Raw genomic sequence first — 122319 nt, 5'->3', positions numbered from 1 at the left:
TTCAAAGCTGTTCGCCCTAGAACTGCTCATTAAGCCTTTATTTCCCAAACTTTCAGTTCTACAAAGTAATGAGTTATTAACAGACTTTCTGGAGCAAACCAATGGAGCAATAGCTCTCTGCTCCTTCCACCAGCTTTATGTTGTTTAAAGAAATCTCCTTCTCGCTCGCTGTAGCGCTTAAACACTTAATCCCTTCCACCATTTTGGTTTGAGATGCTGGGAAGAGCAGCTCCAAGAGCCTACCCATCCCACAGCAATTCCCTGTTCCCAGATCATCACACTCGCACGCGGGTGTTGAAGGGCATCCAGGCTGTAACGCTGTGCGAGGGAGCCCGGCTCATGGAGCTGTCCCCAGCATGGCCGAGCCCTTCCCGTGCCTACGAGACACGGATCCGAGCGGGGCCCTCTGCACAGAAATCCATGGTCCGGCCTTCCCTCTCGGGCCGGAGCTCCCCCCGGATTGCAGGGCACATCCACCACACTTTCTTCCCTCAAAACTATTCAATTCCAAGCTTCCTGGCATGTAGATCCCAACACGTCCTCAATCCTCCCCATGGCCCATCTGCCCGTTCGCGGGACATTCCCTCGCCCGTTCCACGGCACGTCCTCGGCATCGCTCTGCCGCCGGCTCTTGGCTTCCCCTGCCTCGTTTTGCACGTTCCTGGCCAGACCGTATCCCGGCACGCTTGTCCATGCGGGAAATTCCAGCCGATCTTCCTCGGGTCACACTCGCTAGGGCACAAGCAGTTGAGCACGACCTGGGGGTGGTTTGATAACTCAAACTACCTCAGTTTCTGCTCAAACCTTTCATTCTTACAACAATCTTTGCTTATTCCAGCACAACAAAGGCTGTATTTATTCCCGTGGTGCTTGTGTGCTAAGTACGGAGTTAATGGGACACGGACTTGGCTGCCCTGTCCCCTAACAGGCCCGAGATCTAATTAATCTCTGGCAAGTTCATCTGAAATAGAAGCAGCGTTGGCTTGTGCAGCAGCCGAGACACCCTGCTAGGAGCCAAGCTGTGCAGGACGGTACGAGGAAGAAACAGCTTCTCCCTTACTGGTTTTTTGCAGAGTTACGTGCCAAGGCCTGAGGTTTCTGCTCTATTAGAGCAATGTTTATGCAACTCCCTCCGCCCTCATTCAGCATTTACAGAGAAATATTTGAATCCAGGAGGCACAGACTCGCCCAGGGCTGAGTGATACCGACTCTGTGATCGGGAGGGAGAACCCGGCTGCAGTTTTCCCCATGGATGGTGATTCCTTGTGTCCCAGCTACGCTGGTGACATCCTTGTGTGCAGCCACACGCGGAGGCTGGTCAGGGAGCAGCCTCCAGACAGGGGCTGCAACATTTCTCTGCAAAAAGATAACATTTCTCTGCAAAAAGAGTCTTCAAAAGGTTTTTTTTTTTTTTTTCCCTTTGGTTCATGAATTCTATATAAGATGGAAAACCAGAGCAGTTCCAATGTGCCACACTTTTTTACAAGCACTTATCTTACCCATCAATGCACTGAAATGACACAAGAATCAAATCCCAGCAGGACGGAGAGGGAACCACCTCCCTGGCTATTTGGGTCACTTCCTGCATTGCTTTCTGCCTTCATCATCTGTATAAGTTAACCTCCTGGCTGGCACACCATGCGAGGAGGAGGAGGATGTGATTTTATCTCCTTGCTCGAAGCCAGAAGAGCTGCGGATCCTTCCCGGCCCTGAGCCCTGGCTGCCCTGGCACCTCTTGCTGCCCACGCTGGCAGCCAGGCCTTGGAGAGCACAAGCTCTTATCTCCCCCCATTCCGCTGCGCGTTCCAAGGAAAAGGGGATAAGGGAGGAAACATGTTTAGACGGAGCCGTCTGCGCCGCCGGTGCTGCAGGCCGCGCTCCCAGCCAGCCTGGCGCGACGCTGCGATTTGGGGAGAAACGAGGCACGTGGCGGCCGCTCGGAGCCAGCGTGCTGCAAACCGGGCTGCAATCACGGATCCCTTGTGCCCGCTGCGGAGCAGCACCCGGCGGCTGCGGGAGACCTGGAGCACAGGGCATGGATGTGACACAGGGCATGGAGCGGGGTGGGATGTGACACGGGGCGTGGAGCAGGGCTGGGATGTGAGAAAATCCCCCATATTCTAAATAGAAGCTCGAACCCGGGAGCACGAGACCCGGCATCAGGGAGGAGGCCCTGCTGCTCAGCCACCCTAATCCGAGCCCTTTCTCCGCGGTGTTTAGCATTCCTGATAGTGGAATTTGGGCTGCAGCTAATGCCGATTAACGGTGCCGCGTTGGTTCCTTCACATAATCCTTTTCCAGCAGCGCGGGGACGAGGCTCCTGCCCTCTCCCCTTCCCGCAGTATCCACGCGCCCTTCCCTGGCCCCGGCAGCCAAAGCCACCGGCAGTGAAAAGCTGCTCCGTTTAACGGGTCCTGCCGCGGATCAGCTCCGGAGCACGGGAATGGGCTCCTTTCCCTGCAGCCTTTGCCAGGATACCCGGGCTTCGCTCGCAGGCTGATCCGGGGCCGGGAGGCAGTGGGATGTGGGATCCCGGCGCTCCCAGGGCGCTGGCAGCCGCCAGCCCAGAAATACTGCAGCTAATTCTGCTCCCCGTGAGGAATCCCTAAAATTAGAGCAGGCTGCAGACGTATCGGTAACGTTAAAAGGGGAAAGGCGCCGGCGGCCGCGATGTCATCCCAGCGCTCCGGCCCCTTCCCGCTCCGGGCGGCAGGAAGAGACCGGCTGCGGCTCCAGGGCAGCCGTGGCACCCACCGCCAAGGCCCCGTCCCAGCCCCCGGATCCGCCCGCGCTCCGTGTCCGCTGCTCCCGGGATCTGCTCGGAGGAGGCCGCGGGCACCGGCTCGCGGAGCGCACGGGGGCTGCTCGCGTCCTGCGAGACAAGAACACGCAGAGGGGATCGAGGGAGCTTCCATGTGTCATTGGTGCCCAGGATGGAGGAGCTGGGACGTGGAACGACACCCGTCTGCAACGCAACATTTGGGAGCTGGACATTCCTCCGCTGGACGCGGATCTCCCGGGAAGGAGAAGGTCCCTGCACAGAGCAGGGAGAAGGGGAAGCCGGAGCGGCGCAGGCCGAGGTGCTGCCCGCGGTGACGGGCTGTGCAGGAGCGTCACCCTGTCTGCGCTGCCAGTGCCACGGGGTGGCCGAGGTGACAGCCGTGTCGGGCCAGGTCACAGAACCTGGACCCGAAACGGCCGGAGGGAGAACAGGCTGCTCCCAGCCGCTCCCAGGCGCTAATTGCTCAATGAACCAAGCAGCAGCAGGAGGCTCCCGTGCTAATTACCCCCCATAGGAAGAGGCTCCCTTGCTAATTACAACCACCCTAGGGGAGACCTCGTTACCTGCCAGGTCCACCCAAAGGTCCAGCCGCCTCCATCGGGGCTGGGGCTGCCTCGTTCCTCTTGGCCACGGCAGAGACGCAGCAGCTTCGGGGCAGGCGGTGGTGGAATCGAGATGTGGGACCTGGCAGCAGCCGCGGGGACAAGTGACAGCAGAGGGGGAAGCTCCCTTTGATTCCCGGGATCGTGGCCTTGTGTCAGCCAAAACACACAAGTTCTGGCAAGAAGAGGGTCCAGGGCCCTGCAACAGGCCCAGGGCAGGAGGCAGAGCCCGAAGGGAAAGGATGGAACATGGGAACAGAACAACCTCTGCCCCTCCGAGCCATGGCAGAAAAGTGGCTGCAAAAGCAGGGGTAAACGGGGATAAAAGGGACAGTTAGGGCAGCTCCAGCACTGACTCCAGAACAGGGTGCGCGTTTTCCCATCAAGAGCCCAAGGCACGAACACAGCACTCGGGTTGTAGCCTCTAGACTCCCCTCAGTTACAGCCCCACATTCCTGTGGAGAGCAGGGGCTCTGGCGCAGCCCAGGGAGCTGCGGTGTCTGCACTCACCAGCGCTGCAGGTGGAAGGAGCCAGTTCAGCCCCTGGGATCGGGCACGGGGGTCCCAACACAGGGCCCTACCCAACGGGAGGGCAGCAGCTCCCGGCAGCGCTGCGGAACGCCAGGCACAGGGCAACGCGCTCCCATCCTGCGGGAGAGGACAGCGATACCAACACAGAGCACCACAACCACAGGCGAAATTAAAAAAGTTTATTTGAAGATCTGAAAAATAACTGTGAAACATTTCCAGGACACTAAGGTGTGATAATGGATTTTCTTATTGTTAGAATGTAAAAAAACTCACAGTCTTTCAACTACCTAAATAAAAACATACATTTAATTTTTAATTGACCAAACATTTTACTTCCAGCACCAAGAAAGCGAATGGGTTTGAAAGTCAGACTAATGACTAGTGTCAACACCAGGTGGCCACAAGCCCCGTGGTTTAACCAAGCAATCAAGCACTTCAGGTCAGCAAGCCGTAACATCAGACCAGACCCGCGAGTGCTGGAGAGTTCAGACAATGAAACAGCAAAACTGCATTTTTTTCTACATTCCATTGAGGCAAAAAAAACAGTAGCAAGCGAGAAACACTGAAGACTCCCCCGGGCTCCAAGCTTCCCTTTCGGAGCAAGCAAGTCTCCAGACCTTAGAGCTGCCAGTTCCGTTTTGACACACACAACTTTATTCACTTTATGTTTACACAGTTTGTGCAATAGCGACATGTGCAATAGGAGGATGAGGAGCAGGACGCGGGAGGGGACAGGTTTATTCCAAGGACTCACGGAGCAGCCGCTGGGAAGCCCCCGTGTTACACGGCTTTGCGGTGGTACTCGGGAGGCGCCACCTCGTAGTCGCTGGCGCTGAACAGCGCTGAGGAATTCTTTGCTAAATACCTACGGGAGAGACGTTAATGAAGATTAGCACTCGCTCTTGCCAAGTCTGTTGTTTAACATGCCATGACTGATTTGGCATGTAATTACCAAGATCATAAACCGGCATTTGTGGAGGACAAGTCTAACACGTTTTAGAAAGCGGCCTGCCCAAAGCAGTTCAAGAGCTGCCAGCTCGTCCCAAGGTGGATTCCAAACACTTCTGTCAAGCAAAGCTGGCTCCAAGGAGCACGGGGAGGTCAGCGGGGGAAGCAGCCTCCCCTTCCCCAGCTGCCACACCAGGACCCATCCGCTGCTGACACTGCTCACGGGGCAGGGGACACGGGACAGCGCGGGGCTCCCTCCAGCACGGGGGAGCGTTGGGGGCTGAACGAACCCAACCGGGAGCCGAGCACCACGGGCCGCTCCTGCTGCTGCAGGGACTCGTGTCCTACCGTGTTCCTGCCCTCCTGCTGACAGCCCTTCAGCACCTGCCTCTGCACTTCGGGGGTGGCCAGAGCCCTGCGTTAGCTCGAGAGCCTCCAGGATTATTCCCAAACAGCTTGGCCCTGGAAATCAGGCTTATCCGTTCCCAATCTTCCTGGGTTAGCTGGGGGTTCTCCTTGATCTCCAATAGCTGATCCAGTCACACAGCAGAAAGATTCCATGTGTACGCTCCCACCAACCCACACTGGACCCCAAAGCAGGACGCCCATCTCCTCCGGGGCCGCAGGGCACCGGGAGGCTCCCAGGCCCTGCTCTGCGCACACACCTGGCCTAGGCAGCTTGAGAATCCTAAATTACTATTTGGTATGAAAACCTCATCCAAAACCTGCAACAGGAGCATCTACAGCAAAACAGCAGCATGGCGCAGAGAACCAAAGCTACCAGCGAGTTTGCTCCAGCAGTGACTGCAGGATGCTTTAATAACTCTTGAGTTAATTATTTAGCAAGTGTTGTGTTATAATTGTCAGGTTTTTAATAACCGCTACCAGCGAGCGCTTCCACGTCTCCTTTGGAAGGAGCAGGTGTTGCCAGACGGGCACGTGTGTTCACAGGCCTATCGGGGTGTGTGGAAACCGGATAACCCTGGAGCACCGGAGCAAGGCTGCAGTGCAGCCCCAGCGCAGGAAACAGCCCCTTGAGGAGCACTACTCACTTGAGGAAGTCGTGCAGGTAGTTGAGGAGCAGGGCCAGGCTCTTCTCATCCAGCGGCGTGTAGGCCAGCATGGCTCCGATGCGCACTGCGGGACGAGGGGCAGCGGCTGCAGCGGGACGGCCGGGCAGGGAGCGTGGCCAGCCCGGCCTCGCGCCGCGGCGTGCGCAAAGCCAGCGCGGGGACACCAACATGCAACCAGTTACACGGGGTAGGTGGAAGAAAAAGGGGCTTAAGTAGCTTAATCAGCAACTACTCTGACCATTTTAGACATGGGGGTAAAGAAAAGAATGAAACCACCAGTTTCAGTGTTTTTTTTTTTTTTCCTCCCCCCTCAGATTTCTGCAGTTCAGACATCCTGAGATGATACAGGGAAAGCAGCACCTCAGTATCATCAACTGCTGCCCCTCAGTTCATAGATACACTCACCAAACAGCCTCAGTAGATGCGGGGCACCATAAACTTGAGACATTGGAGCATCTGGGTGGTCTGCCAGGATTTCAGCGTACTGGGGCCTCTCGAATTTGTAGAGCAGCTGAGTGCCCAGCATTACATTGAAGTATTCCTTGATTCCAGCCACGACTTCATTGACAGCATACTCCCTGGGAAACACAAACGCTTCAGCCTTCTTCTAATGATGGGGCAGACAAGATTAGAGCTTGGTTTTCAGTCTCTCCAAATCATAAAGCTCTCAGGACTTTGGAAATAAAGTTCTTAGGAGGCCTTAAGACATACAGCTGTAGGGAATGCAGGGAGGATGCACATCAAGACCTCCCTTCAAAATGAGCAGCTCAACTCAGCGGGAACTTCCACGAAGCAAAAGCTCCTTGGCTGTACCCTTCCTTTCGCTTAAAGAAATTAGCCCAACTCCGACAGCAGTCTATCCAAAACAGCAGCAAATAAGCACTGGCAAGGAAACCAGCACTACTGTTTTCACCAGAGTTGATCCCAACACCAGTTAGTGTAGTATTTCTTTATGCAATCAGACTGATCCTATGCTTAATGGGAAGAGGGAGCTTCCAGGTGTTTTGGAAAATTGACCCTTTAACTGGCTGAATTCCAGCTGCCACAGGGCTCCAGCTCCACATCTCACTGAGCACAACTGGAACGTTTCACTTAATGGGAGCGTTGTGTTCCTTGTCAGGGCTTGGCCCCGGGATAACGGCAAATGGGAATCCTGGAAGCTCCCACCTCCCAACAGGCCCCTTGGCTTCCTCCTGCGCCAGGTCCAGCCGCCTGGTCCCGCTCCTGCCGCACTGCCCAGTGCCACCCGCAGGGTCCCCAACACGGGGCCACCGGCCAGGCTGTCCCGGGACACTTTGCTCCGCGCGTGCCTGGCACTGACCTCATGCAACAAAGTGATGGAAGAGAATCCACTTGGCTTCCACCAGTTTTCTTTACAGGAAAGGTTTGAGGGGCGGGAATAAAAAAAAGGAAGTGATAAATGCAGTTTTGCTCTCTGGAATTTACAAACCGTCTCCCCAGACTTGAAAACCGAGGCAGGGAAGGAGTTCACACTAAGCTGGACAGAGTTTGAATCTATTTAACAAGTAAACTTGTTAAGTCTTCTGTGAAACATAAGTAAAATATTTAAGGTTTGAAATAATTACTACTTACTTGTTATCGGTGTTTCCTCGCGATTTCTTGTAGCTAGCATAATCCTCTAAAATGGAGTCAACGTTCTTCTTGGCAGGAAGATAAAAGAGCTGTGAAAGAAGTAAAGTTGAGCAAATACCAACTGCCTAGTTTGCACAGACACTTCTATTTGCATGTTAACTTTGCCCCAAAATAAGGGCGTTTTTAGAACAGAGTTCAGGTGTTCAGTGTTACTAAAGGAACACCTAACTGCTTTATTAGGAACTGAAGGGCGGCAGGCTGAAGGCACGCTGTTCCCAAGCGTGATCCCCTCCTTGGATCAGCCCAGCCAGCTCCCACACTGCAGGGCACGGAGATTTCCTTGGTATCCGAGCGGCAGCCCCCAGCTCCCGGCGCAGCCTCCTCGCACCAGGGCCTTTCAGCCCAAAGGCACTCAGAAAATAACCAGCTTCCTAGCACTGGAATGACTTTCACATGTATTAGCGATAATTACTTTGACTGCACATGCAATTCTCTAATTTGTACTCATCAAGAGATCAGCCCTACCCACAGGGGCTGGCAAACAAGGAGTTCTCATTTGGGACGATGAGAATACAGGCAGACCCCACTGGGGCAGCCAGCGCATGCGACTGCAGCCTCCCAAGCAGCTTCCAAAACTGCTGTTACTCTGTATTCTTCTAGCCAGTTTTAATAATTGGTTTCACACATGCAATAAGTCAAGATTCTTTAACAAGTCTTAAGGCAGTAAACATATATCTTTCTTTTAAAATTAAAAAAAAGTTTAATTTCAGTGAAGTTAGCAGATTAAACTTGCATTGAGCCAAGCTGGTGGAAGAATTAAAAATCACTGCCCTAAGATGCAGCTGATTGTCAGGGTGTAGTACACCTTCAGATCCTTTACATCCCACTCACTGTCACGTTCTTAGCAAAGTTTCAGGGCAGGACAATGTGCCCCACAGGGGATGCTCCATTCACCAGTCCTCTACCAACTGAGGAAACTGTCTGAAACATTACCAGCCCAAACAAGCTTGGGGTAACGCCACAGTTAGCAGCCAGTCAGGTTGGGAGTTAACTGAAGCTTTAACTTATGCCTGATTAGACTAAACCGGGCACAGGAATTCCTTGCACAAGTCTACGTGCAGTTCTGAACCAGCCCTGCTCCCAAGGGACTGCTGGTAGGAATGCAGGGACAACCAGGGCCGGGTCCCTCCAGCCCCTGGACTCCAGGAGCGCGTCAGCTCTACAGCACAGCTTGCTCTGCTGCACTTAGATATACGAAGTTCCAGTTTCACTCTTCTTCCCTACGTAATGCTTGAGGGCTCTGCTTGCTTTCTAAATGAAGGCAGAAAACAAACGAACAAAATACCTGCTTTTGCCTGGTGATCAAGTCCCAGTCATCTACAAGCCATGGTTTGAGCTCTTCTGGAATTTTCACCTTTACTTCAACCCTGTTCATAAATGTTTCTTCCTGAAAAAGAGAGTAAAATCAGACTAATTACTTTCAGGTAATTGCCCATAGAGTCACCATATGCCTTCCTTCCACAACTGAAACACACCAGTGAACTGAGTAGAGTAATTCCTGTTGGCTCCACAAGGAAATGGGGATATAGGTTAAAGTTTCCAAGGCCACTTGGGAAGTGTAGTTTTGTGAACACATTCCACACTGTCCTGCTGCAGGACAACAGTGATGCAGTCCTGAAGCAGTCAAACACTTACGCTTTCAACTGTTGGATCTACTCGAGCCCTCTTCTTCCTCGGAGGCTGGGGAGTCTCACTGGTGCTGCTCCCTTCTCCAATCCCAGGAGCTGGATAAAAAGCAAACATCATACAACATAAGAAATACGGTAAATCGGTAAAAATCATTAGTAAAGATAGAGATTTAGAGGTAAGATTCAGGGTTCTCGGATGGTGTTTTTTGTTTGCTTTTCAATAAATGTTATTACATGTCTTCTGGAAGTCTCACACATTTGTGACAGCTTAAGCAGATATTTACATTTATCCAAAGACTTGTTTTTCCACTAAGAAGTGGGTAATATTTGCTTTTCAGAAGCAGCAAGTCAGCCTCATAGTAATGTCACATCTCCTTCTCAATAAGGAGAGCATAAGTTTGACTAATAAATTTAACAGATTTGAACAGAGATGCTGCTTGGCTTTCGGTTCACAAGAGGCCAAAATCTGCAGCTGCAACAAATATTTTGCATACAAACCAGAAAGAAGAGACACTTGAGGACCAAAAGGGACACAAGGTGACAGCAAACTTAGCTGAGGCAGATTTAAGGTCTTGCCTCAACTATGAATCATTCACTAAAGATATCCACTTTTATATACAGAATAGATGTACTTACTTTTCTGTTTGTTCTTTTTTGTTTTCCTGCAAGAAGAACACAAATTATTGCAAAAAGCAAGGATAGTAATATTCAGAAAGCTGAAAGTAGAGATACAAGTTGTCCCATAAGTTTATAGCAACACTCAGAGTGGCCTCTGGAATATTTAGATAATCACAACTGAAGCAGAAGGGCCAGAGATGATCTGTCAGCTCAGCTACGATGTCTCCAAAATTTCCATGTAATATGGTAACATTCACCAGTCTGGGGGATTCACTAAACTCGGCATGAATAATTAAACCTACAGAAACCCAAGAGATGACACGTCAAACACATCAGTATTTAGTAACAGCACTGGCTGCCACTCTGCAAGGAAAGGCTGCAGATGCTTTTCAAGGGCTCTTGGAAGCTGCACTGGATTTGGAGGTGGTTTATTTCAGTATTTCAAGGACTGCTTGAAGGCAGAATATGGCACAAGGAAACAAACAAAGGGGAATGATCAGGTGGGTCTGACAACTGAAATAACTTGCACTGCAACACTGGAGCATAAGGTTTTATGACTGCAGGAGCAGAGGATGATTTAAATGCTACTGTAAGAGGTATGAAGTTGCATGAGCTAGTTCTGTGATTGCACTGGAAGTGTTCAGAGATCACATCACACCTAACTGCTGCCTGTTAAGAACAGCACCAGTCACTACCATTCCAAGTGTTTCTCTTCCAAATGGTGTTCTCTAAACACATAATACCCCTAATTTCCATACTTCCTCAGGCTGCTTTAAATTCACTATCCCCACCCCTTATTTTTATTCCAAATGAAAAGGTACTCCAAGACACTGACTTCAAAAACTTCAGAGACACCTAAATACAATTCACGGTGTGTAAAAATATAGGACAAGAGTGGGAGACAATATAAAGCCCTAATGGATGATTTTGTTAGGTTATTATCTGAACTTTGTATATTTACTGATCAATATTAATTTTAATTTTCTGAAGAGTATTATCAGTCATGTTTTACTTGCTCACCATGAGCAGAATCCAGTTAAACCTCTCAAAGATTTTCCAGTGTGTCACATTCCTTATGAAGACAAAGCACGTGTTTCCAGATTGCGGTGTAAGATGGTTTTTTAATCAGTACAAGATTATTCCTTGGAATGTCACCACTACGCGGGATGACACACTGAGCCTTGAAGGGGCTTTAGCCGAGCCGGAGGTGTGCACAGCTTGCAGGAAGCTCTGGGGAGCAGCAGGGCAGTGCAAGCTGCCAGCACAAAGCAGCGCCAGGCCAAGAGCGAGCAGGGGACGATCCCCTCCAGGAAGAGGGGACAACTGCCGGGTCAGGGCCCTGATAATCAAGGGTGCCTTCTTCCAAACCTACAGCAAACTGGTGGGAACAGGGTGTTCTTTTCAGGATTAAAATGACAGGATAAAAACAACAGCCGAGTCCTAGAAAGCTGGAACAGAAAGACAATACGAAGTACTTTGACTTGCTTCAGTTACCTCAGTAAAACACATCTTTGTGGAACTGAAGTACAAGACATAAACCCTTCTGGACATTTGCTTGTGCTCTGCCACCCCATCCTTCGCATTTCAAAGGACATCCCTCTGCTTCAAGCCAAAGCAGCCACCAGTTTGCAACGTTTAAATGATAACCTGAGTTAGGGAGCAGAGGCAGAGCTCAGTCAGCAGGTTTTAGGGGCAGCCCGTGCAGCAGACTGCCCCAGGCGAGAGCAGCAGGACACAGCCCTCCCTTCCTACAAGGCAGCAGACCCAGCCGCTCGCTTCGTCTCTGCATTTCCCTCTGGCTGGTGCTTTTCGCTGGCAAGCAATAGATAAACAGAAGGATAATGTGAGTTTCCAGGAAGCTCCTGTGCAAGAGCTTTTGTTAAGCCTCAACTGGGAGCTGAAAGGCACCAGGGGTCCCAGGGCTCAGCGCTGCCTCCCTGACGAGCAGCGGGAACAGGACTGGGGCCATTCCCTGCAGGCAGCTGCTTGAGCACCACGAGGACAGGCAGCTGCACCAGGGACACGAGTCAACATGTGACACTGAATCAGAAAGCCAAAAACACACAGTAAGCTCCCAAAATCTGCAAAAAGATGATAATCAATAAGAAAAACACAAGAGTATGGCTTACAGAATAGCTTGCTACAGTGAAATGCTGTGCAGAGGTGACAAATCCAGATGGAAACTACAGAAGCAGTCCACGCCACAGGAATGCAATCCTGGGCTTCCAGAGCCTATCTCCAAACCAGAGCTGGGCTCAGGAGTAAGTAGTTAAGTGAGGGGATGCCCCAGCAAGAGACATTCTGCAACACAGCACTCAGCCTTTCCACAGGCATCCAGCAGAAGAAAGATATTCCAGTAACTAAAAAAAACCTTACACTTTGTGGGTGTGGGATGGAATGCTGGCTCAAGAAAACTTTTTTTTTTTTTTAAAAAAAAAAAAACACAAGAGAATTAATAGCAATTCTGCTTAGGGTTCTAAACCACAGGGTCTTGTGAGACACAGCTAAAAAACTGCCAGTAGAAAATAAAAATTACTTAAATAGAACTAGACACAGACAAGGATGACATCATGACTTCAGAAGGCTTCCTTATTCCACAGGAGTTGGAAAACCCTGATATGAAGATAAAAAGCAGAGAACAAGTGTTTGACTTACCCAAACTCCAAGCATCCTTTTAGGGAACATAGAAGTTAACAAGAATCTCCCTATGATACAAGGGGTTAAGACAGAAGCAGCACAGTGAAGGTGGTGCCACTTGTATTGCAGGCAGTTGAGCTCAGTGTATTCTTAAGTGCAAGAAAAAAGGGAAATTAGCGAGATGCCAGTTTACTCATAATATAACAAGAGAGTCATACCTAAGATGTATGGGATTAAAGTCTGTCCTCATACTTGGTGGCTAGTTAAAAAACACCAATAAAAAACATAAGCTAAAAGAGCCTTAAATCAGCCACTACTGCTCAAACAGCTTAGTCATTAAGTCCATTAGGAGTAGAAAGCATTCCTACCAAAATACAAATAAGACATTATTAGCAAAAGGATAAAGACAAGAGTAAGTGGAGATTATATAAACATAGCTCTCATGCACAGCCAGGCTGCCTGCCCTTAAAGGACAGTCAATAAAATTAGGAGGTAAAGGAACAAGAATAGTTAGTAGGGCAGGGACAGCTTCTATACGAGGAGCAGCCACGAGACAAGGGCTTGTTCTCGACAAGGGCTCTAGCAGCAAGGAGGAGAGAACGTGCGAGGGGTTTCGCTGGAGACAGAGTGCATCAAAAGGACTCGTATCCTCAGAGCAGCGATCAGAAACAGACGAGAGAAAAAGCAACAGACATTAGGATTGGAAACGTCATCCTGTTGCCTCTCTCCTCACCACAGTCCTGAACTCGAATCAGGAACCCAGGGCCACAGAACATTGTGGTTGCCAGGAGTTCAAATGGTTCAGAAGTTACCAGACAAAGTACTGTAAGTCAGACCTCTCCAACCCACCACGAGGCTGCACCTGCAGCTCTGATGCCCCTTAATGCAGGCTGCTGGAAGCAGAGAGGTTATACTGCAAGAAGAGCCTTTAGACTTGCCTCATCTGACTGTCACCTTTAAGCACGTGTTACTGGTCACCATCAGACAGCAAAACAGGTTGGGAACCTGTGGCCGGAGCCATTCCGGAGCTCTCAGGGTTCTAGACAACTGGCATGCAGGCAGGGCTCATTCTGCTTGACATTTGGGGACTACATGGCTGAGAGACCGACTAGCTGCGTCAGAGATAGCAGATGCCACAGGAAACACGTAGCAGGAGCACAGGCTTCTCAGTGGTATGTCCAGATTAAGAACAAGCCTGTTGGAAGGACTTTAGCTCCTATGTTCAAGTCAGCAGTAGTTGTTTTGGTAACATCTCTGATGAGATAGCTTGCAAATGTATCGTTAAAAGGGAGAAAAACACTGACATTCTCAAATTCATTATCCAGCACTCAGTCTTATCTCAGCACTTATCTTCACTCAGTCATAGTACAGCTTGTCCTTCGTATGCTCCAAACATTGACTTGCTCTTGGTATTTACTGATATATACATATATATTTATTAAAGTTAATCATATGAGACCTGCCAAAGATAGCACCGATTCTTAGAGGCCGGAATTCACATGTACGGCAGAAAACAATCTGGAAAAAACAGTATCTGCAGTGTTATATTTAATATTTGGAAAACTGCTATAAACAAATTTTCTATGACATTTTCTAAATATTGTAAGATGAATAATTAACCTCAAAACATATATAACCTGTTTCACGCATTTTTCTATTTGATTAAACATTGCTTATGAATAGCATTAAAGGCATTTTAGACACAGACTCAATACACTGCTTTGGTAACCCCCAGCAAGGCAATGGTGAAAACACAGTATATTAAGACATAAGATCAATCCTTATATTTTAAAATCATCTACCTCCAAACTCGGGGAACACAGTGCAGTGTTACTGATTTCAGAGAAGCAGAGCTCGACACTACAGCAGGCATCAGACCAACTGTAATCTTCTAGAACTATCCAGTTTCAAAAGTCTGAAGTCAGTTGTTCTCCACTTCTTTTTAAAGAGTGGACATACACTGAATGCATTTGACTTCTTATACCATGTTCTTTCCCAAATAAAAATGTATGCACGTCAGAGACTAAGAAGTGCTAGTCCAGGCTGGCTTTAAAGAAAATAAGAAAGAAAAAGAATATCTGCAGTGCCAAGAGCTGTTACCTGCATTGCTACCAAAGGTTACATCATCACAACTAAAGCTTTAAGAGCGTCCCAAAGAAATCTACAAAAGCAAGGAGGTCTGGATTTCAGGATGGAAATCCTGGTTTGACAATCCATCCTTAACTCACCGTGTCGATATTGTAGGGGTCTCCAAACAGCAAACAGTATGCGCTCCATCTCGTCTGAAAAATCTAGGCACAATGGGGGTTGAGTTAAGGAGAGAATGTCAGACCTAGTGCTTAGCCTTTAAGAGACTCTATTTAAGGTTCAAAAATTTACCTTTTAGCAACATATTACAGCCTTACTGAACATTCCTGGAGGATAAGTGGTGCTTACATTGTTATCTGCTTCCCCTTATTGTTTGTCTGTTTGAGGAAAAGGCTTCAAAAAGTAAGTTATCTCCCCTTTGTAAATCCTCCAAGAATGCTACAAAAGGTAAATTTTGAGGCCCAAATAGGTTGACGGTGCTACCCTTTAGGAGGGCTGCTCCATCAATCTCTCCCCCTCCCCACCAACCACACATTGTGCACTGTAAGTAGCAGCTGAGGCTTACAACAGAACAACCCAGCAGTCTTGGTTCACAACCACATTGCGAGATGTTCACTTTTCACAAGGCATCTTGTGAGAAGGGTGTGAGAAGCACGAGGTCAGGCAATACATCAGCCTCCTACAGCCCCGCATGGCTGCTGGGGTACATCACAGTATTTCCTCACCCTCGCCTCCAGGTAAGGGAGAACAGGGATACTTTGCTGGAGGGAGCACAGCTCTAATTTAGAGGGATGCATCAGCTACTGGCAATGGCCAGAGACTAGGAGCAAGATCAGTGCAACATGCATACAGGACCTGCTCTAGATGGCTTTCATAATGCAATAATACTATTCGAGAAACAATATTATTTCCTCTTCCCATTTACTGCTCTAATAATCCATCATCAAAGAATTAATTTTTCCAATCAGTGTGAAACAGAAGTTTCAGAGAGTTAGTTTATTACCTAACCTGCTAGGCTGGAAATGATCCCCCATGCTCACAGCAGTGATAACAGCAAAAAGCAAAGCCAGCCCCTTGCCCCGGGGGTTTCACCCAGAGAGTGCAGACAGACCTGGTAACATGCTCACAAGTTTATGGTTAAACAGAGGCTACGGTGAAGTGGTTTTTGCTGTGTGAATCTACCTTGGGTGCACACTCAGGCGTGGTTCAGGGAATTAAGTGGATTTTGAATTTTGCTGCTTTTGCAGCACAAGTTAACCTGCAGCAGCCACTCTGCTGGAAAGAGCAAAACTCATCCCACTGCACTCAGCTTGAACTACCAGGACGACCAAAGTCATCTTGGAGTATTTGCAGCTTAGGCCCAAAGTTACTCTTGGGATGCTCACAATAGTCACAAAAACACGAGCATTTACAGTCGAGTCACAAGAACCTGTGTCAAGATTACACGTGAAATTAATTCTACGGACTAAAATGCAAGGAGAATCAGGCACAGCCTGATCAGCCCCTTAAGCAGCACCATTAGTAACGATCATGACTTAAATCTGTTTGAGGGGGATTTTAACGATATTCTTTAGGAACTAAGGAGGTTTTTCCCCCTTGAATGAGGGGGAAAGGGTGACGGGATGTCCGTGGAGGCCGTCAGCCCACCCCACACCAGCGTGCTCAGGGCACACAGCGCTGCCCTCTGCACGTGGCAGTATCACCAGATCCGTCTCACTCCCCAGGCCAAAGACCAACAGGCAATTTACAACCTAGAGCAGGCTTTGAGCAAGTCCAAAGGGAAATCTGCAGTCAGGTCACGGGATCTAGAGCAAAAAAGCAGCTTCACTCACTGCCATTACCCTCTTCAAATCACTGACTCATTTTGTCACAGAATTTGCCCATAAATGAGGCATAAGTTTTGACGCTGCAGCCAAATGCCTCTTGTTATGAAGTGGTATCAATTCAGCCGCTTCCTCATGAACACCAGAATTATATGGAGAGTTGGGAGTTCAAAGCATCCAAAATATCACATTAGTAACGAACACCTTCATAATGAAATAAATTAAGCATTTTCCCCAGAAACAAAAACGTTTCATGGCACATTGAGCAAAGCAGTGTAGCTCTACTGACGTATGAGGCTAAGCACAGGCCAAACAAGCTCTTCTGAAAACAAAAGGATGGAACGGAGGAAATGGGACAGTTACTGTTTTGGATAAAGAGACCAAAAGGTTTTTTGGGTAGATGTCTGAGCTTGTTTCTGGTCTCTTAAGATGCAAAAAGCTTTTTACAGCATATGGTTTTAGTTTTAATAGAAACAGCCAAATATCCAAGATTGCTTAAGTGTAGTTTTAACAGCTACAGAGTAGGAGGGCAAGTCATTTTAAAGATTTCCCCCCGCAAATGCTCATGTAGTTTGGGACAGTTCTAGCTTTTGGTACAAAACTGAGCTCACCAAGATGCACAAGTCTTGAGAGAACTAACCACAACTGCATGTCAGTTCACTGATTTAAGAGGAATAACACACAGTGAAAAAGAATTGAGAGTTTTAAGTGCCTTCCCGCTCAGTGACTTAATTCCGTATTAAACACAGTACAATCTAGAGAAGGCTGTGCTATTATAAGAAAATTACTATTTACAGTTCAAGAGTAAAATTGACAATATAAATTTTGTAATTTAAATAAAAAGTTTCTTACACTTCAACATTTTTCTGCTGCAGACCAGATGTCTTCTTGCCTGGAGCAGCACCTCTCATCTTCCCCTCTGCATATTGTTCCCTTTAAAAAATAAAATTGTCAATAAGACTTCAATGAAAAGAAAAGCATGCTTTTCTGAGAAGGTAACAGATTATGCAAAACATTTGGAGAACCATCAATAAATGGTTTTAGAAACACAGCCAAAGATGACAGCATTGGTCACAGGCAGGAGAAAACTCAGCTCAATACAGGAAAGACTTATGCTTCTTCATATAAAAACACAGCACTATAAATACTCATTTTTTCCTTCCCACCATCTTTATTATTCTGAATCATCAGGAAGCAGCACACTGACTGCTTCAGAAAAACATAAAACATATTCCAGCTGAAGGAATATGTTTTATCTCCCCTCCCACTCACCTCCAGGGGCATTCATAGGGATCAGAGCAGCCTCCTGACAGTGTCTGAACAGATCCCTGCTACCTGCACGCTGCATCCCATAACCAGCCAGGCTGCCTCCCAGCTCCAGCCACCCACTGCTCCACAGCACCCGAAGTTGCTGCTTTAATAAACACCGAGCTGCTACTTATTTTCAACAAGCAAACCTCCTGAACACTTGTTTTAAACTGCCCGACTTCCCTTAATAATATAGTTACTGGACTGAAGCTCTGCAGACAAAAAGATGACTTCACTAACAAGGACTTAAAAAAAACAAAAAACCCAACTTACTGATTGGCCTTTTGAAGTTCTTTTTGTTTCTGCAAATTGGTATCCACGTATTTGAGCACTCTGCTTTCTGGAACCCATTCATCCCAGCTGAAAAATCAAATAATCATTCAAAAACACTACATAATTGGACTCTGTTCCCAACAGTCAATTAAAAGCTTCACAGAATTTCAGACTGAACTCTGCTTTTGTGACAAGTTATGGATTGGAACAATTGAAAGTAGTAAATTATTAAATGCATTCCCTGCTGACTGAAGATGTAGCAGTTTTTCTAAGGAATATAACCCTCAGCCATTTCTAAAGACTTTCCCAAACTTGAAGGATGGGTAATTCGGGAGGGGATTGTCTTTAATTTAAAAACATCTCAAAAAATTAACAAACTGCACTTACTAAAATCATAAGACAGCTGTAGCCATAGCTATATTATGAAGCAAGTTTCCTTTATCTATTGCAACATTTTATAGGTTAACAAATTCAGCAATAAGATCTTACTGTAAGAAGAGCTCTGATTTCTGTCTGTGAAGGAAACCAATATGCCATGAATATTTAAAGAATATGAAGTGAACGATTTAAGAGAAGAGGTGTTGGGGAAATTGCCATTATGAGTAAGAATTCCACTTTGACAAATAGTGGATAATCACTGTGCAATTTGACAAATTATTTCAAATAAATAAAAAATACATTGAAAGTGGCCAAGAAGAGTGTACAAGCTAACACCCCACATATGAAAAGTTCCATTACATTTTTATTTCATGGCAAGAACTGCCAGTCTCAGAACACCAGCATGGCAAGAAGGACTTCAGGAGCACGAGGTCTTTGAGATGAAGACACAGCAAACAGCATCCCAGGGTCACAGAAAAACACACCCAGCTGTACATGTTCTAAAGCTACAGTTCGGGGTAGTGGTTTGCTTACTCCTGTAATACAGCTGTAGGACACCAGAAAAAAAAAAAAAAAAAAGTACAACTGTGCTGCATGATAGTGTAGGGAATGGTGAAGAAACTGGTTTTGGTATCCTAACTGCTGATATTGGAGGAAAAAAAAAATAGAAGTACTTAACAAGTACAAAAGGACTGCAATTGTAGAAACCCAAATTAAAGGGATATACAGTCCCAGCTGTCCAGACCTTGCAGCAATGCCACTTTTAATGCAGTCAATCAGAAGCTTGTGCGGAAAGGGGAAAAGAAAAGAAAAAGGCACAAAACAGCGCAAGGAAGAAAAGGAGTCACAATATTGCATAGGGCACCTCCACCACTGGAGAGGAACAGGAAGGTGAAGCATTAAATTGATGCTGCCCCTTCAATACCCAGCAGCCAGATCAGGAATTGGTGACACTCTCTGCAGCTTGCTGCATTTGGAGAAGGCACTTATCTGCTCATTTTGTAGGTGATATGTCTTTAAAAATATATTAGGTAACAAAACAGGAAGTTCAGCTTTTAGTCAAATCAGGGAGATGATGATATCAGTCCTCACTCAAGAGGATGCAGCGCTGGGATGAAAGAAAATTCAGAAAAACTCCAAGTCTTTCAGAGAACATTTGAAGAGATGGGGAGGAGGGAGGGGGGAAACACTTCCTAAACTCATAAGCCAGTTACACAATAAGAGTCAAATGAGAAAAAAAAATCAGCTATGCAAATGTGATACTGCTGTATTTTTGTAGAAGGAAAAAACCTCTAGTTTTAGCTTAGCACAAGAAGCAATAACTGAAATATGGGCTAACCCTTCTCATGTGAGGGGTTAAAAGAGATGGGCTCTCCCACCGAGCGCAGCATCCACGAAGGCAGGCTGCTCCACAGCTCCATACCACCTTTGGCAGCCAAGTTTGGCTACAACATGGAGGGACACCACTCTGAGTGGCAAACAGCTTTGCTCCACTTCAGCAGGGATTGCATCTTCTACCAACACATAAGGAAATATCTGTACTAAATACTTCTGGAAGAAAGAAATTATAGCAACTATTTCCAAACAGAATTAGAGAGCACTACACGTAAAGTGTTTGGTTAGACAACTGACACCTTAAACTAGCTGGTTGGTACCACCAAAGTTCCGAAGGAAACAGTTAAGCAATGTGTTTACTCTGTTATTACAGATCACTGGCTTCAGTATGAAAATCACTGAAGTGAATTTCAGAACTAATCTTCTAGTGGCACACAGCTGGGAGTGCTAATCCATTAAGACAGTTGACAGTCTGAAAAGAAAAGTGAAGTACTGCCTTCATTTTATGTAATACTTACTTTTTATTCCAACCACTGTAATGGATAAAGTATTTCACTTGTTTGTCCTTTATGGCAACCTTTACACACTGGAACAGAGGAAAAAGCTCAGTCAGTATCAACGAGAACAAGATTTCTGAGCAATTTTTGAGCTTTCAGAGTCTAAACAGACAGATTTCCAGGCAAGCCATCCAAATACTGGGCAACAACCTCAGGGCAGAAAGTTCTCTAGCATCCCCTCCTCCTTTGCACAGGGGTGGAAGGGCCAGGCACACTGGCCATACACAGGGAGACCTTCTTGCATAGGAGGGATGAGAAACCCCCGGGGTGACCAGAGGAGGAGCGAGGAGGCACTTAACTGCCCCAAGCCATTCCCTGGAGAGCTTGTCCACGTGCAGCTCCTACCCCACAGGCAGCTCGCCTGCCTGAAGAGCAGGAGCCTTCGAAAGGAAGGCAAGGAGCACGGGTTCCTATACCCCCAGAGAGCAGCAAGGAACACGGGTTCCTATACCCCCAGAGAGCAGCAAGGAACACGGGTTCCTATACCCCCAGAGAGCAGCAAGGAACACGGGTTCCTATACCCCCAGAGAGCACAGTACATTCACTCGGAAAAGCTGCACTAAGGGCTCTCTCTAGGCCAAGGAGGTGTACAGGAGGAAAATGAGAGGTACTTCTATGAGAACTGTCCCGCGAAGGCAGTACTTCCCCATAGGGACATTAAGGTACATCAAACCATGCACGACACGGGTGAGCTGCAGCAGGGACCCTTCCAGAAACTCTTACACTTTAGCACAGCCCACACGGCAGCCTCCAAGATGCCCTCAGCTGCCGTGTGAGGAAGATGCTCAGGGCCCTGCTGCCCAGGCAGCAGCACAAGCCCTGCACCTGCAGGCAGCCCAGCAGGTAAACGCTCCACTACTACATCTACACGAAAACCACGGCTAGAGACGTGGCTCTCCTGCAAGGCCACAGCCCACAACGGGGCTTGGATAACCCTAACTAGTTCATCTTCATGACTGCTGCTCAATAACAACTTCCTGAACTTCTGAACTGCACGAAATTAAATCCATCCTCCTGGTCTTGGATAAGGTACCTCCCTGGAAACCCATCAAGCCTTGTTCTGGAGACCTTGGGACAGAGATGCCGTTCCTGGCTACCATCTGACAGCATTCTCCAGTTTATTACTTCCACTGTTAGAAACATGAAGAACCACCCTCCCTGGCTTCAGTTTCTAATCCCTGATTATTCTTAAGGCTCTCAGCAAAAATCAAGAACAATTCACAGAAGTACTGTCATTTTCTTGCCATGCTACCTGAGTCACCCCTAGGTATTTCTGAGATGCCAGAATCTTCCTCAAAGAGCCTGGTCTCACCTAAACTTGCAACGAGGATCAAAGACCTCTTAATTCTGCAGCTCATTTTGCCTAGTTCACTGTAATCCTGGAGTTATCCAGTCCAAGTGACAGACTATGCACTTAAGTCACTACCTACTCTACTTTTTTATGATCATATTCCTGTAGCAAGTCACACCTATGACCATAAAGACCAAAATATGTTGGTTACATATCAAGAACTACAGAAAAAGAACAGATCAAAGCAATAAAGCCAAGGATGTTATTACTACAACCTAGAGAATAACTTAATAAAATTTAAATGCAATCCTTTCAGCCACTTCGGAAGCCCAGAACAGTCTGTGTTCTCTACATAAAGACAGCCCAAAGCCCCTTTGCTGCTCAAAATCCTTTCTGGCATTAAGCTGGCAGACCCAGCTCCAACATTTGGCCCACCCGTGTATAACAGGGAGAGGGGGCAAATCCCAACGTAGCACATGGCTCTAGTAGCTCCTGGGCTGCTCTGCTCAGCCAAAGAGGCTGGACTGCTGCTATCCAGGGCTGCCTTTCATGGAGAAAAGTCTCCTGCCGTCCCAGCACCAGCAGCCAGACACAGACAGCACGAGGTGCCAGTCCCAACACACACGTGCAGCCAACTTGCCCTCTAGTGCTACAGCAAGGGAAAGAACAGGCTTGAATTATTAGAACAGAAATAGGCTTGTTTGGTGGAAACAGCCAGTGAAACGAGGAGCTAAACCTTCAGGAAAAGAAATGGCACTGCAGCGATATCTGACTAAAGCCCATAGGGGAGGAAAAAAGCACATAACTGACAGCGTGACAGAGGTCTGCAGGTAATGCAGCAAGAAAGCTTCTCCAAGTCACAAATATGCAACACATCATTATTTCTCAGGTGAGAGTCAGAACCACACTATTTACTTAGTAGGCAGTGGTTAAATCCAGCATTAACTTCTACAGTTTTGTCCCTTTCGAAGGCCACTGGTTCTACTCAGCCCTCTACATATGTGAGAAGCCCAAACCACACTTAACTTAGTAGTTCCTGCATTAGCAGCAGCACCTGGTCTTAGAGCCCTGAACACTCTCCAGCATTCTGGGAATCCAGGAGTATTACAGATGCTCAACACAAACTTCAGTTTACCAGAATAGCTGTGCAGTACCATTTTTTAAAAAACTCTTCTGTAGAAAGCGAGGAACTACAGGGTTTAAAAACACTGCAAATCGTCATCAGGTTTTCGGGCATTTTAACTTCAATACTTAATCCTGTCTAGGCAAGGCACAGCAAATAAACAAATACAATCCTTCACTTTCTTGAGGAACAGTCAGTACCTTCTGGAGCAACAATCAGCCACACGTACCTTTGCTTCATAAAGGAGAGGTCCATGAAAACAAAGCACTCGTTCACCTGCAAGAGAGTAGCAGACATCCATCTCAGAACACCCCCAGCGTGTCCCTTCGGAAACGCTGCACTGGGAGACACAGGATGCCTAACCCCGTGGAAGCGTACAACAAAGGCAACGCCAACGGAAAACAAAGGCTGATTTCAGGAGCAGGCTGGTGTTTTGGAAGTTTGATGTAATGTTTAAAAAATGCATAAATAAAAGCTCTGGTTGTTTAGGCCATGAAGCAAATATCCCTAAGCAGTTCTGTGCTGAGCACTCGCTGAAGACACCTGGCACAAACTGCCTATTCCTGCCCGTGCTCCTGGCCTCTGCCAAGCGGAGGCACAGAGGTCTCTGCACCCCGTTTCAAGGCTGGCACAGATAACTCCTTTGCAGCTGTGGAACCAAAGCACACAGCCTCTGCACCAATGGATATTCCAGCCTCTGTGAGGCCTCCTTTAGCCACTTACTGAGACCAAGGAATTCCCAAGTCTCCAAAACTTTGATTCAGAGCAGGAAATTGGTTCCCAATAGGAGATGTGACCTCTGTATCACAAGCTTCTGGCATAAATGGAAGCAACTCTGTGATGAGCGCTCCTTTCCTTGGAGGAAGTCCAGTGGCTGGTGTTCCAAATACAGTGAGGTTGGAGAAAAGGCCATTATTTCCCCCAGCCGCTGCAGGGCCAGAGGAGGGCCTGGCTCGTGCCATGGCGCAGGAGTTGTTCATATTGCTGAAGCAGGAAGAGATGATTCCTCAGACCGAGTCTCTCCAACAGCCAGAGGGTCTCGTGCGCTGACACCAGGGAAGCTGGCTTTACTTCACACAGGATATCAGAGCACAGATGTTTCCTCCCAGAAGCTGCTGCCCCCCATTTCAGACAGGCACGCTGCGTATTTACCGCACTCCCGAGCGTGGCACACATCCAGGCTTTGCCATCATTCCCGGGACGCGCAGGGCAGAACAGCAGTGTCACTGTTAGCAGTGCAAGCCCACGCCGACACTCACAGCCCAAACAGGGGAGAAGGAGGCAGCATCACCACTTACAGAGAATCCCAGAGGCCTTTTTCCTTGGGAGTTGCTCAGGAATGACCGTGGTAGGTCACAACCACCGTGTGGCCTTACCAGCCTAACACCCAAGGCTGCAAGGGTTCTCTATGGTAAATTCTGGGTTCCCCGATGCCTATTTCTGCATATTCAAGTGAAAACACAGCCAGCGGCATGCAGTATCCCTCAACCAAGACCACTAACTGTGACCCCTCTTGAAACCAGGGCCATTCCAGCTTTAGTGGCCTGCTTTTACACTGTAGGAACATTGCCCAGTTTAGTAAAGCTCTTCATCATATAGGCTCTAAACAACCAACCACTCCACAAACAGCTACCAAAACTGGGCTTCTTCAGAGGCTTGTTCAAGCAGCTGGGACGGGGCAGCTCTTGCACACACTCCAAAAACACATTCTGGAAAAGACATCGATGTTACACAGCTCCGGAGGTGCTGACAGGCCTCCTGATTTTGCCTCCATCAGGTTGGGGAGTTTTCTCAGGCAGATTTTCACCAGCGAGGCCGGGAAATGGCAAGATGAGCAGATATGGCGCTAGCTCTGCAGCCAGCACACATGGAACTGACCTCCTCCTAACAGGCCCAAACCTCCAACTGAAAACGCATTTGTGAATCAGCCGGCATTAAAGCTAATAATAATTAATCAGTATTAGCAAGTGTCAACACCCACAAAGAAATGAAAGGTATGCAAAATAACGGGGAGAAAGGCCCGAGGCTCCCCGGCGGGGAAGACGAGCAGCGGGGACACAAAGACTGGCGGATTCCTGTCTTTCCCTTTCCAAACTGCTCGCTCCGAGGGGGAGGCTGGAGGCGGCGGCCCCCGCCGCGCGGGAAGGGCCGCCATGCTGCGGCCTGCGACATGCCACCAGCCTCCTCCCCCGAAATGGAGAAAACCCTTCAAAACCCGGCATTTTCCCCCTTTTTTGACCGTTTTCTCGGCTGCTTTCCCTCAGGGACGGCAGCAGAGGGCTCAAACGGCAGCGCCTCCCTCAAGGCGGGAGCCGCCCCCCGCCATACCCGCGCGCTCTCCTCCAGGCTCCCCCCGCCCGCCCCAGCAGCCTCCCCCTTCCCCCCGGGCGCACTCACCCTCCTGAAATTTGGGCTTGGGGTCCTGCTTGGGCGCCATTTATAAGCGCCTCGCCCTCCTCCGCCCGCCCCCTCCCCGCGGGGGCCTCACCGCCTCCGCCGCATGCCGGCCCCGGCCCCGCGCCCCGCGCCGCGCACGCGCGCCGCCCTCCCGCGCCTGCGCACGCGCGCGCCCCGCGCCGCATGCTGGGGCTTGTAGTGCGGGAGCGGGAGCGGTCCCGAGGCATGCTGGGATTTGTAGTGCCGCGCCGCGCGGGGCTCTCCTCGCCTCCCCGCTGCTCCTTCCCGGGGGCTCCCAGTCGCTGCTGCGTGGCCGGGAAGAGCAGGGGGGAAGGGAAAGGGAAAAGAGAGGAGAAAAGCAAGAAGATTAAAAAAAAAGGGGGGGAGAAAAACTAAGCGCCCAACGTGGGGCTCGAACCCACGACCCTGGGATTAAGAGTCCCATGCTCTACCGACTGAGCTAGCCGGGCGCCACGTTCGCGTTTCTTTCTCTGGCCCTGTGAGCAGCGCGGCGCGGCGCGGCCGCCAGGGGGCGCCGTTGTGGGGGGCCAGGGGAGCGGCGGCCCCGACCCCCCCGGCTCCCGCCGCGCCTGGCCTCAACCCGCCCCATGCGGAGTGTTTTCCTTCCCCAGAAATGTTCCCTGCGGTTATTCTGCTCTGTTTTCTTACTTTAATCATTATCACTTAAATATACGTGTATACATTATATGTATCTATCTATCTCCCGCCAAGGACAACAAAAGTAGAGCACAAAAAGCAAACTTCCTGGGACAGCAACAAGATTTTTCCATTGCGGTTTGGAAATACGAAACAGTCTCCAAACTCCTCCGTCTGTTTTACTTTCTGAGAGATAAGCAACTAAATATTTTGCATTCCCAGAGACATGCTGCATTTCCCGCCCATGCTTTGTGGAGAGCGTTCCGAAAACGCGGGACTCGCGCTAATTACTCGCCGTGTTAATGAACGCCCGGAGCAGCCGCCCTGCGCTCCGCAGTGTCCCCCGCGCAACGGGCTGCATTGGGGAAGAGCGAGGCAGGACATTAAAATAGCGGCACGTCTGGCAGCCTCAATGCCTCGATGGAGAGTTATTAAAATGGAACGGAGTTATCCCACTCGTGTTTATCCTGGAAATAAAGCGCGCACACGCACACGCACATACGCACGAAAGAAAAAGCCCAAACCGTCAAAATCACTAAAACCGAGGAAGCCTCACAGGTTAAACTGGGGGACTGGGGGTCCTGATGGGCTGCGCGGCCGCGGGGGGGCGCGTTCGGGCCGGGAGGATCGGAGCGGATCGGATCGGATCGGATCGGAGCGGGGCGGCCCTGCGGGTCGCGCCTGCCCTGCGCGGCCCGCGCCCTGCGCCGCGCGGAGCCGGCCCGGCCGCGCCGCCGCCCGCGCCGTGGGGACCCCGCGCGCCTCCCGCTCCCGCTCCCGCTCCGCCGGCCGCGCCATGGGCAGCCCGGGCCGCCTCCTGCTCCTCGCCGCCGCGCTCGCGCTGGCGCCCGCGCAGCGAACGCACCAGCCCGCGCAGCCAGGTGCGTGGCGGGGCGCGGGGGGAGCGAGGGTGGGCGCGGGTGGGCGCGCGGGTGGACGTGGGGGTGCGGAGCTGCCCGCGGAGCTGCCCCGGGGATGCGGAGTTTCATGAGCTGCTACTCCGGGGATGTGGAGCTCCATGAGCTTCTGCTCCGGAGATGCGGAGCTGCGCGCGGAGCTTCCCCGGGAATGCGGAGCTGCGCGCGGAGCTGCCTCGGGAACGCGTTGCTGCGCGCGGAGCTGCCCCGGGAATGCGGAGCTGCGCGCGGAGCTGCCTCGGGAACGCGTTGCTGCGCGCGGAGCTGCCCCGGGAATGCGGAGCTGCGCGCGGAGCTGCCCCGGGAATGCAGAGTTGCACGCGGAGCTGCCCGGGGGATGTGGAGCTCTGTGCGGAGCTGCCCCGGGGATGTGGAGTTTCATGAGCTGCTGTTCCAGGAATGCAGAGCTCCGTGCGGAGCTGCTGCTCTGGGGATGTGGAGCTCCATGAGCTGCTATTCCGGAGATGCGGAGCTCCATGTGGAGCTGCCCCAAGCTCCATGAGCTGCTATTCCGGAGATGCGGAGCTCCATGTGGAGCTGCCCCAAGCTCCATGAGCTGCTACTCTGGAGATGCGGAGCTCCATGCAGAGCTGCCCCGGGGATGCGGAGCACAGTCTCCACATAGAGCTCGTGTGTCCTCACGATGCTGGTGACTGGCAGAAGGGACGTGGTGCTTCTGCCCTGCAGCTCACCTTATCCCGAGGCACCGTCGGACTTGGGCTTGGGCCGCTCCAGTGGGATGCAGTGAATTCTGCACATCCTGCTCGCAGGGCCTGAGAAGGGGCAGCAGGTAAAAGGTGCCGGCTCCAGCACTGTGACGGTAGATAGTGGTTTAGGTACCTACCTCCGCTGACTTTCCTTGGGAGATCAGCTCCTACCTGAAGGGCTTTGCAAAGAGAGATTATTAACTCTGAAATTAATCACGGCAACCCTTTCTCCACAGAGCCCACTGTGCAGAATTCCGGCAGTGACATCGTTCATCCCATAAAGGTTGACGAGAGTGGATCGTTCCTGTCCTATGATTTATCTCACCGAGCAATTCATAGAAGGTCTCTTTCCTCCGGAAACAATTTTCTCGCCTTTTATGAGCTGCATTACAAAGGACAAGCCCTGAAATTCAACTTGAGCCTCAACAGCAACCTCCTGGCGCCGGGGTTTGTGAGCGAGCGGCGGTTCGGGGGCGTCGCGCGCGCCGAGATCCGCCCGCGCGGCTCCGACTCCTGCCACATGATCGGGGAGGTGCGGGGCCGGGCGCCGAGACGCGGCCTGGCGGCGCTCAGCACGTGCGACGGACTGGTAGGTGCTGCGGGTTTGACATAACAACCGAAGAGCAGAAATGGTGGGAAATGTTTCACTTGAAAGCAGTGGCAAAACTTACATTTCTCCCCTAATTCCTGAAGAAAGCCGTTCTCATATCTCTTCTGTCTTGTAGCGAGGAAGTGTAGGATTATGCGAGACACATTTGAAAAGGTCTTCAAAGGCTAAAGGTATTTATGATAAAGGAGTTCATTTGTAATGGAAAACTTACTAGTGTTTTTTGAGCACCTAAGCTCCATGTTAGCAGCAAAAAAATGCAAACTTGTTGTGAGGACAAACTAGATGTGGGCATAAAGGGAAAGGTGCCTTTTCTGGTGGGAACACAGGAAATCCATACTTTGAGCCAGTGCTTCCTTTACTTGTTAGAACAGATTATCAGCTACTCACCTCTGCTGAGATTAGCCAAGAAAATTTGGTGATTAAAGTGTTCCCAAGTGATTTAGGAGCAAAGTCATGTCCTCAATGTGAACCTGACATTTAAAAATATAAGTCTTGCTGAAAGCCAAAGTCACTTTCCCAAGTGATACCATTGTTATAGATACTCCACAAGGCAAAGTTTTGCTTTCAGCCTAAATATGCAATATGCATTTGCTTGCTTCTAGCTCACATGGGTACCAAGACACCCCAGAGATTAAAATCATTTAAACATTTGCAAAAATGTCATCACAGAACCTGGAGGACCTGGCCCTCTGGGCAGGGTCTGTGTGTGTGGGATTCCAGGGGTCTGCTGCTCTGCACCTGGTGCCTCCACTTCACCTATGGGGCTGTATTTGCATTTTAAGCTGCATGAGGAAACACAGGACGAGCCTGTACAGGGATTTAAATCCACCATGGGCTGATTCAGAGCTCTGCAAAGGCCACACAGCTCCTTGCTCGTGGCTGGGAAGTGCAGAACTGAGCAATCCGAGTTTCAGCAGGCGCCGGCCTTGTGCGCTGAGGAGCAGGGGTGAGTGTTGCTGCTGCCTTTTCACGGCCAGAAGCAGCTGTACCTGCACAAGAGGCACCTACGGAACGCTGCAGACGGCAGCATCCTTCCCTAGCTGAGCGGCTGGCTCCCTGCAACAAGCAAGAAAGTTTCTCCCGCTCAGAAACTCTGTCCTTGGGACGAATCCAGAAGCCAAGAAGCTACAAGAAGAGCGGTGGGACCTTCACCACCCATGGTGGGGAGGTGGAGGGGCCAAGGCCGTGCACCCACAGCTGTTCTGCTTCGCCAGATCTGATGTGGGATTTCACATTCAAGAAGTCGGCAGAGATGGAGCGAGCCTGGGAGAGACGTTCCAAGTGTCCAGTGGCCAAGGCAGAGGCCAAGGAGAGGTGGCTCCGTCAGGGTGGCGCAGAGAAGGTCGTGCAAAATGCTGGGCATCCTGGAGGGTGTTGACTTTTCTCTTTTCCTACGGAATTTAGCAGCATCTGAGGTGCTCATCGCCTCCCTGTACTTCACAGCTCATTGACCAGTTGGGCTGGGTCTTCGCATTTGCACTTTTGCCCTCAGTTCTGCAAGTTGGACTCCCACCAGGAGGAAGCAGCCAAGGAGAGGCCGCAGAGCTCGGGAAGGGAGAGAGGAGCTTGGCCTGCGGCTGGGAGCCCCGATCCAAGCTCCGACACCGCCTTTGCACTGGCTTCCTCTGCGGCTCTGGGCAGCTTCCCCATCTAGCAAGCTGGGACAGTAATAACTCACATCTTCAGAGGGATAAATGCTGCAGAAAATAGCCAGGCCCATTCATTTGGGTAAAAAATAGGCTAATGCATCTGGGAGGAAACCACGACCTTTTGATTCCCGTTTTTGTGAATGTTTGTACGAGAGCTGCATTGATTGCTGTAATGCACACAGGAATAGAAAGTGTTGTGAACGCTGCTGCGAATGCATCTGCACACGGACGCTCTCGGAGCACACGGGAATGTTTGCAGGGAGCTGGAACACTAGTGGCTGTGGCTTCGAAAATCAGTGTGACAGTGCGAGTCAGGCCAAAATCCACTCCCTGTAATGAACAGGCTGAGGTATGGCCACATGGGGCAATCTGAAATACATACTAGGAACTAATTAACACAGTTGAATATCTCCTTCTAAATTAAACTCAAGTAGTAGAACAAGAAAAAAGATACTTATTAAACAATTCATTGTCCGCATAATATTCTTCCCAGCCCTTTTTGTAGTAGTGTTTGGAGAACTACATAGCTCGTATTTGTGAAGTATATTGAGAAGTAAAAATAAAATGTGAATGCTGAGGATTAGTATTATTTATAAAGAGGCAAGAGAATTTGCCAGCTCATAGAAGCTGTCACAGGAGGGGCATGAGGTGGCCCTGCCACCCGCTGCGCTCTATGGGCTGGGAATTGTTTTAAGGCTTCTCCACTCAGTCTTCAAAGAAGGATCTTTTATCAGACACACACTAAACTACCGAAAACTGCACCAACATTGTGGTGTCTGTCTTGCATAATTATGGAAAGTAGTGTGTATCCCTGCACTATTGCTCCATTACAGTGAATTAATCACATACCACTTGGAGCCATGCCAAGTATTTAAGAGTGTAAACAGGAAATATGTTACTATTCTGTGAGAGAATTCTGTGATTCTATAGGGTTTGTAAGAATATTACATGTATACGTGATGGTCGTACCATGTGTTTCAAGCCCAAGGTTGCTTTCTTAACAGCGCTTTGCAATCCCAGCTCGTCATGCAATGATGCCTTGACCGCAAATTCCTGCTAATGACAACATGGAGTGTTGACATTCAGCACGTTAGCGCCTCAGAGAGCCCCGTTCCGCTGCGGCCGTCGCTCCGCACAGCACCTGGCCCAGCGCTCGGCCACGGTGCGGACGGGCTGCTGCGAAGCAAGTGATGGTAGGGAACAGCCGGAGCCGCGTTGCAGCCAACGGGGCTGCGTTACAGCGCATGGAGCCACGTTACAGCACATGGAGCTGCATTACAGCTCACGAAGCCACGTTACAGCCCATGGAGACACGTTACAGCCCATGGAGACACGTTACAGCACGTGGAGCCGCGTTACAGCACGTGGAGCCGCATTACAGCTCACAGAGCCACGTTACAGCCCATGGAGACACGTTACAGCCCGTGGAGACACGTTACAGCCCATGGAGCTGCACTACAGTGCACGGAACCGCGTTACAGCCATTTGAGCCGTATTACAGCCCGTGGAGCCACGTTACAGCTCACGGAACCACATTACATCACATGGAACCACATTACAGCACGTGGAGCCGCGTTACAGCATGTGGAGCTGCGTTACAGCACGTGGAGCCGCGTTACAGCACGTGGAGCTGCATTACAGCTCACAGAGCCACATTACAGCCCATGGAGTCGCGTTACAGCCCACGGAGCCACGTTACAGCCCATGGAGCCACGTTACAGCACATGGAGCCTCATCACAGCCCGTGGAGCCGTGTTACAGCGCGTGGAGCTGCGTTACAGCCCATGGAGCCGTGTTACGGTGTGTGGAGCCGCGTTACAGCACAACATGCGCCTACAAAACACCGCCAAGGGCAGCATCCTTCCCTAGCTGAACGGCCTGCAACAAACAAGACAGTTTCTGCAGCTCAGAAGCTCTGCCCTTTCGAGGAACTCCCAGCAGGCGAGCGTCCGCGTTTCCAAATAGCTGTTTGTGCTTGAGCTGCGGCCTGGAGCCCCTGGGTGACTCCGTAACACAGCGTTGCAGTTGGGCCAGGGGTCAGAGAGCTCATAACTAACCAAAGAAAGTTTTAGGATTTCATTTCCTGCTGAAGGAAAGATGATAATAGCACAGCCTCTCTCGGCTGCATTGCTCCTCACCCTGATGCTGCTTTCCCTTGATTTGAGCTCCTGCCGCAATCAAGTGCTCCTAAGATCCCTCCTTCCTAGGGGTTTTCCAAGGTTTGGCTGTAGGAATTCTGTAGCTCAGTGGCTCAGAATGGTGCTACTTGGAAAAAAAAACAACGGCCAGAAGCAACGGGCTTCATCTCAGCAGGAAATCCTCACAAAAACACTTCTATTTGATTGCTGTAAGGCACTCAGCCGTAGAAAGTGTCAGGAATCAAGCTGGTGCCTGGTGGGCCTGGTGGTCGAAGTTGGTGCTCCAGGCTGGTTCCCTGCACACTCCGGAGCTTCTCCAGCAAGGACAGGGGGAGGTGACGTTAGTGCAGAGGAGAACACGCTGCCCATGACCAGATGCTCGTACCCGTGCTGTGTTCTGGTGCCCGGAGGGGCCTTTCCTCTGTCCAGCTCCTCCACACAGTACTCAGTGTCACACATCCCTCCAGCTCTTCACTCTCTGTGATTGGGGTCTCTTTAGCTTTTTTCTTTCTTAAACTCCAGTCCGTGACAGATTGTTCTCTTTTCTCTGGGAGCCCAAAACATCAGTAAAAATAGTTTCTCTAGAGAAAACCTCTTCTTCCCCCGGGAGGTTTTGCCAGCCGCTCTCATCGCTGACGTTACCTGTGTCGGGTGCGGATGCTCTCGGTTACAGCTCTCCCTCTCTCTGCTAGAAGGGCGTCTTCCGCCTCCAGGACGAGGATTATTTCATCGAGCCGCTGGCCGCGCGCTCCGGCGAGGCCGGCTCCGCGCAGCCCCACAGGATCTCCAGGCGCCAAGCCCCGGAGCACGGCCCAGCGGGACCGGGAGCCGGGAAGGAGCCGACACCGGGAGCAGCGTGTGGAGTTCCAGGTACTTTCTGATTTTTCCCGCATTTGCAATAACGCTGTAGCAGCTTCGCTGCTACACGCTGTAGCATTCGTCGTTTCAGTTCTGTAAGTTTGAAGTGTCCAGTAAAAACAGAAATGAAAATGCACCAATCCTGGAGGTGCTGGGTCCCCTCGGCAGACACGTTAGTCCCAAGGCCCAGCACTCCTGTCTCGTGCTAAGCTGCCAGTAACGACTTTCACCCGCGAACGACGCTGCTCTTGGTGCGAGTTTTGCAAGTCACTGCTGAAGGTCCCGCTTGCCACCTGGGCTGGAGGGAAACCCCCCAGACCACTAAGAGAAGTAATTGAACCTAAGCTTTGAGTGGGGAAACGGGGAATTTTACAGAGTCCCGGGCACAGTGAGGTCCCGTTTGGCAGGGCTGCCCCTGCCAGGGCTATGCCCGGACGCCTGGGCCCCTCCTGGGGACAGCCAGCCTTCCCCAAGAGCCAGCACGGGCGTCTCCACAGCCTTCTTGTGATGGGAAGGCTGACCGCTGTTGCCAACTGCGCGTCGGGAAAATTTGCTTGCTTATCACCAGGCAATGATTTTGCAGCGTTCATGACTGGATCCCATAAGTCACAGGATTTCTCAGAGCACAGGCTTTTTTTGTTTTTGTTTTTTTCACTGCTTGCTGAACCTCAGCCTCTTGCTGTCCTGTTTTCCTCCTGGCCCTGCTGCAAGTCGTTTCTGATGGGGAGGCTGAGCACTTGGTTTCATTTCCCTGCAAACCTCTGTTTATGGCCTGCCAGGAGATGGGGCTTTCAGGAAGACCCCGACTCCCATGAACTGAGTACCAGAATTCCCATTTACTCCAGTGGATCCAAGTTTTCACCTTGACCCATCTGACTAACAGTATTCATGGGATGCAAATTGAGGGGCGAGAGAGCAGGGAGCAGAGGTGCATTTTCTACCTAAGAGCAGCCTGGGGCAGATTGTAACCGTGAATTCACAGCTCGCCTGGAAGGCTGGAGCGCTCTCCAGACGCTGAGCCCCCTGCTCCCGGTGCTGCACAACGGGAATCGCCGTCCTGCGGAGCGGCCGAGCACCACGGGTGCCCCTTTGCCCTGGTGCAAAGGAGGAAGCTGCAGATCTGTAGGAAACAGTCCCAAATTGTTCCCGAATGGACAGAATCACAACAGAGAGTGTCCATGGGGTAAAACTGGAAAGAATGGATGGAGGATGATGGGTTTTTTTGTTCCAAGGCAGTGCATGCGGGTTACCTCTCATCTGTCTAGAGCAAATTGTTTGGAAAGTCTCCCAAATCCTGCTGTAAGGATTTCAAGCAGTTCACACATCCCCTCAGAAGTTTTCCAGCTCTTAGCAGCTCACTAGATGCTTTAATTCCAGTCCGAATTTGTGAAGCTGCATCTTCCAGCTGGTGCATCGTGTTTTGCTTATCTCTTGGAGCTCTGCTTTCAGAAAGCCTTTCTTCTACTATCAGATCATCTTAGGCATCCTTCTGTTAACCTGAGTGAATTGAACTTCTTTAGCCTATGGTAATAATCATAATGAGTCCTTCTAGACTTTGAAGTCTATTAATTATAGATGCATTTGGCTGGATATGGTATACTAGCCAGTTTGTAATGCATGTGAATCTCTGCTGGAATACAGACCAGTGGATGTGATTTATGCACCCTGAAAAGGTGCATAAAGTCTGTAGGATTTGTATTACTTCAGGTCTTTCATTTTGTATTGACACATTGCTGCTTTTCTGTGCAAAACACCCCCCAGCCAGACGGCATTAGACCGACCCTGGTATTTAGTTTCTGTCACTAGGCTGGGCTGCATAGTGGGAGCCTGTGTGTACAGCTGAGGAAGTGTTTAAGAGGGATCTCAAAGCAAAAATGCCATACAAATCCTGTGGTATCCAGGGAACCTACTGCACCCCTGCTCTGCAGAGTATCCTGGCATCCTGGACGGAGCTTAGCAGCTGCAGACACAAGGGAAACAAGCTCCAAGGAAGTTGTTTTGATTAAACTGTCACACTGGTATTAGCAATCCGTCAAATTGTCTAGATACTTAGGATTTTTCAGGCTGGAGGATAAAACACTCTTTCAAAGTTAAAGTACGATATAGTCCATAAAATGTGAAAGTCCATTGTTTGCAAAGTAATGCCGAACCCTTAGAAATTGGTCATAAAAGCAATTCCCACTGTGTGTGATGTGGTTTAGAAAGCCTTTACCCAGCTTGGGAGTGACCCTGACCTTGGTCTTGGAGCAGCGTCATAGGAAAAGTCTCTGCATGAGAATTCCCAGTTGCTCGTTCGGGTTAGGAATGTCCGCGCTCTCCTCCAGCATCCAGCGCCTCTTCAGCCTGCTAAATGTCCCTGTTGTTCCTGCTCGGGTACGACTCCCGTGACAAGCAATGAGGGATCCAGCCTGCAAGCGGGATTTAGCCTCCGTGTGGCTTGGGAAGCCTCGGGGTAGCCCCGCATGTTCCAGCCCTGCTCAGGGCACTTCATGGTCTTTGGCATTTGGCTCAAGGCATCAGGCCAGCTTTGAGGCGTGGAATTTATTGTGCTGGGAAACCGCTTTTCCCTGGCAAAAATCTAGATGTGTGATTATAATCATAAATGTGAGGCTCGGTGCTGGCCCTCAGCGTGTGTGTGTCCAAGCATCCCTGCCTGTAAATTCATATATCAGTTCAAACCGAAGTGCTCTGCATTGGAGATCCCTGTGTCTGATGGAGTCTTCAAGTTCCTCGTGGGATATTCCAAACCCTCTTTCAGTGAGAGAACTTACTCCAAATACTTGCTTTCTCTTTAATTCAAAAAAGGAAAAAAAAGAAAAAAAAATGCTGCTGTGATATTTTACCAATTTTGTGGACATTTTATCAATAAGGTGTTTTCCCTTCAATCTTTCAGAATCTCAGGAAAACCTGGAGAGGTCTGAGAAACGGAGGGAAAGATGGGAACAGAAGCAGCAGAGGAGAAGGATAAAGCAGCGCTCCATCAGCAAGGAGAAGTGGGTGGAAACGCTGGTGGTGGCGGACACCAAGATGGTAGAATACCACGGCAGCGAGAACATTGAGAAGTACGTGCTGACCGTGATGAACATGGTGAGTCCTGGTGGCCATGGCACGTGGAGGCCACTGGCCTTGGCAAGACTTGTCCCTGGTGGGACATCATCGGGGTGTCACCAAAGGGGCCGTTTGTGGCCCTTTTTGTGCCTTCCTGGGGAGGTGCTGCTGTGAATCGCTCAGGGAAGGAGGCAAGCGCAGCATCAGCTTATAGCTGAGCTCTATTCCTGGCTCCAGAACGTGGCATTTGGTGATAAAAGTTATAGGCAGGCTTTAAAAGCTAATTACAATAATTGGATTCAAATTCCTCAGCAGCTCATGCTGGTGCTTAAAGACGAGGTGCTCTGGGGAGCTCGTTGGAAGCTGCGTGGTTTAATGTGTTAACGAACTAACACGTCGCATCGTGAGTTCTGCGCGGGTCGAGCCAAGTGGACGTGGTGGTCTGCGCTCCAGACCCGCGCGGTGTTCGCTAACCCCATAAAAGCACCAGGGAAGGCAGCGTGGTTTGGTGTGACCCGTCTCCCTGGCACTGCTGTGGGAGTGCATTGCCTTTCAGAAAAGCTGCGTTTCGGAGAAGGGCTTTGGCTGGTGGCCGGGAAAGGGGCCGGGGCTGGCAGAGGAGCTCGGGTGGCATCCCTGGATTTCCCCTTGGTGGTGAATGCACTGGGAAGAGCAGGCTTCCTTTGAGAGGTTGAACACATCCATGATGGAGGGAAAGCTGAGGCGCTCTTCAGGCATTTCTGGCTGAATTCCAGTGTGCTACAGAAATTATATCAATTTCAAACAGAAATGTCAGTGCACTACAAATACTTCAGTCCAAATCTACATCTGGTCTTGTCTTTTGCTTTGATGCTGGGATGTTGTCAACAACTTCCAGTAGCTTCTCTTTGCGCTCTGTTCCCTTGCAGGAGCACTGTCACACGGCAGTGGCTTTCCTTTTGGTCCTATTTATTCGGCTTTTGCATTTTGCAGGTGGCAGGTCTCTTCCATCACGCCAGCATTGGGAACCCCATCAACATTGCTATCGTGCGGCTCATCCTGCTGGAGGAGGAGGAGGTAAGAAGTAAACAGTGTGAGTCACGTTTCCATCCCTTCCGCCAGCCCCGGGATAAAGGGAGAGCTGGCCTGGAAAGCCTCGGAGCGCTGGTGTGCTGCTAGCCGGCCGGGACGCGCTGGTGCAAGGGGACGGCAGAGCTGGTGCCTCAATTCCTTGTGCTCTGCCTGGGCTGCATCCCAGGGAGGGGATTCCGTGGTCAGAGGAGCTGTGGGGTCTGATTCTTAGGAAAACTGGTCACTTGCACATTGCTCCGGTAGTTTCCCATCAGAACATCCTCCTTCCCATGCCGTATCGGATGTACCCAGTGCCACGGGTGCTGCTGTTTGGCTTTTGGCAGCCCCTCAAAGGCAGGGGAGCAGCAGCCCCCGTGCAGCGGCCGGGCCGGCCGTGTGCAGCGGATGCCGAGCGCTCGGCTGCGTCCCGGAGCGGGCAGCTCCCGCAGGAATATCCCAGCCAGTAGCGTTGGCCGGGGGATGTGAAACGGCGGTTGTTTGTGCTTCCCAGCTGCAGAGATGCTTCTCGGGGAGCCTGAAGCCGCTCAGCTGTTGAGCGCGGCGCTCCAGCTGCATCCTTCCCCGAAGCACATGAGTCAGGATGGAATATTTTCCCGCAGCGCTTCCTAACCCCCTGTATTAGATCATATAATGTTTCAGTTGAATCGCAGATGAAAAGAAAGTAGAAAAGAACTGGATTCCCACCCTACTTACAACTTATAAATATGGAGCAATTCCATCTGATTGGCGGTTACTTCTGGTTTCGTTCTGATGTGCCTGAGATCAGAGCCCTCTCCCCTGCATCCTGAAAACCCAACAAATCCAGCAGCAGTGTGACAGCTTCTAATCATTTTGGCAGGAGGATCTGAAAATCTCCCACCACGCAGACAACACCTTGAAAAGTTTCTGCAAATGGCAGAAAAGTATCAACATTAAAGGAGATTCCCATCCACTGCATCATGATGTGGCAGTCCTGCTCACAAGGTATTGTGCCCATGGGATAATTCTGTGCTGTCAGCTGCTACTTTACCCATTAGAAATTGCTCAGATAGCTGGAGGAACGTGGACACATAGGCAGCTGGATGCACATCTTAGTGGGAACTATTTAAATACCACTCCCAGTATCTGAGCCCTATGTCAGATGCCCGCACATGGGGTAAGACAACAACATGAAATTTGAAGACTGCTGGGCCTTAATGGCTGGAACTGGTCTCAAGCTTCAGGTTTAAACCTGGGGACAGCTTCCAAAACAGATTTTTACCATGACCCTATTGCCAAGTCCCAGCATGGCTTGATCAGGATATTTACACAGGGATGAGCTCTCATGTTTTCCCTATAGACTAATGCAGGGACTTGCAAAGCAGTCTTAGAGAAGGCCCCTAACCTCCCATGAAGATTAATTAAATTCTTTCCCCTGGCCAAGTTTATATACCTTGCAGTCAAAACGTACAGTTTGATGGATTCAGGCTGCAGCAGCTTGGTTGCTGGCAACATCTTATTTGTTTGTGTACTGCTTCACAGGCCACAACAGCTTTATCTTCTTCAGGAGATCTGCTTTGTAGTAGAAATAAGATACTTAAGGATTTGTACTTCAATGAAGTTGTTCTTCCTGGGTGGCTGGAGCTTCTCTGCCTCAGACCACAGCATGCCTGGGATGTAATTCCCCAAGAAATGCAGTAACTGCTTAATTATTACCAGCATCAGCTTTATTTATACAGTGGAATAAATGCAGCCAGGCTGGCTTGCGTTTCCCATTAATCAGGCTTTTTAATATGCTGGGGATACTGCGAGAGTAAAGGGGAAAGAGAAGGTCATAAATCCTGCTGCTGTGGAAAACCATTTGGATGTCTCCATATTAGCTTCTGTTTGGCCATGGCGATGCATCTTCACGCGCTGGCTGAGCCGTGTCCCGCAGCAGCCGGAGCAGCCGTCCTGCCCCGGGAGAAGGGACGGGCAGCAGGCGGGTTTGCTGCGCACGCTCGGCTCGGCTCGGCTCGGTTCCGCGCAGCGCTGCCATGCCCGCGCTCGCCTGCTCCCTGTGAACAACCTCTCGCCCTCTGTTTGTGTGTGTGTGCGTGTGTTTTTCCGCCGTTTCCACATGCCGAAGGAAGGACATCTGCGCAGCGATGAACAGGCCCTGCGAGACGCTGGGGCTGTCCCACGTGGCGGGGATGTGCCAGCCCCACCGGAGCTGTAACATCAACGAGGACACGGGGCTCCCGCTCGCCTTCACCGTGGCCCACGAGCTCGGACACAGGTACCACCTAAGCTCCTCTCTGGCCCCTATCCTTGTGCTGCCTGGTCAGGGGCTGGAAAGGCACGGGGGAAGCTGGAGGAGCATCGCTGAGAGTCATGCAGAACAGAGGGATTTGCTCTGAGAATTTAATTCCAGGGAGTTAAGTTCTTGGTTGTCATAGGCTCACTGAAAATCATGTGCTCCAAGGAAACCTAATTACATTTATATGCCATTTCCTGTGTTGATGGAGTCGAAGATTTTGGAGAAGAAGGTTACTCAGTAAGAAGGTCAAAATTTAGTCCGTTTATCGCATCAGTGATGGGATCTTGCTTGTCCTTATTTCTACACTGTGTTTAAGGCCATTAAGCTTTGAAAAGCTCATTCGATCATCATAGTTCGTAATCGATAGCTTTGCATTATACAAGTATACGTTCAATAAGTTGCATTAGATCAGTCTTGTTCTCATTACTTTTTCATTGGCCAAGTTTCCAGTAGGAAAGCTGAAATGAAAGTCTTGCAAAAAATAGTATCTTGGCAAAAATACCATGCAATGGTATTTTATATTAAATTTTGGATTCACTGATCTCTTCAGTTCAATGATTGCTTTATATATTCTCTGCATTAAAACCAACCCATTGGCCCTGTCACTTCAAGTTCACCTTCTGCGTCCCCCTGGGCATGGTAGGAGCAGTACCAGGGGGTGCTCAGCCTGTTGCTCGCTAGTTCAGTTGCGCTTGAGTTACTGCTTTTGAGACACTTAGAGCTGAACCGTATATCTAATGGCAGCCTGGACAGTTGTGCTAAATCTCATCCATTAATTTAAGTGACGTCGCTTAACGGGCTCCTTTGTGACGAGTGTTTGCTTCTCGATTGATAACCCTTCAAACCCGCTGCCCCTTGAGCTCTTATTGTAAGGGAGTAATAAACGTATTTCTTCCTGAGCACACGCAATTTAGCGGATGCAAATAGCAGTAATAATAAGGGAAACACTCGGCTCAGAACCTGTGTGTTTCTAGAAACACATCGTGGCACATGTAAATGCAAAAGGAGCTAATCGTGCCCCTCCGTGCTCAGGCTGTGGCTAGCACAGAGTTTCCTTGTGCTCTGGTGAATGCAGAGAAGATACAAAGCAAATATTTGTATAGGAGGAATAACGCACAGGGCAAAGCGCCTGGGCTGAGTTCTTTAGGCTGTTTTACACACACCTTCCCTGAACTGGGGCCGGTTCAAGTGGGAATACCCCTGTTTTACTCCAGTGTAAGCCAAAGGAGATGGAGATTCTGGGGGATGTGGGCGATGGGAGCTGCTCTCCTTGCTCCTCGTGTCACGGGGCTTGAGGAAAACACACGTCCCTGGAGGCAGCCGAGCCACCACAGCCAGTCCCCCCTGCCCGCGGTCATTAGCCGCAGCAGTTAATTGAGCTGCTTCCTTTGGCACACTCGCGTTACAAGGAGAAACAATTTCACGCCAAAAGGAGCACACGGACGAGCGGTGCCAGGGCTCCGTTATCCGCTGGGGCGGCCCTGAGCCGTGGAAGAGGGAAGCTCCCGCTGCTCCCAGCTCCTGCTGCTCCCCAGCATTTCCCATGGCAAAAGTGCAGACACAGCCCCTCTGTGCAGCGAGAGATGCAGGAAGGAGGGATCCCCCAAGGCCCCGGAGCTGGGATTAGCCGTGGGTGTCCAGCTCCCATCACATAGCAGGCACCCGGCTTGGCAAAGCCCTAGCTCCATTAAAACACCCCAAACTCCCTCGTGTTAGTTACCCCACGCGCCCCGCAGAGCCCTGCATGGTGGCGATGTCGCGTGTGATGTTTGTCGTTCTGCTGGAAAGCAGAGACGCCGCGCGGTTGTGGCGGGCGCGCGGCTCACCGCTCCTTTGGGGCCTGTGCTCTTACACAGTTTTGGGATTCAGCATGATGGAAGCAGCAATGACTGTGAGCCAGTTGGGAAACGACCTTTCATCATGTCTCCACAGCTCCTGTACGATACGTCCCCGCTCACCTGGTCGCGCTGCAGCAGGGAGTACATCACGCGCTTCCTCGAGTGAGTGCTCGCGCCGCGCTCGCCCGCGCACGGGAGCCAAACGCGGGGCTTTGCGGGGGTTTTTACGTGGGGGATTCGTGGGTGTTTTCAACCGCCTCGGGCCTTGCTGGGAGGATGAGTGTTTGTACACAAAAGCAAAGCAAACACCGCTGTGGCAGCACACCGGCCTGTTGGCTGGGCCCAAGGGAGCCAGAGCAGTTTTCTCTGTTGACTTAGCAGTCTGCGCTCCCAAAATGTGTTTGCGGAGCAGTGAAATGTTGGGTCTGCCCTCGGTGCTCCTGTCCCGGCCCAGGGCTGGGGCCTTGTTGCGTTTGCACCAGCAATGGCCTTTACACAACTCCGAGCAGCGCCGCTGGGAGCAGGCCGAGCCGTGGAGCAGGAGGAGGAATCCCCACAGGCAACGTGTCCGTGTGTTCCACCGCTTTGGAGTGACCTCCTGCCGCCGTGTGATCTCTGTGCTTGCCTTCCCATGCCCTGCACCATGTAAATATGAGCGTGTGTTGGGTTGCCGGGGCAAGGGAGTGGTTTGAACACTCGTTTATTGTTCGGGATACTTTTTCCCCCTGCTGAGACTCGGTGCATCCCGTTGCATCCCCATCCCGCTTCGCGCTCGTCTTGGCAGGCAGACGCTGCTCAGGGCAAACCAGCAGTGTTTGCCTCGAGGCAGGAGGCAGCACGTGACGAAATCAAACTGAGCCAAATTCTTTCATGCATTTGTTTATTTTTAGCACCCCGTGGCTGATTTCTCAGCCTGTTGTTATTCAGTTCTTAAGAGCATGGCCCCATTTGTATCTTGCACTGGAGGAACATTTTTCCTCCTCGCTCCGGGTAGATTATAGGAAGCAATGAGAACACGTGCAAGGAGCAGCGCGGGGAGAGCTGCGGCTCGGCGGATGCGCTAGCAGGGAGCTGCAGGACGGGAACTTTGGCTGGGTGCAGATCCCCCACCTCTAAATCCCAGCCAGATCAATCCCAGCCAAAAGCAGACAGGCTTGGCCCTGGGTTGGGTGAATTATTGTTGATTTATGGTCGTCGGTGGAATGGTGCTTTCCTGAATACTTGGTCCTCTGCTTTCAACCTTCACTTTTAGCTTAAGAATTTCCTGCTTGCAATAACCTTGAGCTGCTCTCAAATGCAACAGGGAAGAGGCAGACCATCTGGATGCTTTTCCAGTTGTGTTTTTGTCCGTCTTTACTCTCTTCCCAGAGGAGGCAGCTCTTCCTTCAGGAGCAGGGGACAGTTCAGCACCCGCCTCTTCCAATGTCTGTGACATCCCCGAGGCGAAGGAGAGGCCTGTTGTGAGCGCAGACATGAGTGCATTATAATACGATGTTGGCAGGAGAACGGGAAGGAGTAAGCCAGAAAATGAGACTTGGCTGACCTGGGCTTGCTAGATGTGCTTGGAACAGACCTCATGTTTAAAGAAGTGCACTCGGGGATGGCGCTGACGGTTTTGGAAAGGAGGGAGACGCCGCTGAACGCTTCAGCATGTGGAAGCAGCTCAGGCCTTCGAGAGCGGCCCGGCCCGGCCGTCCCCTCGCGCTGCCGGGGCAGGGGGCTCCTTGCGGGTCCTCCCTGTTTGGGAGACAGGGCTGGGGCCTCTGTGACACCCGGCACGGCCGCAGGGGTCCCCTCCCCGCGTCCTCCATCCCCGTGGTGAGTTGCACCGTGAGCAATTCCCTCTGTTCAAGCTAACGAGTAACCCCGGAGCAGCCCGGGCCTTGCAGTAAGGGACGGGTAATGGTGACGTCCCCATGGCCGAATAACATCTCTGCATCTCCCAGCCCTGGAGAAGGATGGCCGAGCTGTGGTGTGTCCTGCTAGCCCGTTCTGTGCAAGCCCCTTTTTGACATTCCATGGTTTTCCCCCTCTAATCCTTGCAGGAATCGGAAGATGCTCTGGGCTCTCTTTGCTTGCACTCCTCGACATGCAGTGAGCTCTTCCCTAGCTCAGCTAGTGCAATAACATTTTGAAATGGATTCACCGTGTAACGCACGCTCCGCCTGTGCGGCGGGGTGCAGAATAGTCCCTTCATCACCTTCCCATCACCGCAGGCCGCTGCATCCCCCCCTCACTCCCTTTTTTGGTCTTTGCTTGCGGTGATGACGGGTTTTTTCCTGATATGGGCTACTCCAGTCAGACAGCACCTTTCAGCAGCCTGGATGTGGTGACGCTTATCCCTTATCCTGCAGCCCCCAGCTCAGCCCGAGCGGCTCCCTGAGCCCTTCCTCCTGCCAGGTATTCCAAAGCTTTCATTGGCACAGCTGATTTTTCCCAAGTTTGGATCCTGCGTTTGTTTTTGTTGAATTCAGCTGTGGCTTTTTGGGCCATTACTCCAGTTCTCCAAAAGCTTTAGGAATTTTAACCCTGCTCTCAAATGTGCTTGCAGATCTTCCCAGCATGCTCTCATATGGGGATTTCATCTCATACCATCTAGTCCATCATCTGGCTTGTTAATGAACACTGAATTGGGCAGATGCAGGACAGACCCCTGTGAAATCTCACTGCAGAGAGTGCAGTTTGCTGTATATCCCTTCAAAGCCAGAAGAAAAACCATGCCAATATTTGCTGGCTCAGTCAGCCTTTTTGTGAAAAACATGAAGACCAATTGAAGATACCAGCAGGACTACTCTAAAATGTTTAATGAAAAAATAAATTTTGAACATAGTACTGGCAAAGTCAATAGCAAATGTAAACCATCCTCTCATGCTGGGCCTGCAGACCTCTCCCATAAACGGAGGAAAGGAAGAAAGTGCCTTGGACAGATCAAAGGGCAGGGAAGGTTGACGGGGGCTTCTGGAGCAGCATGTGGAGCCCCTTTATGCTTTAGAAGGAATAGATGGTTGGTGAACTAGTCCAAAATAGCCCCAGTATCATGGATGAAGCCAATACAGGAGCCCAATACTTAAGCCCTTACAGTCCCCAACAAAGATCCCATTCTTTTCCAAGTTTGTAGAAAATTTTCTTTGTAAATATTTTCCACCAGCAGGTAAAGAAAATACCTGTAGAGGTGCAATGCAGTCACTTTGCTGTATGCCTGAAATGACTCGACAGCTTGAGGCTGGACCATAGGACTGCATGCAGGTGCCTAATCCACACTTAATTAATGCCAGTTGGGCCTCACATCACCCGCAGGAATCCTTCCTTCTCCAGCAGGATGAGCACGATGGCTGAGCTGCCAGGGCTTTGCTAGAGCCTGGAAGGAATAAATCTATGGCAAGAGACCAGCTTTGGGAAAGCAACGTGTTTGCTCTTCCCTCCAGTGGGGAAGCTGCTGGTGAATATTATAGGAATGATGTTTTAAATAGCCATGGCTGGCTGGTAATTTAGACCACACGTAATTAATTTAGACCTGTTTGCACACAAAAATTTAATTAGACCTGTTTCCAGTGACAACAAATGAAAGTAATCCAATCTGCTCAGAAACCCACACTGCAAACTCAGTGCGGCTGGAAACAAATTTGTTTAAGTCAACATCGTGAGTTAACTAGTGACAATTCCCGGTGTGTTTGTGAAGTGCCATAGCAAAGCAGGGCCTGGCGCTGCTCCGCGCTCAGCGTTAGTGTGTCCTTGCCAAGGATGCCCTGCCCAGTGCCGTTTGGACACTGTAGCTGCAAATAGGAGGAGAAATGAGGTTTGCTGCCGATGGTCTGTTTTATTTTCATTAGCAGGACGTTGACACTGGTGTTGCAGTATCCGCAGGGACATTTCTGGGGTCAGCGTGATGTAGGAACGCAAGGACATCTGTTTTGCTGCAATAAAATGTTCGTTCAAGTGAAACCCTTCCCCTCAAATGATGAAACTGAGGTCCCGGCTCCAGATTGAGGACTTAGCTGATGGCCTGGTTGCAAAGCTAGAAATCTGGTGCTTATTGCCATGCAAAGTGACGTTTTTGGCTTTCCTTTGGGAAGCAGCGGGAACCGGTGTCTGGGGCAGCCGGGTCTCCAGGGATTGGGCTCAGGGGATGCCAGGGAGCAGCGGAAGGAGCTGGTCCTGCCGGAGGGGCAAGGTGAGGGCTCCGCTGGGACGCTCCGTGCTCCGGTGGGACCAGGCATCTCCAGTGACGATCTGCACTTTGGTTGTGTGTCTGCTTCCCCCTGCTCCTCTGCAGTTCTGTTCCATACAGCTCCCCCGAGGAGGTGCTGGGGCTGCCCCTTAGAGAACGTGCAGTCCCTGGGCATGCAGAGGGTCAAAGTGGGCAAGTTTAACCCTCCTTTCACATCATGAGCTGGCCTGCCTATGCCTAAGATGCTAAATAAGTTAAAATACTCTTCAGGAAGAAACTCATAAAAACTCCTTTCTGGGAAGGGCAAAGTGCTCGCTCCTGCACATCTTTACTTCCATGGAGAGATCCAGCTGCTGGCTTCTCCTTTATCCCTGACGACATGTGTCTGATAGCCAAAACTAGTGTGGGTCCAAGCTTAAAGTTATTTATAGTTAGAAATGGGAGCAGAATCGGATGCACGGGGAAGCGTGGGGCTGATGTGCACAGAGCTTTGCTGTGACCACGAGCGCTGAAAACCCCCTGCTCGCGGGCTCACGGCCGAGCTCCTTAGAGCACAGCCGCTTGTTTGGCGGCCTTGCACAAACTGTGTTTGCGCAGAGCTCCGAGGGGCTGCACCGGGTCTGTTGAGTCTGCAGCGCGGCTGGAAAGCCTGGGAGAACGGATGCTCCCGTGGGACGGGCACCGTCTCCGCGCTCCCACGGGAGCATCACGCGGCTTCCTGGTCAGCAAAGCGGGGGTAAACAGGCCACTGAGAGCAGTTGTAAAGACTCTGTTTGCTTTGAGCAAGGATTTAAAAGAGAGTTGTCTGGATTTTCAGTCAGGCACGTCACCTGGCCCCAAGTGGGGTTTATTTTTCCAGCCCTGTTGGGTCAGCAAACAATGTTCAGTGCAACTGAGTCTTGTGGGCTGGGGGATGTGAAGTGTGCGGGGGACGGAGGCCTCGCTGCCGGCGTCCTCCCGGGAAGCGCGTCGGGAAGCGCTTCCTGCTGTAGGGCCCCTTTGGCTGCTCTGGGACTGGGGCCGTGTCCTGAGATCGGAGCGGCCGGGTGCCCACGTAGCAAAGCAGGCAGCAGCGCCCATGCGTGGCAGCAGCTCCAGGGTTCTGGGACACCCCGAGCCGAACGCAGAGGGCGAACGAGGCGGTACGGAGCGGTGACAGGAGGTTGGACTAGATGATCTCCAAAGGTCCCTTCCAACCTTATCAATTGTGTGGTTCTGTGGTGACGCGCTCTGGCCTCTCTCTTGCAGCCGGGGCTGGGGGCTGTGCCTGGACGACCCGCCGGCCCGCGAGGTGCTCGACTACCCCTTGGTGCCCCCGGGCGTCCTCTACGACGTGGGCCACCAGTGCCGCCTGCAGTACGGCCCCTACTCCACCTTCTGCGACGACATGGACGTAAGCCGGAGCTTCCCCCCCAGCGTGGAGCCGGGCGCGGGGTCCCCGCACCGCGACGCTCGTCCTGCACGGGGCAAAGCGCTTGGCTTGGGCCGGGGATCCCTGCGGGAGGGGGGTTTGCAGAGCTCCGGCCACGCGGGGTTTGCTCAGTGTGTCCTACACAACCGTGTCTTCTGCAGAGCGTCTGCAACACGCTGTGGTGCACGGTGGGGAACACGTGCCATTCCAAGCTGGATGCTGCCGTCGACGGCACAACGTGCGGAGACAACAAGGTAATTAGAAGCGGTTTTATCTGCAGCCGCAGGGGTGCCTTTTCCTGCCCGTGACGGACGGGTTTATGGCAGGCAGAAAGCCCGCCGGGTTGCAGACCCCCACGCAGGGAGGATTGGCGCTCCTCGCTGTTCGGCTCTGGCCAGGCTCGGAGCTTCCAGGGAAAGATGCACTTCAGTGAAGCTGCCTGGCCTTAAAAATGTGAAACCTGCCATTTACTGACATTGCCGAAAAGTGTAAATCCTGTTCTGCTCTCGGGCGGGTCCCTGAGGCGGATGTGGCAGATCAATTCCCCTGGTCTGCCACAAATTATATAAATGTGATTTATAGTCATAAAAATACCGCCTGCTGCTCTCCTGTGCAGCTGCAGAGTCGCTGCCTGGTGAGCTGGGATGGCCCCCGCTTTAGCAGCCGTTCCCGGCAAACCCCCCCAGCCCTCCGGAGTTGTCCGCGTTGGCGCTTCCCTTCGGGAATGAGGCCGGACAGCGGCTCTCTGGCTGAAAGGCCTTCGTGGGGGTTTGGGTCACTCGGGGGCGTTCTCGTGCAAAGCTCCAATTAGGCCAACACGCCTGGATTTCCCATTGCCGGGACTGCACCTGGCTGCGGCAGAGCCAGGCTCCTTGGTGCGAATGCAGCGTGGAAAGAAAAGAAAGAAAAAACTGTACAAGTCTTTCCTAAATCATGACATTTATCTTTCCTCGCATTTTAGATTAAGAATATTTCAAGTATTTCAATATTAAGCCATTCAAAATTAAGTCATTAGAGTGCATTTGGGTCATGTTCTGATCCTCCAATATTTAGAATCATTGTCAAATGTTTGCAATTTTAACAGAAATGACTGATGCCAGGCACATTAATTTAAAGGAATATGAAATATTTCCAGTCTCTGATTTGCAGAGCCGGGCTGGGGCTCCGGGGCGCTGCCGGCGGCCCCGCGGCGCTGACCCGCTTTCCTGCCGCTCTCTTTGCAGTGGTGCTTCAACGGCGAGTGCGTCCCGGTGGGCTTCCGCCCCGGCGCCGTGGAGGGCGGCTGGGCCCCCTGGAGCTCCTGGGCGTCCTGCTCGCGGAGCTGCGGCGCGGGCGTGCAGAGCGCCGAGCGCCACTGCAGCAACCCCACGTAAGCGAGCGCCGTCCCCGAGAGGAACCCAACACCTCCTTATCACCTCATTTGCCCAATTTGGTCCGAACCCATTTTTGCAAATTGTCCAGATGAGTGGAGTCATTATTCAGTTATCTTTTAGAATAATGTTCTTTTGAAAGCCCACAGGCCACTGGTTTCACAGGGTTATCCAGCCATCTGGGCAGTAGACGGTCTGTGGAGGCATTGAGTTTTCTGTGTCTCCTTTCACATAGACGTTGCACGTACATATATATGCAGGCAGAAAGCATTTGGGATATGATTCAAACAAAGCACAAAGGCTCAATGCTTGTAAATGTAAAACACATTCAGTGTCTCCTAGTGACAGAAGAGGAAAACAAATGTTCTTTGATCCTAATTCAGAATCATTTTGAAAAATTCCATTGCTGTTTATCACCCCTTTGCTTTCCTCAAGCAATTTCTGTGTGAGTTAGAATGAGCCGTGGCACAAAGCGGGGGGTTCCCTCCTCTCAGCCTGCGCTGGTGCAGCAGCCAAGTCTGGCCCAGAGAAGGTGGCTCTGGTGAAGGTACCTCAATAAGGTCTGTGAGCAGCCCCGGCTACCCGGTAATTCCACTGGCACATCTGGTGCCCAGATGTCCTCTCACTGCCAACCCACGGTTGTGTTGGCCTAGAAGCAAATCCCTCCGGATTGCCCAGGTGTGAGGGAGAGATCTGCAAGAGGAGGGAGGAAAGGGCTTGTGAACCAGAGGAGACAGGAGCCGAGGGCGGCGGAGCCGTGACGCGTCCTACGGAGCTTCCGTCAATCCGAGCGCGCCGGTGCCGGGCAAGCTCAGCCCGGAAGGGACGGGGAAGCACCGGGAAGCGCCGCTGCGGCTCCGCGTGGTGCCGTCCCCACGCGCTCCCTCTCCCAGCCTGCTCCCGTTCCCAAACCCCAGCCCCGGGCTTTGCGCTCCAGCGTTTCCTCGCTGGCTCCCCCAGAGGAACTGAGCACGAAGCCGAGAGCTGCTTAAGGCCCTTACTGAATTTCCCAGACACAGTCAGTTTTCAGTGGCTTAAAGAGGTTTGAAAACTAAAAAAAAAAAAGCAGGATATGTCATGAGCGCAGATGTGTTTTCTGCCTAACTTCTTCCTTGGGTACCTTGCTTTTAACACATGGCAGTTAGCTGTTTAAGAAAGTGCAATGTAATCTCATTCCCAGGTCAAGAGCTAGGTTTATGTTTGACATGAGTTTTGTGGCAGAAGTGCAATTGCAGTTTATAGAGTGCTTTAAACACAGCTGCAGGCATGGAGGAGAGCAAACACTGTAAAAGCAGCAGAATTCCCCCAGGGAGCTGTTTGTTTTGGCCACCGTAGGTAAATCTCCGGCTTTGCCTTTTGGATTAAGTGAACAAACGTATGCATGGGGGAATTCTTGATCCTTTAGGTATTTCCTAAAGGAAGGTTATGTAAATATAACCATAAAATAATAATTAATTTTATTTTCTTCACCGCAGTGTGCCCAGATTTAACTGATCAGGGAAATGTAATTTTCATAAGGTCACGGGGATATGGGCCCTAGAAAGCGCTGTGACCCAACCGAGCCGGCACAAGGGCAAGTGCCGTTACCGTTGTCATATGAGGACTTATGAGAAAAACCCAATACTCCTTTTTAAAGTGCCTCTCACTTTAAAAACACCAGAAAAAAACATTTTTAAAACTGCTTTCACAAGTATTCTGATAAATAAGTGAGAATGTAGAGTCTCCTACACACAGAATGTTTCTGTTGTTTAGAAAACATGAACATGGAAAATCAAAAACCTTCAGGAATGTATTTCTTCTAAATGGATGGCTTGTGAGATTTCTCTGCCCTGGACATTTGTTCATTTTTGACCCGTGCTTCAGTCTTCCAGTCTCCATCAGTTCGAGTTACTGGATTGAAACAGTCAGAGAGCATCCAGCGTGGAAACCAAAGCTGAGTGGGTTTTATAGAGAGCTCCTCCATATGTTGCCATGGTCGGGAGCTCCCACCTCGGCACCGCGGCTTCGGCTGCCAGCTAAGCTGCAGTCGATCCGTGCTGTTCCTCCGGAGCCAGGCAGGGAAGGGAGGGGAGAGCTGGAAATGCTGAGAGATCCTTGTAGAAGTTCTGGAGACAAAGCAGGCAGGAGACTCTTTTCTAGAAGACATTTGGATGTCGCCAAGCACTGTGAAATAGGCAGGTCTTGACTGCATTGTAAAATAGTGGTAGGTTTTGGGAGCACGTCCTGCCAAACCAGAACCCTGTGGAGGTTGTGGAGTCTCCTTCTCTGGAGACCTTCTAAACCCGCTTGGACGCAGCCCTGTGCCACGTGCTCTAGGTGACCCTGCGTGTGCAGGGGGTTGGACTAGATGACCTCTTCCTACCTTAAGCATTCTATGATTCATTCTATGATTCTGTGACGTTCCCGTGAGCTGGTCCCTGTGAGCTGGCCGAGCACGGAGGCCGTGGCAGTCAGGAAACCGGGAGTCGTGGGGACATCCTGATGGGACAAGGGAAACAGAAGCGTTAGGAAGCAGCAGCAAAGTGTTCCCGCAGGCTGCAGTGTCCGCAGGGCTGGCACAGCTGCCGCTTGCCCAAGAGCAGAGTTAAGTGTTACAGCCACAAACGGGTTTCAGCCCATAAGGATTCCAAACCCCAAAGCTGGAGGAGAGCAGGGTCAGAGCCATGGGTGTAACAAGAGCACAAGGTTTGTGGCTGTGGGTTTTCACTTGGAAATACCACTCATGTAGAAGGGCGAGTGTCTGTGAAAGCACTTCGAGCAATGGGATCGCTTTCAGGTAAATGTGTGGGAAGCCGGGGAGAACTTGGCTTGCATCAATCTGGGATGTCAGGCAAAGCAGCCTCCTCAGCTTGCAGCCCAGCACGGTAAAACAGATGTGCCCCTTCCCTGGGAAGGGGACAGCGGCCCTGCCTCCTTGAGGAATGGCAACGGCCCCTCGGTTGTGGGCGTGCGGAGCGGAGGGCGCTGTCCCCGCAGAGGTGACGATTGCTGCCATTGCAGGAAGGCTTCAGGCATTAATGTTGCCAGTGACACTTAGCTTTAATAACTGCTTTTATAGCATCGTAAACGAGGGCCATAAAATTGGCCATATTCGCAACGTTAAGGAGGCCCCATCAACAGGGCCAAGGCTCAAAATGCAGCTAGGAACCTCTAGAGTCTCCACAGAGGCCTTGTGAAAATGGCTCGTTCCCTTGTCCCTTTTTGGGTGTGCTTGATGCCGTCACGAAGCAAAGAGGTGCCCTGCTACAAACCAGGTCCCCTTCCCTGCGGCGCCGCCGCCGGGGCCGCATCGGGAAACGTCCCTGGGAGCAGGAGCGATGGCAGCTCCCGCTCGGCAGCTCCCGTCACGCGACGGAAGGGAAATGCAAACAGCAAAGAGCGGCCGGAGGGGAGGCAGCTGCGCTCTAGGGCTGTCACCCTCCCTGCGCCAGGGAGCTGATACCTCCCGGTTTTATTATAAATAGCATTTCATATGTGCATTCTGTTAATGGTCTGTATGTATTCCTGCAAGATCCCTGATTCAAATTCATCCAAAGCAGCTGTCTCTGCCTTTTGCCCCTTCCACGAAAGTCTAGCATGTTTCTTGAGCTATTTATAGCATGCAAAACAAAAGGGTAAGGAAAATAAGGTAAAAATAGCATGTGCTGTTTAAAATACATTGTTGTGGCTGCATGTTGGTTTTAATATAGTTAATCGGGATTATCAATGGTGGAACTAGCTCCATAGCTTTTAGATCTGGATCCAAAAGCTACTAACGGTGGTGGAAGCCTGCCCGGTCCCTGTGTCTGGACGAGGCCCTCATGCCTTTCCACACGGGACGTTCGGACCTGAGCTGCAGCTCAGCCCGTGTGCTCAGGCCCGGGGGTGATGCTGATGTTTCCCAGCTCCTCTAGGAAAAGCTTGGAGCAGGTTCTGCTTGTCCTGTGGCACAGGCTGGCAATGCACCGTCGGCAAGGGCGTTCATTTAGACAGGAGTTAGAGCAGCGCGATGCGGGCCGTGTTTTCTCGTCATTTCAGAGACTTGCTTTGTGGGTTTGGGGTTATTCTGGGGCGGATGTTGGTTTCATACATAACTTTCTCCTAAGAAAGTCACGGTAGGTTGGTCTATATGAGTAAGTTCCCCATTGCCCTCAGGTGGAATCATGTTTGACCCAGCATAAGACCGAGCGTTAACAGCCGGTCCCCAAAAACTCAGAAAATCAGCCCATATTGAGCGGAGCAGCAGCCCCGCGCTGACGTGCAGCCCGCGTTTGCCTCTCCTCTCCCCTCCTGCCAACAGGCCCAAGTACGGGGGCAGGTACTGCCTGGGCGAGCGCAAGCGGTTCCGCGTGTGCAACGTGGCGCCGTGTCCCGCCGGGCAGCCCAGCTTCCGCCAGCTCCAGTGCAGCCACTTCAACCCCATGCCCTACAAGGGGAGGCTCTACAAGTGGACGCCGGTGCCAAACAACGGTGAGTCCAAGATACGACCTGCTGCAGCGTTTCCGTTCGCGGTGCCAATTACAAGTCGTAAATAGGTTTTTGCTAATGATTTATTTTCGCTGTTCGTGCCTGGAACCCGTACTGACTGCTTGTAAGGAATTGCCTTTCATTTCCACGGCTCCTCTGGAGTATTTATACTGCGTTTTAGATGAGGAGTCTGTGGCTGAGCTGCGGGATTGATTTCTGCTTGCAGAGATGGTTGTTTGGAGGGAAGGTGCACCGTGTCAGTGTGGGAGCAGGCGCTGTGACAGGGCAGCGCTGCTGGGGGAGGCAGGGGCAGCAGCGGGCGCGCAGCCCCCGGCGCGTCACGTCCCTTTGCTGTCCCCGCAGTGAACCCGTGCGAGCTGCACTGCCGGCCGGAGCGCGAGTACTTCGCAGAGAAGCTGCGGGACGCGGTCATCGACGGGACCCCGTGCTACGAAAGCAACGCGAGCCGGGACATGTGCATCAACGGGATCTGCAAGGTGCGCCGCGCGCCGGCCGCGTTCCCGGCCGCTTCCCGGGCGGACAGGGTCCCCTTTTTGCATTCGCCAAGAGACCGGGTTCGCTCCTTTCCCAATTTGCTTTTACATGAGCACTGAGAAGGACCCCGATATGTTCATGCTTGTGAATCTGCCCGGGATTTGTTAAACAAAAACACAAAACACTCCCCAAACTACTTTAAATAACATGCCCATTAGCTGCAGCCACAGTGTTTAGAGATGGCTCTACCTACAGTCCTCCAAGCAAAAGTTAACTGACAGATTTTATTATTATTCTTCTGTAAGGAAATAAGAGCCTTTCCTTATTCACGTGTGATTGCCTGAGACATAAAATACAGTAGAATTTAGGCCTCTGTTCTGGCTCCAGGAAAGTAGAATACAAACCCCAGAAAATAAGGAGGAGCAGGTTTTTTTCTGAATAGTCGGAGATGCAGAGAGGATGTGTTGTCCCTGGGGCACAGCCCGCGCTGGCCGCCCGCCCTGGGGACAGCCGGCTCCGTGGGATCTGCTCTTTCTTCGGGATTGTTGTTTTCTTCCCAAGAAGCCGCCAGCTCCGCACAGGCAGGGGCTGCTCGTGCGGACGGGGCAGGCGGTTTTATCCCTGCGGCTCCGGCAGCGCTCGTGGGCAGAGCTGGAGCTGCAGCTGCCCCTGCTCCTGCAAACGCCGCCGCGACGTCCCTCTCTCCCGTGTGCTTCAACCTCTGGATCTTCCCAAACATTGCAACTAATAAAAACAGAATGATTAATAGTAATAAAAACAGGGCAGATGGATGGCAAGGTTCTGCAGCAGCCACGCGGTCCATCCCCAGCACGTGCTCCGCTCAGCACAGCACAGCACAGAGAGCAGCAGGGAACGCGCTCCATAAGCGAGTTTCCTTACAGTCTTTTATATATATGGAAAAAAAAAAATCTGTGGAAACTTCTTGCTCTTCCTGCCTGTCGCAGGTAGCACCTCTTGCTAGCGCGTACGGAGCAGCGGACGCGGCAGCGCCGTGAACGTCCAGGTAGTTAGAGCCAACGGCCCGTAGAAAATCCTGCGTGACCATAAAGCTGCTGCTGGCATCAACACCAGCATGAAACCTGGCTCACTGCAGGCTATTACGGTAGTGAAAATAACTCTCCTTCCCTAATATGTGAACGAAAGTAGCTCCATGGATATTTCCTCTTGGAGCTTAGACTAAAGGCTCCCCGCTGGCACAGAATCTGGGAAGACCCTTGGGATATTACACTCCAGCTTTTATTGTGCCATTCAGATGGAGTCCATCGCTCGGGGAAGATGAAGGGATTTGGCAGCTGCCTGGGCCGGAGGTGTGCAGAGCTTTGGCAGAATACAAAAATATTCCCTGGAATGTTTTAGCGCAGAGGCAGCAGGGCCAAACCCCGAGAGGCTTTCCCAGCTACGCACAGTGTTTAACTCACATCGTCAGGCTCTGCTATCCAGGGAATTCTGGACTGAAGAGCAGAATGGGAAAAGGAAAAAACAAGATGTGAGTCTTCCTTTTCATAGAAGCAGAAATGGAATGGGAAGACGGCCAGCACGTATGAGAGAGTGAGAACCGAGCACTGCGGCCTGCTCGGCCGCGTCACTGCCCTTCCCTGAAGGGCTGCAGCTTGTGGGAGCAACTCCGCAGTCTGTGATCTTTATTTCCCCCTGTTAAGGGTGAATATTTCCCATCAAAGCTGGTTCTCGTCACTGTTGTTATTTCCTGCATTAGGCTGTTGGTCCCACCATGAAACTCCAGAGTGTCCAGGGCCACCGTGGCCGGGTGCTCCCGGTGGCCCCGCGCAGGCCGCTGAGGCCGGGTTTCTGTTGCAGAACGTGGGCTGCGACTACGAGATCGACTCCAACGCGGTGGAGGACCGCTGCGGCGTGTGCCACGGCAACGGCTCCACGTGCCAGACCGTGCAGAGGGTGTTCGAGGACAGCGAGGGGCTGGGTAAGGCCTGGGGCAGCGGCGCGGGACGCGGGGCTGGGATGGGATGGATGGAGCAAAGCGGCTTCCATGGGTCACATCCTGCACGCAGGAGGTCCTGTCCCCGTTGTAAAGGGCCTGGGATTGCTGAGGCAGGAACCCTCTGCTTTGGGAATGCTATGGGTTAAATACGGAGGGGCCCGGGAGGGCTCAGATGGACCCTGGTGGTGGCGGTGGCACTGGAGGCCATTCCTTGGGCTCATGACAAGCGCTTGCATGCGCGACATGAGGGCAGGTCTGCGCTGGTGGCATCCCGGCCTCGTGCTTGCCTTTCCCCTCCATGCTATAGGGGTGGCCGCGGCGCACGTGGGGCTCGACCAGGGATTTCGTGCAGGGATACAGACAGAAACCACCTTCCCTTCAGAAAGAAAGGAAGGCCGCGAGCCCAGCGCGTCAGCCGCCTGCCGAAGGCCCCTGGTAGCCAAACCCTGCAGTGCAAACCAGGAACAAAATGGAGACAAATGGAGCAAAAACAAAGCTCACGGCTGCTTAAGGGGGAAAAGCGGATTGTTATTTTAAATGATTTCCTTAAAACAAACACCCGTGGTCTGCAGAGCTTCCCTCTGCCTTCACCCGCAGCGCGAGGCGACGGGGCAAACACCAGCCCGTGGGTCCCGTTGCTGCAGGAACTTCTGGGGCAGAGCGCGCGGGTGGCTTAGCAAGGGAGACGTTCCTCAGAGCCAGGGCCGTTCGGGAAAGGCGGAAATACGGCTCCCTTTCTATCGGATTGATTTGATTTGCACTTAGGAGTGAAAGGCCCACAGGTGCTTCTTCTTGTGGAGTTATTTCTCTTTTTTAATCCAAACCTGGTCGTTTTGATCAGCTTGGGTTTGAGCAGTAGCAGGGGCAGGTGTGGAGATCGTTATCTTTCCACCACTTGCTCCTCCCAAAAAAATTTCCAGCACCTGGAGATAAATCTGTGCGAACGGGAGCCATTTTGAGGAGGTTTTGAGGGGACTTGGGGGTTGGTGAGGCCTGGTGAAGGCCAGGCAGGAGAACTGCTTCAGGCTGTGACGGGCTCTCCCACCTCAGTATGTTCGGCGCAAAATAGGGTTTGTTGCCCACGGGGAAGGAGAGGGGCTTTTACTAGAGCCCGTTGCACGGTCACAAGGGTAACGCGCTGGACGTGATGCCGACAACTCGGCCTGAAGGAGGGCCGGTGCCTGGGACAGAATCCGCAGGTGTCTGAGACCAATATTCAATTGTGTTCCCAGGGTATGTCGATATTGGGATTATCCCCGTGGGAGCCCGCGAGATTAGGATTGAAGAGGTGGCCGAGGCAGGGAACTTCCTGGCCCTGCGGAGCGAGGACCCGGAGAAGTATTTCCTGAACGGCGGCTGGACCATCCAGTGGAACGGGGATTACAAGGTGGCCGGCACCACCTTTACCTACGCGAGGACGGGCAACTGGGAGAACCTCACGTCGCCAGGGCCCACCGTGGAGCCCGTGTGGATCCAGGTATCGTCCGCGCTCCCGGTGGTCACGGCCAGGGAATGTGGCAGGGCCGGGCTCAGGCAGCCGCCATGGCACGTACATTATTTAGCCCGCTCGAGCCCTAGAAAGCAGCGGTTGCTCACGTGCTCCCAAGGGAAAATGCTTCTGGGCCCAGCTCAAGGATAAGGGATGGGGCCAGCAAGGATGTCACATGTGACCCACACAGGCCACAAGTGACCCAGGCCTGGCCGATATGCCAAGAACATGGCCCGTGTCACCACCTCCAGCAAGGACTGCCCAGAGCCGCCTGTGCTCTCCCTGCAGCCGCTCCCGGAGCAGCCCTGGAGTTTGAGGGTGCCAGAGCCCTGGAACAGGCTGCCCAGAGAGGTTGTGGAGTCTCCTTCTCTGGAGATCTTCAAACCCGCTTGGACGCAGTCCTGTGCCACGTGCTCTAGGTGACCCTGCGTGGGCAGGGGTTGGACTGGATGATCCCTAGAGGTCCCTTCCAACCCTAAGCATTCTATGATTCTATGATTCTATGAACTGCGACCGGCCAAATCCCTCCTGCCGGCCAGCAGTACCTGCTCCGACCCAATTCTCCGCGGAGCCGGGCCCGGCCCGCGCCGTTCCTCCAGGGATTTGCACAGTGGGGAGAATATGGAGAGGAATCGCCTGTTTCCTGAGGTGCTTCCGTGTCTTATCAGGAGCAGGCGACGAGGTGGTGCTGGTAGCAGGGCTGCGAGCGCGTCCCCGCACATGCAGCACATAAAACCCCAGCGTTTCAGGATCACCAGGGCTACCCGTCCCCTGCTCTGTGCAGGGTTCAGGCCAGGACCATCTCTGCACAGAGCAGACTGCCAAGGGAGCGGCTCCAGCAGTCACTGAATTTCCCAGTTTGTTTATTTCTAGAGTGAGCTGTTCACTCTAACCATCCCAGTACCTCCGTGCCGGCAGGAGAGTCTCTGTGTTTGCCCACATCATGAGAATGGATGTTAGTTTCCCGGCAGCTGGGAAGTTGGTTAGGATTTCTAAAGGAAAAGCTCCTTTCCCAAGCGCCCCGGCTTCCCAGGAAGGAGCGCGGGCCATCCAAGGTCACTCCTCTTGTCCTTCGTCCCCAGGAAGCCTTTTCCCAAACTCACGTCTGTGTGTCCCTCTTCATTGGAGCCGACTAACCCTCGCTAAACCCCTTCTGACATGCAGGAGCTGGAGCTCTGGTGCTCATCTGAAAATTACCCTGTTCTGCAAACAAATCCTACTCTATTGTTTTTCACCTTATTCCTATGGAAAAGAGTTACCAGAGGGATTTATTTTTCAGCACGGCTTATATTTTAATGAACTTTGCGCAGCTCCGCAGGGGTTATAAATGTCTGTGCAGAGGCTGGCTGGACAGTAACAGGGCACTGCACTTTTAGGGCAGTTATTCCCGTGCCGTTCCCAGGAACCCGTTTTCCGCTGCGGTTGGCATGCCTCTGTCCCTGGAACGGCAGCCAGGGTGGGTCGGTGCTGAGGAGCCTGCGGGGAGCCCCAGCTCTGCAGAAGCAGCATCCTCGTGCCCACCAAGCCCATGTCTGCCAGGAGGAGCCCGTGGCAGCTCTGGAGGTGACTATGGCACAGGCAGGACCAGGCTGAAGTTTCTTCTGGCACAAGATGTGGTCATTTTTGACCACTGCTGCTACAAATCCAAACAATAAGTGTCTCAACGGATTGCACAATGTGCAGTGTAAAAATGTGTCTTTGAAATCAAACCAAACAGGACGCATGAGGGAATTATGCTTAGGCCCTGGAGGTCTGCTTGATGACTGTATTTTAACCTTGTTTTTTCCCTTTTAACTACCTCTTGATAAACGAAGAAGATTGCCTCTCCTGGGTGTTCTGCCCTAATTAGTGCAACAGAAAAGGAAATAAGAGATTCCCGTAGTGAGGGGCAGTCTGGGCTCACTGATCTGGGGAGAGGAAGGGGGGAGCTTTGGGAAGGTTGGCTTGTGTCATTCTGCAGAGTCCAGATTTCCTGGCTCATTTCTGTCTGCATTTGCCTCCTCTGTGGCTTGTTCTGGTGAAGAGGGAATGACCACTGTGGTGGGCATAGAGCAGCCCTGGATATGAAGCATCAAATTCTCCCTTTTTCTTGCATGCCAAAAACCCACATCCCGCTCAAGAGCTCCATTTGGGTCCAGCACGTTGGGCAGGAGCAGAGACGCGGCTGTGCATCGGCGCAGGAGGAGCAGGGCTCCCCCGGCTGGACTTGGCCTGGTTTACTGCAGTGTGGCCTGCGGGAGGGCTATGGCAGGGAGGGGACAGGCCACTGACAAACTGGGTAGGTCCAGCTGAACCCTGAACCCTTGCTGTGCTGTGCCCTGACATTAAAACTCTGTTTGAGCCTCACCAAGCGCTCAGGAGCCTTTTGCACCAGAGCTAACCCTGGATCGCACCTGGCAAAGTCGGGCGGCCAAAGGCTTTGCTTTTCCTCACAGAAATGGGTTTAGCAGCTGCTCAGGAGAGAACGCGAGAGGGACCCTCGGCTCGTCCTGCTCCGAGCGTTGCTTTCCCCCGCTAATGCCATCACTGGCGTGCGTAACGCCAGAAAATCTCTAGAAAGCTGTCTGGGATTTGTAACCTGACTAAAACCTTTCGACAAAAAATGTTTCAATATTCACGGAGAGGTTTTGGAAGGATGCCCTCCCTCCCGCCAGAGCTCCAAGAACAACAGAGCTTTGGCAATAATGGGAGCGCTTAGGCTGAAAAAGCAAGGCTAAACTCACAGGCTTTCACGGGCGCTGACGGATGCTGGAGGTGCTTTGGACCACACTTATATTAACCACTGTAGAAGCCTCTTGGTTCATTTTGAGAACAGCAGGAATCGCATTTCAAGTGAGGAAAAATTAATGAAATTCCTTGGAGCGCGTGTGACCAGCCCAGCCCTGCTTGGGGCGGCTGCGTGTTGCAGCGGCACTGGCACCTGGAGCCATTTGGAGGTGCCGCGTTACTGCTATTGCCTGATTTTCACCCAAATCTCCTGCAGGGTCCATGGAGCAGGGCCATTGCTCTGGGCGCTGCTCTCCCTAGAGCCAGCCCGTGAACAGCGCTGATTTCCCTAGCAAAGCGCAGGGAATGGCGCTCATTTTTCCAACCAAAGTGTCAGGAACAGCGCTGATTTCCTCAAGCAAAGTGTACGGAACGGCGCTGATTTCCTTGAGCAAAGCACAGGAAATGGCGCTGATTTCCCTAAGCAACGTGCAGGGAACGGTGCTGATTTCTCTAAGCAAAGTGCAGGGAACAGTGCTGATTTCTCCTAGCAAAGCACAGGGAATGGCGCTGATTTCCCCGAGCAGAGCGCGGCTCTGAGCAGCTGCCGTCTCCCCACAGCTGCTGTTCCAGGAAAGGAACCCGGGCGTCCGCTACCAGTACACGGTGGCCAGGGAGGCGGAGAGCGGCAACGAGCTGGAGCAGCCCGAGTTCCTGTGGCGCTTCGGCTCCTGGACGGCCTGCACGGCCACCTGCGGCACCGGTGAGTGTCCCTGCGCGCGCGTCGCCTTGGCCTCGTCACTCGTGGATCTGCCTCTCCTGCCGGGAGACGGGAACGTCACGGGGCTGCTTCAACGCGAGGAACCCTCTCCCAGGCCATGGCCAGCAGGTTGTGGCAAAACCAGTCCAAAACGCTGCTCAGGGAGTGCTGAGAGCGGTGCCGGGCTCCGTGTCACCCCTAGGAGCCACGTCAGAGCGGGCTGCTGGCATGAGCCCCCGAAATTCTCCGGGTTTTAGTTTCAGGAGGTTAAAAAAGGAAAAAATGGAACATCTGCTGGGGCCGTAAATAGCGCGTGGCCCCGCGGCGCTCGGGCTCCCAGCCCCGCGCGCTGGGGTCCGGTTACTGCGGCCGCCGCTCGCTCCTCGGCCCTCGGTGACGGGGACAAGGGGGCTCAGCGAGGCCCAGGCGGCAGCGGTGGCTGCTCTCCAGCCTGCCTGGGGATCCGGCGGGACTGGGCCCTTCCAGGAGGTTCTTGGAGAGCGGATTGGAGGCAGCTTTTCCCGGTCTGGTGCTGGACCTGGGAACCCTGCTCCTGCACCAGGGCCTTTGTCACATGCGCCCGCGTTTGCCCGTGTCCCCAAGGTCACGGAGCCTCTCGCCCATCGCTGCCCCGGCTCGCGCGAGCCGGGCGGCTTCGGAGGGATGCGCCAGCTTGTGTGCTCTTCTCTTCCCGCTGCATCCCCGGCGCTGCCGGCAGCGTTTGCATTTCTCTCCGTAGGCAGCAGGTGGGAGGGTCTCTCGCGAGGTTTTCCAGCCCTTTTGCTGGCCACGTGCTCCCATATTTGCTGTGAGAGCTCAGGGCAGCGGTCGTATGGGTGCCTATAATGTCCTGCCGGTGTGGGCTTGAGGAGGACATGAGCTGAGGTCAATGGCTTTTATTTACAACCAGCTTTCAATTGCATACTTTGATTAATTAGTTTCCAGGATAGAAGGGGAAGGCAGGAGCCAGTCTGGGAGGGTGCAGTGGGTTTGGGTTGGAGGAACAGTGGGGTTTGGGTTGCAGGAACAGCCGCAGGGTCTCAGCAAAACCAGCTCCATCAGCAGCCGGCACCTCCGCGCGCTGCAGCCCAGGAGTTTGGGAGTTTCCCCTTTTCAGCAGAATTCAGCAGCTTTGGTAGGTCTGTATCAGTCTCAGCTGATTGCGCTTGTTGTTATTTACAGCCCTGCCAAGTCATGGGTTAAGTATGTGTGGCAATAAGAAGGACTAGAGAAGATAGCGAAGCAGGACATTGAAAGTGAGGTCATCCTTAAAAACTGCGCCCTTTAGTGCCGCAGAATGGAAGCGGGAGGCTTTAGTGGATGATTTATCCATTAGCTACAACTCCGGTTGAAGGCTGCCAAAAGGAGTTGTTTTCCTGCCAATTAACTCCCCTCTGGATACAGCTGCCCCCCTCCAGAAAAGCCCCGGTGTTGCAGATACACAGGACACCCCCGGGATGTGCGCACACGCGCACGCTGATGGCAGCACGAGGACACGGCCGGCGGCTCGGGAAGCGGCAGGGATGGAGGCTGCCCCGGGGCCCGCGTGCCGTAACCAGCCCCACGTCTCTCCCGGGTATGTTTTTCCGTGTGGTTTTGCCACCTACCTCCCTGCTTGTGCAAACACGGAGCTGGGACATTCCCAATGCTGCTCCGCAGGGAAAGCTCGACGCCACACAGAAATGCATTGGGATTACGGGACAGATTTTGCTATCTTCTGCCTTCTGCAGGAAACTCAGCAAACAGGTCCCAACGAGGCCTGTGTTTTCTTAACCCTGCTGTTTATGTCTTGTGGTTTGAGCCTAATGAAAGTGCCCTGGTGCGAGAAGGGGCTTTTTCATCTCGTGTGCCCAGGCCGTGCACAGGGCGCAGTGGCGCTGGTGGGACAGATGTTGAGCAGGTCTCAGCACAGCCTTCTGTCCGTGTGCCAAGCCGGGTGGTTTCCATCTACATTTGAACATGAGGATCATTTTTCATAAGGGAAAAAATGGCCTGTCTAGCACGGGATGTTCCTGATTATGCTGTTTCCACACAAAAGGTCAAAAATTATTTTGGGGCCAATTTAGATCCATTAGAAAGCACTGCTGCGAAGTGAATGGCATCGCAGCTGGAAACGGCATTGCAGCTGGAAACGGCTGGAGCCCACGCGTGCGGCTGCCGCGCGGCAGGACGGCCCGGGGACCCGCGGGGCGGGAAGTCCCGGGGCTGGTGACATTTTAAAGCAGTGCGGACAGAACCAGCGATGGACACCGGTGTCACCGAGCTGCACGGCCGGGCTCTGCGCAGGGCCGGTGGCAGCCGCAGCTCCGGTGGCAGCGGCGCTGTAGCCGTGCGTGGCGCGGGTGACACGGGCCGGGCTGCGCTGGGATGTGGTTAGTGAGCTGGGACAGCGATGTCCACCAGCCCCTGCACACACAGCGCAATTCCCTGAATCCAGGCAGTCGGGGAGCCGGGCGGGAAGCAACGGGAGCCCGGGGTGTCCGTCCCAGGCGGCCCCGCGGCCGCGCGCAGGGGCTGGCAATGCCTGGGACACGGGAGCCACCGTCCTGCCCTGCGTGGCTGGGACAGCCGAGCCGTGGCTGGGGCATCCCCTCACCGAGAGTCTAATGTTACACCAAGGAGTGCCCCGTCCGCTCCAAATTTAGCAGCCCCACAGATGTACGCCGTGGCTGCAGCTTCCCCTGCCCGCAGAGGGCTTTTCCCAGCAGTTTCCTAATCCTCGGCTGCCTGGAATTGGGAGGAAGTGGAGCGGGCGGACGCGGTGCTGTCACGGGAGCTGCAGGCACCTCTCAGCCCTTGCCCAGGTGCTTCCTTCCCGGTGCTGAGCAGGCTGCCAGCTGCTTCGTGCAAACAATTGTGTTAAAATAGCCTGTGAGTGGGGAGAAGTCATGGCCGGCGCCGTGTCCCGCAGGAAGCGCCGTGTCCGCAGCGGGGCTCCGGGCCGGGTCCGACGCGCTCGGCTCGCGCATCCTTGGAGCCTGCGCCGAGGATGCTCCCGCGCTCGTGAGGGCCGTCCAGCCCCGCGCTGGCTCTTCAGGGTCACTTTCCAGCACCAAATTTTACAGGTGTAACCTAGACCTCCCGCATCACAGAACAGGTTTCCCCCGTCCATTCCGCTGCCCGGCAGGCAGCGGTGCTGGCAGTATCCGTGGTGGCTCTGCGGCCTCCTTTTCTTCCTTCCGTTTTCAGCTTGCAGCACCAAGGCCTCCTGTACCACGCTGGTGCAGGGTGCCGAGTGCTGATTGCACTGGCAGAAACGGCCACCGCGGAGCGGCCCTGAGTGACCCCTGGGTGCTCCGAAGGGTCTGGCGCGGGCAGAGGCTTTGTCGCTCCTGCAGGCAGAGCGTTCTGCCTCCGGCCGGGCAGGCTTTGCCCCGGGGTGGTTTGGAGCGGCTCCGGGTGCGCCGTCCCGCGGGGGTGCCTGGCCGCGGCGTTCCCGGCGCTTCCCAGCAGTGTCCGTGTGTGCCGCAGGGGTGCAGAGGCAGGCGGTGCTGTGCGTGGAGCGGCTGGCGGGCATCGTGGAGGAGCGGCACTGCGACGCGCGGAGCCGGCCCGACGACCAGCAGCGGCCGTGCAGCGAGGAGCCCTGTCCCGCCAGGTCCTGCTGTCCCCGCGCGCGCAGCCCTGCAAAGGGCCCCGGCTCCCGCGGTGTCTCCGTGCGAACGCCCATCCCAACCATGCACTAACCCCCTCGACCCTCGCTCCGGGCGCTCGGGTGGGCTGGCACACAGGGCGCTGGCGGGATCCCAATTCCCCGTGATCCCCCCTGGATGCACAGCTCAGGCCCAAGCCGGCCGCAGCACTTTGCCTCTCCCCGCTCCGAACAGCCCGGCGGCTGGAGCGCGTGCGGCGCTGGGAGCCCCGGCCAGGCTGCGCACCCCGCGCGCGGGCGGACGCGCTCCTCGCGCCGGCTCTAACGAGCTCCCCTCTTGTCTTCCCCCAGGTGGTGGGTCGGCGAGTGGCAGAAATGCTCCGCCACGTGCGGCGAGTCCGGCGTCGCCAGGAGGACGGTGCTCTGCATCCAGAGCGTGGGCATGGATGAGCAGAGGGCTCTGCAGCCGGCAGACTGCCAGCACCTCCCCAAGCCCGAGGCCACCGCTCCCTGTCAGAGGGACGTGCCCTGTCCCTCCCAGTGGACCGCTGGGAACTGGTCGGAGGTGAGAGAGCACGTAGAGAGCACATGGTCCAGTTGCTTGCAAAGCAGGAGCTTTTGGAGCTTTTCTGCAGGCTTTTGTTACCAAACCAGCTCCAATGCAAAGGAGGTTGGTGGCACAGCGGGGTCAGAAATGAGCACAGGGCAGGTTGCGTTTTTTTCACTCTATGAGTTTTCCTGTTTTCTCTATCAGGGCGAAGGCCATACTCAGTGCTTGATGCAGGGAATTAGAAACACAGCAACAAGAGCTTTAAAAGCCCTCAATGTGTTTTCCAGCGCAGCAAGTCTTCCCTTATGCCTTGGCAGAGGAGCAGGAATATTTCACGCTGGCTGAAGGAAGGTGCTGCAGGCTGCCAGGGTCCAAGCGCCCAGCGCGGGCGCACGTGTCCCTGCATGGCCGTTAGCCTGGCACCGGGCTCAGCCCCGGGGCTGCTCCCGCTCCCCACGTGCAGGGGCTGGAGCCTCCCGTTGGCTCCCGAGCCCGGCTCTGCCGGAGCCCCTGCCCCGCGCGGCGGCCATCGCGGTGCCGGTGCCAGGAGCCCGCGCGGGGCGGCACGAGCAGCAGGACCCCCTCGTGGGCTGGCACAAGCAGCATCGCGGAGCCTTTGGGCTGGTTTTCCTTCCAAAGAGCCTTTCTGTGCATCCGAGCAGCTCGGGCCGGCCCGCGGCGTTTGCTTGGACACCTGCTCCTGCCGCCGCTCCTGTGCGTGCCGAGCCGCGCACACGGAGGTTCCGAACAGCCTGTTTAGAAAGAGACAGAACGGGGAGAAAATGCCATGTTCTGCACACATGCCCTGTAGCCTCTTTTCATTTTTGTGTTTTTATGAATCAGCTTAATTGCAAGCTGAGGTTTTAAACCAAAAAATCGTAACTCCTAATTTAAACAGCGGTTTCACAAAATGTTTAGTGGGGGGAGAAATATTAGAGGAGAAAGCAGAGAATGGGAATTGGGTTTGTTGCTAAGAAACAAAGAGAATAAAAATGTGAACAGAAACTTTGTAGACTAAATGAGAGCTATTTAGAAATATTTTTCTAGAGGCCCACAGAAGCCACAATTGCACAGTTGAGAAAGAAGGCTGCAAGAGTTTAAAGAAGAAATCAAGAATTCCAAGTTGCCTTCGGGTCTGTGCTATGTATGGAGCCAGCACACTGTCACAATGGTCCTTTTTGGTTTTGTAATCTGTGAATCTGTGAACCCATGAAAAAATGTGCTTGAGATTTAAAGATGTCTAATTTTTCTATTCTTCTTTCATTGTAAGTGAGAACCCTTTTTTTCCATTTCCGCAGCCATTAATAAATAGAGAAATTTGAGAGGCCTGGGAGCTTTCCAGAAACGTACTCCATTTATCCAGTGATAATGGAGGGGTTTATTGCTTTTATGTTTGCAGCCCCTCATATAGGAGGGGCCGTACGTGTGCCCTTCACTTGGGGCACCCAGGCAGCCCGCTGGGGCTGCAAGGACCGTTCGCAGGTTTGCTGGGCCGCTGTGTTTCAGCACCGTCTTGGGTCTAGGAGCTCATGCCCTCAGAAGGGCCCTGGAGCACCGGGCATCCAGCTGGGCACTTTCTACAGAAGTTATCGATGTGCTCGGAAAATTACTTATTGTTGATTAATGTATGAGCATGTGCTGAGAGGAACATCCGTCTCCTGTTCTGCAGCCTCATGTAGTGCGATGTGCAGCCCTTGGTGTTAAACCTTCTGCAATCCTTTGGTGTTCCCCCTTTGAAGTCTGTCTTGCCAGGAGCTTTCCCGATGGCTGAGGATAACCAAACAGAGCTCCTCCGTTCCCCTGCAAGAGGCAGAGCACTCACTGGGTTTTTCTTCTGGACAGTTAGAGCCACTTGCTAGGAAGTTTTAGCTTAAGGAAGCTGTGGATGTTGACCCACATCTCCCTGTTTGGCAGTAGTGTTGTGGCAGGGTGAAGCAGCTTGTCTGGGTCCTGTTTGGAGGAGCTGATATGTGGCAATACTTCATTTCAGCAGCATTGTGTAACTGGTGTAAATGCCTGGCACTGGGTACGTGATTCTATAGACTGTCCCTTGTGCCAGGCACATTCCTTAGTCTAGATGGCATTTCCATGCGACATTTCCCAGGAGAAATCAAGCCTTTCCCCAGCACAAGCTCATGTAGGACAGAGGATGCTCACCGTGCTCATCATGCTCTTGCAACGCAGCAGAATGATTCCCAGCTTTGTTAAGACTCCGTGGACAGCCAGGCCGTGTCACTGGTGTGGGAGCTGCTGCACGTGTGTGCACAAACACCTGCACGAGCCCATGGAGCAGGTTGGCCAGACCCAGCCCAGAGGCTCAGCAGAAATCCTGAGGTCCTGTGGCCACCTTAAACCCTCATTCCCATGCGCTGGCAGCCTTGGGTCAAACCCTTGCCTAAACCAATGCATTTTCATGCAAATAACAGGCATTTCTGCAGAAAGCCCCTCTGCTGGCTTTGTTTGATGTGTTGGTTGCTCTTGTTAGCTGGATTTTGTAAAGCATTTTGATATATGTGACTAATGCTCTAAGCATCTGTCATAGCAAATGTAGCAATCTGTGGTTGTGCAGCCCACGTGTGATATTTGTAGCACTATTATTTACTTATGGAGCAGAAAATTCACTGTCCTTCTTTCCAGCTTGTGGGTTTCTTTTATACTGAGCAACGTCAAAGAGCCCATTGTGGTGAGGATGGGGGAGTCCTCGGCAAAACTTCTTATTGACCCTTATTTTTTTTTCTTTCTTTTACTAGGACAACACCCATGTTATTACCCCCTTCTTTAAAAAACCTCTTCTAGAAGAAGAGCTGTAATTCATGGCAATAGGTCACCTAAAAAAGACTTCTTAGATCATCTTATCCAATGCCCTTCAGAGTGTCTATCTCCTGGGAAAATTGTTCCTGGCTGGAATGCAGGTCAGGGATCACCATGAGCAAAGTATCCTGCAATGTATACACTGCATTGAAAGGGTCTTTAACGGGAAAGAGCACAGAGCTAGACCCGTTCAGCAAGTTGTAGATTATCAGATACCTCAGATCTGACTTGCAGAATCAGGGAGCAGAGCATTCAGGAACCAGGCGGCTGGTGGGAGAGCTGCAGAGCTGCACGAGGTGCCATTCCCAATATCCTGAGCGTGGCTCCTTCTCCCACCACGCTCCTAGAATCCGTGTCGTTTACTGTCCTAAATCTGCCCTGCTCTCATCCCTTAAATTCTCATTTCTCTTCCTTTTCTAGTGTTCAGTGACATGCGGAAACGGAACACAAAGGCGCCCTGTTTTCTGCAGCAACAATACGGGAGCAGCTTGTGATCCTGCCCAAAGACCAACCTCGGAAGCTACTTGCTCTTTGCAGCAGTGCCAGAAGAAACTGGAAAACCCCAACACTGACTGGTCTGGCAGCGGGTCTTCCAGCAGAGAAATATTTAATGAAATACATTACATTCCCAATAACCATATCGCTAAATTTAACCCCTTTATTCCAAATATTCCAGAGTCCAATGATGTCAATATCATAACTGAGGAGGACTTTTCATCCAGGAAGGGAAATTTCTTTGTCGACGACTTTTATTACGATTATAATTTTATCAATTTCCACGAGGATCTCTCTTACGATCCATTAATTGAAAAAGACACGGAAAGTGAGGGACCAAAGCCAGAGCTGAGCACCAATAACGTGGAGGATGCTGGGGAGGTGACGGCCGATGATCTGCACACCGTAAAGCCACCACGAGCAGAGGAAGAAAATGCAGCAGGCCCTGAAGCAACTGCTCCCGCTGCAGTGCACGGCGAAGAGCAGACGGGGCCGGGGGGGCTGCTCGGGAACGGCCTCCCTGTCGAGGCCCCGGAGCACGGGGCGCTCAGGACGGCCGCTCCCGGCCACGCGGCTCCCTACGGCGCGCGGGGAGACGCAGCGCGGCCGCGCGCCGAAGCCCTCCCGTCCACGCAGGAGCCGCCCGAGTCTGTAACGAGCCCCGATAACCTGCCCCCTGCTACCGCCCCCAGGGCCGTGCTCACGGGTCCCGCTTCCAAGCAGGACTCGCCGTCCAGCGGCCTCCCCACCGCGTCCCCTTCTCTGGCCATTCCCACCCCGCCGGTGCCTGCGGGCAGGAGCAGCGCTGGCAGGGACGATGCCGGGGACGGACTCAAACGTAGGGATGAGCTTGGGAGCACAGCGGCGGATCACAGAAGTACAGAGGTTCCTGACGAGGCCGGCAGCGAAGAGCACCCCTGGGCGGGCACTGCTTGGAAAGGCCACGAAGACTCCCCTGAGAAGGGTTTTGTCCTCGTCAGTGACGGTAACGACGCCACCGAGGCCTGGACAGAGAGCGCGGCAGCCGGGGAGGCTGCGAGCATGGACACCATGCTGCTGGCCAAGGAGCCTCCAGGGCCTCCTCCCGCCGCGCCGAGGCTGGAGCAGGACACGGGCAAGGCCAGCGAGGAGGCCGATCCCGGTGCAATTCCCGCTCCCAGCTCGGAAAGCAGCGAGCCAGGAGCTGGCAGAGCCCCCGCAGCAGCGCCGAGCCCCAAGCCAGAGCCCCACGGTGCCACCACGCTGCCCTGGGCCACGCTGGGGACCGCGGTGGCCTTGGCACCTGCAGCGTCCTCGCCTCCCCGCGCGCCGACGCCAGCCGCCCAGCTCCCGTCCCGCGGCTCGGCCCAGCGCGGTGTCCCCGTGCCACCTGCAGAGGTGACCCCGGCGTGGCGGGACGAGCGGGACCCAGGTGCCGTGGGGGTGACCCACGACGCAGGGCCCGTGTCCCCGAGCGCACGGCCGGCCTCCAGCGCCGCGCCAGGGCCCCGCTCGCCGTGGGCAGCCCCAGGGACGCTAGACGTTGACCACGGGGAGCACGAGTTCCCCCTGCCCACCGCCAGCCTCCAGCGGCACGGGGAGAAGGAGAGGACGGAGGAGATGGAGGGTTCCTCGCGCCCGCCGCCGACCGCCGCAGCGGCCACCGCAGCAGCCACCGCAGCAGCCACTGCAGCGCCCCGCTGGGAGGTGGGGAACTGGAGTGAGGTACGTGTTGGTTCCCGTTGGAGCTGTAACCCGGCCGCTCTGCAGGGAGCTCCGTCCCCACGGCTCATCCCGAGGCGTTCCCAGCATTCCCAAGGCTTCCTGCATCTTGGCAGAGCCGAGCGCCCGGCGGTGCGGGCAGTGCTCTGCAGCAGTGTGCGCTTTACAGGGCGTTTTACGGGGCTATCATAAAATACACCTCAAAATGACAGGAATTAAAATGTCAAGGGGAAAGTACATCGAGGCTGCAAATTACCTGGGGGAAAGGGCTCTGCTGAATATGGGAAACGTGATGTTATCAGTAATTAGCAGCTATCGTTTCCCTGCACGGCCGTCCTATGGCCGCTCTCTGCAGAGCACTTGCAGTGACAGCTTAATGGCTTACACAATTCGTGGTGATGGGGTTTTATCAGAAAGCACAAAAATAATAAGCCCTCAGTGTCATGGAGCACTGGAGACGGATCATTAGGAGAATCTTTTTAGGAGGCTGCACAAAGGACCCAGTAACTCTGAGGACAAGACTCGTATCAGTAAAACACAGTCACACATGTGAGCTGTGTGAAAGGGCGCTGAGCAGCCTTCAAACGCTGCCCACGGAGCTGACAAGACTCCATTCAGAGCACTCGAGTAAATGGTGCTCTCAGTTACAGCCCTGGAATAGGGCTAATCTCAGCGCTGCGGCAGAGCTTTGCGCTGGTGTAATTCAGGCAGGACGCTCTGAAAGCCCTGCAAAGGCTTTCAGGGTGGATTGGCTGCTACAAAATAATTCAGATGAGTCTAGAAAGCAAGGGGTGAGGCAAAAGAGAAGGTGGAGATGCTGCCTTTCAGATGGAGATGGATCAGGGACATCTCTACCTGAGCTTTTAACGCCAAGAAAAAAGTAGGTGTGCAGGAACTGTAAAAGAGAGCTGAGCATGAAGGAAATGAAACACACATTTAGAGAGAACAGTCAAATGCAGCCACCAGTGCCAGTTAATGGGAATCTAACCATTTAAAAGCTAAAGCTACCCTCACTGCCCGGGAATTGGTATCGCTGGAAAACCTTCCTTTCAGTGTGCAGCTGTGTGGCCCTGCGGCACCGTGACACCCGCTGGTGTTGCTGGCACCCCTGCTCATCTCCGCGGAGGAAGCAAGGAGCCAAGCCAGCTCCCCGCAGCGTTCCTGCGGGATTTAGCGTTCCGGTCCTGGCGGCGCCGCGGGCCGGGCCGCGCGGGTGCCGGCGGAGCGCCCAGCGCGTGTTGTGTGTTGCAGTGCTCTGCCACGTGCGGCGTGGGAGCCATCTGGAGAACCGTGCGCTGCAGCGCGGGCAGCGGCGAGGCCTGCGTCGCTGCAAACAAGCCCGTCCCCGCTCGGAGGTGCTCCCTGAGGCCGTGCTCATCGTGGCACGTGGGCAACTGGAGCAAGGTAAACACGAGTGACACCCGGGCACGTCCTCCGCCGTGTTTCCCTGCGTAAGCTGCAGCGGGTGCTCACTGCGCAGCAGGACGCGTGCTCGTGCCCCATGGCTCCCAAGGGAAGAGGCTGAATTTTCCCCTGGCAAGTGGTGGGGCTCAGGGTGTCCACTTGCAATTCCCACAGGGTTTAAACTGTTTTCTTCCACTGTTTTATTTTTCCTACTCTTGGGATGGTTAAAAAGCCAGGAATTTGCAGAAGAGAGATTTGAAAGTCTCTGACAAATGTTCTTGAGAACCTGCACTAGCAGGAGACGTTTGCAGCCAGGCCGGGTGAATCCACTGCAGTTAAATGCTTGGGAACAACCTTGACTTTCCTGGGTGACCTTGATTTCTGGCATACTTGGGTGGGAAACCATCCTAAAGACTGTGTTGCTATTGTGGCTGGAAGCTGAATGCTTCCAGAGGGAAAGTAGTGACTGATTCAGACCTCCAAGGAACAGATTCTAGTTTGGGCTAGATAAAGTGGTGAAAACAAGTATTGACTCAATGCAACTCAGTACAGAGCTTGTCAGTCCATTTCTTTAAATTCTGGGTCAATTCCCTTTGCCAGAGAGCTTCACCCGGACACAATATTTACGTGTTTTCCCTCCCGCTGCCGCAGTGCTCCAGGAACTGCGGCGGCGGCTCCAAGGTGCGGGACGTGCACTGCGTGGACACGAGGGAGCAGCGGCCCCTGCGGCCCTTCCACTGCCAGGCCGTGCTCTACAAGCCGCCCGCGCGGGCGCCGTGCCGCAGCCAGCCCTGCCTCGACTGGTACACGTCCTCCTGGAGAGAGGTAGGGCCCGCGCGCCGCGGCCTCGCCGCGGGGAATGAGCGGACTGGCCGGGCTATTGGCCAAATTGCTGATGGCTCTTTGCGAATATATGCAAGACCAGGGATTTGTTCGTTGTCTTTTACCAAAAAGTGACCTGCAAGGTCTTGGGGAGCACCCGTTTCATCAAGGATCTGGAGCTGGAAGCTGCAGTGGAACTAGGCCTGTTTTCTGTGTGGCCCCTCACTTGCAGCTCAAATGTCAGGAGCTGCACAAAGGCAGGAGCAAAGCGCAGCTCCCACCACGTTGTATGCACAGCTCCCGTCCGGTTGTACACACAGCTCCTGTCAGCTTGTACACACAGCTCCTGACAGCCCCCCTGGGTTTCCCAGCAGGGAGCTGGGTGCACACAGTGGACTTTCGGCATGCGTGAAACCATGGGATCACTCAGCCTCAGAAAATAGTGAAAGGCTTAACTAGCATTTGAACTGACCCAGAACTGCCCCTGACCCTGAGCGTTTGCCCCGGAGAGCTCTGCTTTTAGAGCTCCTGCAGCAGCTGGTTAGCAGGACGCAGGCCGTTCGGCGGCCGCTGCTGCCTGCAGCTTCTAAGGGACCGCTCAGCTGGACAAAGCAGCGGAGCGCCCTGGAGCGGGCGATTCACCCCCTGCTCCGGCTGCCAGGGGCCTTCCGAGCACGACTCGTTTATCAGCAGACACCCCGCTGCAGCCGGCCAACAGCTCGCGTGTCTGGGAGGTGCTGTGTCACATCGGTGGGTGTTTTTCCTCTCTTTCCCTGGAAACGTGCTTGGCTGGCGCTTTATGTTTGCGTATCCACACAGCGAAGCGCCTAAGAGCTGCTGCGCGGTCTGGAGAGATGCGGCTCCTGCAATGTTTGGGCTGTGCAAGCAGATACCTCCAGCAGATCTGCTCTGTCCTCTAGATAAATTTCAAATTATTTTAGCGTGCCCGTTGCAAGAATGAAACCACCTGCTAGTAACAGCTATAGCTCCCAAATGGACATCCAGCCCTGGAAGCAGGTTTTGTATTTGCTTATTCATTTATCAGGCCATTTTACACTTCATTTCCCTAAAGCAGTAAGTGCAGTGTCTTCCCGCCTGCTCCCCGCCGGGTTCCCGTTTGGATGACCGGCTTTTCTCTGCGCAGTGCTCGGAGTCGTGCGGCGGCGGGGAGCAGGAGCGCCTGGTGACGTGCCCGGAGCCGGGGCGCTGCGAGGAGACCTTGCGGCCGAACAACACGCGGCCCTGCAACACTCACCCCTGCACCACGTGGGTGGTTGGATCCTGGGGACAGGTGAGCAAACGCCGGGAGGACAGGAACGTCCCTCCTGTGGGATCCCCAGGCCTCGCATCGCTGTGGGAAAGCTGCTTTTCCACGGATGGGGTGGCAGTGTCAGCCAAGCTGGTGACGGGGCGCCCCGCGGGTGACGTGTCCCCACAGCCCCGTGCCAGACTGGCAGCCGAGGTCACGGTCCCCAGCGGCGCAGCGAGGGCAGGCCGTGCTGTGCTCTGTGCCCTGCTCTGGGGACGTGCTCCATGCCATCTCCTGCGGGCGCGCTCGCTGCAGCGCTGCGGGCGCTGGGCCATGCGCGGGAGTGCTACGGGGACCGGGTCATGCGCGGGAGCGCTGCGGGCACCAGGTCATGTGCGGGAGCTCTGCGGGGACCGGGTCATGCGCGGGAGCGCTGTGGGCACCGGGCCATGCGCGGGAGCGCTGCGGGCGCCGGGCCATGCGCGGGAGCGCTACGGGGACCGGGTCATGCGCGGGAGCGCTGCGGGCGCTGGGTCATGCACGGGAGCGCTGCGGGCGCAGGCCGCGGCCGGCGCTGACGCAGCGCCGCTCGCGCAGTGCACGGCCACCTGCGGCGGGGGCGTCCAGCGGCGCCAGGTGAAGTGCGTGGACACCAGGACGGGGGCGGCCGAGGAGGACAGCAGCCTCTGCGCCCACGAGCCCTGGCCCGAGAACACGCAGAAGTGCAGCCCGCAGGACTGTGACAGCGCCGAGGCGAGTAAGTGAGCGCGGCGGCCCGCTCTGCAGGGCTCCCGGGGCGGCTTGGCGGGGCTGGGGGATGTGGCACAGGGTGGCTGTCATCGGGGGCTGCTGCGGACACCGGCCAGGCGTCGAGTTCATGAGGATCAGCAGCAGAGCGCGGGGAGGCCGCGTCCGCGGTGAGCATCTCCACTCAGGTCCTCTGTGTATTAGCGCAGCTTTGCTTGTCCTCTGCTTATGGAGCTCCTCTGGATCCGGGGGTATTTGCTGGTTCTGGTAACTGCCCGCAGCTTTCCAGGCAGGCGCACGGCTCTCCCAAGGAGAGTCCAGCCTGGCTTGGAGAGGCACTTCGGGAGCGCTCGGCCTGCGTGTCTCGCACTGACGCGTGTCCGGGTCACATCGCAGGGCTCTAGCGCAGAGGTCTCAGCCTGGCTTTGGCATTTCGCCCCGGGTGAGGTTGGTGTGACGAGACACACGGCTCGTGCGGATGCGGCCGCCGTTCCCGTGAGCAGGGCGGGCGCTGCCGGCTCCGTGCCGTGTTCCCTGCCGGGGGGCGGACACGGTGCCCTCCCGGACTGCGGGCACCCGCTTTGCTGCTTCCTCCTTCCAGAGGTGTCCTGACGGCAGGCAGAAATCTCCATGGGCTGCAAGGGTTAACAGCACTTACGAGGCAAAGCAATATATCGAGTGGATCAGATGTCACCGATAATAGCATGTTAATTGTTAATCAACCTTATCTTTTTAATGTGTCTGGAAAAGAGCTTTCTGTCTGCCCAGCAGGAAACATTAAACCCCCAGGAGTTTTGTTTGACAAAACGCGACCTCAGAGCTAGCGCAGCGTGGGGGCCGGTGCTGCCCGTGGCGGCCCTGCGCCGCGTCCCCACGTCCCCACGGACGGCGCGGCGGCACGGCCGCGTCCTGCTGCGCCCGTCTCATCGGGTCACGTAGCTCCTGCGTTGCTCAGGTAATTCTGCAAGGACAAAAACCCCAACAGCAGCAGCAGCCAGCAAAGGAGCTGAGGCGTTTTTGCATCTCGGTAACTGCCTCAGGGAAACATTGGCACTTTTACAAGACTGAAAGTAAAGGAGAGCGACTTCATTCGCTTGCCCCAAGCACCTTTATTTGCAAAAGGAAGAGCAGTCCTGCAGGGCTGTGTGCTCAGGCTGTCACTGCTCTCGTGGCCTGGGCGAGGGACGTTCCCCTGGAGAAAGCCGGAGCCGAGGGGACAGCTTTGGTCTTTGCCAAGGCCGTGCCGCTGGGTCCGGCCATGGACCTGCAGGGCAGCCCGGGGACACGGGGCCGGAGCCGACAGCACCGAGCGCGCGCGGCCGCTCCTGGGGAGGCTGCAGGGATTCTCCTCCTAAAGCCTCTTCTGGGGAAGACGGAAGCGTTTCCTTTGAATTCCTGGAATTGGCCCCAGCCCTGCGTGACGAGGGGAGATCCCCAGCGCAGCAGCTCGTCTCTGTGCAGGACACATGGCTCAGAGGACAGAGCCACTGCGATTCCTTTGATCATTACATTGCTCCTTTCCAGCCCACAGGGAAGAGTTTCCTTCTCTTCCTGAAAGCCGCGGCGTTCCGGCACCCGCGAGGCCGGGACGGTCCCGCCGGGAGGCCAGCGCCTTCGCCAGCTCCACTGGAGCCGCCGCGGTGCCGAGGACGTGGTCCCTGTCCGGCTGCCGCTGCGCCCGGCGCTGCGGGTCCTGGGGCAGGTTGGGTGCAGCAGCTGAGTCCAGCCGGGGCCAGAAGAACAGCCGGACACGTGGGAGCGCGCAGATCCATGCGGAGGAACGCGCGGGTTCCGGATGAGAAATGCCGGGAGCGCCCTGGACACACCCCAGGGCAGGAAACGCCTCCTGGAAAGCCAAACATCTCCCCCTGCCAAGCCGTGAGGAGGAACGAACCTTTCGCATGGCAGGAAATCACAGATGTGCAAATCCACAAGCAAAGAAAAGCTCCCAGAAAAGGCACGAACACAACGTACAGCCTCTCCTATGCTGGAGGGCGTCTTCCCTGCACAAGATTAATGAACTCGCGAGGATTCGGATGTTTATGTTTGAAGTACAAGGAGACTATCTGTAAAATGAAGTGCGATGATGCCAGCAAACCCCAGCGTTTCTGTCTGTGAGCAGTTGTGATCATGTGGGACTTAAGCATGCAAATAACCAGGGTAGAGTTTAAATGTTAAAAACACGATCAGATGAATTTTTGAAAGAGGCAGAAGAGATCAAACGTAAACAAACATCTCATTGGTAATCAGCTCTCTTCACTTAAAGAAGGTCACAATTAATTAGAAGCAGAATCCTGCTATGTCACTAGGTTATAAATTAATTGATGATTACACAGATGTTATTTTTAAACGTGCCTATAATTTTGCAGCTGCATCCAGCTGCGAGCACAGAGATAAGGCTGTCTGTGTCCTCAGATGGCTCCGGCACTGGCGCGTGATCCCCTGGCACACGGATGGGCCCTTGCCGTGTCCCGGCACGCCGGGGACATGCACTCGGGTCCTAACAACGTGATGGGAGGCAGGAGGCTCCGCGTGGCGCCGCGGTGCTCCGTGGCCTTTCTGAAGCCTCCTGAACTCTGTGTTTCTTTGGCACAAACCATCGTCCGTCCACTGGTGTCTGCGTTTGCGCGGGGCGAAGCGAGAGCGGCCGCCCTGCCCGCGCCCCGGCAGAGGACTGCGAAGGGAAACCCCTCTTGGGATGGACACGGTGCGCTTTCCAGCGGGTGGAATTCAGCTCCTGGGCCCAAATTCACCCGCCCTCGCCCGGACATCACCCTGCTGCGTCCCCCGTCGCTCGTCAGCGCGTGGCCGGCGGGGAGGAGAGCGGGGCAGGGCGGCGAGGACGGCTCTGCTTTGGCGACGGCTCCCGGGCGATAACCCGGAGCAGGTTTGCAGGAGCAAAGGCAGGGGCAGACAAGGCAGCTGGGAGATAAGGCCGGCAGTTTTCTCGGGAAAGGTTCTTGCTGCCCGGCTTCCCGCCATGCTCGGAGCTGCTACACCCACATCAGCCGCTCCTCTCCCCGGCTATTTCTTGTGACTCAGCTCCAGAAAATAGAGAGGGGAAAAAAACATAGTCTGCTTATTTCTGTGCTATAATATTACACTGAATTTTATATCCATCTTGGAAAGGAGCTGGGAAGCGGGTCCCACGTGAGCGCTCAGAACAACAGAAGCCTCTTTATGCAGCAGGTTGGGAGCTTTCGCGGCACAAAGGCAGCAGCCCCTTTGTGGCCAGCAGGATGCTCGGGGGAGGCAGGGCAGCGGCCCCAGGGATGCCAAAGCCGTGCGGTCACCGTGTGCGCGGCACGGCTTTTGTGCAGGAATCGTGCACGGGAGAGGAGAGGAGAGGAGAGGAGAGGAGAGGAGAGGAGAGGAGAGGAGAGGAGAGGAGAGGAGAGGAGAGGAGAGGAGAGGAGAGGAGAGGAGAGGAGAGGAGAGGAGAGGAGAGGAGAGGAGAGGAGAGGAGAGGAGAGGAGCCCTTTGTGTGTCCTCGGAGGGGACCCGGCCCGCTCGCCCCGCTCCGCTTGAGGAGGGAGCAGAGCAGGAAGAGCAGGAGGCAGCGCACGGATAGAGGAGCCCTTACACACGCTCCAGCCACCAGTCGAGGTGGCTTTACAGCTCTAGCCTGCACTGATCCCACCTTGCTTTTTTGCCCTCTTGGAGCATCCCTGGATCGATGCCGTGTTGGTTTTTGCCCCCTTGTATCAGCTAACCATGGAGAGACGGGAGCTTTTGTTTTTTGCATAATGTGTGTTTCCAAGGCGCAGGTTTTCGAACAGCGGCTCCGCAGCGGGCCCTTCTCTTGGGGTCAGTACCCCAGTGCTGCAGCGTGGAGGTGGCCCACGAGGACCTGCTGCAGAACGGCCGTGCAGAGAGCGCAGGAGGGGACCGGGCTGCGCCCCTGGGCACCGTCCGCGCTCCGCTCAGCCTGGAAGTGCCTCCCAAGTAATCAGCAATTCCACATCATATTCCATCTTGATTGAAGCAGGGAAATGCAATTTTTCATGGCTCTGTGTATGGCTCAGTTTGCCCACAGGGCATACATGCTAGAAATAATTGCAACAAATTCTAATTTTCTCTGTCGTTTGAGCGTGTAAGTCTGTATCCTACTCGCAAGGCAGGGAGGTAGTGCCAAGTGAGTCACTGACCTCCCATTATTCACTACTGTCAGCACCAGGAGTCAGCAGGGTTGGTGCTCGGAGCAGGATTCCCTGTTTTTACTAAATTGAGGAGCGGTGAATGTCACACATGTGAGATCTGTCTGTGAATGTGCTTGCCCTGGCACTGTCGTTTCGGACATCCGTATGGATACGGTGGTTCCTATGGAACAAGTTGATGCAAACACAGGAACAAAGCAGTGGATGCAGGTGCCTTGCTCAACACTTCAAGCTGGCACAGCCCAGTTCCAGTGAAACACTTGGCCGCTGAGGGGTGAAGTAGGAAAAAAAATGTAATAATCATCCTGCGCGTGGAACGGCAAAGGCACATTTCCTTCCCCGCATGAGAACAGCGGAGTTTTGCTTATTTTAATGCCTGCATTCTTCTTATGTCAACAACCTTGGGTTTGATAAGCTGCTGCGAGGATGCTTCTCCTCCCCTCCTCCTTGGCAAGCTCTAAATAGCTTTATCCTTTGGGAAGCGCAGCCTGGCCGGGGCTGTGCGTGCGGCACGGACAAGCGGGAGGTTAAAAGCGCCCGTTTATCTGGCGCGTTGCTCGCTGGGCAGGGCCGCCCGGAGCGCCGGCCGCCTGCGGGAGCCCTCGATAAGAGCCGGTCAGGGAGGAAGCACGGCCTAACCCGGACAACAAAAGCTTAACCCTTGCTTGAGGCGTTGGAGAGCATTCCGCGGGCGTCAAGGACGGGTCTCCTTGCTGCCCTTCGGGGCTGACGTGCAGGCCAGGGGCTGGGCCTTGGACAGGGGTTATTGCCTTCCTGGCTGCCCCTTTGCCCAGGCTGTGTCGTGTGGGGGTCCAGGTGGTAGATCCTGATTGCTGGAGCTGCCCGGTGCTGGAGAGATCCCCGCGCGTTGGAGAGAGCCCCTCTCCATTGGAGAGAGCTCCGTGAGAGCGCGGGACGCTGCCGTGGGACCAAGGAAACTCCTTCAACAGCGAGGACGCCGGGCTCGGCCTTGAGCCCTGGAATGTGGAGACAGGACCAGGAGCGAGGCAGCGGGGCTCGGCCAGGCCAGGGAACGGGGAACAGCCCTGCATTAAACTTGGCTCCCTGCGCCGCTTCTCGCACTCCTTGTGCTCGTCCCTGGGTCTTCAAATAGAGGCCTCAGTAGCCAGACACCGTTATCGCTTTTAATCTTTGTGTAAAAAAAAATAGGAGCAAAAGAATTAAAGAATCTGTAGGCGCAGAATGGCCACTTGCTCAAACCTACTTTGCTGCAAGAAGGTCACTTGCTTGTTGCAGAGTCAATGCAATTGGAGAAACTTTGGATACGGCACGTTGGAATTGATTTTGTGCTTTGGAAAGGCACCCACGAGGCCTTGTCCGGCCTCCCATTTAAGCAGAGTGTTTTTTTCTCCCTCTCCCTCATTCCTGAGGAGGTGGAAGAGCCGCTTCCATTGCTTACGAGCAGGGGGACCCCTTCGGTCCTGGAAATGACAACTTGGGTCCGTCCGCGGACGCGCAGGTGCCGGGCTCCATAGCCCACAGCTCCTCCGGCGCCGCTCCCAAGGGCCCTCGGGCCGGGAGCGAAGCCGGAGCCCGGATAATACTCGGTAAATTCGGAGCTGGCACCGGGAGCATCGCAAAGGCCAGAGGTCAGGAGCTTAATTCTCCCGTTTTGCCAGCTCAGCTCCAAACTCAACCTTTCCTTGTTTTCACAAAACCTGTACCAGGAAGTTTATCTTTCCCGAGCATGAAAGTGAATGCTTAGGTCTGTGTGGCAGAAGCTTAAATGAAATTTAAAGCGACTTCCTCGCCAACTTAAAAAAACAACCCCAAGAGTTTGGGTTTTCAATTTCCGTGTGCTGACTGAGCCTGGGGTTTAACAGCTCTGCTTTAGGCTGTTTCATTAGACTAAAATTTGGCATAAACTTGAGACTGGAGTGGATGCTCAAATGAAGTGTTAGGCTTATAAAGAAAAATGTTAATAGCCAAAATAACATGAAAAGGATTAAATGGAAATTTGATTAATTCCTTACGGGCCCTCCCTGAGGAACTCAAACATTAAGTGCGGCAGAGAGTGCCCCAGGGAGCTGCTTGGATTCCTGACGGCACGTGGCACGTTTTCCACGGAGCTTCCGAACTCCAGGCACTTTCCGCTTGTCTCTGCTCGCTGCAGCTTCCCGGGAGCATCCCAGCCCGGAGCCGCCGCTGCCTCCTGCCTCCCTGCAGCTCCGAAGCAGCGATCCGGAGCAGGACAGCACAAATCCCGCGGGAAGCCTGTGTCCAGCGGGGATGAGTTACCCAAAGGTCTGGCATCAGCCTGGAAAGGGCCTCACCTGCCCTTGGGAAAGGCGACGCCGGGATTTAATTTAACCATTTCTGGAGGAAGCGGGATGGGATGATGGAAATTTAATGGGGTCTTGGGGAATGTAACGGGCTCTTGGGGAATTTCACGGGCTCCTGGGGAATGGCAGGAGCCTTCGCGGCCCTTCCCGCTCGCCGCCGCTAACGCTGTCCCCTCCGCCCGCAGGCCCCGCGTGCCGGCGCGACCGCCTGAGCGCCGCCTTCTGCCGCACGCTGCGGCTGCTGGGGCGCTGCGCGCTGGGCTCGGTGCGCGCGCGCTGCTGCCGCGCGTGCCGCCGCTGAGGGCCCCGCCGCGCACGGAGCCGCCATGGTGCTAGCGTCCCTCGTCCTCGTGGTGTTGGCAGGCCAGCACGGAACTCTGACCCTTGTTGTTATTTTTATATAAAACAAGCATCTATCGTTCCACCAGTGTAGCTGACCGTTTTGATTCGTTTTTGTTGGTGGTGTTTTCCTTAACGGACTCGAAGCCGGCAGCCCGGTTTCCCTATTTTACGTTAAAATGTTGATGCACTGATGCCCGTCACCGTACGTGGGAATCCGAGGCTCCCGCCACGCTGGGAGCGCCCCGATCCGTGGGGGATCAAGGGGACCGGCCCAGGACAACAGGCACGAGCGAAGCATGAACACGGCGTCGGCCCTCGCACGGGTGCATGGAAGATCCCGAGGGATTTGGACGGCTGGGAGCACCACGCTGGAGTTGCACACGCTGCTCCCCTGCCTCCCGGAGGCACCAAGGGCCAGGTACAGCTTACAGGATGGTGGTTGGATAGCGTGTTTTTTGGTGCTCTTACCAAGCTAAAAACTTCTGCTTGTATAGATCCATTTTTATTAAGGTTAGTGCACTGTTTAACTCGGATATTGTCTGAGGAGAGGCACCCCCAGGCTCCGTCCTGCCTGCTTGGGGGCCATAGTGCTCCCGTGTTTATCCCGAGTCCTGGGAAGGATTTGCTCCCGGGCCGGTCCCCAGGGAGGGCTGGGGGCGTTTGGGTAGCGCTCCCCTTTGCCGTTGTTCCTCCTGCTGTAGAAGACGGCCAAGCCATGGGAGAGGTTGTACGGAGCCGCGCGGAGCAGGGGCGAGCCCAGCACCGGTCACGTTGTGCAGTACAGGCGTGCAGCCCGACGCGGATTGCTTGCCATCTTCATTTGTGCTGTTGGAAACAACCATCACCCAACTGGGGAAATTCCTGTGTGTAATTTCTGAGTAAAACCCAGCCCCTGAGTTCCCCTTTCGTGTCCTGTTTCTTTCAGCGCGGTTGGGATTTTTGTGTTTGAATTCATCCCTGCTCTCCTCCTCGCTGGCATCGCTGCCCCACGGATCCATCATTGGATGGAGCCTCTGCATGCGCCGGGTTTTAACGGGTGCAGCTCCCAGGGGGTTAAATTAAACCCTTAGTGCAGGGTAAAAAATGAGGGGTCTGCATTTTCCCCTCCCTTGGCAGACTGAGGGGCAGCCACGTGGGTTTGGAGATGGAGAGACTTATTCTGTCCTCCAGGCCCTGCCCCATGGGGACAGTATCCACCATCCGGGTCATTTTAGTGTCCATACGATGCTTAAGGAGAATTTTCAGGAGAACCTGCCCAACACAAAAAAATATTCTCAGCTAACAAATACTAAATGATATTAAACAGATTGGTTTAAATATCTCATCCCAGTGGTGTTTTAGATTAAGACTTAAAGATCCCAGGAAGACACAAGATATAGAAATGGGTGAGGTTAGTTAATCCAAGTTTGCCTTGGGACACGAGCAAGGTCTTAGGGCTTTTCTCCTTACCTGGATGCTTTCGCACCAAAACCAACCAGTTCTACACAGATCTCAGAGCATCGCCACGAAGAGCCAGGCTGGGTGCTCCAGAGGGCAGAGATCCAAGGGAGATGCAGGGAATCGAGCCGGGAAGCGCGCTGGGAGCGAGCAGCTTCCCGGGGGAAAGCAGCTTCCTGGGGAAGGTTCTCACAGGCAGAAACTGCGGAATGGGGGACTAAGCGATAGAGGTGGCGCTGGAGCCACCTCCCCCGTCCCCAACGGCAGCAGGGACCCGATAAGGGACATTATCTGTGTCCCTGCACGATGGCACCCGGGGCTGCTGCTGAACGGGCGGGAAGAGCGAGCGGCAAGAGCGGCAGCACGAGTGGCAGGATCCGCTCCCAGCCCGGCTGCGCCGAGCGGCACCGCTTCCCGGGACGGAAAAGAAAGGAGGAAAAAGGAGGAAGAGCCACAACCCGGAGCGGAGCAAAGCTCCCGCGCGGAGACCTTTCCTGCACCAACGCTCCCCCTCGTGGGAAACGCGCCCCAACGCTGGAACGCTGCTCCCTGCGTCCGAGGGAAACGGGCCCGAACGCTGGAACACTGCTCCCTGCATCCAAGGGAAACGCGCCCCAACGCTGGAACGCTGCTCCCTGTGTCCGAGGGAAACGTGCCCAAACGCTGCTCCCTGCGTCCCCCGAGGAAACGCGCCCGAGCGCTCGCAGCCCTCGGCGCTGGACTCCATTCCTCACCTTCTACCCCAGCACAAGCCCGATGGCTGCTCCGCGCCGAGGCCGGCGCGCCCGGGGTGCCGCGGGCAGCGGCCTCCCTCCCGCCGGGCCCCTCCACCTCCCGGGGCTCCGCAGGGGATGTCAAACCTCCCCCCGAGCAAATCGCTGCCTCCTCCTCCAGGGAAAGGAGGATTCACAGGCAGATTCTCAGCAGCAACGGGGAAACCCGCCCTGGAGGGGTCCTGCGCAGAGGGGGACGCGTAGACAGCGCCAGCCGTCACTGCTGTGCACACCTGGGTGTCCAACGGCTCTCAGTGAGGACAACACTGCTACTGGGTGTATGCAATTCCACAAGCAATAGGAACTCCTGCCGTAGAAGAACTCTATAAGATCTTCTTCTACAGATCTTCCTCTGTAAGGAAGCAAATAAACAAATAAAGAGGAGAGAGAAGATTGGCGTTTAGAGAAAACAAAATGATTCTCTTTATGACACCGTGTTCCAGTCCTCAGGATGCTTGCACTACACAAGAGTTTTCCATCACAGACTTTTCCAGCTCCTACTTTGCATTAGCTGAACTCCTCAACGCCCAGCTCACCGTCACCAAGAGAACACTTTAAAATCAGGAACTGCCAGACAAGAACTTCCCAATTCAAACAACAACACGGGGCAAAGGATGTCACTGGGGCTCCGTAGCTATGGGGATAAACTGGAACCATCCCTGATAGCAGTACAAGTGTACGGACTCTTCTCCCTCATTAACTGAACTAAACTTCTCACCCTGCATCCGCACGTTGACGTGGCCAGGCAGTTTTTGTCTTCCACCAGACCCCACGGCAGGAAACGCCTCTGACTTGTATAAAAAGATCTTAAGCTGAGTTTCACAACTTGGAGACTGTAGTAGTACAGAAATCCTCTCTGATTAGGAAAAAAAAAATCCATTAAAAATATTTGAAGGCCATCAAGTATATAAAAAATGTTATTTAATTTTTTAAATAGATATTAGGTTGAAAGCACCCATTAAAACTTAACATTATTTTCAATTTTCATATTTTTCTAAACAATAAAGATGAAATGTTTCCTTCCCTAACAGGGATCAAAATCCAAATTTAAATAGCATTTTAAGCTCAAAGTGACATTTCAGTACAAGAATCTGTTTTTATTTGTATAGTGTTTTGATTAAACAATGCAGAAATTTAACTTGCAAAACTGAATTAATCTATTAGTCTATCAGAAGACAATACAGATAACTTGTTTTGGTTTTAGTGAGATAAAATATTTTTCTGGACACAGATATAACAAACTCTTAACACTATACATTCACTTTATTTTAGAGACTGATTTATCATGACTTAAATCTATCTTATAAACATTTCTTTTTAAAAAACATGTGGAAGATAAAAAAAAAAAAAGAACTCAAGTATTAAACTCAAGGCCTTGATCATCATCATTATTATTTTCTTTTCTTTACAAAGTTTTAACAAAAGTATCAAAATGACAACTCTGGTTATCAGAGCGGCTAGTCGGGCTCGGTGACGCACTGCTCCACGATCTCCCGCAGGTTGGGATTCTCCATGGCAGCTGCTACTCTTTCTTTATCGTTGATTTGCTTGTTGACTGCAAAACATGGTGCAAAAGGTGAAGTCAGAAGCAGTCGTGCTGAAGCACTGCATGTAAAGCAGCCCCACACCATGAGCAGTGCAGCCAGCGCACGCAGGGACGTGCTCCAAGCCTACGGAACAGCCTCTCCGGAGGGCAGGAAGGGCTGTTGCCGCATGGACACGTTGTGTTAACTTTCTTTGCCACTGGCCATTTGGGCAGAGCTTCAGGCTTGCAGGGTCTCTCCTAGAGCTCTGTGCAGGCCCACGCTCAAGGGACACGGCCTGAGCAAAGGATGGATTATGTCGTGGAATAGAAGGACGAAAGAAAACACAAAGATGCTCCAGAGCCAGGAGCCAAAGGAAACGGGTGCATCAGGAAACTTGGGAACGGAGGCAAACGGAAGCTCAGTCACACAAGAACATACATCACACACCAACTACTTCTTCATACTTTTCTAGCTGAAGAAAGCAATATGAAATACAACGATAGCATGTCCTAACATCAAGTATTACATTTGCAACAAAGTAATAGTCTGAATTTTTCTAGGTTTAATTTCAAGCTCTGTAATGAAAAGGGCAGGTGTCTCCCCTCCCTGTAGAAAGATTTCTAATGCTCAAGAACTGAAAGAGCCTGGGGCATTGCCTGGACAAAGCTTTTAACAGCTACTGAACACAGTGACTGACCACAGTCCTGCAAGCTTTATTTTAAATATTGTTTGATCTTACTATCTTAGCTTCATGATACCAAAAATATACATTTCTCAGTCACAAAATTCCTCACATTTATAATTCAGCAGCCTATTAGCAATTTTTTTTACATATCTCAACAGCTTTAAGAAATAGGGTTTTTGCAAGCAATTTACCTTCACAGTACCGATACAGCTTTTGCATCAGCCTCAACTGCAGATGTCATTTTAAAGCTGTAACAGCATCTTAGTTTCTGGGAAGGACAGTAAGGAAAAGGCCTTCCCAAAGGACCCAACTCTCAGTCTATTCAAGCTCCACTCATTCTTAAGCTCTACTTACTGTCCTCTTCAGTGGAATGTGTACCCTCGGATATGTAGATTTCCAGCTAGAGAAGAGATCAATACAGTTAGATACACACATCAACAGTTAAATATATTCACTACTTGAAGACATGTAATTTAGACTTTTAAAAAGCTCACGGACAATGAAATGGGACCAATGGCAATAACTGATCTTAAGATTGAGTGCAGTTACAAGGCAATCTCCATCTCACAGCCACCAACTACTCCAAAACTGCAGGGCAGTTTCTTCCTCATTGGTATCAGCTGTGTGAAAGCATAACTGCATTTAGGCTACTAGAAACAGGGCAGTTTCTGGTAGAGGAAAACCAGCAAATCGGCACTATTTTTCCACTGAGATCTCTGGTGACCACAATTCAGGAAGAATTTGTTTCGAAATCACCAGAATTGCAACAGCCACTTTCACAAGTCAAGCACCCTTGATAAGACGTTGCGCAGAATGGACTCCTGTTACGCTTGGATATGTTGAAGGAAATGAATAGTGCCTTCTGGCAATAGTATGACTTTGTTTCATCAAAATATTAGCTTTAGAAAACACCCTTCTCTCCACTGGGCAAGAAATTGAATGATTAGTGGCAGGAGATTTCTTAAAAGCTGGCCTGTTTCAGAAGTTCACCAAAAAGAAAGAATGTCTTTTGTAAAGAAAATGAAGAATCACAGTTATTCAGCAATTCCCCAGGTGCTACACTGAACTGTGACATTCCCTCCCTCCATGAGCAAGTAACAGATTTTAGAAAAATCCTCTTCTGCTATAGCCTGCAAGTCACTCGAGCCTGCAACGTGCCCTCCTTCGAGGAAAGCCCAGCACTTAGCACACGTTCATGTGCTTTCATGCAAGTTCCAGAGCAGATACTTTACCTTATGTCTAAAGGGCAAACATCTCTGAAGTTTTATTCTTAAACAAAGGCCTGTTAAAAAAAAAAAAAAAAGGAAAAAAAAAAAGAGTTTTGCTTGTCAAGTTCAATGTTTGAGGTACGTTTTCAGAGGATACAGATTCACAATCAAAAACACCAGTATAACTGACAGCTTTCTCCTTTGTCCTGCTGAGCAGCACAAGCCACAGAAGAGAGAAAATAACCTTTCTCAGCCCCTTTGGAGACAGCTTCTCAGCTGAGTTTATAGCTGCTTTACAGGCTTAGGAGGTCGTCAGGCTCTTAATCCTCTCTAGATACATTCAATACACAAAAATCATTATTTCCAGCTTTCCCCTGCATTTTTAAATATAGCTTGTTGGTGGTCACTGTGGATCCATCAGTACCAAGGAAAATGCTTGCTTTGTGTCCTGGCATTTGTTAAAAAAATTCAGCATAAATTGGTTGAAATTATTCCTGGCTGGCTATTGCTTTCTACCTGTACTTCACCTTTTACAGATGGCAGCAACGGTCTGTTTTGGTAGCAAAAAACACATACTTTTGGAGTAAAGCTTTTAATTCATCTGAAATATTTAAGATGGACTGAGAAATCTTACTAGTAATATATAACAGCAAGAGTTTTTAATCCTGGTACATGTAAACAAAATATTTCAGAGAACAGACATCTGCTCTCACCACAAATAATGAGAGAGAGAAGAAAAAGAAAAAAAGGAAAACTAAGCCAGTGTAGATTTTTCTTCAACTTAAGTGTTTTCAGAATTCTAGGAATTCATAAACTTCATTATTTTTTGAGCATGTGTGAGCAAGGCTAGGGGGAAGAGTCATGAAGATGCAACTTTTTTTTTTCTTTTTAATTTAAGAGCTGAGAAATTTTCAATTTAACATTACCAGAATAGCTTGGAAGCAATAAAGAATCCCTCCTTTTATTCTCCTAGTAAATTTTGAGCGCTTCTTTTCTTGAAGAATTTGTCCAAGTTGATAAAACAACATCTTGAACATCCTCATACTTCTCCATTTTTTGTATTGTTAACAGATTTTAAGATAAAATTTCAAGTTAAATTGCTGGCAAAACAATACTGATTACTAAGTCTGATCTTGTTCAGATAAGCCACAACTAACCTTATATTCATTATGAGAGTCTTAATGAAACAGAAATCTTACCAATGAGAGTAGCTAACGAACAATGAGGTACTGTTGGTGTAAACCTGATGATAACCAGATACTCCTCTTCACCGATCTCCTGGACTTCCACACAGCTTTCCGTCACCACTTCCAGTTCTTCCAAAGTATTGGGCTTCTCCGGGTCCCGGATAGTACGGATTATATCTAAAACAGAAGACAGGACACCACGATAAGGAAGCTTTCCTATATTGGACACACAATATTTTTTGTAAAGAAGCGGAGCTGAGAACAGCAGCAGTGCATTATCTCAGGAGTTACATCAGGACTGGGCAAACTGAAGCGTTTGTTGTTCATTCTGAACGTGCTTTTCACATACAAATTCTAACTTGCTATCGCTTTTACAATCCCAGTAACAAATTCAAATCAGAACATGTCTATTAAAGGATATATATCAGCTTTAGATTTACGTGTGATTCAGTATTACCTACAGACAAGGTGAACATAAATGTGATATTTCAGGTAAGTTAGATTTTTAAAAACCTGGAACACAAGCAAACCTATTAATAAGTAACTTTTCACTCCCACCTCCAGTTCCCTGCCTGGGCCTCCTAGATGCCATCTTAAGGAAATCACCTTGAAATCATCTTAAGGAAAGCCAGGACAAGAATAATGCACTAATCCATTTTTATCCGTATCAGTGATGGGTAATCATCAAATGTGATCATTGCCTTAGCCAGTAAAAGGTGAGGATCAACTAAGTATAAAACATCTTTATGGAAAATGGTAAAGAACATTGCTGCTTACAGAATACTTTTCATGCGTTCTGGATTGGTTAAGAAGCTTTCCTAATACAAGCAATCACATTTATTGTCACTATTTCCATAGATCTAAAGCCTTTAAAGTGATATTCAGAAACTACAACATGTGACAATAGAGCACTGAAGAATAATACACAAGACAGTACATGAATTCTGTAAACTTAAGAACCTGAAAAATGAGATCCTGCATTTCAATGTGCTTGCGGATAACGTAGGATATAAGCAAAAAGAGTGAGAGCACAAGTGTGTGCACATCTGCACCACGTCCCCGGCATGACCACACTAATTCTCCCAGAAAGGCCAGACCTAAGAAGCTCCCTGCTGTCACCTTCTCTTTCTGCTGCGTACGCTCTTGTTCGCTCCTTAGAAGTGCACGTACAGGCAGTTTTGCTATAAATAAGGTTACGGAAGTGATAGGGGTTAAGCTGGGTCGAAAATTGAAGCAAAAAGGGACAATGCTTCCAAGCAGCGGCAGCAACCCCGTTTTCGGAGCAGCCCTGCCGACGGTCCCACCACGGAGCCCCTGCGTTTCCAGGCGGGTGTCGCGCACAGCGGACGGCTCCGGCGGCTCCCCGGGCGCGTGGAGAGCCCCGGCTCTGCCGGGAAGCTGCGGCCGGCCCCGGCACGTCCCGGCTCCGGGACAAGGGGCACGGATTTCGCCGTGGTGCTTCCAGGCGGGGCTTGGCCCCTGCCCAAGGCCTGCAGGCTGCAAGAGCGGGGCAGACTTTGCCAGGACAGTTGTAGAAGTTGCAGAAGAAGAGAGTTTTTAGGACAGTTACAGAGGAACTCACCTCGCCCTCCTGCAGGGAATATTCGAACCCTCTCGACCTAGAAAAACCTTTCTGCAGGGTTGGGAACCACTTGCTGTGCAAAGCGAACTGCCATCGTTTAGACCATAACATAAGACCCGTGATGGATGAGAGAACTTAGCCCCTTCCCTATTTTTTCGAGGCATTGCTGGAGCTGCCCTGCAGCCTCCAACGTGTTTCAGCTTCCTGCACCTGCACCACGAGGACGTCACGGTGCCGAGTTATGAACCTGGAAGCCCCCGCAGGCGTTCGGGGTTCCAAAGAACCGCTCACCGTCCCCTCGGTTACGGCCGGCATCGTGAGGGCAAGCAGCAAATGAGCAGCTTGGCTCCATTAAAATGCTTCCTAGGAAGTGGATTCACACCCCAATTCATCAGACTGCTCAAAGATATTTCACTTTTTCCATAGTTCTGGCACTTTCCGTACAAACTTTTAGCTGGCCCGTTTGGCTAGGCTTGTAGAGCTGAACTACAGTGTGTTACAGTGCACACACCTACGGTATCTGCGTGTTCCTCAAATTCTAACACATTTCTTTACCTATTTTTAATTCTTTATTCTTTTTCTGCGTGAAAAGCCCCCACAAGACAAGGGGTAAGCGCTCCCTCCATCAAGCACCAGGAGAGACAGAGCCCAGGCGGCTCTGCCCTTCCAAACCTGCCAAGCGGCATTCCCAGAGACGGGAAAGCTGCTAAAGCCGGGGCCGTTCAGCAGCAGAACCGCCCGTTTGCTGGACAGGGGGACCTCCCCTGCGGAACGCGCCCGGCTTCCCCGCCGAGGGCCCCGCACCGGCCGCCCCCCCAGCGCCGCGACAGTCACCGTAAACCTCGAGCGCCTTGTCCTGCTCCATGGCCGGCTCGCGCGGGGCATGGCAGCCGCTACGGAGCCCGGCGGAGCGCAGCACCCGGCCCAGCGCGTGCGACAGCAGCGCCAGCACCAGCGACATCCTCCCGCTCCGCCATGGGCGAGCGCGGAACGGGCCCGCGCGGCCACCGTCCAGCAAGACCCACCCCACTCCGGCCTCCGTCACCGCGGGGACGTCTTCCCGGAGAGGGGCGGGGCCTCGGCTAGGGGGCGGGGCCTCGGCTGGGTACGGATTTTCACGGCACTAATTCCGTGGGCGGGGGTTACGGCCCCGCCTATGGGCGGGGTTACAGCACGGAAGCCACGCCTAGGGGCGGAGCTATAGCATCGAGGCCCCGCCCAGGGGTGGGGTTATCGCGTGGAGGCCCCGCCCGTGAGCGGGGCTAATCTCATCGAGGCCCCGCCCGGGGGCGGGGTTACAGCACAGAGGCCACGCCCAGGGGCGGGGGTTATGACATCGATGCCCCGCCCGGGGGCGGGGTTATCGCATGGAGGCCCCGCCCACGGCGCGCACGCCCTCGCCGGGCAGGGGCGACTCTGTCAGCTGAGCGGAAGGAGGGGCGGCCCCGTCCAAGATGGCGGCGGGCCGGGGCGGCGGGTGCCGCTGAGGCCGGGGGCGATGGCGGCGGCGGCGCGGGAGCTGCGCGTGCTGCTGGCGCCGCTGCCGGCCGGGGCGCGGGGCTGGGCGCGGGGCGCGGAGCGGCTGCGCCTGAGCGGCGGCCCGGACGCGCTGGGCGGCCTCCTGCCCTGCGGCCGCATCCACCTGCAGCCGCTCGTGCCCAGCGGCGGCCCGGCCCCCGGCCGCGTCCTCCCGGGACACTGGGCCGAGTAAGTGGCGAGCGGGGCGCTGCGGGCGGGCCGGGGAGCCCCGGGGCGGCAGGAGGCCCCGGGTGGTGCCCTGAAACGTGGTGCAGCCCCTAAGTCCCCAGCCGGGCTCAGCAGATGGAGGTGGCGGTGGCCCCGCTGCTGTCACCCCTCCTGGCAGGGCACCGCTGCACGTGTTGCAGAGCCATGGAAACGCCTGGATCCTGGGAGCGGGTGATCCCCGCAGGCTGTGCGGGAGGCGACGTGTCCGACGGGATTGGGAAGTTGGGATCTTTCCTGCAAGATGAACGTTGCACTGCCCGTCACGAGCTTCCAGCATCGGGCAGGGATGGGGTGAGGGAGGACGAGGGAATAAACACACTGGGTCTTGTATCTTCAGCTTCATGTGGGAGAGCACAGAAGACTGTGACCTGCAAGTGGACAAGGCAAGAATACTGGCCCTTAGTAAAAGCCACGAGCTGTTTCTGTACGAATACACTATAGAAGATGGAAAATACAACCAGATTCCACTGCACGGTTGTAAGGAAGATGCACTTAAAAAGTTCCTTGAAGTTAAACATATTAGTGAGTAAATTGCAATGTCTATTCCATATGTAAAAGTTTTATAGGGCTGATTGTGTTTCATCTGCTGAAACAAGTGCAGCAAGACTGAGTGTTTGGAAAGGGTAAAATATTTTCCCACTGTTTTCTGCACAGCAGTGGTCTGGAGGCCCTGCTGTCTCGAGTTATCCCTCTAATTCTAGATCTGATGGAAGGAGAACAGGGATGGGATTGTTTGCAGATCCTACAAAATCGAAATGGGTGTTTGTGTTCCGTGATCAGCAAATGTAATATGGAGTTAAAAAACATAGTGCAGGATTTAGGGCTTTGATGTTTTTGCATGTTTTTAAACAGCCTCCTTTGCTGAAATATTTTTATTTCTGAAGACAGCAACTTTTATTTAGTATTGACTGAAAGATTGTGTTTTTGTGTCTTTCTTTGTCCTTTGCAGTAGCACATATTAAGTGGCCAGCTGTGTTTTAGAGAACTGTTCAAGTGTTAGTGCTGCAGATATAAAATGTGAGACTAAGATGCCAGGGCTAGGCACACACAAAGCCAAACTTCTTCTAAGTTGGTAGCTGAGGAAATGAATTTGAGCTGATATTTTATTAAGATACATTTACAGTCAAAAGTGTCAGTTTGTTTGCATCCTAAAAGATTGTCTTTAAAATTGCAGGTCTGTCTTCAGTTTGGTCCTCCAAGATCCTGTCTTTTAAGGACAACACAGGCATTCTTCTGCTCAATAACTTTCTTCTTGTGCGGTTTACCTTTCCTGGAGAGCTCTTGTACTCAGAGCAATGTGACTGCTTTACCCTTGATGTTCCTCCGCAAGCTTTGGAAAGAATAACAGATACACATTTCTGCAGGGGAGTTCTCTTTCTATTAGATAGTTCTGGCTGGATTTGTATCCTTTGTGGTAGAGACTAGGTCTATGATCTGGAAGAAAAAACACAGGTTTTGTTTAAGAATTCTGCCAGGGTTTAACACAAGCTTCATTAAATCCTCTCTATTTCGAAGATGCTTTCAACAAAAGGATGGTGGGTAAAGTAGCAGTCATTGTAGTAAAAAAAAAAAAAAAGTCAAAGTTTAAAATCAGAGCTTATTGCCTTCCAACCAAGGTTCTCTGAGCACTGAAACAAGTTAAAGTTACAGTATTCATTGTGTTCATTGTCATTTGTTGCTGTGTTCTTCAGCTTTTAAACCATTTGGTACAGGGTTGCATTAAAACAAGCCCAAAATTCAGAAAGACTTCTGAATTTTACAATAGTTTGTTAAACTGTGTGCCTAGTGTGAAAAGCACTGCATTTTTTTCCAAGATGAATGATAGGCATTAGAACAAGCAAGCAGAAATGCACTTGCAGCGTGCAGAGTTCGTCCCAGTTCGCCTCTAAACCCCGCTTGTGTTCGAGTTGGGAATTCCCTGTCCTCTCCCGTGCGGATTCCCGGCGTTTCCTTGACGCTGTTCCAAGATGTGTTTGACGCGTTCGATGGCGCGCGCCTGGCCCTCGTGGATGTGGCGCTGCGGGACGGGGACGCGGCCGCCCCGCTGCCGCTCGCTGCCATCCAAGTGTCCCTCGATCTCGGCGTCGCCGTCGTCATCGGTTCTTCCAACCGCGCCGTGGCTGTGGATCTGAACGCGTATTTCAGGTATGCTTGCAACAGAATTCCTGCATCCAAATTTTGAGGAAAAACTCACGTTAAGCAATTTCCTAATCTCAGTGCTCCAGCAGCTCAGACGCTGTCAGCTTTGTATACTGAGTCCTGGCTCTGAAAGGTCAAAAGTAATTTTTAAAAATCACTTTTCTTTAAAGATTGCCAGTTTGCTTCTGTTTCTTTCTAAAATAGGTATAGAGGATTTTTGTTTTTTCTGGGCTGTGAGCTGTTTGTTCCTGCCAATGGTATTTGGTAGCACATTTGGAAATACTATAGGCGTGGGATTGATAAACTGTTCTGTCACAGCTGTACACTTTCTGCTTGATGAAATAGGCCCAGGTTGTAATTTGGAGGTTGTGCTTCTCAAAGGAAATAACATCAGGTTTTGGCGGTTTATGTGGACGTTTATGTGAATGATGCTCATCTGAGAGGAATTTGCTTCTCTGTGATAGCTCTGATTTTTTTTTTTGATTTATTTCCAATTTCAGTTGCATCTTTGCGATGGAATGGTTAGATATGAAAGAAACAAAAACTTAAATTATGAGGTAGCGAAAACTAAACTTCTGTATTTCTTTCTTTGCAGACAGTTTCCTAAGCATTTGCTGTGCAAGGTGGATCCCGAAAGTCTTCCACTAAAGGCCCCCGAAGGACTCGACGAGGACGACCTTGCTAGTTCTGATTACAGCATGGAGCTTCTGTCGTCACCTTTTCGGACTGACAGGTACAGCGTGACGGGACCTTCCCAGGAGGGCTGCGTTCTGCCTCCCGCAGGGTAGTGAGCACTGAACTGCCCAGGTGTCAAAACTGCAGGTGTTACACAAGGAATCAAACGTGTGAAGGCTCGTCCTGCTTTAATGGTAGGATGTGGCAGGAGAAGGACCAAGACAACTGTACATGTGTCACTGAACAAGCTCAAACAGTAGTTACTGTTTGCTGAATGGGAATAAGTTTGGGCCAGTGTTGGCAGATTTTTGTTTCTTTACAGTTTACTGCATGTTTAATGCAGATGAATACACATGCACTTCAAATAACTTTTTCTTCAGGTAAAACATTTTAACTATGTTGCAAACTTTAGTAATGGAGGAATTGAAGTCATAATTAGTATTATTAGTATTAAGTGAAGGCAGTAACTGTTCACTCCCATGAATTCATTTCATTCTACTGAAAATATTTTTTAATTGAGAGTATTTTCTGTGAAGAAAAGAAAAGGCTTCCAGTCAAAATACTAAACTTAGTGGACTTTATCAGCTAATGTGATTGTTCTACTTGACTGCAGTCAGTATTTGAATAGAAATAAACTGGGGACATGCTAAGGCTAGATTACAAGATGCTGTGTGTAATCTGTAAATCTAAATGTGTATTATTTGGCTGACAAAGATTTAAAAGTTGATTGTCCTGACATAATAGCTGGTATTTTAGGTGACTTGTTTTCCTTCGTGCCAGGTCCTGGAAAGCACACTTATCCTCGCTGAGTGATGCAATCAGGAGGAGAAAACCAGACAATCCAGACTTCGTGTACGGCAGTTTGCCTTGGTACGAGTATCTGCCCCATCTGGAATGTCACGAGTCCCTCCTGTACGGAAGCTACGAGGCGGCCGTGGCCGCTGCAGCGCAGGGCCCCACGTGGGACCCTTCCAAAGAAGCAGGACACGACGGTGCAAGGAGCTGCGATGGGAGGCAGCAGTGGGTGCAGATCCCTGCCGAGGGATCCCCGGAGCTGGTGAAACTGGAGTGTAAATCTGTGACTGCCTTTAAAGCGCTGTTTGTGCTCTTAACAAGTGACCAAGAATTGACTGTTGCTCTCTGGGATTTAGCGTCACGAGATGTGACTTACCACCACTTCGGCAAAAACTGTGTTTATGTGGATTGTGGAGAAGCCCCACTGTGTTTACTTCTGACAGGTGAGATTCGTTGTGGTTTTTCTGATGTTAAAAACATTGTTGTTTGCAGTGCCACTCTTTCCCGTCTCTCACTGCTGTTTGCTAATTTTTAATGCATTCCGGATGAGGTAAAATCCAAGTGGAGCAACTACAACTTGGTAGCATCATTTTGAAAGAGAGACAGCAGGTATAAATGTTGCTATGTAGCAACTTGCTTACATTAATTGTCATCTGATTCTTCTATTTAGAGCATGGTCTCTCCTTGGTTCTGTTCGGTTTGACTCAAGAGGAGTTCCTGAACAGGCTGATGATCTACGGCAGCGCGGGGGTCGTCGATGCCGTGTGTCACCTCAACGGCTGGGGACGATGCTCCATTCCTATGCACGCGCTCGAGGTAAACAAGCTCGCCGCTCAGCTGAGCTTTGCCAGGCTCTAATCCCACTTTTAGAGATCGCTGGTTATAAAGATATCCCACCAGAAGCCTGGGGCTCTCCAACAGCCTGAGCACCCCGTCATTCAGTGCCCAGGGGCAACATTTGCAGTCACCCTTGGAGAGCTGGGGAGAGACATTTCGTGGAGTTTTGGCAGGGGGATTATTTTGAGGGTGGGATGGTAAGTAGGTGGTTAGGGAGCTTTTCCGTAGCAGTTTAAAGTTGCTGGCAGCATATTCAAAGTCACGATTCTCACACTGTTTATTTTACCTCCCTGAGAAGACTTTAATAAACTGCTGAATTAACATTGTCCCTTCAAAACTAGAGGGGTAGGGTTGTCTGCAAAACCTACCAGAGGAGCACGGCAGGCGTTTCACCAATAACCGTGTTAACTGAAGCTGCGGTTATGCCCACAGTTTAAATGTCTTTTTCTTTTTTTCCCCTACTTGTGTACTTAATCACTGAATATGGAGGAAAACATTAGCATTAATTGTACAATATGCATTTTTAGAATATATGTAGAATATACATGTAGAATAATAGTGTTGCTGCATATTTGTCTAGGCTGGTTTGAAGAACCGTCAGCTGGACACAGTAGACTTGTTTTTAAAAAGCAAAGAAGGTCTTTTCAGTCTTTCTGCAAGCGGCTCTGGAACTGAGCAGACTACTGAAAATGCGTCTCAGGTATTCCTGAAAAGTGAGTAAAATACTTCAAGCTACATTGAGGTTTAAATGTGATTACCTTTCTGCTTTTGGGGGGAGCGGGGCATTGATGGTAGTCTGTTGACTTACCTTTTGTACGATGCTATATTGTGGCTTTTCTGCTCCTGGAAAATGCAAAAAGTAGTGTATGAGGTCTGGGCTTTGGCTGTGTTCTAATATCTGCATTCCAAGATCTATATTCCAAGCATTTTGATATGAAAGCAAAGCATGTTTCCCATATTTTTTGACAGATGTTAGAAGATCTTAGTAAGGGTTCTGATTTACGTCTGTGCGTGAAATAATCCATCATAGTGTAGGATGTACATGTTTAAACTTTTTTTTTTTATATAAATATTGCAGATTTGGAAGAGCTAAGGCCAGCCTTGAATTTGCTTTACTCAGCAGTCAGAGAAAATGATTTGGAAACTCAAAGCAAGCACTTCTCTGAGCAGCTGCTAAACCTCACGTTGACCTTCCTTAACAAACAACTTGCAGGAATTTTTGAGCATACAGAGGGTAAGAAAACTAATGTGAAATCCCCTAGTAATATAGTGTGTCATTGTTTAGCTGGAGTGAGAACATCCTGGTTTTTAGACTGAAAGCCTGAATTTGCTTAGAATTGACAAAAACCCTTGGGCTAGAGTTGAGTGAATGAAAGACGTTATCTAAGGAGGAAGCATGAGAAATTAATCTGAATATAACATGCGTGTTGGCCTGAACAGCTGTGATATAAATAGAGCCTTTTGATGAGGCTTTCAGGTCAGACTGCGTGTTTGGTTGTAATGGGGCTTCTGGGTGTGTAAGAAGGGGAGAATTGGCCTCGAAGGCCCTCCAGGTTGCTTCGTGTAGCTGGACGTAGGGCACTGAAATGCTCCTTGGCTCTGTGTGACTGCCTCAGCGGGACGTTTTAGCGGGGGGACCAGCAGGCCACACATCCTAAAGCAGAATCGGCTTCTCTCGACAGTAAAAAATGTAGGCCATTGATTCTTGGTTTTAACATTCTTTTTTCAGCATGATTTTGCATAGTCTGCACTTCTTAGTAGATGAATATTATGGCAGAGTGTCCCTGCATTTTTAAGAGGACTCATTTGGCTAATAAGTAGTGGACTTGATTAAAAATCCTTTTGTCCTCTGCTGGTCCCTGGAGCAGGGGTATGTCCGGGGCGCTGGTTGGGTTGTGACTGTGTCCCAACAGGGGTGGTCTGGGAACCTGAAGTCTTCTCTGCCCTGAGCTTTAGTTTATTAAAGCAGGGAGAATGCATCCAGTGTTGATAAGCAGCGGGAGTGCTGTATTAATTATTAATTTCCATTTAACTGATATCCTGGGTGTTCTCAGCAGAACCTGATGAATACCTGCAGAAGGCTGCGCGCATTTTATCGGATTATATTATTGACCTCAGAGCATTTATGAAGCTTCCTCGAGTGCAGACGAGTGCCGTGAACGCAGGAAGTGATCTCGAGGAGGATGAAGACGTGCTGGTAATAGAGGAAAGCGAGAAGTGGGAGAAACTAGAAACAGAGGTAAAAATGCATAATGGCTTTTAAAGCGTTAGTTAGAATGTATCGAAGGATATGATTAATATGAAAATGTCTGCAAAGGATTGTGAAAAAGTCAAAATAGGGAACAAAGTTAGTAACGTTGTAGATTAACAGGGTCACTTTCTTCCAAAGTATTCTTCTCTTCCAGGAAATTATTGCCGATGCCATTTTAAGCAACAGAGTACCTGAGGCCCAGGCCTTCTTTCATATTCGTCAGCATCCTGCTGAAGATATTACAGAATTTATTCAGACAGGTTTGAATTTGGTCTATGACCGTCTCCTGAAGGGCAATACCGAAGAGGCCTCAAAACTTCTAAGAAACATGGTGAGAGTTGTTCAATAAATATACTGGTAAATCTAAACCCTTCTTTATGACAAATGAAGTAAATGTGTGTGTGTGTGTGTGTGAGAAGCAGGGTCTTAGCTTTCCTATGTTAGGATTCTACCAAATGTATTCTGTACAATTAAGAAAAAGTTTCTGTGCTTTGCAAAGAAAGCAGATGTTTTTATTCTGTCAATATACAGCTCTGTCTGTACTGTTTGCGTTCAGATAACGTGTTCTTTTTTGGTAGGGATTTGATGTGAAGAAAGAATTGCGAAAGATATGTTTCTACACGGTTGATAAGAATGTGCGAGATCTGCTGGTAAGTCCTTTTAAGGCCTTTTTTGTCTGTCTGATATTCTTGGCTCTGAAAACTTTCTGATTTACACAGAGAAAAATATTGTGTTGAACATGCTTTCAGCATGGGAACAAGCTGGGTTTGTTTCACCATCCGTGAAATGTAGCTGCCACCATTGACATACCTAGGGTCTTTTGTATTTGCAGTTAAAATGCCATTTCTTTATTTTGGTTCTGGTCTACTTCTCATCTACTTGCACAAAGTATCAAATCCTGGCCCTCTTGAAATTTAAATATAAATATATTGATTAATGAACCCACCATTCTTTTCGTATAGTTTGTTAACTCTTTACACTTGCATAATTATTTGCAACTTTAATATATGATAAGTAGAGGAAAAACTGTAACTGGAGCTAATACTTTATTTTGAATTAAAGGTGAAAGTTTTAGAAGAAGAAAATTATTTTTCCGAAAAAGAGAAGAGAATGATAGATTTTGTGCATCAGGTTGAAAACTTTTATTCGGAATCCCTCCAAGAAAATACAGAGATTCAGACTTTCTCTAGGTAATCTGGCTTATAGATTTAGAATTGTTAATTAATAAAGTTAATAGACTTTAAAATATGTTGGCTTCTGGGTTCCATATGATTTACTGCATTGACAAATTCAGTCTTCTGTAACGTTGTTTGTGTCATCCAGCTCTTCGTTTGCAGAAGTAAGGATCGGTAGAAGAATTTATTACTTTTTCATGAATGTGACAATTGCTGTCATGTTCTTTCCAGACTAAGTCATGACTTAGTATTGTTAATGCAGTGGAGGTCTTCTGTTCGTGTTATCCACATAAATGAAGCATATTTAATAGCTAAGAATATTATTAGAATTGTTGGTCAAGTGGAACTTGTTGAGGTGGAATGCTTGCTCCATTTTTTGATATGATATCCATAACATAGCAACATTATGTGACTTAGAGAAACTTCTTACTGATTGTTCTCTTTTTAAAATTAAACAATTTTAAAATGTTATCATACTTACTATTTAGTGTGTCAGTTTTGGAAGAGTTATTCTTTGCTGATTGTTTTTCTATGTGCTGTCACTCTTGACTGAAATAAATCCCTCTACCACTTCTAGAGCTCCCTTCAAAAAGCAACTAGCAAAACTTACTGATCCTTTCATCATCTCTTGTTTTTTAAAGAGTAGTAGAATATGTATTAATGGAAAACTTCATTGCAGTTTCACGAACTGGAGAAAGGAAGATTTTTCCAGACATACAGCTGTTTTAGACTCATTCCTGAATTGTGATAAACCTCAGGTTCACAATAGAGAATTCCGGGTGATGTTTGACTGGGCCCAGTGGTGGGATGAGCTTATTCAGGAAATGATTCTTCTCCCCAGAAAAACACGCGAAGGCAAGTACTCGAGAACTAAAGAGTTTAAGAAAACGTGAATTAAAAACTTGAGAGTCTTTGAGGTACTGTAATGTGGCTGCGTTGGGATGGCAGTGAGACAAGCAAAGCTCTGTGCTACCCAGTAAGTCACTTAGTTTTTGTCAGTGAAAAAGGCTAAGTTGCAGGTTGAGTCAGAAGCAAACTGTTCTGCCTATTGTGTTCTGATGGCCGTTGTGTCTTTCTTGGAGAGAAGAGGTGGAACCAGCTGAAAAAACGACTTGAAATTTGTTGTAAATGATATAACCCTCTATGTTTTGTAAAACTAGTTACCAGGTAGTGTTGTATTTAGCTTTTCCACTGTAGATCTCCAACTATCTGTAGCAGTATCCAGTGTTAGCAACAGTATTTAGATGTAACTGATCATCATCATCTTTGCAAAAAAAAAAAAACTAGTTCATTAATATTATATGCACGTATAAAGAAATGTCAATATTTCCCTAAATAGTGATTGTGAGGATTTCTTCTTTTTGTGTGCACTTTTTTAAAAACGCAGAATTGAAGAGCTGTAACCCTGCGGTTCTCTGGAGGCATCTGACCGCCCGGCATGACTGGCTTAGTCTGTGTGCATGGATCGAAGAATCTGAGCCCCACCAGGCTTCACGTGGAGCAGAGAACTGGCCCCCGCTGACTCCAGACATTGTTGACAAAAACATGTTATGTAGTGGCTACATGAGAAATGAAATATTAACCAAACTGGCGAGGTATGTTCCCTTCCTGAGTTATGCTAATTCTCTATTTTATGCAGAACCAAAATCAAATTATTCTAGAAGTACATGTTAATAAAATCCTCCATACGTATTAATTTTTGTATAGTATTTGGTGCCCTTTTTTAAAACAGCACGAATCCTTTAATAAATTTAATCTTCTGCTTGTACTTTCAATGCTCTGAAAGCAGTTGAAATGCTCCCAAAAAGATTATATTCTTGCTGCCCATTTTAATGTAATATTTCACCTTTTGCACCTCTTTCTCTCCAGTAAATGATAGCATGTAAGATACTGGTAGAGTGCTGTCAAAATTTGTGTGTTTTGGTGTGTTATGCTTGCCTTGGTAATGCAATAATTTCCAGAAGATCTGCATTCTTGTTTTGAATTCAAAACACATTTCCAAACTTCTGAAAGAGATAGCGGCCTCATCTGTGTGTATCCTTTTTCTTTTCTTTTTTTTTTCTCCGATAGAAATGGAATTTTTGTTCTTTCTGAATTAGAAGATTTTGAACTTCTGCTCCAAAGATTGTCTTACCTTGGGGGAGTAATGCAGAATCCTCACCCTGTTCCAAAATACAACACTGCAAGTGGTTTGGACTTCCATACGCGTTTTGTCCTTCACTGTTTAGAACGTAATTTGCAGTATCTATTATACACTTACTTAGACTATTACAGGTATGAACACTTTATTCATCCACCAAATTACATGCCTATTTGAATAGTAAAACACAACCTTAATGACTTTTTCCTAGGACTTTGCTGACTGGCAAGAGAGACTGCTCAAGTCACAGCATCGTTCCATGAAAAGCTGGGGCTGTGTCTTAGATTTCATGCTCTATTTTGAAGCTTTATTCCTGTTGTCTTGTCATGATTATTTGCCTGTCAGCCAGTAAAGGAAACAATTATATGTTTAATGAGTAAAACTGTAAGGAATGCAATCTTGAGTGAGCCAAACTAACTTGTTCTTCAGAAAATATCTCACTTAAGCACAGATATGGGTTTATTTGCCAGTGCATTGGCAAATGAAGGAATTTCTGGTTTCCATCTAAATTAGGACTAGTTGGAATTAGAAGAGGAGAAAGAAATGCCAAGTTTTGGAACTGTCTGTTTACTTTGCATGTAAAAAATGCCTCGAAATAAAAAATTCTTAGTTGTAATGCCAATCTCACAGTGCAATTGAGTAAGCAGGTAGAAGTGGGATAAAGGAAAGCCCACAAATCACTTAAATTAGTTCCATGAAATATTCATACTATACAAAGAGTGCTTTTTATTAATTGAGCCCCTTCTTTGGAAACTGTTTGGGCTCGTCAACCTAGAAAATACTACTTACATTGCAGAAGCAAGCAAGCAAGCACAGCCTTAGGGAAGGGAATTGCCAGAGATGGCATGAGTTGGAGCTGCACGTCTTGTATTGATGGGTGGCAGGGTTTGGCTCTGTCATTATAATGAAAAGAATCCCTCTATCACCCAGTGAGATGCTCACTGAGGCAGAGGTGGCGGTTTCCATGGATGAGTATTGTGTTTTCACTGTTGTTTTCAACTTGTTTACAGTTTAACTCCTTCAAACTGTCCTATTTTGGATAACAAGGAATTGCATGAAGCTCATCCCTGGTTTGAGTTCCTTGTGCAGTGTCGAGGGGTGGCCAGTAACCCACGAGGTAGGAGCTAGGGCCAGTGTCTATACTGCTCTGGGTTTATCCGCTGTTCTGCTGCAGACTCTTTCACCATAGTAATTAATTTAAGAGATGAGGAACCAATGCACACACACACACACTGAGGATAACTCCTACTCTAACAGTTCTGAGTATTGTACATGGAGGTTTGGAGACTGTAGATATGTCAGCATTGGTTTGTGTATGAACATCCTATTTTAATAAAAGGCTGACCAGAAATGAATGCACAAGAAGTGAATACACATTAAAATTATAGCTACTTCCGATGTTCAGGTGCTTTTTGGCTTCCTTGCTCCTTAGATTGTCTTCACTTGGTTCACAACATTTTTTAGTTAACTATTGAAAATCACTAGATTGTGCCCTTAATTTACTTAACTCTTTTTGAAAAACCCTTTGTGTTTTGAGGAGGCACATATTAATAGGTGATAAAAGTAATGATCAAGTACAGTGCATTTTTTTTTTCAGGAAATGTGAGTACCATTAGTAATGAAATGCAAAAATGAGGGACTTAATCCAAATGAATCTTTATAGGTAGAACTGTATATTAAAGCTTAATACAAACTAAAGGGGCTTGCCTGTGTTGTGAGTGACCCAAGAAAATCTCCACTATTAACAACAAATACATAGAAAATTCAACCTGTTTCTTAGTTATAGAACAGTTTTAAGCAGAAATGAATAATAGCAGGGTTTTTTGTGTGTTTATTTGTTTTTCATTAAATTAAATCTCGTTTTTCTCCTTCTAGATCCAAAGATGATTTTTCAGGCTAGTCTGGCAAATGCTCAGATATTGATTCCTAGTAATCAAGCCAGTGTGAACAGCATGTTGCTGGAAGGACGTACCCTGCTAGCGCTTGCAACCACCATGTATGCACCCGGGGGTGTTGATCAGGTACTGCCTGCAGAGAAGTGTTGGCAAGTTTTTGGAGCTTTTGCTTGATGTTGAAAATTGGAATTAATAAGTTGCAGAAAATGAGTTCACAAATGTCATCGTGTGTTTCTTCTCCTGCAAAAGCCTGTGTTTGGTGCTGCGTGTTTCAATTTTAGTTGCCTAAATGCTGCTTTCTCAGTGGAGTGCCTCAAAGTAACAGAGCTTAGGAATAGCAAGGCCTAGTGGATATGAGTTGGATTATATTATTGTAGTAATAATGCATGTGTTTTTAATACAGACAGCTTTGTGGTATATAACAGAGTAGCCTAAACCTAAAGTTCTTTTTGAAGTTTTGTCTGATATAGCTTATCAGGATTTTTCAGAATATTTTTTCTGTGTTATTATCATATGCCAAATACCCCTGAATTAGATAGTTTGGCCCATTCAAAGATTGTTTTATTACTATCTAATGCAGTTATTTATTCTGAGTGAAATAATCTTACTTCTTTTTGTTATAGGTTCTTCAGAGCGAAGATAAGGAAAAAAGTGTGAAGAAAGTTGATCCACAGCTCTTAAAAATGGCACTGACTCCTTATCCCAAGCTCAAAGCTGCTCTCTTTCCCCAGTGTACTTCTCATGGAATTTTGCCACCTGACATCTCTCTCTACCACCTTATTCAGGTATCTTTTATTTATTTATTTATTTATGAGCTGTTTGGCAAAAGAAAAGTAAACTGAGAGTTAGCTAAATCCTGATGGGCAGGGACCATGTTGTTTTCTTGGAATCCTGTATATATATATATGTATATATATATATATATATATATTTTATATATATATATTTTTAAATATATTTTTAAATATATATATATATTATATTTATATATATATATAATATACTATATATATGTGTATGTATATATATATTATATTTATATATATATATATATATATTTCCGTAAATGGTATCTCAGTACTAGCTACAAGTCTGGCATTTTTAATCCAGCCATATACAGACATCTGCGGTGCTTAATTTCAGCAGCGGTTGTGTGTGACCATCCCAGCATGTCAGAAAAGTATTTTTCTTGCTGTATGTATTTGCAATGTATATTCTTGCTTTAAGCAGGAACGAGGCTATTTGTTATTATTAAAAATTGTAAGGGAAATTCTAACTTAGAATTAGAGGATAGTGTCTCCCGGGATGCTACGATAGACATTTCTCAGCAAATACCTTCTGCTTGAGATATGTGGCATGAAGTGACAAACTGATAGCTGGAAGAAATACTGTGAATCATTTGTCGTTAGGAAAGCGGTACTTTGCTAAGATCACAGTTGCACAAAGTGCAGTGTTCGTTCCTGTTTCCTTAGGCTGAAGTGCAGGTATCTCCCTGTACTGGTGTGCAGTCTGGTCCTGCATGAGTAGCTAACTCTTGAGCGGAGCAGGCCCATTGGGCTCCCTGCTGCTGCAGCTCCCTGTGGTCTGCTCTGCTCTGCTCTGATGTCAAAACCTGACCTGACCAAGTGTATTTTGTGTCTAATCTTTCAGTCATTAGTGCCCTTTGATCCCACTAAATTGTTTGGCTGGCAGTCAACAAATACTCTTGCTTCATCAGGTATGTCTCTCTTTTTTTTTTTTTTATGCTTTATTAAGCTGTTTGCCTCATAAAATACCTTCGGTTGAATCGTTTGGCTGATAAACCCATTCAAAAAGATGTTCCTTTTATAAAACCATCTAAATAAAAAAAACCCAAACCCTAATTTTACTAAAAATTTGCTTTGAAATTAAATCATGTCTAAGTTGATTGTCTTTTTTCCCCTAAGCTCTTAGTTCTTCACAGATACGAGATATTTTTCAAAGGCACCATGAGATAGGAAAACATTATTTTTTTGTTGTTGTTTTAAAGGCCAATTGAGAAGGCCATTCTAAGAAGAAATGATCTGATCATGACTATTAGGAAAAGTTAATGCTTGAGTGTTGGTTTTTTTTTTTTTTTTAACACAGTGAGAACTGGAATTCTAGTTGGATTTGGTATGTTGAAGTATGTTAAATTAGAGCAAGAGAGGTATTTGGTTATCATTTCATGTTCAGTAGCTGAAAGCCATTTCCTGTGTTTAAGTCAACTGTTTGTCAGCTCATAAAAATGTTGATATTCTTTCTAGATACATCAAGTGATTTTCCTCATTTTTCTTCCCCTGAATTGGTGAACAAATATGCTATAATGGAACGACTGGACTTTTTGTACTATTTGCACCATGGACGTCCATCATTTGCCTTTGGTACATTTTTGGTCCAGCAATTAGTAAAGAGCAAATCCCCCAAACAGTTGTAAGTCTTCTGAAAATGCTATTTGGATTGTTCTTTTGATGTTACAACCTAGCACAAAAAGTACATTAATCCTCTGTGACAGTAAACAGGTGTGTGGCGCAGATCATCCCAAGAGCACAAAATAATATACATGGTAACCTCTTGAAATATTAGGTCCTGGAAATCTGTTCAGTCTAGCATTTGGTAGTACAGAAATAAAATATCATCAAGAGAAGATGAGCTTTGGTTTGAATTACTAAATAATATCCACACAATGAAAGCAAGGAATTTAAAATGTTGTGGTTACATCAGACACAGATAGGCTTCCAGGGAAATGAACTTCTAGGTCACTTAGTAGAAAAAAAGATGCCGCTTTGACAAGTAGTGAGAATGAATTTAAACTTCATGTCAGACTCCAGCATCCCTATATTTTTCAGTTAGTAGGATGGCAAACTTTCAGGCATCCAGGGAGCCAGCCACTGCACTGAAGTCTGCACAGTTAATTCAGTGCAATCCACAAATCAGTTTCAGGTTAGTGCTGCAGTGCTTAGGATGTAAATTCTGCAGTGGAGTAGTTTATACGAAAAACTTTTATATTATTAGCTATATTGTCATTTGCTTTGGCTTTAGTTTTTAATTGAAGTCTATTAAATTTCAAACTCTGCCTGCCCTTTGCACATTTATGACATACAAGGCTTTATTCTCATACCTACATTCATTCTAAATATGAAATTGTTGATTAGTAAATACCTCCCATACCACAAAAGCCTTGTAAGGTTAGAGAACTCAGAGCACTTTTTTTAAATAGGGAATATTTGTATCTGTCAGATCAGTAGAAAATTACATGTATTCACTGGTGTTTGTTTCCTTCTAGGATCCAGCAAGCAGGAAAGGAGGCCTATGGCTTAGCCCTCTCTTTCTTTCATATACCTTCAATAGGAGCAGCCTGTGTTTGTTTTCTAGAATTGCTTGGTCTCGACAGCCTCAAACTCAGAGTTGATCTTAAAGTTGCAAACCTAATTTTCAGTTATAAAACTAAAAATGAGGAATCTCAGCACAATACAATAAGAGAATCTTTTGGTAAGCGTGTTCTTTGTTTTAAAATGAATAACATATATCAATTGGGATGAGAAGCAGAGAGGGACTGAAAGAAGGTGCCTAATCTCTCAGGACAAATAAGGTTATTCTTTGAAGAGCCAAGAATTTTGCTGCTCTGATATTGCTGCTGCTTAGCAGTGCTCAAGGTGCAGCCAGAACCTGGCAAAGCCAGCAGGCCAGGAAGGCTGCACTGTTCTGAGCTGTCTCTAATGGAGAGAGTCAAAGAGCTGTCCAAGGCTCAGGGTAGGTTTTAGTAAGATTTAGCCTAAAGTTTTAAATATAACTAGAGGATTAAATAGAGGGTCGTTAACAAATCACTTCTTCTTACTTGAATTCTATCTTACAACTCTATTAAAATCAAATGTTTGAAACTAAGAAGACATTAAATTTGTCCTAGAAATAGTCTTAGATTGTACGCACAGTTCTGTAGATTTTTTTTTTGGGGAAAAAAATGGGATTAATTTTCATTTTTCTTTTAGTCCTTGATTGGGATTATAGCTCAGACTTACTAAAAAAGTAAATGTTTAGATGATTTGAAAGCTAAAATTCTTGTTCAAAAATCATATAGGCACTTTGTACCTGACAATGCATTTACTGAACAGTTTATATTTGGAAGACTCAAACTTCTTGCTTACTCTGCTACTGTCGAAAATATTTCTGTAATGCCAAAATACTAATAGTAATACATTCTTTCAAACAGTTGAAAAGTTAACAAAATTGGCTGATGCTGAAAATGCAACAGCAGCAGCAGCAGAAATTCTTACCTGTTTAGAAGAAGCCTTTTGGGATACAGTTGAGCATCAAGGAGTAAATAAGTGAGTAAAAATGATTTTTTATTTTATTTTTTGTGCTAAAAATTGACCTTGAGCACTGAATGTTAACATTTGTATATTTGGGCATTATTAAAGAGATCTGTTTATATTTTATTGCAGGAAATTGTGTAACAGAATTTGGATTTAGGATATAATCTGAGTGTTTCAAGCGATAGAGGTAGTAGATGTGTAGTGCAAGGATAATGAAATGCAGTCAGCATTTTGAAATTCCTGCTCTGCAGCAGTTTGCAGCACTGTGGCTCAGGAGGAAAGATTGCTGAAATCTTTTCCAAATGTAGATTTTCAAGCCTGGGCGATGACCCTGCCTTGGTGAGAGCGTGCACAGAGAATGAAACCTGGAAGCTCCTTAGTGGAATCTGGTATAATCCATAACACAGTATATGGAAATGCTTGTGTTGATGTTTGCAGGCAGTGCACCTCAGACTTGCACATTATTACCACTGGATTAAAATTACCACATTAATGCAGCTGAATCGCAAAAACTTGTTCTTTTGTCTCTTTCTTTTTTCTTTTTTTTCTGCTTTTAGATACATGAAGGTAAAAGCAGAAATACTGAGTTAAAGTTGTCATTAAATTCCCTGCAGGCTGTCTAATGACTCTAGAAGGCAGTGGTCTTTGGTGATGCAGTTCTGTAAGCTCCATAATACCCGGCTGAGCACATCGTACCTAAAGGAATGTGCTAAATGCAACGACTGGCTGCAGTTCATCATCCAAACCCAGCTGTACAGCTACCAGCCAGATGAGGTAAGCCCTCTGCAGGGGATAAACTGGGAGCTCTTCATGCAAGGATGCTCTTTGTGGTGGTCTCTTTGAAATAAATAAAGAAAAAAAATTAAGAAAGAAATATTTGTGTAAAAGGATGTCACATTGCAGGGACGATATAAAATTGAAACCTAATCAGTTTCCATTGATTTAAAAATTGCCTCAGGATGTTTGATATTCTCTGTTTGTGATCCCTCTACAGCTGGGTTCCACCACTTTTCTACTTTTCTCTGCCTCTTGGAAGGAAGTACTTAGTACATCCTGCCTCCTTCCCTCTCATTCTCCTTAAATTTTGCTTTATATAGCTGCTTTTGATTCTGTTTTCCTAGGTGATTTCTCTGCTTCAAGACTTCACTCCAGTTTTACGAGATCACTTGACGTTGGCGTGGGAGAAGCTCCCGGTTTCGTGCCCTGCCAGGGGCAGCTCCCTGAGCGGTGCTGCCAGGGAGCCGGGGAGCAGCAGCGGGGAGAGCCTGTTCCAAATCCTCCTGCAGTGTCAGGGGAATCCCAACCCTTCTCGTTTCCTTTTGTCTGAAGGAATGAGGCAGCATTCTCCCTTTCTGAGTGTATTAGCAGCATGTTTTCAAGTGAGTATTGATTAAATTACTTATCTTCTGGAGGTATGAATAATACAGACATTTTTATTGTACATAATTATGTGAAATGTTAGATATGCAGGCTGTATTCATCAAGTTTTTCTCAGTTCTGATAGTAATTGTTGTGATTGGGATGATGTACTTGGTTGAGTGATATTTAATGAAGTGACATTTGTCTTCTGGTTGTTATAAAGCTATTGTCTGTGTCTACTCGGCAGGATGCCAACGTTATCCATTGCCTCTGTGTTTGGGTAATTACTACTGTGGATAATGTTACCAGAGCTGAAGCAACAAACCATATTCAAAGCTCAGTAGAAAATCATGAATGGGATCTTCATGACCTGTCAATGATCTGGAAGGTGCTTTTAAGAAAGGAAAAAAGTAAAACACTTATAAATGGCTTTCAGCTCTTTTTAAAGGTAAGGCCATGTCTTTTTAGTATTCCCCTTCACTCTATCTCCGACCTTGGTAGGGGAGGAGGTTGCCCATAGATTCTCCCACTGTCTTGCTATTTTTAGGCCGGGCATTGGGTATAATCCAGGAGAGGTCCTGGCCAAATAAGAACATTTTTGAATGGAAGTTCTTGCAACTGTTACGAATTTGCAAATCATATATCAAGCTTGCTTGCTGTTCTAAATAAGTGAAAACTTTGTTGCTCTGACACTGAGGAACACATTGGCATTCGTTCGTTGGTGTACTTCATTGGTGTGAATTACAGCCTGTTTTTGTATCTTAAAGGATTCCCCTTTACTCTCTATCTTGGACATGTATGAGCTATGTATGAACTTCAAAAAATACAATGAAGCTAAAACAAAACTGGACATGTTTCAGACAAGTCTCATGGAAGTAAGTAGCATTCATTTTCTGTAAATGTCTTTGTCTGGGTCTTCTTGTATTAGAATGGGATAGTCACCTAATGTCATATACGAAAATAATGAAAAAGCTTAGAATAGTTTAGGAGCAAATTTGTGAAGTGACTGGTTTCAGCAGATTCTTTTTATTCCTGGCGATGGATGGGAAATATTTTTGGCTGTTCAATGCCCATGTTGCAATTTGTTTCAAGTGATATGGGCAGACTGGAACACACTTTGCCCAGCTTGTGTGAGCAGTTCGCTTTGAGGGGTGGCGTTGGCTCCAGCAGGAGCACGGAGTTATTGTGGTGGGTAAATGTGGGATATTCTGTTCTGCACTCACTAGAGCAAATGAATATTTTGCTGATAAACCAGTGACTTGCCAAGACTGTCTAAACAATTGTTCCTGAGTATGTTTGGGAGTTTCTGAAAGCAGATTTGGTACTGGTTTAGTTTTGGCAGTGGTCAGAAACTGTAGACCTCACTTTGCAAATGACTCGGTGAACTGAATTACGGTTATGCAGTCCAATTAAAACAGCAGTTCAGCAGTTGATACTAGCAGGCCTGAAGTGGCTCCCTGCTCTGTTCCTTGTTTCACATGCAGATATTTTCAGAAGTTATTTTAGTTCTTCTCTTTCCATCACCGCTGTCTGATTCCCCAGAGGTGTTAGTAGCTCCCGCTCCGTGGCACGCGTGGTTGGTTGGTTTCCTTCCTGCAATTCAAGCTCAGGCTAGCTCCGTTTCCCTGCGTGCCCTCGGATGTGCCTGGTGGATATGATTGTAAAACGTGCAGCTGTTAATCCAGCAGTTTCTTTTCCTGCCCATTTCTGATCCTTCTTGCATCTTTCAGTTGTCAGGGGAGATCCGTGGTTAGTTACCCTGTCATAAAGTCTGTTGATCAAAGGCGAGTCCCTACATCAGTGATGGGTCAGTGCCCCCTTGCACATGCTGCTCGTTTGGTAGAGAAGGAGATACGTTTGTACAGTTCTGATTTCCAGGGGGATTTCACCAAAATGAATAGAAGTTAATTTTTATATTTGCTGAGAAATATGCTGGCAAACATCAAGACCATTCCAGATCATTAAAAATCTTTTCATATACGCAGCTTAAAACCACAGATGAACTAACACCTCCCGAGTTACCTGTGCGATGGCTGGAGTCGCAGGCGTCGTTTCTCCTTGAATTGATGGTGCAGCAGTGTAGAACCGACTATGAATTAGGAAAAATCTTACAGCTGTTTGCTGCAGCAAATAATCTTCTACTTGATGGTAAATGCCAAGTCCTCTACTTCATGATCTTGACAGCTTTAACCTAATAGCCACCTATAATGTTCTTGGAGCAATTCAAGTATTTACTTTAAGTCTATTCTGTGTTTTTTATTCTTGTGTAGGAATTTTTGTAACGAAAATTAGTCCTTACACTAATGGCTCTGGGGCGAGGTAATTGCATGCCATTTTATTTGGAGAACAGTTAAGTGCAAGTGTATGTTGATAAGGAATGTACAAGCAATCTGCAGAAATTGTAGTTATAGGTTTAGAATACATTTGCAGTCCTGTGAGAGATTGAGAGTGTTAAATCTGCAGTTCCTCTCTGGCCAGGTTGCGTGCTGAAATAAGTAACAGAATTTCCCTGGATTTAAAACTTTAATTGTTTATACTCTTTTAAAACAGGCCCTTATGTGAAGAAACTGTGTGCGCTCAGCGAGGCCCTGCAGGATTCACCCATCTCGATCAATCGCTCCATCCTGACGGGTTACAGCACAGAGACCTTTCAGAATGAGTGCAGATCAATCCTGGAGCAGCTGCAGGACAAGGGAATGTTCTCCCTGGCTCGGAGGGTCGCAGAACTAGCTGAGTTGCCCGTGGACAATGTGGTGACCCGGGAGGTACAGTAGAGTCAAATAACGATACTTCATTTTGCTATTGCTGGCAGTACTAAGAATGTTGTTCCTCAGTCTTAAAAATCTTCAAAGCACTTTCTAACTGCAATGCAAATGCAACAAACAAGTGGACTGCAAGTGCTGTGCTCCAAAGGATGGTGGAGCTCTCTTCATTCTCTTGCAGTTTTCACTTTGCATACAACCAGATTTTTTTGGTGGGAAAAGCAGATGGATTTGTGAAATATTGGGGTATTCAATCTGAATTCTTTTTTTTTTTTAATATGCAAGCCATTCATTGTGTTTTTTCTTTTAAAAATATTTTTATTTAAACCTTCTATGGATTTTGCAGGTTCTAAGAGATCTACACCTGTTAAGAAACACTGGACAGTGGCACCAAAACCACACAAGAGTTGAATTCTGGAAAAAATGCAATGACAACTTTGTGAAAAATTCCATCTCCAGCAAAGCTGCATCTGATTTCTTTCTAAATCAGGCAAATACAGTGGCTGAATCTTCAGCTCATGAGAAGATAAACACCGTTATGGAGAAGCATCTGTTGCTTACCCTCGCCGGCCATTGGCTTGCCAAGAGTGACCCGGTGTCACTGGATGAATTAGAAGCAATAGAGAAGCAGATCTGGATTTGTCGCATCGCACAGCAAACCTTATCTACCTACGAAGGGTCGGGCCAATCCAGATTTTCCTGCCAGGTTTTAGTGAACGGGGACCTTACCTTTGATAACTTAGCGAAGGAGTTTTCTTTCTCAAAGCTGCCTGCCCTGAACACTCCCAAATACTTGAAGCTGGAGGGCTTGTTGTTCAGCGAAGCTGGGCAGCCGCTGGCTCGCGAGGAGGAGGCCTCGCTCAGGGCCCTGCTCGGGCGCCTCCTGGACGAGGGCAGCGTGCACGAAGCCAGCCGAGCCTGCCGCTACCTGCGGTACCGCGACCGGGACGTGGCCCTGGTGCTGCACTGCAGAGCCCTGGCCTCGGGGGAGGCCGCCCCCCACCAGCTGCACCCCGACATCCAGAGCCTCCTCGCGGCCGCGGGGACGCCGGAGCAGCCCGCCAGAGTCCCCAGCAGTGAGTAACGGGCAGGGCCGCTGCATTCCTGCCGTTCCCTTGGTGTCGTTTTGCCAGAAATCCCTGCAGGAGATGGGGCTCCCTGGCAGTTTGGTTCATAAACCCTCTCCTCAATACGAATTGAAGCTTCATGACAGGCATGGGTCGTACGTGCTACAAGCAGAGTGTCTCTGTATGCAATTTTTTAATCTCTTAAGCATTCTTTTCTTTTTGTAGATCACAGTTTAGTTCAGGTAAAGTAGCATTCCTGCTTTTGGAATACACACAATAGTAACTCTTGAATATTTTTCCGGAGCTGAAACATGGGGATATTGCAATCGATGTATTTCTCTGGAGTCCTAGTACATTATAATGGTTTTAGTCTTTCTTATTCATAGTAAGGCAGGAGCTGGTAGACAGTGTTTGTATATGAAGTAATGTGTACATATTTATAAAGTCTGAATAAGGAGCTGTCAGCTAGAGAATCACATTCTAAAATTAGCAAATTTTAGCACCCCACTGGGTCTGGAAGCTGCACAGGGCCTGGACCTTCCCTGTAGAAGTTACCTGAAACCAGGACTTTAGCTCAAGCCCAGTTATTGATCAATTCCAACCGATAGGATTAAGTTGATTCCCCAAGGAGTGTTATCCAGCAAGACAGTGAATATGAGTGGGAGAAAAAGAAAGAAAAAAAAAAAAAGAGAGAGAAAAAAAAGATTCCATTTGTGTTTGGAGCATTAACCCTTTGCATCCCTGGATTGCCACCCAGATATAATGTTGAATAGAAATAGAATAGAATAAATGAAGCCTAAGCCATCAGGAATGTTGCTGGATGTTTATGCTTGCTCTCCTGTTCCTAGAAATTGAACATTTGAGTATTATTACAACTATTTTGGAATATTGATCTTCTGTCATATTGTTTACACCCTAAAATTTCACCCCCCAAAAAAAAAAAGATCACAGCTATCACAAATTAATAGTCAAGGACTATTGAAATTATTACATATTTGCTATAGGTCTGTGGGGTGTTTCTTCAGGAATAAGGCCTAGTGTTACTATCTGTCTTTGAGAAGGGTCTTTGTTGTGTTTTTGCTTCTAGCATCGAGCCTAGAAGACTGGACACACATTGAGGCCCACTGCGCGGCCGATCCCGTCGTCGTGAGCCTGAAGGCTCTCACGGATCAGTGTGTGCACGGCAGGAGCTACTGCAGGCAGGTGCTCTGCCTCTACGAGCTGGCCAAGGTGGGTGGATCATAGAAGGAATCACAGGATGCTGAAGGTTGGAAGGGACCTCTAGGATTCATCCAGTCCAGCCCCCTGCACACACAGGGTCACCTAGAGCACGTGGCACAGGACTGCGTCCAAGCGGGTTTGAAGATCTCCAGAGAAGGAGACTCCACAACCTCTCTGGGCAGCCTGTTCCAGTGCTCTGGCACCCTCACTGTCAAGAAATTTTTCCTTAAGTTCCCGTGGAACTTTTTGTGCTTCAGTTTGTGGCCATTACCTCTAGTTCTGTCGGTGGCCACCAGTGAAAAGAGGCCAGCACCATCCTCCTCATTGCCTCCCTTGAGGTACTTCTAGACACTGCTCAGGTCCCCTCTCAGCCTTCTCTTCTCCAGCTGAACAGGCCCAGCTCCCTCAGCCTCTCCTCACAGGGCAGATGTTCCAGGCCCCTGGTCATCCTCGTAGCCCTGCGCTGGACTCTCTCCAGCAGCTCCACATCCCTCTTGTCCTGTGGGGCCCAGAACTGGACACAATACCCCAGATGTGGACACAATACTGCAGATGTGGACACAATACTGCAGATGTGGACACAATACTCCAGATGTGGCCTCAGCAGGGCTGAGCAAAGGGGCAGGATCCCCTCCCTCGACCTGCTGGAATGAGGTGGCTCCGGGGCAGTGCTGGGCACAGAGCCGGGCTGCAGCGCCCGGGCAGGAAAGGGCCGCGCGGTCGCCAGCCGCCGGGGGAAGCTCCTGTGAAACGTGGGGTTGTAACGTGTTGCAGCGCCTCAGCTGGGTGGGCTGTTTCCACACACCAGGACACCTTCCAAATGCAGCAGGTGCAAAAGCGTTAGGAGGGGGTCTCCTAAAAAAGGGATTTGAAAAAGGATATCTTTTGCACTGAGAGTTTGTGATATGTAGAGAGGAGGAAAAGTAACCTGGTCAGTGAAACTGTCATGTAATAAAGCACAATTCTTGACTTGGAAGGAAATATAGAATCCCCTCCTGCCTTTAGCTACTGTTGAGGTTAATGTTTTGTTTGATAGGGCATATCTGTCCAGGATAACAGCTCAGGCAGTGTTAACCTTCAAGCAGTAAGTACAGATGTGCTGGCTGGAGCTGGAGAGCATCAATGCTGAACAAGCAGTGTTTGGACAGACTATATTTAATTTTTTGATGAGTTTTATCTCTCTCTCCTTCACTCTCCTCTTACCTGCTCAGTAAGGCGATGTTCTCCCAGCCAGTGCGTGTCCTGTCGCTGGAATTCCAGCCGTGTACCTTCATCTGTCCATGTTTCCAGGAACTGAACTGCTCCTACAGCGACGTGTCGGCGCGGGAGCCCGAGCAGGTGCTGGGGGCCATCCTGTCCTCGCAGCAGCCGGAGCGGTGCCGCAAGGCACAGGCGTTCGTGAGCGCGCAGGGGCTGCGGCCCGGCGCCGTGGCCGCGCTCGTGGCCGAGGAGATCGTGCGGGAGCTGCTGGCATCTGCACAGGGGAGAGGTAGGTGGGGGTCTGCTCCTACCCCGCGCTGCTCTTGCTTTGCAGAGTGACGTGTGTGTCTGAAACAGTCCTTGCTCTCAGGATATCTGAGCACAGTTCGTCATAGTTGATGTTGAGCAGCATTGTGTAGCCTTATACAAATACTATTTCTGCTTGCTTATTTTGTCCCTTATAGTATTGCTGTGATTAAAGGGTTTACTTTTTTATGGATGTAAATTTAGTGCTATAAAATGAGTGTTTGGGGGGTTTTTTTGTTTCGTTTTTTAATCACGATCTGTTCAACCCTGCATCACCTGCCTTGGAAAGATTCCTGTTAACTTCTCTGTAAAAAGCACAGCCCGAAGGCTTTCTGTTCCCTGCAAAAAGAGAGATGCTGTCCAGAACTGTGAGAATCTCTGAGGGCTTTAGTAATCGAGCGAGTGGCTGTTCTGCAGCAGCAGCAGCGACGTGCCCTGCGGAACAGGCCCGGGCTGGGTTGTTGCGCCTCCTTCACGGGGTTCAGCTGCCTGACCCAGCAGAAGGAGTTTGCTGAGCTGGTGACTCAGGTGGGTCCAAGGAGGAGCGTGAGCCCCTGCGAGGGCCGGACTGGAGCAGGAGGGGAAGCAGCTCCTCTCCCAGCTGCCCGACCTGCTGGGTGTGTGAAATTGGATCCCTCGCTGCCCAACAGAGCAGGGGGTTGCACTGGATTGAGCTGGCCAGAAACAGCTTCTGATTCTTAAATTAAAGCAGTAGGATCAAAAGTGTCTTTGGAATGATTAAGTCCTAGGTCAGTCTGCAGACCAAGGTTATGTTGTTTTTGTTTTTGTTTCTTTTCTGTTAACATAGTTCACATCTCGTGAACTGCTGGCACTTGTGACAGGGCTCTCTCTCTGTGCCCACAGGACAAAAACAGGCCTTGAACCCTGCAGCAGAGAGCCAGGCCTTCCTGCAGCTGGCTAAGCTGTGCAAGGATCACACACTGGTTGGCATGAAATTGCTGGATAAAATATCTTCCGTGCCACGTGGGGAACTATCGTGCAGTAAGTAAATGGCAAATAACACTCAGTGCAACTAGTGCTTTATTAATGGTGATACGGTTGGTTTAAAATCACGTAGCAAAGAATGAAAACAATTCTGAGGAAGCATCTATTACTGATCTCAAATTTGATAGTTAAATAAATAGATCTGCAATTATGCACAGGAGATGAGCGTACTGTTTAACGGGTAGATTAGTTTACTTTTCATACCAAATACAGATTGTTTTGTATCAGTAGCTTAAAAATACAGTCAGTTGAGTTACCTGAACTTCTGTAGTTACCTGTTACAAAAGGAGAACCCTGTGGCTTTCTTCTTGTTAGCCATGGTTAAAACTGCTTTCTTTATCCATTTGTTATTTAACTTTCTAAATCTTTTGCTTCCAAAGTCCCTTGTGCATTTCGTAGCTTTATATATCACGGAGATGTAAATAGGTTTATGAACTGCAGCCAAGGTGCTTTTGGCAGCTCATCAATGAGCAATGCCAAAGTGAGATATTTTCCTTATTTATTTAGGCTGTCCTTTCAACAGGCTTATTATGGGAAATTTAACTCTAAGGGGGTGATTTTTGCATGAATGGTAACAAAAGGAGAATTGGAGAACATCCCGTACTGTTTCATCTAGAGTGATAAGAAAAAGCATCTTCTAAAACACCTTCCTCAGAAATGCTTAAGCTGAAACCGTTCCTTTAGAATCCAGCCCTAACTGGGGAAATCTGAAAATCTTTGTGACATAACAAATAAAAATATTGTTTCATGGTCCATGTAGTCTTTATGTCCCTGACAGATTTGCCCTGCTGTCAGCACAGGACAATAAGGGAATGGCTTTTCCCCCTTTTTTGTTCCGTTACGTGGTACAGTGGAAAACGGGTGTTAGTATTTTCACATGTAGCTTATTAAAAGATAAGAAACTCAGAAGAGTGAATGTTGGGAAGTAACAGGTTGCGCTGGGATACTGCAACCTGTCTCTGAAGTCTGTGTGTTATTTTACAATAGTTTTACACATAGAGAGATAATCAGTTTATTTAGAAATCTGTTGTTTGGTTTTCTGAATTTTAGCATATTCTTTTCAAAATCTGACTTTTTAAAGTTATATACCAGTTCATATACTACTTTTTTATTAAGTGAACTGCATGGTGCTTAGCGTATGATCTGGGGCTCCACTGTCACGATTACTTAAAGTATTAGATCAGACCTTTCACAGAAAATGGAATATAACCTGATTTTATTGCTTTAAGTAATATATTTAATATTTGGAATCTATGAAATTTTTCAAACCCATATCTGAAACTCGTGGCCTTTCTTTTACAAATGGGGAACTTCTGGTAGTGGAGTGCTGATGTATTTATTATACATTTGTCCCCCAGCCCTTGGCAAAGGGGTTTGCAATTTCTGTGTGCTGAATAAATAACATTTCCGAAAATGACGGAAAAGAAAACTATCCACAGGTTAAGAAGCCAGACCGAGCATGCACTGTTACAGAAACTGTTGTTAAAATTCCACAGGATGTAGCTATAAGAGCTCAACTGTGTTACCCAATTCTGCTTTTGACTTGGGAGATTTTATACCCTCTGCAGAGATGGGAGCAGTTCTGCAGAGAGACATAATAATTGACTTGCTGAGCTCATTAACCACAACACGTGAGGTCTCGTGTTCTTCAGTTACAGAATTGCTGATTTTGGCCCATAACTGCTTCAGCCTGACTTGCCACATGGAGGGCATCACGAGAGTCCTGCAGGCCGCGCGGCTCCTCACGGACCAGCATCTGGCCCCCAAGGAGGAGTACGGGCTCGTGGTGGGTGTGTGCGCCGCTCCGGGTGTCCCGGGGACGTTCCCGAGGACACGGGAGCGGGTGCGAGTCCGGGCTGTGTGTGAGCAGACAACAGCGTTTCACCTCCGCTGCGCCGGGCGGGCGCCGGGGCCTGAGCGAGGGTGTGTGTCCGGTGGACACAGGCGCTCATCGACGGGGTTTGGTATCGTGAAGGCTGCTATTCCTCTGGAAGGACAGCGGTGGGGAGAGCGGAATGCTGACGTGGGAGCAGCACAGTGGGTTAGGCTGGAGGTTTCCCAGCAGTTCAGCCCCCAGCGAGCGGGTGGTTTGCAGCGCCGTGCTGCCCTGCCCAGGGAGGGCTCCTCCAGGCCAAGGCGGGCTCGAAATATTGGCACAGAGGGGCCTGGAAAACCCTCTGCACGCGAACGCTTGGGCAAAACGATGCCCTTGCACCTGCCAACAGAGAAGGGGCAGTCGGTTCCTGCAGAACATCCCCGTGGCCACGATCCGCGCGCGGGGGCTGCGCGGGGCCTGCTCCGTGCCCGGCCTCATGCGCCTCTTCCCGCAGGTCCGGCTGCTCACCGGCATCGGCCGCTACAACGAAATGACCTACGTGTTCGAGCTGCTGCACGAGAGGCACCACTTCGAAGTGCTCATGAGGAAGAAGCTGGACCCGGTAGGCACGGGGGGGAAACCGTCAGACACTGTGTGTCTCCATGAGGAGCTGCTGGTTCTTGCACAGCGAGGAGGAATTGGAGCTTCTCATTACCGCAGTGTCCAGAGCGTTGCTGTAGTTTGATAGTAATGAGCTCAGCCTGGATTTTCTTCTGGTGTTGGTTGAACGTGTTTGATCTGACTCATGTCAGTACTGCAGCGAGAACGGGCCCAGCTCCGCGATGACGCGTGCTGTTTTCATGGCCTGTTTTGGTTCTACTTGCAGCTATTTGGGGATTTCTCCAGCATTTTTAGAAATTATAAAATAGCAAATATTTATAACTTTCTTGCCACAAAAATAATTTAATTTTGATATTTTAATGTAAACTAATAAATATATAGCTACTGGGTTTTCTTATTTGACATAATGTAGTCCCCAGCTATATTGCCAAATATAATACTCCCATTATGTTTAAAAATAACAAGAAGAAACCTATAGTAGTATAATAATCACTTTTTGGAAAATTGTACCAGAATAGATTTGCTTGTGAGCGGTAAAATATGACTAAAGGAGAGTCTCTTCACATGTTTAACCTGTTATTTGTCCCTCCGAGCAGAGCGGGACCCTGAAGACGGCTCTGCTGGACTACATCAAGCGCTGCCGCCCGGGCGACAGCGAGAAGCACAACATGATAGCCCTGTGCTTCAGCATGTGCCGAGAAATAGGGGAGAACCACGAGGCTGCTGCTCGCACTCAGCTTAAACTCATCGAGTCCCAGCCGTGGGGTGAGTGGCAAGAACAAGAAATACGAGTTCATTTGTGCTTTTTTTAATCTATCAGGTTGCTGCTGTGCTGTTGTCAGCACAACGCTACTGACTCCTGAAGTATGAAATTATCCTTTTATGTTGCGCGTTATGTGATTGTGTAAGGAGGAAGCTGTGATGGGTAAGTGCAGTTTTGGCTGTGGCGTGGTCCTGGTGACATCTATTCCCTTTCCACTCTCTGGAAGGAGTGAGTGGCCCTGGGATTGGACCTCAGCAAGGTGCATTTCCGAACGTAGCTGATAACAGTGCTTGTATCTGCTACAAGTGAATGATTTGCATTTCTTTCCAGTTCCTCAGTCACTTGATTAAGGCTCTTGCAATAGCTTTGGTCCATAAAAGAATGGGTATTTCTGCTGCTTCTCTTTATTCAGTGCTTTTATATACAAGAAACCAATTTAGTCTCTTGCTCCTTGCTGAAGCAATAGCAGCTACTGACTAAGCACCAGGAAGTATGTGTGTAGCTTATTTTGGCGTGTGTATACATGATGATTATTTGACTCAAGTTTTTAATTTTGTTTTTCAGAGGAGTCTCTTCAAGACGTAGCAAATTTAAAGAAGCTGCTGATGAAAGCTCTGACTCTCTTTATTGATGCAGCAGAAAGTTATTCTAAGGTAAAATGAGATGGAATGTGTGACTTCTGTATAGCATTGAGAGCCCTCAGGCTGAACCGAACCGGGAGAAGCTGCTCCAAGGGGGTTCCACGGGGGGGATTCTGCAGAACCCGAGCAAAGGAAGCCCTCGTGCGCCCGCAGTTCGGCGGGGTCCTGGCAGGCCCCACGAGTCTGTTACACCAAAGAGGTGTCTGTGCGCTGGTCCCTGCTCAGCCTTTAGCATCAGGAATTACATGTGGGTCCCCTGATCTTGAAGAGGAGCAATCACAAGCTTAAATGCTTGACTCGAAAGGCAAACAGGAAGGGAGCAGTATAATGAGAGCTGAGACACTTCATGTTAAACTACCACGGTGTTGTCAGTGTTAGCACATGCTGTGATCTGAAAGATAAAAGGAGACAACTTGGGAGCCTGTAGCGTTGTCTCAGGACAGGAACACGTCCTGCTTTTTTACAGAATGGCGCTTCTAAACGTTGGCTTTGTCTTTCTGGGCTAGGACTCCTGCGTGCGGCAGGCCTTGCGCTGCCGGCGGCTCACGAGGCTGATAACCCTCCAGCTGCACTTCCTGAACAGCAGCCAGAGCACCAGGGTCATCAACCTGGGCCGGCCGGCGCTGCCGGGCTGCGTCGTGGCCCTGCCCCGCTTCTACCAGGTGCGGCGGGGGGGACACGGCCACCGCGTGTGCGGGGACAGCCCGGGAGGGGACAGCCCGGGAGGGGACAACCTGGGAGGGGACAGCCCAGGAGGGGACAGCCCGGCAAGGGGACGGCTGCTGCACGTGAGGACAGCCCATGCGGTGCCCGCGGTGCCACCGCGTCACTGCAGCCAGGGCCGTGGGCTCCGTCCTGCGTGGTGGCTTCAGCGGGCCCTGCTGCCAGGGTGTCACCTCTCCAGGGCGCTCCTACCTCCCCAGCCCTCGTGTAACTTACATCGAGGGCTTAGGAAACTTGAAAATAATTGAAACGCTCTTTTTTAGAGAGAACAAATGACATTTTGATATCCTGATGGCAGTGTCTTTAACAAGATATTTGCATTTCATTAATTCTGTAGACCTTAGACTCACTTTTTTGGGTTATGTGACAGTCACCCTTCCCCTTCCGTTACTTCAGCATGTGTGTATACATATATGTGTATATAATACATATACATATATATTTATTTTATATATATAAAATTGTAATATATCTGTATTACAACTAATATATATTGTATTTTTAACTATATATATTTATATTTGAAACAAGGTGAAGAAAGTACCCCTTCTTTGTTAATATGTGTTCCTGCTGCCCACAATCTTTTCGCTGTAGGAATGTGTCTGTGCAAGAGCGAACTCTTCCTGCTCAGTAATGGCTCTTCTCCCTGTAGGCTGCTATTGTGGCTGAGGCTTATGACTTTGTTCCAGATTGGGCCGAAGTTCTGTATCAACAAGTGATCACTAAGGGAGACTTCAATTACTTAGAAGAATTTAAACAGCAGCGACTGCTCAAGCCTGGCATATTTGAGGAGATTGCTAAGAAGTAAGTAGTTCTTTAGTCAAATGGGGACATTTATTTTCTATGATTGACTTCAGAGGAGCAAATTACATGTTAAAAGCATGTAAATCTTTAGTACTATTGAAACCTTTTCTGTCATTAAAGCCTAGTATATCGGTACCTGAGGTTTATGTTCATTTTCTTTTTAAACATGTTGTGGAAAAAGCACTAGGTCTGTCATCTTTATTGTGTGGGGTAGATAGGGTACCTTAAGGCTGCTGATGAGATCAAAGCCTTTTATTTTTATTTATTTTCCTCCAATAAATCAGAACAAAAGAGCCAGAACAATCACCTTGTAGGCCAAGCACAACTGGTCCTTTCAGAACTAGAGGTGGTTCTTCTGCCAAGCCCGTCGTGGAACCGTGTTCTGAGCAGTTCTGCTGTTTGATGTTGCTGTAAAATTCTTTCCAGGGTTAAGCAACACTCCCCGCCGGAGGCAGCGCTGCGGAACCTGAAGAGGCTCCTGGCGTCCTGCGAGGACGTGGCCACCTGCTACCGCCTGGCCTACGAGCACCGCTTCTACGACGTGGTGAACGCGCTGCTGCGCGACGCGCAGACCGGCTGCTGCCTGCGCGACCTCCTGGGCACCTAGCGCGGGCGCCAGGGCTCGGCGCTGCCCGGGGTGACGGATGCTCCTGTTTTATCCAAGCGCTTGGATAAGAGACCGGCACAGGCTGCGGCAGGGGCTCAAGCTCTCCCCTAGGGAGCGGGTGATGGATTTCCATAGGAACCGTGTCCAAACAAGCAAAAATTGAGGTTGAAGGAGAATTTGCAGAACACCCAGTAGACACTCAGGGAAGCACGAGGAGGAGGGGAAGGTTTCTCCGAAAATGTTAGATGCCTGGTAAGATACTCCTTTTTTTAGCTTCTTTGATTCTAGTGGTGTTAGTGTATGTTTTTGTCCTCTAGTTTATTGATGAAGTAAAGCAGTCTGTACAGCTCTAAGCAGCACACATTAAATTCCTTGCTACTGTCTTGGAGTAAAAAAGAAAAAAAAAAAAGTCCAAGATCAGATTCCAGGGTTAGGAAGCTTTAACTCCCTGTTTAGAAGCTGCTACGGGGCAGACAGGAATCTGGCTGGTGCCAAGGCCCTGTCGTGGGCTCGTACCCACCGCGCTCATCCCTCCGCTCACGGGGATGATGACACTTAACACCACAAATCCGGCTCGGACTTCGATTCTGCATCATCCCCAAGATAAATACAGGCCCAAGAGCTTCCCCCCGCTCCCAAAACGTGGCCAAAACATCCCCAAACAGCAGCTGCAACGAACAGCCATCTCACACCGGTCTAAGAACAAGCTCCTAAAAAGCAGCAGTTCCAGCACTAAGAAGATGAAGTCTCTCATTTACCACTCACCTCTGTAACCTGCCTCTAAACAAGGTTTTTAGTTCACACGGGGGGTCCTGTCCCCGGGGAGCAAGGCCCGGCCTCCCCCCACCTCCTTTTGGGACTGCTAAAAATAACGAGGCTGGAAACACTCGCAGTGAAGTCTTCACAATAGTGATTTTATTAAATTAGTTGCTTTATAAAACATTGCAGATGTCATAATTGTTAACATAACAATTTGCCCAACTGTAGTAACTGTTGCAGTTTGCTAAGCAAGTTTTTTTTTTTTTAAATGAAAGAAAATGGCTGAGTCGTGAAAGATCTACCACAACCCCTGAAAACAAAAGGAACTCCGATTTTTTTTTTCTTTTTTTTTACACTTAAACCAGGCAATTGTAACTGTTAAAGAATACCCAACCCATACAGCTGCATTAGTAGAAATTTAGATGAATGGAAACTAAACTTTATACTCAGGACACAAGTCGTTTCTCGAATAAGGAGCTCGTTGCGCGTTCTGAGCCCGGCTTTGGCGGCTCGAGC

At 50.2% G+C, this 122319-nt stretch overlaps 4 protein-coding genes and 1 non-coding gene across 6 annotated transcripts; 2 read left to right on the top strand and 3 right to left on the bottom strand.

The window, feature by feature from the left end:
- Window positions 1-4694: 4694 nt before the first annotated feature.
- On the bottom strand, window positions 4695-25177 carry MORF4L1 (mortality factor 4 like 1). 2 transcript variants are annotated; one of them, XM_088533117.1, is made up of 13 exons: window positions 25046-25177; window positions 22878-22924; window positions 20196-20263; window positions 17965-18051; window positions 17236-17316; window positions 14701-14763; window positions 9854-9879; window positions 9225-9313; window positions 8875-8976; window positions 7530-7618; window positions 6342-6514; window positions 5916-6000; window positions 4695-4780 (listed from the first exon to the last, which is right to left on the bottom strand). In XM_088533117.1, the coding sequence occupies exons 1-13, from the start codon at window positions 25083-25085 to the stop codon at window positions 4696-4698; spliced, it is 1035 nt and encodes a 344-aa protein (XP_088389243.1). In that variant the 5' UTR covers window positions 25086-25177; the 3' UTR covers window position 4695. The 2 variants fall into 2 exon arrangements, with proteins under 2 accessions (XP_088389243.1, XP_088389306.1); XM_088533180.1 differs by lacking the exon at window positions 14701-14763.
- Window positions 25178-25442: 265 nt separating this feature from the next.
- Window positions 25443-25515, bottom strand: TRNAK-CUU (transfer RNA lysine (anticodon CUU)). The gene has a single exon. It is a non-coding gene; the product is annotated as a tRNA-Lys (tRNA).
- A 983-nt stretch (window positions 25516-26498) lies between these two features.
- On the top strand, window positions 26499-82556 carry ADAMTS7 (ADAM metallopeptidase with thrombospondin type 1 motif 7). The gene is given in 26 exon segments (XM_088522374.1): window positions 26499-26583; window positions 27563-27915; window positions 32416-32593; window positions 35475-35668; window positions 36602-36685; window positions 37539-37663; window positions 38787-38936; window positions 40814-40957; window positions 46212-46356; window positions 46536-46628; window positions 47598-47743; window positions 52024-52193; window positions 52554-52687; window positions 54522-54642; window positions 55893-56137; window positions 59477-59618; window positions 63087-63213; window positions 63559-63772; window positions 66989-68669; window positions 68700-68767; window positions 70016-70168; window positions 70820-70993; window positions 72135-72281; window positions 72837-72996; window positions 79632-79749; window positions 82442-82556. Coding segments are annotated over 26 exon segments (5466 nt in total).
- A 678-nt stretch (window positions 82557-83234) lies between these two features.
- Window positions 83235-89201, bottom strand: CIAO2A (cytosolic iron-sulfur assembly component 2A). The gene is made up of 5 exons (XM_010217351.2): window positions 89021-89201; window positions 86617-86781; window positions 85442-85491; window positions 84564-84609; window positions 83235-83553 (listed from the first exon to the last, which is right to left on the bottom strand). The coding sequence occupies exons 1-5, from the start codon at window positions 89145-89147 to the stop codon at window positions 83456-83458; spliced, it is 486 nt and encodes a 161-aa protein (XP_010215653.2). The 5' UTR covers window positions 89148-89201; the 3' UTR covers window positions 83235-83455.
- A 483-nt stretch (window positions 89202-89684) lies between these two features.
- Window positions 89685-121044, top strand: SPG11 (SPG11 vesicle trafficking associated, spatacsin). The gene is made up of 40 exons (XM_088533525.1): window positions 89685-89893; window positions 90270-90454; window positions 91107-91334; window positions 91900-92077; window positions 92667-92804; window positions 93527-93984; window positions 94212-94357; window positions 94959-95091; window positions 95457-95612; window positions 96436-96617; window positions 96784-96960; window positions 97208-97279; window positions 97692-97819; window positions 98484-98659; window positions 99192-99399; window positions 99875-100078; window positions 100955-101061; window positions 101820-101965; window positions 102463-102624; window positions 103490-103556; window positions 104104-104269; window positions 105123-105328; window positions 106047-106161; window positions 106764-106923; window positions 107271-107528; window positions 107756-107956; window positions 108276-108383; window positions 109494-109656; window positions 110059-110273; window positions 110617-111346; window positions 112425-112567; window positions 113849-114047; window positions 114929-115066; window positions 116722-116855; window positions 117400-117507; window positions 118103-118271; window positions 118834-118922; window positions 119417-119572; window positions 120286-120437; window positions 120864-121044. The coding sequence occupies exons 1-40, from the start codon at window positions 89685-89687 to the stop codon at window positions 121042-121044; spliced, it is 7251 nt and encodes a 2416-aa protein (XP_088389651.1).
- The last annotated feature ends 1275 nt before the right edge of the window (window positions 121045-122319 follow it).

This window comes from Tinamus guttatus, unplaced genomic scaffold, assembly GCF_059628265.1.
Source record: "Tinamus guttatus ecotype Peru unplaced genomic scaffold, ASM5962826v1 Tinamus_guttatus_pri_ptg000004l, whole genome shotgun sequence".
Classification (NCBI taxonomy): Eukaryota; Metazoa; Chordata; class Aves; order Tinamiformes; family Tinamidae; genus Tinamus; species Tinamus guttatus.
This window is presented reverse-complemented; position numbering and strand designations above follow the sequence as displayed.

Excerpts from the sequence above, each read along its gene's own strand:
- MORF4L1 (XM_088533117.1), bottom strand. The coding sequence starts at position 25,085 with ATGGCGCCCAAGCAGGACCCCAAGCCCAAATTTCAGGAGG. Across the intron at positions 20,264-22,877 it reads CTCTCCTTTATGAAGCAAAG|TGTGTAAAGGTTGCCATAAA; the intron begins GTACGTGTGGCT and ends CCTCTGTTCCAG. Across the intron at positions 7,619-8,874 it reads TGATCACCAGGCAAAAGCAG|CTCTTTTATCTTCCTGCCAA; the intron begins GTATTTTGTTCG and ends CTTCTTTCACAG.
- CIAO2A (XM_010217351.2), bottom strand. The coding sequence starts at position 89,147 with ATGTCGCTGGTGCTGGCGCTGCTGTCGCACGCGCTGGGCCGGGTGCTG. Across the intron at positions 84,610-85,441 it reads GTTTGCCCTTTAGACATAAG|CTGGAAATCTACATATCCGA; the intron begins GTAAAGTATCTG and ends TCTCTTCTCTAG. Across the intron at positions 83,554-84,563 it reads ACATTCCACTGAAGAGGACA|TCAACAAGCAAATCAACGAT; the intron begins GTAAGTAGAGCT and ends CATGTTTTGCAG.
- SPG11 (XM_088533525.1), top strand. The coding sequence starts at position 89,685 with ATGGCGGCGGCGGCGCGGGAGCTGCGCGTGCTGCTGGCGCCGCTGCCG. Across the intron at positions 96,618-96,783 it reads GGGAGAAACTAGAAACAGAG|GAAATTATTGCCGATGCCAT; the intron begins GTAAAAATGCAT and ends CTTCTCTTCCAG. Across the intron at positions 112,568-113,848 it reads GCCTCTACGAGCTGGCCAAG|GAACTGAACTGCTCCTACAG; the intron begins GTGGGTGGATCA and ends CCATGTTTCCAG.